The sequence below is a fragment of the Poeciliopsis prolifica genome, unplaced genomic scaffold (genome assembly GCF_027474105.1).
Source record: "Poeciliopsis prolifica strain line A6 unplaced genomic scaffold, Auburn_PproV2 SCAFFOLD191, whole genome shotgun sequence".
NCBI lineage: Eukaryota > Metazoa > Chordata > Actinopteri > Cyprinodontiformes > Poeciliidae > Poeciliopsis > Poeciliopsis prolifica.
The window spans coordinates 25414-169592 of record NW_026562566.1 but is presented as its reverse complement, the minus strand read 5'-3'; the positions used below and the strand labels follow the sequence as shown (position 1 = coordinate 169592).

At 43.3% G+C, this 144179-nt stretch overlaps 2 protein-coding genes and 1 pseudogene across 2 annotated transcripts; 1 reads left to right on the top strand and 2 right to left on the bottom strand.

Moving 5' to 3' along the window:
- Positions 1 to 26321: 26321 nt before the first annotated feature.
- LOC129356754 (uncharacterized) lies at positions 26322 to 103577 on the bottom strand (annotated as a pseudogene).
- A 2965-nt stretch (positions 103578 to 106542) lies between these two features.
- On the top strand, positions 106543 to 111357 carry LOC129356755 (B-cell receptor-associated protein 31-like). The gene is made up of 8 exons (XM_055026310.1): positions 106543 to 106650; positions 107315 to 107414; positions 107948 to 108048; positions 108116 to 108260; positions 109483 to 109618; positions 110091 to 110217; positions 110285 to 110385; positions 110864 to 111357. Exons 2-8 carry the CDS (start codon positions 107323 to 107325, stop codon positions 110888 to 110890), a joined length of 729 nt encoding a protein of 242 aa, XP_054882285.1. The 5' UTR covers positions 106543 to 106650; positions 107315 to 107322; the 3' UTR covers positions 110891 to 111357.
- A 7315-nt stretch (positions 111358 to 118672) lies between these two features.
- Positions 118673 to 142240, bottom strand: LOC129356752 (sodium- and chloride-dependent creatine transporter 1-like). The gene is given in 15 exon segments (XM_055026308.1): positions 118673 to 119892; positions 119895 to 119925; positions 121125 to 121295; positions 121364 to 121464; positions 122287 to 122389; positions 122482 to 122619; positions 123526 to 123638; positions 124648 to 124772; positions 124919 to 125022; positions 125461 to 125715; positions 126895 to 127050; positions 131765 to 131954; positions 132031 to 132301; positions 134810 to 134941; positions 141192 to 142240. Coding segments are annotated over 15 exon segments (2265 nt in total). The 5' UTR covers positions 141466 to 142240; the 3' UTR covers positions 118673 to 119791.
- Between the last annotated feature and the right edge of the window lie 1939 nt (positions 142241 to 144179).

Here is a 144179-nt window from a genome sequence, read left to right as displayed (position 1 = left end):
CAGCACAAACAGTAGCAAAAAAAAAAGAAAGCAACTGTACCAGCAGCTGCAAATGCCGCCTGACATCCACAGCAACTCACACACACACCACAGCGAAAACACACAAACACACAACGGGGTCAATTCACAGGAAGAAAAAGAAAATCAAAGATCTTAACAAATAGAGACAAAAGGAGGAAAACACAGAAAAGTATAAGAAAGCAAAAAGGACAGACCCTACGGTCGCTAGCGACAAAGAAGGGGCCCAACACACCTCAAGTTGACTTATACCATACAACCAGTTTGGGCACTATTTGCCCAAACTGGGGAGGAGACTTCTCCCAATTTAGCCTAAGTCGCTTCAAGCCTGGGCCAGGGCTTAAGGGATGCACCTTTCAATTTGGAGGATCCTTCTGAACCAGTCCACAACTGGAACGAGGTGATACAACCCAAACTAAATTCACTGGAAACCCATCCTGATACTTCAGGTCCGTTCGGAGCTGAAGTATCAGGCAGATTCACGCCTTTTCCTAACTTGTACCCTTCCACTGGCTTTTTTGAGGGCAGTAAGTCCTACAGGAAAAGCCACCCCAGCTACAGGCGCAAATCTCGTCAAACCTGCGGGAGGTTCGCCACGACCAACTGCGGTACACACAAGCTTATCTAAGGTTCTTCACATAAAACACCAAACACAACAACACAAACAAACCGCACATCAACCAAGATCAGTCCGCGGGAGCGCAAGGAAGCCGCGCTGCAGATAGCGCCTGCCGCTCTGGCACCCCGGACTGAAACCAAGCACACAAGCTCCCACTGCAACACACAGAGACCCAAAGATCCGGACGGAGCCCCCAAATTGTTAAAACTTAGAGGAATAACTTCACTTTGCTCGCTAATTTTCCTCTAGTTTCCCAGATTCAGGACTCTGCATGTGCAGTGGAAATAAAGAAACAACCATTCAACATCAAACTTCAGAGATATCTAGAGCTTTATCCAGAATTCAATGCATTCAGAATGTTAGATCAGCATCACACCCAGATCATCAAGAAGTCCAACACATGACAAAACATAGAATTACCTGCAATGAGTTGAAAAGGAAAGACAAAAATGCATTTTTGGGAATTGCTCACTTGGGCACAAAGCAATTCGATCTTCTGCTGTAAAACAGACCTTTTTATGAGGATGTGTATTCCCTTCATTAAATATATGCATTAGAAGGTGTGTCCTCCCCTTGTAGGGCTGTTTAATGTTAATTTTATTACCTTGCTTAAGACCTGCTGAAATCCAAAGGCAAATATATGGAGAGCACAAAGGTCATCATCAACCAGTCTTCCCATACCAATCTCCTCCTTTTTACATTCCAGACCAGAATTTATAACCTGCAACTAGACCTGGTGGTTTTCTGCCTCAGTGATTCAACAAGAAACTGATTTCAATTTTAAACAAACTGGCACAAAAATTTATTTCCAAATAATAACTATGAGATTGGATCTAAAAACTGCAGGATTGTCTACTTTTAGGAAAAACTTTTAGAATACCTGAAATATTTTAGAAGTAAAATAGTTTCCTACACAGCCAAACCAGAAATTTTAAGAGTGTTTCTCTCCTGTTGAAGTCAGGTTCATGCAAGAAACTTGTTTCCACACTGTACAATGGTATTCTATTGTCTAAACAAGGTGACACAACTACATAAGAAACAAGTGGATAAAAGAAGGACATTTATCTATCTCATTGGAAGTCTGGGAACATTAACAAATTACACTGGACGACCTCGAGCTCCAATACATGGAGGTTTTTTTTGTTGGAAAAACTCCGTTCGATATTTTGTAACTCCAGTTCAGAAAAAAACATCGAGGAAGCGGGTGACTCATGCTGGAGACTCCGTGGAACCAATGAAGCAAATCACCACCACATCTTCTGGGGTTGTCCGGTGATCAAAGCTTTTTGGGAACAAATATCTTCCCACCTAAAAATATCTTTACTGAAAAAATCCCTTATAAATGTGAATCCCTATACCTGGGAATCATTTCATTTGATAACTGGACTCCTGAAGATAAAAAACTGCTGTTAGTGCTTCTGGCAGCAAACAAAAAGACAATCACAAGAAAATGGTTAAAGCCTGAAGCTCCTACAGTTGAAGACTGGGTCAACATTGTACAGGACATTTACATTCTGGAGAAATTGTCCTTTTTGTTCAAGGTCGAAGGAATCATTTTCAGGATCTGGTCAAAATGGACTAACTATGTCAAATCTGTAATTCCTGTGGACTAAAGATGTCTATCACATGCATGTTAGGTGGTGCTGCATAGAATATCCTGGCTCAGGATGGCAAACTTGACTCCTGATTGTGTCTCTCCCCCAACCCAACATGAGTAAACCCAGACTGGACCCGCTCAACCCCCCACTCACTCTTCTGTTATGTATGTTATGTTATTATATTAAAAAAAAACCTGGATTGGCTTATGTTATTTTTTCGCATATCCCCATTGTGATGGAAGCTACATTGTATATGTAATTTTACCCTGCCTTTCCAAATAAAAATTTAAATATATATATAAAAAAAAAAAAAGTTTCCTAATCCTATTATATTTCAGTAATATAAAATGGTTAGAGACTAACTAATTCAGAACGTGCTGTTAATGCTTAAAGGAACTATGTTAATACATTTGATTATACTGGTAGAAGACTTTTTTTAAGTTTTAGTGTTTACTGAACTCTTAAACCAACACCAAAGAATTTACTGATCCTGATAAGAGATTGACTCTGTGATAAAGGGAGTTCAATAAAACCCTCACCGCCTCTCTGCAGACCCTCCTTAGAGATTTATGTGAGTTCAGAGAGTCAGCAGCTGTTTTCCTTTGGATCTTTATCTAAGTTTACCTAACTTAGAATCTACTGAAAATGTTCATGCTACATCTACTATTTCATATGCACAAAGGTTGACTGTCTCTGAAGTTATTCTAACCAAACTTATATGCTCAACAAAACTCGGTGCCCTTTCTTTTTGTTTCACATCATTACAAATGATCCATAAAGATCCGTCTCTCAGCACTTTGACATATTTCACCTTACCAACCAGTGAGTTAATTTCTTAAGTTATTTTAATTGAAGGTCACACCTTCTTTGACTGTTTTCAAGACTATTTATATTCTGTCATTATGATTTCTCCTTCAGCCTCAGACGGAGATCATTCTATTTGTTGTCTCTATTTTTTGCATTTGTTTTTAGGGTATACCATATTCCTTCATTTCCTCCACCATCATAATCCTCATCCATTTCAGCAAGATCACTTCCTGATATGTCATTTCCCTCTGACATCTTTTCGACCATTCACAGCCCAGCCCGTGCCTCACCTGCCACCTCCCTGCTACGGAAGCCACCATGGATTAAAACTCCAGTTCAGTGACAGAGCCACCTTTTGCTTCCTCGCTCTCTCTGCTTCTTCTTCTAGTGCCAGAGAACCTAGCAATCCGGTTGGCTGGAGCTGGTCGCATGGACTACACATCAATGTGACCCTTCAGAATAAGAGATTTTTTATCTCACACCTGACCATTTTAACTGCTGACAAAATAAATCTGTTTCATACAGTTTCAAACCAAACAAAATATCAGAACATGAAATAAAGCATTTGCAATGTCTGTAATTATTAACTTTTTAAAATATTTTTTATTTCTTATTTTAAACTATTTAAAATCCTATTTATTCTGCATCTATTTCCTATTTATGCATTTTATAGCTATTTATTATGAAAAGGCTCTTATTTAAGTGAAGGCTGTTTTAACCTGGGCTGCACAGTGGCGCTGTTGCCTTGCAGCAAAAAGGTCCTGGGTTCGATTCCCGGCCCGGGGTCTTTCTGCACGGAGTCTGCATGTTCTCCCTGTGCATGCTGGGTTCTCTCTGGGTTCTCTGACTTCCTCCCACCGTCCACAAACATGACAGTCAGTCTATTGGTCTCTCCAAATTCTCCCTAGGTGTGCGTGCGTGTGGTGTGTGTGTGTGTGAGTGTGTGTGTGTGCATGGTTGTTTGTCCTGTTTGTCTCTGTGTTGCCCTGTGACAGACTGGCGACCTGTCCAGGTGACCTGTCCAGGTGACCCCGCCTCTCACCCAGAACGCAGCTGGAGAGGCACCAGCACCTCCCGACCCCGTTAGGAAGAAGGGTGCTCAGAAAATGGATGGATGTTTTAACCTGGGTTACACATAGGACGAAATCCACACTTGTATTTAGGCCCGAGCAGCTAAGCGCTGCGAAGGCCTATTGTATCTGTACTGTTTCTTATTAGGCCCGAGCAGCTAAGCGCTGCGAAGGCCTATTGTTTCTGTACTGTTTCTTATTAGGCCCGAGCAGCTAAGCGCTGCGAAGGCCTATTGTTTCTGTACTGTTTTCTTATTATTATTAGGCCCGAGCAGCTAAGCGCTGCGAAGGCCTATTGTATCTGTACTGTTTCTTATTAGGCCCGAGCAGCTAAGCGCTGCGAAGGCCTATTGTTTCTGTACTGTTTCTTATTATTATTAGGCCCGAGCAGCTAAGCGCTGCGAAGGCCTATTGTATCTGTACTGTTTCTTATTAGGCCCGAGCAGCTAAGCGCTGCGAAGGCCTATGTTTTCCTATTGTTTATTATTATTATTATTCTTCCACCCAAATGAATTGGCTTTTTGGGGCTTTATCATATTCAAAAACTCACCAAACTTGGCGGAGGCCTTAAGCCTGTTTAAAATTTACGTATTTTAAAGTCGTAGCAAAAATTGCAACAGAAATGTCTCTACGGCGCCACCTAGAAATTGGAAAAACACCCTTTTTTACCCTCTGCTATTCACTTACTTTATCGTAGACACATGAAATTTGGTACACTTGTAGAACTCCCCAAGACGCTCAAAATTTACAATTAATGTCATAGTGCAAGTATCACAGGAAGTCAGCCATTTTTGATTGAAGTTCCCATTTTGACCCCATTTTTGCCGATTTTTGCCGTTTACAGCCTTTGTATTTGATCTATCTCCTCCTAGGGATTTTGATTGATCGACTTCAAACTCGGTCAGTCTGTTCATAAGGCATGTCCCATCTAAAGTTATCTAAACGGTGAGTTTTTGAGTATGCTGAAGGGGGTTAGCAGGGGTCAAAGTTCACCTACTCGCCATAAAAAAATAAACTGCTATATCTCTTACACTGAAACTCACAGAAGCATCAAAGTTTCTGTGATTGATCATCATCGGGTCTTCTACAATACCCTATGGTCGAATGATGACATCACTTAGGCCACGCCCCTGAGAACAGGAAGTGTAATGTTTTACTGTGAACTGTCGCTATCTGACCCCTTTGACCTCATCAACATGAAACTGTGCCCAGACACAGAGAACATGTTGGTGTATTGAGGATTCTAACCCCAACCAGCTTCGATGGAGCAGGTGGGCGTGGTGGCGTGGCGAAGTCACCTGTAACGCCATCGCCATACGTTTTGGCTCTCAATTCCACATTTTCGGGCCCAGCTGCTGCAAACTCATAAGGATGGACCCTCATCCACTCCCCAACAGGAATCCATCACAATATTTGGTGGGCGTAGCCTAATTTCTCTATAGCGCCCCTAGAAAACTTTAAATGATCAGCCCCAAGCCATGCTTTAACCTACAAATACGAAACTTTGTACACATGTGTACCTTGTCAGGACGTACAAAAAAGTCTCTTGGAGCCATGGTCTAAACCCCACAGGAAGTCAGCCATTTTGGATTCAAGTTCGGTTTTTGACCCCATTTTTGCAGTTTACAGCCTTCATATTTGATCTATCTCCTCCTAGGGATTTCGATTGATCGGCTTCAAACTCGGTCAGTCTGTTCATAAGGCATGTCTCATCTAAAGTTATCTAAACGGTGAGTTTTTGAGTATGCTGAAGGGGGTTAGCAGGGGTCAAAGTTCACCTACTCGCCATAAAAACATAAACTGCTATATCTCCTACACAGAAACTCACAGAGGCACCAAAGTTTCTGTGATTGATCATCATCGGGTCTCCTACATTACCCTATGGTCGAATGATGACATCACTTAGGCCACGCCCCCTGAGAACAGGAAGTGTAATGTTTTACTGTGAACGTTCGCTATCCGACCCCTTTGACGTCATCAACATGAAACTGTGCCAAGACACAGAAAACATGTTGGTGTATTGAGGATTCCAACCCCGACCAGCTTCGATGGAGCAGATGGGCGTGGCGGCGTGGCGAAGTGACCTGTAACGCCATCGCCATACGTTTGGCTCTCAATACCACATTTTCGGCCTCAGCTGCTGCAAACTCACAAGGATGAATATTTATCCACTCCCCGACTGGAATCCATCACAATATTTGTAGGGCGTGGCCTAATTTCTCTATAGCGCCCCCTAGAAAACAGCAGCCCATAGGTTATGTTGTTATTAATTATTTAAATATACATTATTATAACTTTTTATATATATATAAGTTTATTTTTGGGTTAAAGTACAAACATTCATTTATTTTTGCTAGAAATAATACAAACAAAGTCATTCAGCAAACTTATGACACAGTGAAGTAAGAACACACTGGGGTCAGTGTTGATGTAGTACCACTGGCACCTTGTGGAGAAATACTGGTACTGCTAGTGCAATACCAGTATTGCGACAGCAGGAGGCAGTGGTACTCCATCAATGAGAAAACAGATCTACGCTACGTAATAACAGTCAGCCGGCGACAGCTGGAGCTGCAAAGTTTTCCTGAACATTTTGTTTGCTTTTTGGAGCGACAGAACTGGACTACGCTCAACATTTTGCTTGGATTTTGGAGTTGCAAATACGAACCACGGTTTGGAACAAGAAGGCTCTGTTGGACCGGAGTTGGAGAAGTTTAATGGGCTCTTTGCACCTCAGCTTACACGTTCGGGAAACACGGCTGAAATGTTTTTCCAAGGTAACAATTAATAATGTACATCGATCCGAAACCCCAACAAGTAAGGCAAAGAAAGGTTTTAAGATGTTCGCCTCGTTATACATTCACAGATATGAAGGTGAGTTTTATTTTCTTTAAACTGCTAGCACAAGCCTGCTAGCTTTCTAGTAAAAATCTGCTATTTAATTATCTAAAGATGTCTCAGCCATTCTAACGGACACTGTTTGTGCCTTATTTTCAAGCATATTATGTGTTTATTGTTAACTGGAGAGGGGGTGGGGGGGCAGATTACAGTTCAGACTTTTTGCTTGAAGTATGACGAAGAAAAACGAGCACAGAGCTTACTCTGGTATCGGAGTTCTAGTTCAGCTGACTGTTCAGATTCAGAGTTATTACTTTTAGAAAAATATGGCCGTGTTGCTTAAGATTTCTGTGTTATTTCGTTTTATTACTTTTGCATGCTTGTTGTGAAGGGCTCATTAAGACGGTGTTTAGAGCGGTTTGTACGGCGTTAGCTTCAAGTGGTAGCTTTAACTTGTAGCAACGAATATTTACAAGCTGTCTTAATTGAGGATGGCTTGGAAATCCATGAAAACTTAAACAAAGTACATAGTATTGTTTTATTTGTGTCTTAAGTACGACTTTGTCTTTTATAGCAGTCATAGTTTCTGAAAGTGGAAAAAAGAGCCGCATTCGGGTATACAGTTGTGACGTCAGCGCGGCAGGTGCAAAGAGCCCATTGCTGTTCGTTTAAACAGTCGTAACTCGCGGTGCGGTGAGTAATTTATTCCTTCCTGCTGGTTCTGGAAGCCGTCATGTTTGGAACAGTTATTCTGAGGAGGATGCTAACCCAATGCCTGAGGCCTGCAACGTTTTTAATGCTAACGAAGCGCTTGACTAATTCAATAAACTGAATAGTGTGTGTGATACATCCAGTTTCATACATTCAGAGTTGTTGTTATTATGTATAGAAGATGTTTAAAATGTCGTTTGAAAGAGCTCTGAGAAAATGCTAAGTATCTTTTTACAGATCCATTGGGGTTGTAATATTTAGTTGCAGCACTTCCTGTGATTAATACTTAATTAATGGATGGGATTCAGCTTGTGCTATTGTTCTAAAGTGCTGAAAGTTAACTGTGCTCTGTTATTGTGCATTGCCCTTGGTTTATTACTGAACAGTGCGGTTTATTAAACTGATACATCTTAACCTTCACCATTTTCCTGACTAATTTCACGATAACGTTAAAGTTGCACTGCATTTACATCTCAGTTGTAGTTAACATCAAGCATGTGGGTGTGGCTTAGTGTAAAACTTTAACTATTTACCATGAAACATCAACATTAAATGACTTCCAAATGCAAGATCACAGCTGCATCATCACACTTCCTCTGTCTTTCTAGAGAACAGCCCTGAACACATTTCCATGGTCACTTGATGACCTCACTGTAGCCCCGCCCACTTTTAAGAGGCAGTCACATGTTTTTTCTGCTGTATGTTTTACTGTTATTCTATAATTTATATGGGTTTCATCATGTGAATACTGACTAAAAACGATAACATGATGAACTCTATGAATGTTGGCTGCTGACCGAACCGCATTGGGGTGTAGAAATGACGAAATGCATTACTTCGCCATGTGCATATGATCGGCTCTAAATGACACGTGGATCATCGGACTGGCGCCAAATTGAAAACGTATGACCTTTGTTGACCTCTAAAGAGCAAAACAGCATTGAAATGTATTTTGACTCCACTGCGCCCCTACATTAATCCGCCAGCTGTATTTCCTCGCTGAACCAATGAATCTATACCACATTTTTTTGCATCGTGAAGGATAGCCGCCGAACGCATAGATGCGTACCGCCTGGTGGACGGGCGCGGAAACTGCGCAACAACTTCTGTGTTAGCACGTGCGCAGCGTTGATGGAAACTGAGCAACAGCTTCCGCGGTGCGGGCGGAGGCGCTGAAAACTGCGTGAGAGCTTCTGTGGTGGCTGGCGTGAGGCGGCGGTTGCTCGTACCCCACGGTGGCAATAGGCCGGAGCGGCGCTTGGCTGCGAGGGCCGTTCGAGGCTGCTTGCAGCTTTAATTATTATTACGATTCTCCCTCCAAATGAATTGGCTTTTTGGGGGCTTTATCATATTCAAAAACTCACCAAACTTGGCGGAGGCCTTAAGCCTGTTTCAAATTTACGTATTTTAAAGTCGACGCAAAATTCCACAAGAAATGGCTCAATAGCGCCACCTAGAAATTTTCAAAGGACCCTTTGCTATTCACTTACTTCATCGTAGAGACATGAAATTTGGTACACTTGTAGAGCTCCCCAAGATGCTCAAAATTTACAATTAATGTCATAGTGCAAGTATCACAGGAAGTCAGCCATTTTGGATTGAAGGTCCAATTTTGAGGCCATTTTTGCCGTTTACAGCCTTGGTATTTGATCGAACTCCTCCTAGGGATTTCGATTGATCGGCTTGAAACTCGGTCAGTCTGTTCATAAGGCATGTCCCATCTAAAGTTATCAAAACTGTGAGTTTTTGAGTATGCTGAAGGGGGGTTAGTAGGGGTCAAAGTTCACCTACTCGCCATAAAAAAATAAACTGCTATATCTCCTACACAGAAACTCAGAGGCACCAAAGTTACTGTGATTGATCATCATCGGCTGCCCTACAATACCCTATGGTCGAATGATGACATCACTTAGGCCACGCCCCCTGAGAACAGGAAGTGTAATGTTTTACTGTGAACTGTTGCTATCTGACCCCTTTGACCTCATCAACATGAAACTGTGCCCAGACACAGAAAACATGTTGGTGTATTGAGGATTCCAACCCCGACCAGCTTCGATGGAGCAGGTGGGCGTGGCGGCGTGGCGAAGTGACCTGTAACGCCATCGCCATACGTTTGGCTCTCAATTCCACATTTTTGGGCCCAGCTGCTCCAATTTCACAAAGATGGACCCTCATCTACTCCCCGACAGGAATCCATCACAATATTTGGTGGGTGTGGCCTAATTTCTCTATAGCGCCCCCTAGAACACTTTAAATGATCAGCCCCAAGCCATGCTTTAACCTACAATTACGAAACTTTGTACACGTGTGTACCTTGTCAGGACTTACAAAAAAGTCTCTTGGAGCCATTGTCTAAACCCCACAGGAAGTCAGCCATTTTGGATTGAAGTTTGGATTTTGACCCATTTTTGCCGTTTACAGCCTTCCTATTTGATCGAACTCCTCCTAGGGATTTTGATTGATCGGCTTCAAACTCCGTCAGTCTATTCATAAGGCATGTCCCATCTAAAGTTATCAAAACGGTGAGTTTTTGAGTATGCTGAAGGGGGTTAGGAGGGGTCAAAGTTCACCTACTCCCCATAAAAAATAAACTGCTATATCTCCTACACAGAAACTCACAGAGGAACCAAAGTTTGAGTGATTGATCATCATCGGGTCTCCTAGAATACACTATGGTCGAATGATGACATCACTTAGGCCACGCCCCCTGAGAACAGGAAGTGTAATGTTTTACTGTGAACGTTCGCTATCTGACCCCTTTGACCTCATCAACATGAAACTGTGCCCAGACACAGAAGACATGTTGGTGTGTTGAGGATTCCAACCCCGACCAGCTTCGATGGAGCAGCTGGGCGTGGCGGCGTGGCGAAGTGACCTGTAACGCCATCGCCATACGTTTGGCTCTCAATTCCACATTTTTGGGCGCAGCTGCTCCAAACTCACAGGATGGATCTTCATCCACTCCCCGACAGGAATCCATCACAATATTTGTAGGTTGTGGCCTAATTTCTCTATAGCGCCCCCTAGAAAATTTTAAATGATCAGCCCCAAGCCATGCTTTAACTACAATTACGAAACTTTGTACACGTGTGTACCATGTCAGGACTTACAAAAAAGTCTCTGGAGCCATGGTCTAACCCCAGAGGAAGTCGGCCATTTTCGATTGAAGTTCAGATTTTGATCCCATTTTTGGCGTTTATAAACCATTTCAGTAATTCGCCACTTGGGTCAGTATTGCTCCACAAATGAAACAGCAGATAAACAGGATGAAGAACAATATCAGTATTTCGCCAGTAGGTGTCAGTGTTCCTCCACCAATGACAAACAGGTCCACGGGCGGATGGGCGCGAAAACTTTGTGAGAGCGTTGCCATGAAATTTCTAAAAGGATAGAAATGTCTCAGATAATTTTTGTTGAATTAAATCATGCAGTAAATGTAGCGTTTTCTTACTTCTTACAAACCATTTCAGTAATTCGCCACTCTGAGTAAGTATTACTCCAACAATGAAATAGAGTGCTTTAGAAACACAGCTGAAAATGATAAAAAATGACGAACTGTAGTACTTCGCCATGTGCATACGATCGGCTGTAAATGACACGTGGATCATCCGACTGACGCCAAATTGGATACGTATGACCTTTGTTGACCTCTAAAAAGAACAACAGCATTGAAATATTTTGACTCCACTGCGTCCTACATTAATCCGCCAGCTATATTTCCTCGCTAAACCAATGAATCTGCACCACATTTTTTGCATCGTCAAGGAGCGACTCCGAACGCATCAGTGCGTACCGCCTGGTGGACGGGCGCGGAAACTGCGCAACAACTTCTGTGTTAGCACGTGGCCAGCGTTGATGGAAACTGAGCAACAGCTTCTGCGGTGCGGGCGGAGGAGCTGAAAACTGCGTGAGAGCTTCTGTGGTGGCTGGCGTGAGGCGGCGGTTGCTCGTACCCCGCGGTGGACAATAGGCCGGAGCGGCGCTTGGCTGCGAGGGCCGTTCGAGGCTGCTTGCAGCTTTAATTATTATTATTCTCCCTCCAAATGAATTGGCTTTTTGGGGGCTTTATCATATTCAAAAACTCACCAAACTTGGCGGAGGCCTTAAACCTGCTTCAAATTTACGTATTTTAAAGTCGTCCCAAAAATGCTAAAGAAATGGCTCAATAGCGCCACCTACAAATTTTCAAAGGACCCTTTGCTATTCACTTACTGCATCGTACAAACATGAAATTTGGTACACTTGTAGAGCTTCCCAAGATGCTCAAAATTTACAATTAATGTCATAGTGCAAGTATCACAGGAAGTCAGCCATTTTGGATTGAAGGTCCAATTTTGAGGCCATTTTTGCCGCTTACAGCCTTGGTATTTGATCGAACTCCTCCTAGGGATTTTGATTGATCGGCTTCAAACTCGGTCAGTCTGTTCATAAGGCATGTCCCATCGAAAGTTATCAAAACGGTGAGTTTTTGAGTATGCTGAAGGGGGGTTAGCAGGGGTCAAAGTTCACCTACTCGCCATAAAAAAATAAACTGCTATATCTCCTACACAGAAACTCACAGAGGCACCAAAGTTTCTGTGATTGATCATCATCGGGTGTCCTACAATACACTATGGTCGAATGATGACATCACTTTGGCCACGCCCCTGAGAACAGGAAGTGTAATGTTTTACTGTTAACGGTCACTATCTGACCCCTTTGACCTCATCAACATGAAACTGTGCCCAGACACAGAAAACATGTTGGTGTATTGAGGATTCCAACCCCGACCAGCTTGATGGAGCAGGTGGGCGTGGCGGCGTGGCGAAGTGACCTGTAACGCCATCGCCATATGTTTGGCTCTCAATTCCACATTTTCAGGCCCAGCTGCTCCAAACTCACAAGGATGAATATTTATCCACTCCCCGACTGTAATCCATCACAATATTTGTGGGGCGTGGCCTAATTTCTCTATAGCCCCCTACAAAACTTTAATTGATCAGCCCCAAGCCATGCTTTAACCTACAATTACGAAAAGTTGTACACATGTGTACCTTGTCAGGACTTACAAAAAAGTCTCTTGGAGCCATGGTCTAAAACCCACAGGAAGTCGGCCATTTTAGATTGAAGTTCAGATTTTGACCCCATTTTGCCATTTACAGCCTTGGTATTTGATCGAACTCCTCCTAGGGATTTCGATTGATCGGCTTCAAACTCGGTCAGTCTGTTCATAAGGCATGTCCCATCGAAAGTTATCAAAACGGTGAGTTTTTGAGTATGCTCAAGGGGGGTTAGCAGGGGTCAAAGTTCACCTACTCGCCATAAAAAATAAACTGCTATATCTCCTACACAGAAACTCACAGAGGCACCAAAGTTTCTGTGATTGATCATCATCGGGTGTCCTACAATACCCTATGGTCGAATGATGACATCACTTCGCCACGCCCGATGACAACAGGAAGTGTAATGTTTTATTGTTAACGGTCGCTATCTGACCCCTTGACAAAATCAACATGAAACTGTGCCCAGACACAAAACATGTTGGTGTATTGAGGATTCCAACCCCGACCAGCTTTGATGGAGCAGGTGGGCGTGGCGGCGTGGCGAAGTGACCTGTAACGCCATCGCCATACGTTTGGCTCTCAATTCCACATTTTCAGACCCAGCTGCTCCAAACTCACAAGGATGGATCGCCATCAACTCCCCGACAGGAATCCATCACAATATTTGGTGGGCGTGGCCTAATTTCTCTATAGCGCCCCCTAGAAAACTTTAAATGATCAGCCCCAAGCCATGCTTTAACCTACAATTACGAAACGTTGTACACATGTGTACCTTGTCAGGACTTACAAAAAAGTCTCTTGGAGCCATGGTCTAAACCCCACAGGAAGTCGGCCATTTCAGATTGAAGTTCAGATTTTGACCCCATTTTTGCCATTTACAGCCTTGGTATTTGATCGAACTCCTCCTAGGGATTTGATTATCGGCTTCAAACTCGGTCAGTCTGTTCATAAGGCATGTCCCATCTAAAGTTATCAAAACGGTGAGTTTTTGAGTATGCTGAAGGGGGGTTAGCAGGGGTCAAAGTTCACCTACTCGCCATAAAAAAATAAACTGCTATATCTCCTACACAGAAACTCACAAAGCACCAAAGTTACTGTGATTGATCATCATCGGGTGTTCTACAATACCCTATGGTCGAATGATGACATAACTTAGCCACGCCCCCTGAGAACAGGAAGTGTAATGTTTTACTGTAATGGTCGCTATATGACCCCTTGGACCTCATGAACATGAAACTGTGCCCAGACACAGAAGACATGTTGGTGTTGAGGATTCTAATCCCGACAAGCTACGAAGGAGCAGGTTGGCGTGGCGGCGTGGAAGTGACCTCTAATGCCATTGCCATACGTTTCGCTCTCAATTCCACATTTTCGGCCACAGCTGCTGCAAACTCACAAGGATGAATACTTATCCACTCCCCGACTGGAATCCATCACAATATTTGTAGGGCGTGGCCTAATTTCTCTCTAGCGCCCCCTAGAAAACAGCAGCCCATAGGTTATGTTATGTTATTAATTATTTAAATATACATTATTATAAGTTTTTTATATATATATATAAGTTTATTTTGTGGGTTACAGTACAAACATTCATTGATTTTTGCCAGAAATAATACAAAGAAAGTCATTCAGCAAAATTATGACAGCGAAGTAAGAACACACTGGGGTCAGTGTTGATGGAGTACTACTGACACCTTGTGGCGATATACTGGTACTGCTAGTGCAATACCAGTATTGCCAGCAGGAGGCAGTGGTACTCCATAATGAGAAAACAGATTGACGGCCGTGAAAACTTTGCGAGCGCGTCTGCCGTGAGATATCCAAAAGGATAGCGGTTACATTTAACCTGAAATGTTATATGTAAGCCCTCAGATAATATTTATTGGCTGAAAACACGGAGTAAATGTAGCGTTTTGTTAATTACTGTGAAACAGCGGATTAACAGGATGAAGAACAATATCAGTATTTCGCTAATAGGGGTCAGTGTTACTTCACCAATAACAGATATTGAGGGAGAAGTTGAGTTTTTACAGAAATAACTTGATTCACAGATATTGCTATAATGAATAACTACAACAGTAATTCACCAATAGGGGTTAATATCACTGATTTACTTTTCTCAACCTTGATAGAATATAGCATTATATTGCAATTTCAATCCACTGTGCCCTCTAGATTACTTCCACACTTGTATCTCCCTCATATAAACAGGTGTTATATTTCTTGTCTTTTTAGGGTTAATTGCACCACAAATTTTTGTTTGGCGTGGAGTCATCACATCGCTGAAACTTTACAAACTCAGAAAATATTGAGATTGTTTTATTGCTTGTTTCTCACCATTTATATGATGACATTAAAATTGGTTAAAATAAGTTTTCATAACACATTTTTTTGAAAAAACAGCTGAAAATCCTTGCTAATCCTTCAATACTAAACAGGAAATGAGAATAAAGGATCTCCTCGAAGTAAAATATGAAAGTCCTTTAACTTTTGTTTCAGCTTATACAGGTGATAACTATTTGGAAGTCTCGCTTATGTAGTAAGTTATATATATATATTTGTTAATCTGTCACACACAACTTTAAAATATTACATTTATTTCTAAATAATTATTAATGCTGCTTTAAAGAACTGGAAGACATCTCTATCACATGAACTTCCTTAGGCTTAGCTTCATGGACTAAATACATAAAAGCCTTATGAGCAGCAAAGTCGTGCATAGACATACATTTCTTTGATAAAAAAATTTTTATAATTTGTAAGCAACTTTAATATGCTAGTTTGTGCAATGATTGAATCTCATTACATGACTTTAAGTACTATATCTAAATAAGTAAATAAATATGAAACCAAAAAATTGATAAAATGATTAATGTGTGAAAACTTTTGGAAATTTTCCTTTAACAAAGAGTGAGGGAAAACTGTTTAAAGAACGAAGGAAGCAGAGAAAGAATATTTTCTTAATCTGTATTTATTACAAGTCTCTACAGCAGTGCAAGTCTGCTCATTGATCGTCGTCTGGAGAAAGAGTCTGGAGAAGAACACGCTTAAAGTTCTAAATGAATTGAAGGGAGACGTACATTTCATTAACATAGTTTAATAATCTACTTTGTTACAGAACAGACCTAGCACACGTTACATCTTCTTTCACAAGAATCCATGACAGATATAAACAACCCATTCACTTCATTGTAATGTTGGACCCACAGAAACTAAACTACTGAACAAGCCTCTTATGATTGACTAAATATCATTAATAAAATAGAGACCATGCAGTGGTTAAAGTGAATAAAAATAAATATTTATTAACAAAAACAAGAATCGATTATTAATTTCAGTAACAGTTGTATAATTCTAATCCTTGGACGTGGTGCATCAGTGCAAGAACAGTCCGCAGGCGTCAAACAGCAGAGTGGATGCCGAAGGTAACTCAGAAGGTGGAGATGGCCAGGTTAAAATACGGATGGGCAGCACCTGCAAAGAAGAGGAAAACAAAGCCAGAGAAAAGCAACACCTGCAGCCCAGCCCTTAAGGTCCAGGGCCATAACAAGAACTTTTTCTGAATCATGCACCACACAAGAATCATAATACCGCTTCACTTAATAATTGAAGTAACCTTAAAATGTTTCCACTACTGTAGGCTTAACGTTTTTAACTTGTACCTTGAATTACCAGCACAGTTAAATGGCAGTCCAAGGACTTGAACCTCGTTCCACAAGTGGAGTTCCCACAACGACTGCCTTTGCTTTTTTTGTGCTGTTTTACAAGGTAAAGCAAAACCTGCATCAAGAACAGCTTCACAGATTTAACATGCATTTTTTTTGTTGTTATTAAAATTCAAATATATTTATTCATCCCAAAGGGAAACAAAATAATATCAATACAAATAAATAAGATTCCAGTTATTATTACTTTTGGGTGTGTACCAATTTAACTTTCCAACTTTCATCAAAGCTGTCTTAATGCAAGAAACGAAACCCCTAAATACATGATAAAATACATTTAAATAATTAAAAAGGTTTTGTTAACTTTTCACATAAAGCTGCATAAACAGCTAATAAGATACTTTTCATTAAATTGGAATACTACTTTTTACAATATAAAGGGATTTCATTCACATTTTATAAAAAATAGATTTTCATCTCTTAAAGCTTTACATTAATTTTCATAAAGAAAGCAAAACCTTGTTTTAATGTTCGTAATGTCAATGTGAGTGCAAATTGTCGATGCATGATTGTAACAACTTAAAACCACACATTTCACCCTTATGATTACAAGGTAAAACCACACATTATACCCTCATGATCACTAAAATATGTAGGCACAACTATTGCCTCCACTTTATATGTCTTGATTTGACATATACATGATCTATCAAAGTATCTTTTTCAGTGGTTGCTTCTCTAACCACTTGTGTATATCCTTTATCACAAACAAATTTTTGGATAGTTGATGACTTCAAAATATCATCATTCAAATCTCCAATCAGTGCTATTGTTTCACTTTGTTTCTCAAGCCAATCAAGTAACTTTTCTAAATTCTTTTTAAATAGTGAAAGAGGATATAGTGGTGGTCGGTAAATTACCCCAAGAACCATGTTAAGAATACTAAACCGATAAACTAAACACTCCAAATTCAGCTCTGGTTGCTGCAGTACATTAAATTCTACATTTTCTGCACAATAGATGCCAACACCACCATGGAGCTGGTCTTGCAATGCAATCAATTCGGGATGTCTGGTAGTATACGACAAATATCGTGGACGGTTAGTGAAACTGTAACCATCTAATTTTACTGTATCTGTATGGGTTGAAGAAATCCATGTTTCTGTAACAGCAATGCATGCAGGCTTCCAATGTTCAGTATAAGAGGCCAAATCTTTTACATGCCGATTTAAACTTTGCACATTCATTAGGAATACAGTAAAAACAGATGTGTTAAAGCGATCACATTGAATTGATCCACTTAAAAGAGGCCTCATACTCTGAAGTGCAACCAAAATGTCGTCCTTACAATATATCCTTTTTTCATCAAAGTCTTGAATCGTCAATCCTGAAAGAGTTCTTACACGACTTATAGCAACATAAGCCTGTCCCGGTGAAAATATTTTACGAAAAGAAACAACTGCTTCATCGACAGTTATTCCTTGAACTTTGTGTACTGTACATGCCCATGCCAATTTCAGAGGAAATTGTCGACGCAAGCCACCTTTAACAGTGGCTTTCTCCTCCTCAGGTCCAATGGGTGTGGACCCAGCCAAATCTGATGATGCATAGTGGCAGCTCTTCCTTTTCTGCACGCCTACACGATCATCATCAAATTTAACATAGACCACTTTAGGAAACTTGTCCTTTTCTGGTATTAATATTTCTGTAACAGTACCACAAACACCATTAACCAAACCATCAACAACATCCACATTTTTACACAACATAACACGTGCTCCTTTACCCAATAACAACACTTCTGATAAACAAGTATTTGAAGCTCTCGCATGATGTCCTTCCAACAACCTCAATTTTCCTGTTTTTTTATCGTTTACATAATCCTGTGCACCAATACTTACAAATTCAGGACAGGTTTCATATAAACGATGAATATTGTGCTCATTTACTTGTTTATTGGTAGCAAATATGTGCAAGGCTGAGCTAACCTGACCGGTTTCACAACGTTTTAAAATCTGTAATCATCAGATAATAGTGCTGTGCCTTTAGAGCGCGTTCTCATCCGGTTTAGCAGTTGAGAAACACAACATCTTTTTGTCTAACTATTTCAGTTAACTCTACTATTTTAAATAAATCTGACCATATATTTGTGGCAACACCATCACAATATAGTGCCTTCCCTTTAACGGGAGGAAGCTGATAGAAATCACCTACCAGAATTACACTAATATTTCCATATGATTTTACGTTTTGTTTTATCTGACGCAAACGACCATGAACATATGATAAGAGATTGTGATCAACCATTGATATTTCATCTATAATAAGAAGCTGGACATCACAATATTTGGCACGCAAGGAATTTAGCTTTTCTTCGCCCAGAGGAGTACGGTAAGCGAACATCCTTACCAATAGAAAATGTGGTGTGGATTGTGGTTGCTTCTAAATTATATGCAGCGATGCCGGTGGGAGCTGTCAGGAGTACGCATGTGTTGTCAGGATACTGACACACAGTGGACAAATAACGTTTTGATTCATATTCAATTGCCCTTATTAAATGACTTTTTCCTGTGCCAGCACCACCTGTAATAAAAATATGCAGCGGTTCAGGATTTTTTCCATTAACTTTAGCTAAACACCACTGCCTGATTTGATAAAAAACAGCGAGTTGTTTTTCATTCAAAGATCTAATCAATGAAAGGCCTTCATTTCTAGTAATTTTTTTCTTCTCAAATACTGAAGACTCTTTACACTGCAAACTTAAATCTGGGATTTGTTCTTGATCAGTGTTTTCTATTTGTCTTTCTTTTTGTAATTCCACACACTCCAATCGTTCCAATTCAACCTCAGGACAAAGTTCAGCCCATGCATCTTCAAGCATAACATCACCAGTAATATTGTCCACAGCCTCATAATGATCAGACTCCAACTCAAATTCACTCCTATTTAAATCCACAACAGCCTTTACTGAATGTGCTGTTCCATCAACAAACTAATCACACCGGTTCTATAAAAGTCACCAAAGGTTTCAAAATGTGCAGGTTTCAGTTCATTATCAAAGCGATAAGGCATAAATAGCTGCATTATGCTTTGATGAAACTTTTCTGGCTCTTTTGTTTCAGAGAAGCGCGCATATCTAACAACTGCTGGTTTTGTCCGAGTTCTTTTAACAACAAATCCAAAATCCTTATTCAATTTTACTGAATTTCTACACTTTTCATTTTTTGACAAAACACGATACTCTGAAGCAAACTTAGCCAGGCACATATCAGGAAACACACCATCATTTGGTCTATTTTTATAGCGGTCAACGATTCCAGTCATCCACATGTCTTCTGGGGTAAGATCCTCTAATGCAGCTTTTTGTTTTAAAACAGAAATGGTAAACTCATTTTCACGATATTATCACCCGTTGGAATAAAAACAACTTTCCGGGAACATTCCTTTAATGCATGTTTGTGAGTCTATAAACTGCTTCCTGAGCACAAACGTCACGATTATGCAAATAGACACTTCCAAGACTCTTTAATGCCTCTTTAGCACTGAGATTACCATCTTTTGCTGCTTCTCTCTGTGCATTTCCCAGAAGAAGACCAACTTCACGTTCACTTTTTGACATATAAGAAAAACAATATAAACACAACATGCATATGCATCAACACAATACTGGATATCAATATTTGCATTCCAAGCTTTTAACAGCGATCTACTATATTGATTAATCCAGACTTCGTTAATTTGCCTTTTCAACACCACATGTGTATTCCTACTAGATCGTTTATATGCCGTTTCAAATAAGCCTTGACTGATGCATAAGCCCTCAAACATTTCTTCCACAGTATTATATGGACATTTTCATCTGAAATGGCATTTTTTATCCTTGTTAAAATATTGCTTGCAGCATCACTGTCCATTTGCTCCGGAGCCGTCTTGTTCTTAAGACATTCACAATCAGCACTACCATCAATTTTATCCAAATTGCATTTACAAGTGTTGACTGGATCTTGATATTTTTCCCCACGACAAATAAAAGTGCGACAAGATACAGGCCGAGGGAAATTAAAACGGCAAACAGTTTTTTTCTTTTTACAAGTTTTTGAATGTCGTTTTGAATGCTGTTGTACAGATGTAACTACTTCAGACAACGCATCTTCTTCAGATGGAATTTCACATGTAACATACTCATCAATAAATGCAATAACCTCTTCATCTGTATTTTTGTCTAAAATTGGAGCACCAGCAATCCAAAAAAGGCAATGGCAATGAGGAGAGCCACGTTGCTGGAATTCAACACGATAATAGTAGTCTTCGATTTTTCCAATGGGATTAGCAGGAGACATGAGAACCTCTCTTACAAAAACATGCCATCTAAAATCAAACATTCTAGCAGCAGTAACAGGGTTTCGACGCAACAATTCACACTTGTCTGCCCATTGCAACTGTTCCAAAGTCTCCGTTCGGCCTTCCTGCTTTAAGATGCTATAAAGCAGATTAGTCCATCTCATATCTGCAGACGAAAACGAGGCAAACCATGTGGGTTTCCCCAACATTCTAACACAAGCTAGCAAGTCACGTTGAGCCGTCTGCCAGAAAGCTGGTGTGCCTCGAATGGTTTCAAGAAACGATACCCATCATCAAACTCCAACAACTTATTTATAGAATGTTCATCCTTCAGAACCTCAGTTACATTTTGATGTGTAGAACTTGTGCCTTTACGTAAAGCTATTGACACTTTAGAGACAACCTGCTCCAGTTCTGACATGTACTGAGCAAAGAATATATATTCCACATTACGTGCAAATCTACCATCAGCATGAAGAAGCCTGTTATTAAAATAACGACTCAAAGTTAAATGATATTGCCGCGTTTCATGGTATGTGTTAAAACCTGATGGGAACAATACAGGGAAACATTTTGCTTCATTGGTAGAATCAGAAAGCAGTTTTATAGGGTTATTATTTTCACTCGGTGCTACATTCAACACATTGTCAACATATAAATCCAATGCTTCTTGTCCTACATCTACGGGCATCAGACAAGTGTCCTGGAACATGCAGTGTTGCTGTCTGTCATGTAAAAGGTCATCATCATTTTCATCTATGGACATCATCTTCTTCTTTAACAATATTACTGTTTAAAACAGAATTATTATCTTCCTGAGAAAACTCATTGATCCAAGATTCATTGAACTCCACATTTTTATAATGCAAGTTACAGTGTTTCAAGTACCAAAGAGCTTCCTGGACATGCATTGAGTCAACATATTGATAATCATAATGACCTTTATATGTTAATTTACGCTTTAACTTAACAGGCAACAAAGATCCTTCCATATTACTACGTGGTAGCAAACTGCAGGTTTCAACGACATTTGCAGGCACACAAGTAACCGGACCATGCACGCCATTCTGCCCGCCTTTGGGTAAAGCCAACATCTTCATAAATGGTATATGTAAAGCTATTAAATGTTGCTCCAAACTATTCAAGCATGCCAACTGAGGTGGGATATCATCAACAGTCAAATTATTGCATGAACTTTCTGGTGGCATTTGACCTTTCCTAATTTTGTGATGACAACAGTAACATATATATAACTTATTTCGACAGGTTTGGAGATTGCACGGTGATATGCAGGCATTACTACATATATGCAAATAATCATCAGTTATACATTTATCCGCGATTAAAGACATTTCTTAGTTTTTCTGTAGGAATCTTTGTGACAATTCAAGACCTGATGTTTGAATAACAACCGAAAGCATACGCAAACACACAAAATTGGGCCCCTCTTTTACTTTGTCCAAAAATTTCGCAACAACAAAATCAAACTCCTTCGATTTTATTTTAATGTCCCGTCTTTTTATCTCTACATTTGATATTTTGTGGATCTTATGTTGTGGATTAAGGTATTTCGTTCTACTTAACTCTTTAACTTTTTCACGGTGACATATGTCTTCATTATATTTAGCAACGCTCATTTGCTTAACTTTTTCATGATGACATATGTTTCATTATATTTAGAAATGCTCATTTTCTTAATTTTTTCGCGATGAGATTTCGTCTTTATATTTAGTAATGCTCATTTGCCTATAATTTTTTCTGTAAGTATCATCTCCCCAATATTTCTTTTTTATCCATTTTTTTTTTTTCCTTGTAGAGCAAATTTTTCTTATACATATTTCTTTTAATAAATTTACATTTTTCTCTATATATCATTTTAGTTCTATATTTCATGACTGTTCTCCAATTCTTTTTTTGTCTTAAATACACCGAAAAACTGTAATTTGCTTTACCGCTTAAAACAGTTTGCTTTGCATTTTTCTGAACTTGTGTAGATCTTGTACACATGCATTGTGTCTTTAACGACACATTTTCTTCACAAAGTTTAAAGCAAGAGTCTTTATCACCTTGCTTTAAACAAATAACGACATCAAAGTGTTTATCACAGTTTTGCAAATATATTGCTTGACTGGTGAAATTACTACTTTTTGAATTATATCTGGTCCACAGTCTGCCATTAAATACATATATATTTAGGCCTAACATTTGAGCTGCAGATTTAAACTCAATTTCAGTAGCACAGTGGCCAACATACTTCATCTGTGACTGGTTAACATATTCTGCCACAGAAGCAAAATCTTTTGTCAAATATTTTGCGCATTCTTCTGTATTATTGGTCATGTGTGAAATAACAGCGAGTCTAATTTTACGGTGATTTTTCTCAGAACCACTAAGTGAATAGGCTACAGCTCTGAAAAAACTGTTACCGTCATTTATAATATTTTTAGTCTTGCACACATTTCCCAAAGGCCCATGCAATATTACATTTTTAAAATTATGTTCTTCAAAGTCTATTTTTAGATTTTTACACAGAGTTTTAGCAGTAATTATTGAAATTGGAGAAAATAGCAAAGTATTTTGATTGTCTTGTAAAATACCGACACACTCATCTTCAATGGAAGTGTCAGTGTTCACCGTCTTTATACGTGCAATTTTTGGTTTTGTTTTAGTTTGCCTAGTTTTAGATTCACCAGAAACATCTGTATTCATGCAATAACCATAACATGTCTGTGAATGAGGCTGCTTTACACAATTAACCGTCTCATAATGATTTCCGCTAATATTTTGCAAATAGACACCATGATTGGAAAAACTGCTCAAAGAACAATATTCAAGCCATTTATCATCGCAAAATGTGAAAATATTAACACCAAAATAATCAGCTGCAGCTTGAATTTCTACTTCAGTTGCCCAACTGCCAACATATTGCATCCTTGAAATGGCAATATATTGAGATACGGAGGAATACTCACTTCTTAAAATGCTGTCATACATATGAGAATTCCTTTGCAACTGGTTTACAACAGCAAGCCTAATTTTGCGATGATTTTTCTGGGTGCCACTAATGGCTTGACTAAGTGCTCTGAAAAAGCAGTTTCCATCTCCAACAATTTGTTCCGTCATACACGGCACACCCAACACCGGAACCACACAAGATACAGAATTTGCCCGTTGAAAGTCCACATTCAACTTTCCACACAGTGACTGTGCAATCTCGTCAGAGACAGGGTTGAAATACAAAACCTTACTTTGGACATCAGTAACAACAACATCATCATCAACATCATCCATGTCTGAAATGTCAAGTTGGGATGAATGTACTCCACAAGAATCGTCTTGCATATCAACACTTGTGTTTTTGTCATCAAAAAGACCACTGCTCTCTGGAACAGCAACTAAATGTTCAGAAACAAGTTTACTTGAGTCCATCTGAACAATATGAACTCCGCTGATTTCAAATAATTTGGGAGTGTCGTGGAGTTCACCAGAAAACTTCATAATGTACATAAAGACATCATGAAGAGTATTGAAGTAAAGGACAACACTCTTCCCATTTTCATGCACCATGCCCTTGGTGTTGCGTGCATGAGAGTCTACAACAGCATAACGTTCATTAGAACTAATAAGGGCACAAGTACTGCCACTTATTGTAATAAAGCAGGTTTCATATTTTACACACATCCTACTGAGTCCATCCCAAAGACTAGTGTGGACACCTGCATCAATAAACTCTCCTTCCAGTACATCGACATCCCCAGCAACATAGTCCCCATAAGCATACTCAAAACATTGTCCATCAACATGCATCTTTTTAGGTAAGTCTGGAACAGAGAGAAGCTCACTTCCACCACTGATTAAATTGTTATCACGCAAAAATGTATAGAGCTCATCACCTAAAATAACTACATCATCCAATATGTCAGCATTCCATGAGAAAACACTGACAAGTGTGTGCTTTGTTAAAGCAACAGCACTTATGGCTGCACACTGAAGTCCAGCATATTTAAAGCGATCATCCCCCTGATGAAACGATCCACTGAGCGATGCAACATGGCTACTTGCACTATGGCATGTATCTGTAGCCTGTGTGTGCAAAGTTACTGCTGCACATGTCTCCACATTAGTGTACATTTCTTTTACAGAAATACCAGAGACTGCATACTGAGCAACATTCAGTGATTCCCTGAGGTTAATAAGGTGAATCATTAAATCATTTAAACACGTGTTAAAACGACGACAGAGGTGCCGAATTCTGATGCCAACCCCTGTGAATTCCGTGTTCCACAGTCCACAACAACAAAGTAGTCTCCATGCTGGATTACCAGGGTATTTGCACCAGGAAGACCAAAAACACACATTCCATAACTCGACAAATATTTCTTTAATATTTCACAAAGTTCCTCCTCCTGCTGAAAATCAAATGTCCCCAACATCATGTTCCAATTCCAACTTTCCACTTACGACCAAAAATAGGCTGATCTTCAACCAACCTGCACAACTCTGGCTTTTGGCCTCGGTTTGGTCTTTCTCGCGCATATATTCCGCCAAATGCCGACCTTGTACAACGACTTCATCTACATCAGATGTTTTCCAAGTACAAATGGGAGAAATGTGGTGTTTTATTGCTGCTACAACACTACATGACATTGAGTTATGTGTAGACTGTTTACTACCCAAAAATGTCCCTGGAACAGAGACTGTGGAAGCTCGCTGAACACTGGCAAGGAACGAGGTTAACAGCCTGACCTTTGGGTGAGGTCTCCACGCGCTGCAAATGACCCATCTCCTCAGGCGTCTACAATGAAAATATGAAAAACATGATATTTCTACATCCTCAGGCTTCTCATTAAATGTAATATCATTAACAGAACTGCAACTTACAATTATCAAATATTTCAATAAAATTAGAAAATAAAATACACATTGTGCTAATGTCTGTTTTAAACAATATGTAAACCAAATAAATTATTTAAGACTTTAGTGAAATTCCAGCTAAAATATGCATTATTTGAGCTGTGATGGATTTTAGCACAGGCTAATTGTTGCCTGACAAGAAATTTTAAATTTCTCTCAGTCCAACTCTGCTGCAGCAAATCATACAATTCTCTACCAAAAGCTTCTTAAACATTACAAAACAAACAGAGAAATCATTATTTTTATTGTTTTAGCTTAAATGGAAAAAATATAGATTTTATACAATGCATCTTAAATTACTCTAAATCCTTTTATTTTACAGCAAATGGCCTTTTGACCCAAAATAGTGCAGATAATGACTATTTACTAAATTTGTGAATTACTTCAGAAATTGTTCATTGTGAGAAATCTATTCACTTAAGCCTTAATTATTATTTTTAATACATGTCCTTGCAAAATACAAACCAATTTCTTCCGCTTATACGGAGTCTGCTCACAGGCTTAGCAGTTAAGAAGGCAGGCCTCAAAGAATATCTACATTTAAAAGTTTCAATCTCTCCTTACTGCAAATTGATGCCGTTTTTATTTATACATAACAGACTTATTATATAACCCAATGGCAATAATTTGGAAGAGATCTGAATTATGTGATGAAAATTTTACAATGAAAAGAACAACACTCAGAGAAAATCTTTTATTCAGAGAAATAGCAGGACATTACTATACAACCTCCCGGCCAACAGGACCTCCAAAGGACAGGCAGCCCCCACAGCAGGACACTCGGACGCCACACGAGGACAGGCAGAACGCGCGTCAGACAAACACACCCTGGGTCGCTTGAGTACAACCTACAAATAAATGAAACAAAAAACATAACAAGAAGTTGATATTGCACAAAATCAATATATAACGTGATATGTTTTCAATAAAATACTTCACACTGTTGAACCATTCATTAACTACACATTTAACTTTAATGTGCAAAACACTTACAGTGTTTTCGCCGGCACAAATTCTGCATCTTTGTCAGGAGTACAGGAGATGCAGCTGAAACCTAGAGAAATAAAAACACAAACAAAAACAAATTAAATAAAGCCATGTGCACTAGAGATCATTAATTAACTTATGCTTTTACATACCTTCTGTCTCACACGCCTAAACTTTGAGACAGGTGGTTTTTTGGTATGTTCCACAGGCTTTGTCTGTAACATCAAACATTGTAGATATGTGTTATTTATAAAATTTAAAAAATGATACTTATAGTTGCAGTATTTTGCAAGTTACCTCGGTGCCTGTGCGAACATCTGAAAGGGCCGATGGAGAAACTGTTTCCATGGCAACCAAACAGCGGGTGAGAAACGGACAGGATTGGACGGGATGGCACACTGCGTTACAGCCACAGCCGTGTGGCCCTCTACAAGAGCAAAATTTTAATTATTACGAGAGCATGACATTGACATTATATAAAGGTGCAAGTCTGACGCACCTGGCAATGAACCACTCTTTTCTTGGGTGAATCGTCTGATTCTCCCGAGTAGTTCTCTGCAAAAGGTAGAGATATGTAATTTTTAGGATGAGTAGCTAAAGTTAAACATCTTTCTTCAACTGCAAGCAAAAACAAAAAAGTCATACCTTCCTGCCGGATGTCACAAGCATCCATTCAGTAGGGAGTGGAAGCAGGTCGAGAACGCTCCTCTCCCTTAACTACCACACGGGGCACAAACCTCGGTTGATACGGAGGAGTTCTCTGAGTCTGCACCAGTGGCTTTGGTGCTGAGGACCCATGAACTGATAGGAAAACACCCAAATCAGTTCCTTGAGGATTTGCATGCCGTGGTCGTCAGACAAGTGGATCTATGAGAATCATAGATAAGGTCAGCATGTCATATAAATGCAAAAATTGTTTCTTAGTGTGTTGAAATGAAGTACTCACACCATCGCGTCACCACAGATTGAGGGAGTTCAGAGAGAAGTAGTCAGCGAGAGGATAATACCGAATCCTGAAAACAACTAATAAAATGAAAATAAATTTTCAAACATTCACTAAAGATAAAAAGAGCTGCAATACATTTCCCAACCAAGAACATAATGAGAAATATTTAAAATACCTACCTAGCTTTGCCGCCTGCGGTGGAATTCTTGTTCAAACAAGGTCTGCTTCTCTCTGGGCTCAGTAAACGAGGAACAAAGCCGGTACAAAAAACCTATACAAATAACAAATTAGAGATTTTATATTACCTATGAACCTATTAAAAAAATGATGTTTATATCCACTGTTTGTTTATTACAGATCTCAGTGACCATTGCTCTGCATGTTTTATATGCAAGTCTGAAGGAAACACCTAAAACATGCAGAAGTTTCTGTGAAATACCATTGAGAAACCTCTGTATTTCATAAACCACAGTGATTACAGTACCTTCGCCAACGGCTACCAGACAGCCTTCAGGTATTTCTCAAATTCCTGCCCGGCTTTCTGGGTGACGGCTGCCGTAAGGTTATTTGATGGAGCCATGACGCAGACAGCATCAGGCTCCCGAGGCAGAACTGCATTCAACACCTCGAGACGCAAGTCAGCTGCGCAAGCACCAGGAGTGGACATGAACCCAAACTGGAAACAGCCGCTTGCCATCTGAAAACAATGTCGTCCGCAAACGTTCTCAAATGGGACGCGCCGATCAGAAGAACAAACTAAAATAGAAAAAATACAGCAAAATAAAAACTAGGCCTAAATTCTATTTGAAACTGTTGCTGATTTTACTTACTTTCTTATCGGGCAGTCCCTCTGGAATGACCAGCTTGTGACAGTGGTTGGTCACTTCACTACTGGCCACGGTCTCACAGCATGGCGCCAGCCGGTACCACGCCCTATTGAAATGTAAAAAAGAAAGAAAAATTATTTAAATATAGACTGTGAACTCTGGATTTCATTTGACATCCAATAAGAGATTGAATTTAAATAAATGTAATTAAACTGACGTGGAACAAAGTCGCTGGAAGACGTTGATGTCTCTAGACGCTCAGTCCGACCTGCCTCCATGCTTCTTCGCAGCAAGCGAACGCGGTGAGATTTTCCTCGGGGGCATCTAGATGAGAGAAAATCTGTGATTCAATATGAATCTATGCTTATTTTCAGGCCCAAATGAGAACTTCATGTTCAAAAAACGAACCGAAAAATGAGCAACCCGCAACTTAATATTACATTTACAATAAACTTTAAAAGAAATGAAGACTGTTAGTTATTTCGATAAATACCATGAAATCTATTATGAAAACTGAATAAGCGTTCTTTTTGAGATGTGTCTTGTTCTAAGTTAGAAAAACAACATTTAAAACAACTACATACTCTTCGCTTTCTTTTAATTCAGATATTTTGTAACAGCCGTAAGACACAGCAGCTAACAGCCTGAACTTCGTTCTCGCAGCCGCTAGCACGAGCTAACAGCCTGAACTTCGTTCTCGCAGCTACTAAAGTAGAGTAACGATTAACAATGAGAAAAAAGCTATTTAAAAAACTTCACTTCTGATTAAAATTTAAAACTAGAAATTTAAACGAACCCGTCTCTGTGTCTGCAGCGCACGCTGCCGACACAGGTGATCAGAATTTAGCTTAATTACATCACTAGTTAAAACGCAACCGACGTTTAGCACGTGTTAAAAGCTTATATTTACTATCAGCAGCAGATATTAGGTACATAGCCTGAAGCTAAATGATGCTATGCAATAGTTTATATTACGGTGGTAATATAGCGCCGTATTTTAAGAAAGTCACATCCATAACATGTTTATCATATATATGCAAAAACTTACTTCGACGGAAAGACTTGGAAGCACAGCTTGGAAAAGGCTTGGAATTCTCCTGGTTTCAAAGTTGATGTGAAATCTCTCACGAGCAATTCACTCCAACAGTCTGTAAAAGACTGATTCAAAACTCAGCGTACAAACGGTCGAGATCAACCAACCAATCAGATTTAAATAATTCAAATAAGCCAACCAACTACGACTACAAAGTGACGTCACTTTGTAGTTTACGTCTCCCGAAGAGACCTTTTTCACGCTTCCGTGTTTAAAGCGGATGTGGAGTTGGAAAACTTCCGGTGGCTATAGTGTTAGCTTTAAAATGCTAGGAAAATGGCTCAGTTTCGGCGCAATTGTGTTTGTTCAGTCCCTGTTGTTCATGTGGGGAAAGAGAACCAACGGAAGCAGTGGATCCAGGCGATGCGAAGACATGAAGGTCCCAACTTTTGCATAAAGAGGGTTAGCACTTTCGTATGTAGCCCCAACTTCACACAGGTCTTGTGCGAAATTCGGTGCCCCTGTGAAAATCTGTTCCCCCTGCGTCGGGAGCGCGCATTACAGCCAGAGAGGTGAAAGAGGCGATCTGATGATTTTCACGTCGTTCTGATCGATTTCTCGGTAAAAACAACTAATACAACCATGTCAATGTAACATTCCGTTTAATTGGCAGCTGTTGTTTAAAAAAATTGTAAAATAATAAATAAAGGAGGTCTTCTGACGCTGTTTTGTGTTATTTTAAACCAAGAGAATCGCTCTTTTCTCACGTAAGTCTGGCAGAAATAAAAGTCAGTCACCAAAACACAGTTTTCCCACACGTAGTGTGTATGTAAAGGTTTTTGAGAATTTGGAAACAGTTGTTCTATATTCCCAATGTTATGGAGTAAGGAGAGGAAAGAATGGATAATTCAGCAGCCTGAAATAATCTGTTCCCCCTCCATAAAATGGGAACAAATTCTTTTATCTGCAAATGCTTAACGTGTTTATTCCTCTCATCAATAATAATAACTCCTGTGATTTTGGTAGTATTTGCTCCTTGTTTGCCAGAGTTATGAGGGGGGAACCATATTTTCAGCTGGCTAAAATAATACGTTCCCCCTCCATAAAATGGGAACAACTTCACTTACCAGCAGATTTTTTCTCTGCTTATTCCTCTTATAATTAACAATAACTCCTGTGATTTTGGTAGAATTTGCTCCTTGTTTGCCAGAGTTACGAGGGGGGAACCATATTTCAGCTGGCTAAAATAATCTGTTTCCCCATCCATAAAATGGGAATAAATTAATTTACCAACAACTCTTGAACTGTGCTTATTCCTCTTATCATTAACATTAACAGCAATCATGCAAGTTTGAAAACATTTGCTCTTATTTGCCAGAGATATGAGGGGGAACATATATTTAACCACCTGAAATAATTAGTGTCCCCTCCAAAACATGGGTACCAATTAATTTACCAGAAAAAATGTTCTCTTCATTTCTCAAAGGTAAGTGGCCTTGGAATTTAAACTATCTTTCCATAGCTGTCTTATATTTAAAGTGTTGTAAGGATATATATCAAACACAGTTATCAAATGTAATTTATTAACCATTATACAATATACATAAATTAGCACATCACAGCAAAACTCAGGAACAAGAAAATTTCCTGAAATAAATGTTTTAAGATTCCATGTTTATGTATTAAGTTTGGGCTAAGTACAAATTTTTTTTAGAGAAACATACAAATAATAGTAATCATGATAACAATTCTCATAAACACTCAAATAATAACATTAATATTATCCTCACAACCTAAGACTTGATATACCAAACAAGTCTAATTAAAGACTTGTTGGTATATCAGGTTTGACCCCATGTTTTTTTGAGGGGAACGGATTATTTCAGGCAGCTAAAACAGCTAAAATATTAAGTTCCCCCTCATAATTTTGGCAACTAAAAAGCAAATGTCACCAAATCCACAGGAGTCATTGTTGTTGACGAGAGGAATAAGCAGAGAAAAAATCTTGCTGTTAAGTGAATGTTCCCATGTTATGGAGGTGGAACGGATCATTTAGCCACCTGAAATACATGGTTCCCCCCTCATAACTCTGGCAAACAAGGAGAAATGCTACCAAATCACAGGAGTCATTATTGTTAATGAGAGGAAAAGCAGAGAAAAAAATCTTGCTGGTAAGTGAAGTTGTTCCCATTTTATGGAGGGGGAACAGATTATTTTAGCCAGCTGAAATATATGGTTCCCCCCTCATAACTCTGGCAAACAAGGAGCAAATGCTACCAAAATCACAGGAGTCATTGTTGTTGATGACAGGAATAAGTAGAGAAAAAAATCTTGCTGGTAATCAAAAATCAATAATGTGCACAGTAACATAAATACTGTGCTAACAAGAGCTTTACTAATTCATAAACTGAATAGTGTGTTGATACATCCAGTTTCATACATTGAGCGTTGTTTGTTGTTATGTATATAAGATGTTTAAAGGCTTGTTTAAAAGAGCTCTGAGAAAATGCTAAGTATCTTATTACGATCCATTGGGGGTTGTATATTGTAGCACTTCTGTGATTAATATCTAATTAATCACAGAAATGCGTACTGCCTGCTGGACGGGCGCGGAAACTGCCCACATGGGCAGGTAGCACGCTGAACACGTGCTAACTTCTGGTGTTAGCACGTGCAGCGTTGATGTAAACTGAGCAACAGCTTCCGCGGTGCGGGCGGAGGCGCTGAAAACTGCGTGAGAGCTTCTGTGGTGGCTGGCGTGAGGCGACGGTTGCTCGTACCCGCGGTGGCAATAGGCCCGGAGCGGCGCTTGGCTGCGAGGGCCGTTCGAGCGGCTGCTTGCAGCTTTAATTATTATTATTATTACGATTCTCCCTCCAAATGAATTGGCTTTTTGGGGGCTTTATCATATTCAAAAACTCACCAAACTTGGCGGAGGCCTTAAGCCTGTTTCAAATTTACGTATTTTAAAGTCGTCGCAAAAATTCCACAAGAAATGGCTCAATAGCGCCACCTAGAAATTTTCAAAGGACCCTTTGCTATTCACTTACTTCATCGTAGAGACATGAAATTGGTACACTTGTAGAGCTCCCAAGATGCTCAAAATTTACAATTAATGTCATAGTGCAAGTATCACAGGAAGTCAGCCATTTTGGATTGAAGGTCAAATTTTCACCCCATTTGCCGTTTACAGCCTTCGTATTTGATCGAACTCCTCCTAGGGATTTCGATTGATCGGCTTCAAACTCGGTCAGTCTGTTCATAAGGCATGTCCCATCTAAAGTTATCAAAACTGTGAGTTTTGAGTATGCTGAAGGGGGGTTAGCAGGGGTCAAAGTTCACCTACTCGCCATAAAAAAATAAACTGCTATATCTCCTACACAGAATGCACAGAGGCACCAAAGTTACTGTGATTGATCATCATCGGATGCCCTACAATACCCTATGGTCGAATGATGACATCACTTAGGCACGCCCCCTGAGAACAGGAAGTGTAATGTTTTACTGTGGACAGTCGCTATTGACCCCTTTGACCTCATCAACATGAAACTGTGCCCAGACACAGAAGACATGTTGTGTATTGAGGATTCCAACCCCGACCAGCTTCGATTGAGCAGGTGGGCGTGGCGGCGTGGCGAAGTGACCTGTAACGCCATCGCCATACGTTTGGCTCTCAATTCCACATTTTTGGGCCCAGCTGCTCCAATTTCACAAAGATGGATCCTCATCCACTCCCCGACAGGAATCCATCACAATATTTGGTGGGCGTGGCCTAATTTCTCTATAGCGCCCCCCTAGAAAACTTTAAATGATCAGCCCCAAGCCATGCTTTAACCTACAATTACGAAACTTTGTACACGTGTGTACCTTGTCAGGACTTACAAAAAAAGTCTCTTGAGCCATGTCTAAACCCCACAGGAAGTCGGCCATTTTGGATTGAAGTTCGGATTTTTACCCATTTTTGCAGTTTGCAGCCTTAGTATTTGATCGAACTCCTCCCAGGGATTTCGATTGATCGGCTTCAAACTCAGTCAGTCTGTTCATAAGGCATGTCCCATCTAAAGTTATCAAAACGGTGAGTTTTTGAGTATGCTGAAGGGGAGTTGGCAGGGGTCAAAGTTCACCTACCCATAAAAAAAAAACTGCTATATCTCCTACACGAATCTCACAAAGGCACCAAAGTTTCAGTGATTGATCATCATCGGTGTCCTACAACATCCTATGTCGAGTGATGACATCACTTAGGCCACGCCCCTGAGAACAGGAAGTGTCATGTTTTACTGTGAACGGTCGCTATCTGAACCTTTTGACCTCATCAACATGAAACTGTGACCAGACACCGAAGAGATGTTGGTGTATTGAGGATTTCAACCCCGACCAGCTACGATGGAGCAGGTGGGCGTGGCGGCGTGGCGAAGTGACCTGTAACGCCATCGCCATACGTTGGCTCTCAATTCCACATTTTTGGGCCCAGCTGCTCCAAACTCACAAGGATGGATCCCATCAACTCCCCGACAGTAATCCATCACAATATTTGGTGGGCGTGGCCTAATTTCTCTATAGCGCCCCCTAGAAAACAGCAGCCCATAGGTTATGTTGTTATTAATTATTTAAATATACATTATTATAACTTTTTATATATATATAAGTTTATTTGTGGGTTAAAGTACAAACATTCATTCATTTTTGCTAGAAATAATACAAACAATGTCATTCAGCAAAACTTATGACACAGCGAAGTAAGAACACACTGGGGTCAGTGTTGATGGAGTACTACTGGCACCTTGTGGCGATATACTGTACTGCTAGTGCAATACCAGTATTGCCCCAGCAGGAGGCAGTGGTACTCCATCAATGAGAAAACAGATCGACGCTACGTAATAACAGTCAGCCGGCGACAGCTGGAGCTGCGAAGTTTTCCTGAACATTTTGCCTGCTTTTTGGAGCCACAGAACTGGACTACGCTCAACATTTTGCTTGGATTTTGGAGTTGCAAATCCGAACCACGCTTTTGAGCAAGAAGGCTCTGTTGGACCGGAGTTGGAGAAGTTTAAACTGAGCAACAGCTTCCGCGGTGCGGGCGGAGGCGCTGAAAAACTGCGTGAGAGGTTCTGTGGTGGCTGGCGTGAGGCGGCGGTTGCTCGTACCCCGCGGTGGTAATAGGCCGGAGCGGCGCTTGGCTGCGAGGGCCGTTCGAGGCTGCTTGCAGCTTTAATTATTATTATTATGATTCTCCCTCCAAATGAATTGGCTTTTTGGGGGCTTTATCATATTCAAAAACTCACCAAACTTGGCGGAGGCTTAGCCTGTTTAAAATTTAGGTATTTTTAAAGTCATCGCAAAAATTCCACAAGAAATGGCTCATAGCGCCACCTAGAAATTTTCAAAGGACCCTTTGCTATTCACTTACTTCATTGTAGAGACATGAAATTTGTACACTTGTAGAGCCCCAAGATGCTCAAAATTTACAATTAATGTCATAGTGCAAGTATCACAGGAAGTCGGCCATTTTGGATTGAAGGTCCAATTTTGAGCCCATTTTTGCCGTTTACAGCCTCCGTATTTGATCGAACTCCTAGGATTTCCATTGATCGGCTTCAAACTCGGTCAGTCTGTTCATAAGGCATGTCTCATCTAAAGTTATCAAAACTGTGAGTTTTGAGTATGCTGAAGGGGGGTTAGCAGGGTCAAAGTTCACCTACTCGCCATAAAAAAATAAAACTGCTATCTCCTACACAAACTCACAGAGGCACCAAAGTTACTGTGATTGATCATCATCGGGTGTCCTACAATACCCTATGGTCGAATGATGACATCAATTAGGCCACGCCCCATGATAACAGGAAGTGTAATGTTTTACTGTGGACGGTCGCTATCTGACCCTTTCACCTCATCAACATGAAACTGTGCCCAGACACAGAAGACATGTTGGTGTATTGAGGATTCCAACCCCGAACAGATTCGATGGAGCAGGTGGGCGTGGCGGCGTGGCGAAGTTACCTGTAACGCCATCGCCATACGTTTGGCTCTCAATTCCACGTTTTCGGGCCCAGCTGCTCCAAACTCACAAGGATGGACAGTCATCAACTCCCCGACAGGAATCCATCACAATATTTGTGGGGTGTGGCCTAATTTCTCTATAGCGCCCCCTAGAAAACTTTAAATTATCAGCCCCAAGCCATGCTTTAACCTACAATTACGAAACGTTGTACACATGTACCTTGTCAGGACTTACAAAAAAGTCTCTTGGAGCCATGGTCTAAACCCCACAGGAAGTCGGCCATTTTAGATTGAAGTTCAGATTTTGACCCCATTTTTGCCATTTACAGCCTTGGTATTTGATCGAACTCTTCCTAGGGATTTCGATTGATCGGCTTCAAACTCGGTCAGTCTGTTCGTAAGGCATGTCCCATCTAAAGTTATCAAAACGGTGAGTTTTTGAGAATGCTGAAGGGGGATTAGCAGGGGTCAAAGTTCACCTACACGCCATAAAAACATAAACTGCTATATTTCCTACACACAAACTCACAGAGGCACTAAAGTTACTGTGATTGATCATCATCGGCTGCCCTACAATACCCTATGGTCGAATGATGACATCACTTAGGCCACGCCCCCTGAGAACAGGAAGTGTAATGTTTTTACTGTCAATGGTCGCTATCTGACCCCTTTCACCTCATCAACATGAAACTGTGCTGAGACACAGGAGACATGTTGGTGTATTGAGGATTCCAACCCCGACAGCTTCGAAGGAGTAGCTGGGCGTGGCGCCGTGGCGAAGTGACCTGTAACGCCATCGCCATACGTTTGGCTCTCAATTCCACATTTTTGGGCACAGCTGCTCCAAACTCACAAGGATGGATCTTCATCCACTCCCCGACAGGAATCCATCACAATATTTGTAGGGTGTGGCCTAATTTCTCTATAGCGCCCCCTAGAAAATTTTAAATGATCAGCCCCAAGCCATGCTTTAACCTACAATTACGAAACTTTGTACACATGTGTACCATGTCAGGACTTACAAAAAAGTCTCTTGGAGCCATGGTCTAAACCCCAGAGGAAGTCGGCCATTTTAGATTGAAGTTCAGATTTTGATCCCATTTTTGGCGTTTATAAACCATTTCAGTAATTCGCCACTTGGGGTCAGTATTGCTCCACAAATGAAACAGCAGATAAACAGGAAGAACAATATCAGTATTTCGCCAGTAGGTGTCAGTGTTCCTCCACCAATGACAAACAGATCCACGGGCGGATGGGCGCGAAAACTTTGTGAGAGCGTTGCCATGAAATTTCTAAAAGGATAGAAATGTCTCAGATAATTTTTGTTGAATTAAATCATGCAGTAAATGTAGCGTTTTCTTACTTCTTCCAAACCATTTCAGTAATTCGCCACTCTGAGTAAGTATACTCCAACAATGAAATAGAGTGCTTTAGAAACACAGCTGAAAATGATGAAAAATGACGAACTGCAGTACTTCGCCATGTGCATACGATCGGCTGTAAATGACACGTGGATCATCCGACTGACGCCAAATTGGATACGTATGACCTTTGTTGACCTCTAAAAAGAACAACAGCATTGAAATAGATTTTGACTCCACTGCGCGTCCTACATTAATCCGCCAGCTATATTCCTCGCTAAACCAATGAATCTGCACCACATTTTTTGCATCGTCAAGGAGCGACTCCGAACGCATCAGTGCGTACCGCCTGGTGGACGGGCGCAGAAACTGCGCAACAACTTCTGTCTTAGCACGTGGCCAGCGTTTATGGAAACTGAGCAACAGTTTCTGCGGTGCGGGCGGAGGAGCTGAAAAACTGCGTGAGAGCTTCTGTGGTGGCTGGCGTGAGGCGGCGGTTGCTCGTACCCGCGGTGGACAATAGGCCGGAGCGGCGCTTGGCTGCGAGGGCCGTTCGAGGCTGCTTGCAGCTTTAATTAGGCCCGAGCAGCTAAGCGCTGCGAAGGCCTATTGTTTTCCTATTGTTTATTATTATTAGGCCCGAGCAGCTAAGCGCTGCGAAGGCCTATTGTTTTCCTATTGTTTATTAGGCCCGAGCAGCTAAGCGCTGCGAAGGCCTATTGTTTTCCTATTGTTATTAGGCCCGAGCAGCTAAGCGCTGCGAAGGCCTATTGTTTTCCTATTGTTTATTATTATTAGGCCCGAGCAGCTAAGCGCTGCGAAGGCCTATTGTTTTCCTATTGTTTATTATTATTATTATTATTCTTCCACCCAAATGAATTGGCTTTTTGGGGGCTTTATCATATTCAAAAACTCACCAAACTTGGCGGAGGCCTTAAGCCTGTTTAAAATTTACGTATTTAAAGTCGTCGCAAAAATTGCAACAGAAATGTCTCTACGGCGCCACCTAGAAATTGGAAAAACACCTTTTTTACCCTCTGCTATTCACTTACTTTATCGTAGAGACATGAAATTTGGTACACTTGTAGAGCTCCCCAAGACGCTCAAAATTTATAATTAATGTCATAGTGCAAGTATCACAGGAAGTCAACCATTTTTGATTGAAGTTCCCATTTTGACCCCATTTTTGCCGATTTTTGCCTTTTACAGCCTTTGTATTTGATCTATCTCCTCCTATGGATTTTGATTGATCGACGTCAAACTTGGTCAGTCTGTTCATAAGGCATGTCCCATCTAAAGTTATCTAAACGGTGAGTTTTTGAGTATGCTGAAGGGGGGTTAGCAGGGGTCAAAGTTCACCTACTCGCCATAAATAAATAAACTGCTATATCTCCTACACAGAAACTCACAGAAGCATCAAAGTTGCTGTGATTGATCATCATCGGCTGCCCTACAATACCCTATGGTCGAATGATGACATCACTTAGGCCACGCCCCCTGAGAACAGGAAGTGTAATGTTTTACTGTGAACTGTCGCTATCTGACCCCTTTGACCTCATCAACATGAAACTGTGCCCAGACACAGAAAACATGTTGGTGTATTGAGGATTCCAACCCCGACCAGCTACGATAGAGCAGGTGGGCATGGTGGCGTGGCGATGTGACCTGTAACGCCATCGCCATACGTTTGGCTCTCAATTCCACATTTTCGGGCCCAGCTGCTGCAAACTCATAAGGATGGACCCTCATCCACTCCCCAACAGGAATCCATCACAATATTTGGTGGGCGTAGCCTAATTTCTCTATAGCGCCCCCTAGAAAACTTTAAATGATCAGCCCCAAGCCATGCTTTAACCTACAAATACGAAACTTTGTACACATGTGTACCTTGTCAGGACGTACAAAAAAGTCTCTTGGAGCCATGGTCTAAACCCCACAGGAAGTCGGCCATTTTGAATTCAAGTTCGGTTTTGACCCCATTTTTGCCGTTTACAGCCTTCATATTTGATCTATCTCCTCCTAGGGATTTTGATTGATCGGCTTCAAACTCGGTCAGTCTGTTCATAAGGCATGTCTCATCTAAAGTTATCTAAACGGTGAGTTTTTGAGTATGCTGAAGGGGGGTTAGCAGGGGTCAAAGTTCACCTACTCGCCGTAAAAAAATAACTGTTATATCTCCTACACAGAAACTCACACAGGTACCAAAATTACTGTTGTTGATCATCATCGGGTCTACTACAATACCCTATGGTCGAATGATGACATCACTTAGGCCACGCCCCCTGAGAACAGGAAGTGTCATGTTTTACTGTCAATGGTCGCTATCTGACCCCTTTGACCTCATCAACATGAAACTGTGCCCAGACACAGAAGACATGTTGGTGTATTGAGGATTCCAACCCCGACCAGCTACGATAGAGCAGGTGGGCATGGCGGCGTGGCGAAGTTACCTGTAACGCCATCGCCATACGTTTGGCTCTCAATACCACATTTTCGGGCTCAGCTGCTGCAAACTCACAAGGATGAATATTTATCCACTCCACGACTGGAATCCATCACAATATTTGTAGGGCATGGCCTAATTTCTCTATAGCGCCCCCTAGAAAACAGCAGCCCATAGGTTATGTTGTTATTAATTATTTAAATAGACATTATTATAACTTTATATATATATATATATAAGTTTATTTTGTGGGTTAAAGTACAAACATTCATTCATTTTTGCTAGAAATAATACAAACAAAGTCATTCAGCAAAACTTATGACACAGCGAAGTAAGAACACACTGGGGTCAGTGTTGATGGAGTACCACTGGCACCTTGTGGAGAAATACTGGTACTGCTAGTGCAATACCAGTATTGCGACAGCAGGAGGCAGTGGTACTCCATCAATGAGAAAACAGATCGACGCTACGTAATAACAGTCAGCCGGCGACAGCTGGAGCTGCAAAGTTTTCCTGAACATTTTGCTTGCTTTTTGGAGCCACAGAACTGGACTACGCTCAACATTTTGCTTGGATTTTGGAGTTGCAAATACGAACCACGCTTTGGAGCAAGAAGGCTCTGTTGGACCGGAGTTGGAGAAGTTTAATGGGCTATTTGCACCTCAGCTTACACGTTCGGGAAACACGGCTGAAATGTTTTTCCAAGGTAACAATTATAATGTACATCGATCCGAAACCCCAACAAGTAAGGCAAAGAAAGGTTTTAAGATGTTCGCCTCGTTATACATTCACAGATATGAAGGTGAGTTTTATTTTCTTTAAACTGCTAGCACAAGCCTGCTAGCTTTCTAGGAAAAATCTGCTATTTAATTATCTAAAGATTTCTCAGCCATTCTAACGGACACTGTTTGTGCCTTATTTCAAGCATATTACGTGTGTTTATTGTTAACTACAATAAAGCAGCGGGGAGGGGGTGGGGGGCAGATTACAGTTCAGACTTTTTGCTTGAAGTATGACGAAGAAAAACGAGCCCAGAGCTTACTCTGGTATCGGAGTTCTAGTTCAGCTGACTGTTCAGATTCAGAGTTATTACTTTTAGAAAAATATGGCCGTGTTGCTTAAGGTTCTGTGTTATTTCGTTTTATTACTTTTGCATGCTTGTTGTGAATGGCTCATTAAGACGGTGCTTAGAGCGGTGTGTACGGCGTTAGCTTCAAGTGGTAGCTTTAACTTGTAGCAACGAATATTTACAAGCTGTCTTAATTGAGGATGGCTTGGAAATCCATGAAAACTTAAACAAAGTACATAGTATTGTTTTATTTGTGTCTTAAGTACGACTTTGTCTTTTATAGCAGTCATAGTTTCTGAAAGTGGAATAAAGAGCCGCATTCAGGTATACAGTTGTGACGTCAGCGCGGCAGGTGCAAAGAGCCCATTGCTGTTCGTTTAAACAGTCGTAACTCGCGGTGCGTGAGTAATTTATTCCTTCCTGTGGTTCTGGAAGCCGTCATGTTTGGAACAGTTATTCTGAGGAGGATGCTAACCCAATGCCTGAGGCCTGCAACGTTTTTAATGCTAACGAAGCGCTTGACTAATTCAATAAACTGAATAGTGTGTGTGATACATCCAGTTTCATACATTCAGAGTTGTTTGTTATTATGTATAGAAGATGTTTAAAATGTCGTTTGAAAGAGCTCTGAAAAAATGCTAAGTATCTTTTTACCGATCCATTGGGTTGTAATATTTAGTTGCAGCACTTCCTGTGATTAATACCTAATTAATGGGTGGGATTGAGCCTGCTATTGTTCTAAAGTGCTGAAAGTTAACTGTGCTCTGTTATTGTGCATTGCCCTTGGTTTATTACTGAACAGTACGGTTTATTAAACTGATACATCTTAACCTTCACCATTTTCCTGACTCATTTCACGATAACGTCAAAGTTGCACTGCATTTACATCTCAGTTGTAGTTAACATCAAGCATGTGGGTGTGGGTTAGTGTAAAACTTTCACTATTTACCATGAAACATCAACATTAAATGACTTCCAAATGCAAGATCACAGCTGCATCATCACACTTCCTCTGTCTTTCTAGAGAACAGCCCTGAACACATTTCCATGGTCACTTGATGACCTCACTGTAGCCCCGCCCACTTTTAAGAGGCAGTCACATGTTTTTTCTGCTGAATGTTTTACTGTTATTCTATAATTTATATGGGTTTCATCATGTGAATACTGACTAAAAACGATAACATGATGAACTCTATGAATGCTGCCTGCTGACCGAACAGCATTGGGGTGTAGAAATGACGAACTGCATTACTTCGCCACGTGCATATGATCGGCTCTAATTGACACGTGGATCATCGGACTGGCGCCAAATTGAAAACGTATGACCTTTGTTGACCTCTAAAGAGCAAAACAGCATTGAAATGTATTTTGACTCCACTGCGCCCCTACATTAATCCGCCAGCTATATTTCTTCGCTAAACCAATGAATCTATACCACATTTTGCATCTTGAAGGATAGCCGCCGAATGCATAGATGCGTACCGCCTGGTGGACGGGCGCGGAAACTGCGCAACAACTTCTGTCTTAGCACGTGCGCAGCGTTGATGGAAACTGAGCAACAGCTTCCGCGGTGCGGGCGGAGGCGCTGAAAACTGCGTGAGAGCTTCTGTGGTGGCTGGCGTGAGGCGGCGGTTGCTCGTACCCCGCGGTGGCAATAGGCCGGAGCGGCGCTTGGCTGCGAGGGCCGTTCGAGGCTGCTTGCAGCTTTAATTATTATTATTATTATTATTATTACGATTCTCCCTCCAAATGAATTGGCTTTGGGGGCTTTATCATATTCAAAAACTCACCAAACTTGGCGGAGGCCTTAAGCCTGTTTCAAATTTACGTATTTTAAAGTCGTCGCAAAAATTCCACAAGAAATGGCTCAATAGCGCCACCTAGAAATTTTCAAAGGACCCTTTGCTATTCACTTACTTCATCGTAGAGACATGAAATTTGGTACACTTGTAGAGCTCCCCAAGATGCTCAAAATTTACAATTAATGTCATAGTGCAAGTATCACAGGAAGTCAGCCATTTTGGATTGAAGGTCAAATTTTCACCCCATTTTTGCCGTTTACAGCCTTCGTATTTGATCGAACTCCTCCTAGGGATTTCGATTGATCGGCTTCAAACTCGGTCAGTCTGTTCATAAGGCATGTCCCATCTAAAGTTATCAAAACTGTGAGTTTTTGAGTATGCTGAAGGGGGTTAGCAGGGGTCAAAGTTCACCTACTCGCCATAAAAAAATAAACTGCTATATCTCCTACACAGAAATGCACAGAGGCACCAAAGTTACTGTGATTGATCATCATCGGCTGCCCTACAATACCCTATGGTCGAATGATGACATCACTTAGGCCACGCCCCCTGAGAACAGGAAGTGTAATGTTTTACTGTGGACAGTCGCTATCTGACCCCTTTGACCTCATCAACATGAAAACTGTGCCCAGACACAGAAGACATGTTGGTGTATTGAGGATTCCAACCCCGACAAGCTTCGATTGAGCAGGTGGGCGTGGCGGCGTGGCGAAGTGACCTGTAACGCCATCGCCATACGTTTGGCTCTCAATTCCACATTTTTGGGCCCAGCTGCCCCAATTTCACAAAGATGGATCCTCATCCACTCCCCGACAGGAATCCATCACAATATTTGGTGGGCGTGGCCTAATTTCTCTATAGCGCCCCCTAGAAAACTTTAAATGATCAGCCCCAAGCCATGCTTTAACCTACAATTACGAAACTTTGTACACGTGTGTACCTTGTCAGGACTTACAAAAAAGTCTCTTGGAGCCATGGTCTAAACCCCACAGGAAGTCGGCCATTTTGGATTGAAGTTCGGATTTTTACCCATTTTTGCAGTTTGCAGCCTCCGTATTTGATCGAACTCCTCCCAGGGATTTCGATTGATCGGCTTCAAACTCAGTCAGTCTGTTCATAAGGCATGTCCCATCTAAAGTTATCAAAACGGTGAGTTTTTGAGTATGCTGAAGGGGAGTTGGCAGGGGTCAAAGTTCACCTACTCCCCATAAAAAATAAACTGCTATATCTCCTACACAGAATCTCACAAAGGCACCAAAGTTTCAGTGATTGATCATCATCGGGTGTCCTACAACATCCTATGGTTGAGTGATGACATCACTTAGGCCACGCCCCCTGAGAACAGGAAGTGTCATGTTTTACTGTGAACGGTCGCTATCTGAACCTTTTGACCTCATCAACATGAAAACTGTGACCAGACACCGAAGAGATGTTGGTGTATTGAGGATTTCAACCCCGACCAGCTACGATGGAGCAGGTGGGCGTGGCGGCGTGGCGAAGTGACCTGTAACGCCATCGCCATACGTTTGGCTCTCAATTCCACATTTTTGGGCCCAGCTGCTCCAAACTCACAAGGATGGATTCCCATCAACTCCCCGACAGGAATCCATCACAATATTTGGTGGGCGTGGCCTAATTTCTCTATAGCGCCCCCTAGAAAACAGCAGCCCATAGGTTATGTTGTTATTAATTATTTAAATATACATTATTATAACTTTTTATATATATATAAGTTTATTTTTTGTGGGTTAAAGTACAAACATTCATTCATTTTTGCTAGAAATAATACAAACAATGTCATTCAGCAAAACTTATGACACAGCGAAGTAAGAACACACTGGGGTCAGTGTTGATGGAGTACTACTGGCACCTTGTGGCGATATACTGGTACTGCTAGTGCAATACCAGTATTGCCCCAGCAGGAGGCAGTGGTACTCCATCAATGAGAAAACAGATCGACGCTACGTAATAACAGTCAGCCGGCGACAGCTGGAGCTGCGAAGTTTTCCTGAACATTTTGCCTGCTTTTTGGAGCCACAGAACTGGACTACGCTCAACATTTTGCTTGGATTTTGGAGTTGCAAATCCGAACCACGCTTTTGAGCAAGAAGGCTCTGTTGGACCGGAGTTGGAGAAGTTTAAACTGAGCAACAGCTTCCGCGGTGCGGACGGAGGCGCTGAAAACTGCGTGAGAGGTTCTGTGGTGGCTGGCGTGAGGCGGCGGTTGCTCGTACCCCGCGGTGGTAATAGGCCGGAGCGGCGCTTGGCTGCGAGGGCCGTTCGAGGCTGCTTGCAGCTTTAATTATTATTATTATTCTTCCACCCAAATGAATTGGCTTTTTGGGGCTTTATCATATTCAAAAACTCACCAAACTTGGCGGAGGCCTTAAGCCTGTTTAAAATTTACGTATTTTAAAGTCGTAGCAAAAATTGCAACAGAAATGTCTCTACGGCGCCACCTAGAAATTGGAAAAAACACCCTTTTTTACCCTCTGCTATTCACTTACTTTATCGTAGACACATGAAATTTGGTACACTTGTAGAACTCCCCAAGACGCTCAAAATTTACAATTAATGTCATAGTGCAAGTATCACAGGAAGTCAGCCATTTTTGATTGAAGTTCCCATTTTGACCCCATTTTTTGCCGATTTTTGCCGTTTACAGCCTTTGTATTTGATCTATCTCCTCCTAGGGATTTTGATTGATCGACTTCAAACTCGGTCAGTCTGTTCATAAGGCATGTCCCATCTAAAGTTATCTAAACGGTGAGTTTTTGAGTATGCTGAAGGGGGGTTAGCAGGGGTCAAAGTTCACCTACTCGCCATAAAAAAATAAACTGCTATATCTCTTACACTGAAACTCACAGAAGCATCAAAGTTTCTGTGATTGATCATCATCGGGTCTTCTACAATACCCTATGGTCGAATGATGACATCACTTAGGCACGCCCCCTGAGAACAGGAAGTGTAATGTTTTACTGTGAACTGTCGCTATCTGACTCCTTTGACCTCATCAACATGAAACTGTGCCCAGACACAGAGAACATGTTGGTGTATTGAGGATTCCATCCCTGACCAGCTTCGATGGAGTAGGTGGGCGTGGTGGCGTGGCGAAGTCACCTGTAACGCCATCGCCATACGTTTGGCTCTCAATTCCACATTTTCGGGCCCAGCTGCTGCAAACTCATAAGGATGGACCCTCATCCACTCCCAACAGGAATCCATCACAATATTTGGTGGGCGTAGCCTAATTTCTTTATAGCGCCCCCTAGAAAACTTTAAATGATCAGCCCCAAGCCATGCTTTAACCTACAAATACGAAACTTTGTACACATGTGTACCTTGTCAGGACGTACAAAAAAGTCTCTTGGAGCCAAGGTCTAAACCCCACAGGAAGTCAGCCATTTGGATTCAAATTCGGTTTTTGACCCCATTTTTGCAGTTTACAGCCTTCATATTTGATCTATCTCCTCCTAGGGATTTCCATTGATCGGCTTCAAACTCGGTCAGTGTGTTCATAAGGCATGTCTCATCTAAAGTTATCTAAACGGTGAGTTTTGAGTATGCTGAAGGGGGTTTAGCAGGGGTCAAAGTTCACCCTACGCCATAAAAAAATAAACTGCTATATCTCCTACACAGAAACTCACAGAGGCACCAAAGTTTCTGTGATTGATCATCATCGGGTCTCCTACATTACCCTATGGTCGAATGATGACATCACTTAGGCCACGCCCCCTGAGAAACAGGAAGTGTAATGTTTTACTGTGAACGTTCGCTATCCGACCCCTTTGACCTCATCAACATGAAACTGTGCCCAGACACCGAAGATGTTGGTGTATTGAGGATTCCAACCCCGTCCAGCTACGATAGAGCAGGTGGGCATGGCGGCGTGGCGAAGTTACCTGTAACGCCATCGCCATACGTTTGGCTCTCAATACCACATTTTCGGGCTCAGCTGCTGCAAACTCACAAGGATGAATATTTATCCACTCCCGACTGGAATCCATCACAATATTTGTAGGGCGTGGCCTAATTTCTCTATAGCGCCCCCTAGAAAACAGCAGCCCATAGGTTATGTTGTTATTAATTATTTAAATATACATTATTATAACTTTTTATATATATATAAGTTTATTTTGTGGGTTAAAGTACAAATTCATTCATTTTGCTAGAAATAATACAAACAAAGTCATTCAGCAAAACGTATGACACAGCGAAGTAAGAACACACTGGGGTCAGTGTTGATGGAGTACCACTGGCACCTTGTGGAGAAATACTGGTACTGCTAGTGCAATACCAGTATTGCGACAGCAGGAGGCAGTGGTACTCCATCAATGAGAAAACAGATCGACGCTACGTAATAACAGTCAGCCGGCGACAGCTGGAGCTGCAAAGTTTTCCTGAACATTTTGTTTGCTTTTTGGAGCCACAGAACTGGACTACGCTCAACATTTTGCTTGGATTTTGGAGTTGCAAATACGAACCACGCTTTGGAGCAAGAAGGCTCTGTTGGACCGGAGTTGGAGAAGTTTAATGGGCTCTTTGCACCTCAGCTTACACGTTCGGGAAACACGGCTGAAATGTTTTTCCAAGGTAACAATTAATAATGTACATCGATCCGAAACCCCAACAAGTAAGGCAAAGAAAGGTTTTAAGATGTTTGCCTCGTTATACATTCACAGATATGAAGGTGAGTTTTATTTTCTTTACTGCTAGCACAAGCCTGCTAGCTTTCTAGTAAAAATCTGCTATTTAATTATCTAAAGATTTCTCAGCCATTCTAACGGACACTGTTTGTGCCTTATTTTCAAGCATATTACGTGTGTTTATTGTTAACGACAATAAAGCAGCGGGGAGGGGGAGCAGATTACAGTTCAGACTTTTTGCTTGAAGTATGACGAAGAAAAACGAGCACAGAGCTTACTCTGGTATCGGAGTTCTAGTTCAGCTGACTGTTCAGATTCAGAGTTATTACTTTTAGAAAAAATGGCCGTGTTGCTTAAGGTTTCTGTGTTATTTCGTTTTATTACTTTGCATGCTTGTTGTGAATGGCTCATTAAGACAGTGTTTAGAGCGATGTGTAAGGCCTTAGCTTCAAGTGGTAGCTTTAACTTGTAGCAACGAATATTACAAGCTGTCTTAATTGAGGATGGCTTGGAAATCCATGAAAACTTAAACAAAGTACATAGTATTGTTTTATTTGTGTCTTAAGTACGACTTTGTCTTTTATAGCAGTCATAGTTTCTGAAAGTGGAAAAAAGAGCCGCATTCGGGTATACAGTTGTGACGTCAGCGCGGCAGGTGCAAAGAGCCCATTGCTGTTCGTTTACTTTAAACAGTCGTAACTCGGGGTGCGGTGAGTAATTTATTCCTTCCTGCTGGTTCTGGAAGCCGTCATGTTTGGAACAGTTATTCTGAGGAGGATGCTAACCCAATGCCTGAGGCCTGCAACGTTTTTAATGCTAACGAAGCGTTTACTAATTCAATAAACTGAATAGTGTGTGTGATACATCCAGTTTCATACATTGAGAGTTGTTTGTTATTATGTATAGAAGATGTTTAAAATGTCGTTGAAAGAGCTCTGAAAAAATGCTAAGTATCTTTTTACCGATCCATTGGGTTGTAATATTTAGTTGCAGCACTTCCTGTGATTAATACCTAATTAATGGATGGGATTCAGCCTGTGCTATTGTTCTAAAGTGCTGAAAGTTAACTGTGCTCTGTTATTGTGCATTGCCCTTGGTTTATTACTGAACAGTGCGGTTTATTAAACTGATACATCTTAACCTTCACCATTTTCCTGACTCATTTCACGATAACGTTAAAGTTGCACTGCATTTACATCTCAGTTGTAGTTAACATCAAGCATGTGGGTGTGGCTTAGTGTAAAACTTTCACTATTTACCATGAAACATCAACATTAAATGACTTCCAAATGCAAGATCACAGCTGCATCATCACACTTCCTCTGTCTTTCTAGAGAACAGCCCTGAACACATTTCCATGGTCACATGATGACCTCACTGTAGCCCCGCCCACTTTTAAGAGGCAGTCACATGTTTTTTCTGCTGTATGTTTTACTGTTTCTATAATTTATATGGGTTTCATCATGTGAATACTGACTAAAAATGATAACATGATGACTCTATGAATGCTGGCTGCTGACCGAACCGCATTGGGGTGTAGAAATGACGAAATGTATTACTTCGCCACGTGCATATGATCGGCTCTAAATGACACATGGATCATCCGACTGGCGCCAAATTGGATACGTATGACCTTTGTTGACCTCTAAAGAGCAAAAGAGCATTGAAATGTATTTTGACTCCACTGCGCCCCTACATTAATCCGCCAGCTGTATTTCCTCGCTAAACCAATGAATCTATACACATTTTTTTGCATCTTGAAGGATAGCCGCCGAACGCATAGATGCGTACCGCCTGGAGGACGGGCGCGGAAACTGCGCAACAACTTCTGTCTTAGCACGTGCGCAGCGTTGATGGAAACTGAGCAACTGCTTCCGCGGTGCGGGCGGAGGCGCTGAAAACTGCGTGAGAGCTTCTGTGGTGGCTGGCGTGAGGCGGCGGTTGCTCGTACCCCGCGGTGGCAATAGGCCGGAGCGGCGCTTGGCTGCGAGGGCCGTTCGAGGCTGCTTGCAGCTTTAATTATTATTATTTTTCTTCCCACCTCTTTGGGGGCTTTTTGGGGGCCTTACCATATTGGAAAACTCACCAAACTTGGCGGAGACCTTAAGCCTGTTTAAAAATTTTGATTTTAAGGTCATCACAAAAATCCCACAAGAATGGCTCAATAGCGCCACCTAGAAATTTTCTAAGGACCCTTTGCTATTCACTTACTTTATCCTAGAGACATGAAATTTGGTACACTTGTAGAGCTCCCCAGGACACTCAAAATTTACAATTAATGTCATAGTGCAAGTATCACAGGAAGTCGGCCATTTTGGATTGAAGGTCCAATTTTGAGGCCATTTTTGCCGTTTACAGCCTCCGTATTTGATCGAACTCCTCCTAGGGATTTCGATTGATCGGCTTCAAACTCGGTCAGTCTGCTCATAAGGCATGTCCCATCTAAAGTTATCAAAACGGTGAGTTTTTGAGTATGCTGAAGGGGGGTTAGCAGGGGTCAAAGTTCACCTACTCGCCATAAAAACATAAACTGGCTATATCTCCTACACAAAAACAGAGGAACCAGAGTTACTGTGATTAATCATCATTGGCTGCCCTACAATACCCTATGGTCGAATGATGACATCACTTAGACCACGCCCCTGAGAACAGGAAGTGTCATGTTTTACTGAGAATGGTCGCTATCTGACCCCTTTGACCTCATCAACATGAAACTGTGCCCAGACACAGAAAACATGTTGGTGTATTGAGGATTCCAACCCCGACCAGCTTTGATGGAGCAGGTGGGCGTGGCGGCGTGGCGAAGTGACCTGTAACGCCATCGCCATACGTTTGGCTCTCAATTCCACATTTTCAGGCCCAGCTGCTCCAAACTCACAAGGATGGTCCCTCATCTACTCCCCGACAGGAATCCATCACAATATTTGGTGGGCGTGGCCTAATTTCTCTATAGCGCCCCCTAGAAAACTTTAAATGATCAGCCCCAAGCCATGCTTTAACCTACAATTACGAAACGTTGTACACATGTGTACCTTGTCAGGACTTACAAAAAAGTCTTTGGAGCCATGGTCGAAACCTCACAGGAAGACGGCCATTTTAGATTGAACTTCAGATTTTGACCCCATTTTTGCCGTTTACAGCCTTCCTATTTGATCAAACTCCTCCTAGGGATTTCGATTGATTGGCTTCAAACTCGGTCAGTCTGCTCATGAGGCATGTCCCATCTAAAGTTATCAAAACGGTGAGTTTTTGAGAATGCTGAAGGGGGGTTAGCAGGGGTCAAAGTTCACCTACTCGCAGTAAAAAAATAAACTGCTATATCTCCTACACAGAAACTCACAGAGGCACCAAAGTTACTGTGATTGATCATCATCGGGTGTCCTACAATACCCTATGGTCGAATGATGACATCACTTAGGCCACGCCCCTGAGAAAAGGAAGTGTCATGTTTTACTCTGAACGGTCGCTATCTGAACCCTTTGACCTCATCAACATGAAACTGTGCCCAGACACAGAAGACATGTTGGTGTGTTGAGGATTCCAACCCGACCAGCTTCGATGGAGCAGCTGGGCGTGGCGGCGTGGCGAAGTCACCTGTAACGCCATCGCCATACGTTTGGCTCTCAATTCCACATTTTTTGGCGCAGCTGCTCCAAACTCACAAGGATGGATCTTCATCCACTCCCCGACAGGAATCCATCACAATATTTGTAGGGTGTGGCCTAATTTCTCTATAGCGCCCCCTAGAAAATTTTAAATGATCAGCCCCAAGCCATGCTTTAACCTACAATTACGAAACTTTGTACACGTGTGTACCATGTCAGGACTTACAAAAAAGTCTCTTGGAGCCATGGTCTAAACCCCAGAGGAAGTCGGCCATTTTTGATTGAAGTTCAGATTTTGATCCCATTTTTTGCCTTTATAAACCATTTCAGTAATTCGCCACTTGGGGTCAGTATTGTTCCACAAATGAAACAGCAGATAAACAGGATGAAGAACAATATCAGTATTTCGCCAGTAGGTGTCAGTGTTCCTCCACCAATGACAAACAGATCCACGGGCGGATGGGCGCGAAAACTTTGTGAGAGCGTGCCATGAAATTTCTAAAAGTATAGAAATGTGTCAGATAATTTTTTTTGAATTAAATCATGCAGTAAATGTAGCGTTTTCTTACTTCTTCCAAACCATTTCAGTAATTCGCCACTCTGAGTAAGTATTACTCCAACAATGAAATAGAGTGCTTTAGAAACACAGCTGAAAATGATGAAAAATGACGAACTGTAGTACTTCGCCATGTGCATACGATCGGCTGTAAATGACACGTGGATCATCCGACTGACGCCAAATTGGATACGTATGACCTTTGTTGACCTCTAAAAAGAACAACAGCATTGAAATATATTTTGACTCCACTGCGCGTCCTACATTAATCCGCCAGCTATATTTCCTCGCTAAACCAATGAATCTGCACCACATTTTTTTGCATCGTCAAGGAGCGACTCCGAACGCATCAGTGCGTACCGCCTGGTGGACGGGCGCGGAAACTGCGCAACAACTTCTGTGTTAGCACGTGGCCAGCGTTGATGGAAACTGAGCAACAGCTTCTGCGGTGCGGGCGGAGGAGCTGAAAACTGCGTGAGAGCTTCTGTGGTGGCTGGCGTGAGGCGGCGGTTGCTCGTACCCCGCGGTGGACAATAGGCCGGAGCGGCGCTTGGCTGCGAGGGCCGTTCGAGGCTGCTTGCAGCTTTAATTATTATTCTGCCCCCTAAAGAGGGGCCTTTTTGGGGGCTTTATCATTTTCAAAAACTCACCAAACTTGGCGGACGCGTAAAGGGAGTTTCAAAATTTTGTATTTTAAGGTCATTGCAAAAATCCCATAAAAAATGGCTCAATAGCGCCACCTACAAATTTTCAAAGGACCCTTTGCTATTCACTACTTTATCATAGAGACATGAAATTTGGTACACTTGTAGAGCTCCCCAAGATGCACAAAATTTACAATTAATGTCATAGTGCAAGTATCACAGGAAGTCAGCCATTTTGGATTGAAGGTCCAATTTTGGGGCCATTTTTGCCGTTTTACAGCCTTCGTATTTGATCTATCTCTCCTAGGGATTTCGATTGATCGGCTTCAAACTCGGTCAGTCTGTTTCATAAGGCATGTCCCATCTAAAGTTATCAAAACGGTGAGTTTTTGAGTATGCTGAAGGGGGTTAGCAGGGGTCAAAGTTCACCTACTCGCCATAAAAAAATAAACTGCTATATCTCCTACACAGAAACTCACAGAGGCACCAAAGTTTCTGTGATTGATCATTATCGGGTCTCCTACAATACCCTATGGTCGAATGATGACATCACTTAGGCCACGCCCCATGAGAACAGGAAGTGTCATGTTTTACTGTGGATGGTCGCTATCTGACCCCTTTGACCTCATCAACATGAAACTGTGCCCAGACACAGAAGACATGTTGGTGTGTTGAGGATTCCAACCCCGACCAGCTTCGATGGAGCAGCTGGGCGTGGCGGCGTGGCGAAGTGACCTCTAACGCCATCGCCATACGTTTGGCTCTCAATTCCACATTTTCGGGCCCAGCTGCTCCAAACTCACAAGGATGGATCGCCATCAACTCCCCGACAGGAATCCATCACAATATTTGGGGGCGTGGCCTAATTTCTCTATAGCGCCCCATAGAAAATTTTAAATGATCAGCCCAAGCCATGCTTTAACCTACAATTACGAAACGTTGTACACATGTGTACCTTGTCAGGACTTACAAAAAAGTCTCTTGGAGCCATGGTCTAAACCCACAGGAAGTCGGCCATTTTAGATTGAAGTTCAGATTTTGACCCCATTTTTGCCGTTTACAGCCTCCGTATTTGATCGAACTCCTCCTAGGGATTTTGATTGATCGTCTTCAAACTCGGTCAGTCCGTTAATAAGGCATGTCCCATCTGAAGTTATCAAAACGGTGAGTTTTTGAGAATGCTGAAAGGGGGTTAGCAGGGGTCAAAGTTCACCTACACGCCATAAAAACATAAACTGCTGTATTTCCTACACAGAAACTCACAGAGGCACCAAAGTTACTGTGATTGATCATCATCGGGTGTCCTACAATACCCTATGGTCGAATGATGACATCACTTAGGCCACGCCCCCTGAGAAAAGGAAGTGTCATGTTTTACTCTGAACGGTCGCTATCTGACCCCTTTGACCTCATCAACATGAAACTGTGCCCAGACACAGAAGACATGTTGGTGTGTTGAGGATTCCAACCCCGACCAGCTTCGATGGAGCAGCTGGGCGTGGCGGCGTGGCGAAGTGACCTGTAACGCCATCGCCATACGTTTGGCTCTCAATTCCACATTTTTGGGCGCAGCTGCTCCAAACTCACAAGGATGGATCTTCATCCACTCCCCGACAGGAATCCATCACAATATTTGTAGGGTGTGGCCTAATTTCTCTATAGCGCCCCCTAGAAAATTTTAAATGATCAGCCCCAAGCCATGCTTTAGCCTACAATTACGAAACTTTGTACACGTGTGTACCATGTCAGGACTTACAAAAAGTCTCTTGGAGCCATGGTCTAAACCCACAGGAAGTCGGCCATTTTAGATTGAAGTTCAGATTTTGATCCTATTTTTGGTGTTTATAAACCATTTCAGTAATTCGCCACTTGGGGTCAGTATTGCTCCACAAATGAAACAGCAGATAAACAGGATGAAGAACAATATCAGTATTTCGCCAGTAGGTGTCAGTGTTCCTCCACCGATGATAAACAGATCCATGGGCGGATGGGCGCGAAAACTTTGTGAGAGCGTTGCCATGAAATTTCTAAAAGGATAGAAATGTCTCAGATAATTTTTGTTGAATTAAATCATGCAGTAAATGTAGCGTTTTCTTACTTCTTCCAAACCATTTCAGTAATTCGCCACTCTGAGTAAGTATTACTCCAACAATGAAATAGAGTGCTTTAGAAACACAGCTGAAAATGATGAAAAATGACGAACTGTAGTACTTCGCCATGTGCATATGATCGGCTGTAAATGACACGTGGATCATCCGACTGACGCCAAATTGGATACGTATGACCTTTGTTGACCTCTAAAGAGAACAACAGCATTGAAATATATTTTGACTCCACTGCGCGTCCTACATTAATCCGCCAGCTATATTTCCTCGCTAAACCAATGAATCTGCCACATTTTTTGCATCGTCAAGGAGCGCCTCCGAACGCATCAGTGCGTACGCCTGGTGGACGGGCGCGGAAACTGCGCAACAACTTCTGTGTTAGCACGTGGCCAGCGTTGATGGAAACTGAGCAACAGCTTCCGCGGTGCGGGCGGAGGAGCTGAAAACTGCGTGAGAGCTTCTGTGGTGGCTGACGTGAGGCGACGGTTGCTAGTACCCCGCGGTGGCAATAGGCCGGAGCGGCGCTTGGCTGCGAGGGCCGTTCGAGGGCTGCTTGCAGCTTTAATTATTATTATTCTTCCACCCAAATGAATTGGCTTTTTGGGGGCTTTATCATATTCAAAAACTCACCAAACTTGGCGGAGGCCTTAAGCCTGTTTAAAATTTACGTATTTTAAAAGTCGTCGCAAAAATTGCAACAGAAATGTCTCTACGGCCCACCTAGAAATTGGAAAAACACCCTTTTTTACCCTCTGCTATTCACTTACTTTATCGTAGAGACATGAAATTTGGTACACTTGTAGAGCTCCCCAAGACGCTCAAAATTTATAATTAATGTCATAGTGCAAGTATCACAGGAAGTCAACCATTTTTGATTGAAGTTCCCATTTGACCCCATTTTTGCCGATTTTTGCCTTTTACAGCCTTTGTATTTGATCTATCTCCTCCTATGGATTTTGATTGATCGACGTCAAACTTGGTCAGTCTGTTCATAAGGCATGTCCCATCTAAAGTTATCTAAACGGTGAGTTTTTGAGTATGCTGAAGGGGGTTAGCAGGGGTCAAAGTTCACCTACTCGCCATAAATAAATAAACTGCTATATCTCCTACACAGAAACTCACAGAAGCATCAAAGTTTCTGTGATTGATCATCATCGGGTGTCCTACAATACCCTATGGTCGAATGATGACATCACTTAGGCCACGCCCCCTGAGAACAGGAAGTGTAATGTTTTACTGTGAACTGTCGCTATCTGACCCCTTTGACCTCATCAACATGAAACTGTGCCCAGACACAGAAAACATGTTGGTGTATTGAGGATTCCAACCCCGACCAGCTACGATAGAGCAGGTGGGCATGGTGGCGTGGCGAAGTGACCTGTAACGCCATCGCCATACGTTTGGCTCTAAATTCCACGTTTTCAGGCCCAGCTGCTGCAAACTCACAAGGATGGATCTTCATCCACTCCCCGACAGGAATCCATCAGAATATTTGGTGGGCGTAGCCTAATTTCTCCATAGCGCCCCCTAGAAAACTTAAAATGATCAGCCCCAAGCCATGCTTTAACCTACAAATACGAAACTTTGTACACATATGTACCTTGTCAGGACATACAAAAAAGTCTCTTGGAGCCATGGTCTAAACCCCACAGGAAGTCGGCCATTTTGAATTCAAGTTCGGTTTTTGACCCCATTTTTGCCGTTTACAGCCTTCATATTTGATCTATCTCCTCCTAGGGATTTGATTGATCGACTTCAAACTCGGTCAGTCTGTTCATAAGACATGTCCCATCTAAAGTTATCTAAACGGTGAGTTTTTGAGTATGCTGAAGGGGGGTTAGCAGGGGTCAAAGTTCACCTACTCGCGGTAAAAAAATAAACTGTTATATCTCCTACACAGAAACTCACACAGGCACCAAAATTACTGTTGTTGATCATCATCGGGTCTACTACAATACCCTATGGTCGAATGATGACATCACTTAGGCCACGCCCCCTGAGAACAGGAAGTGTAATGTTTTACTGTGAATGGTCGCTATCTGACCCCTTTGACCTCATCAACATGAAACTGTGCCCAGACACAGAAAACATGTTGGTGTATTGAGGATTCCAACCCTGACCAGCTTTGATGGAGCAGGTGGGCGTGGCGGCGTGGCGAAGTGACCTGTAACGCCATCGCCATACGTTTGGCTCTAAATTCCACATTTTCAGGCCCAGCTGCTGCAAACTCACAAGGATGGATCTTCATCCACTCCCCGACAGGAATCCATCAGAATATTTGGTGGGCGTAGCCTAATTTCTCCATAGCGCCCCCTAGAAAACTTTAAATGATCAGCCCCAAGCCATGCTTTAACCTACAAATACGAAACTTTGTACACATATGTACCTTGTCAGGACATACAAAAAAGTCTCTTGGAGCCATGGTCTAAACCCCAGGAAGTCGGCCATTTTGGATTCAAGTTCGGTTTTTTACTCCATTTTTGCCGTTTACAGCCTTCATATTTGATCTATCTCCTCCTAGGGATTTCGATTGATCGGCTTCAAACTCGGTCAGTCTGTTCATAAGGCATGTCCATCTAAAGTTATCTAAACGGTGAGTTTTTGAGTATGCTGAAGGGGGGTTAGCAGGGGTCAAAGTTCACCTACTCGCCGTAAAAAAATAAACTGCTATATCTCCTACACAGAAACTCACACAGGTACCAAAATTACTGTTGTTGATCATCATCGGGTCTACTACAATACCCTATGGTCGAATGATGACATCACTTAGGCCACGCCCCCTGAGAACAGGAAGTGTCATGTTTTACTGTCAAAGGTCGCTATCTGACCCCTTTGACCTCATCAACATGAAACTGTGCCAAGACACAGAAAACATGTTGGTGTATTGAGGATTCCAACCCCGACCAGCTTCGATGGAGCAGGTGGGCATGGCGGCGTGGCGAAGTGAACTGTAACGCCATCGCCATACGTTTGGCTCTCAATTTTATTTTTAAAGTTTTATTTTTTTAAATAATTTTGTGGGTTAGAGTACAAACATTCATTAATTTTGGCTAGAAATAATACACAAACATCGTCATTCAGCAAAACGTTTATTCACTATACAAATGACAGCTCCGCTGAGTAAAATGGGGTCAGGTTGATGGAGTACCACTGCCCCCTGGTTGCGCAATAATGGTACTGCTGGCGCAATACCAGTATTGCGCCAGCAGGAGGCAGTGGTACTCCATCAATGAGAAAACAGATCTACGGCGAACAGCCGTCAAAACGTTTCGAGCGCGTTTGCCGTGAGATTTCCAAAAGGATAGCGGTTACATTTAACCTGAAATGTTATATGTAAGCCCTCAGATAATATTTGTTGGCTTAAAACACGGAGTAAATGTAGCGTTTTGTTAATAGCTGTTATTTAATACCGCAAGTAAATGCATCAATTCCAGCCGTCTGTGCCTTACTGGTCAGTTAAGTGTAACTGTCGTGGAGCTGCTACGTCACAGCAGTCGGCCGGCGACAGCTGGAGCTGCGAAGTTTTCCTGAACATTTTGCCTGCTTTTAGGAGCCACAGAACTGGACTACGCTCAACATTTTGCTTGTGTTTTGGAGTTGGAAATCCGAACCACGCTTTTGAGCAAGAAGGCTCTGTTGGACCGGAGTTGGAGCAGTTTTAATGCGCTCTTTGCACCTGAGCTTCCGCGTTCCGGAAATACGGCTCAAATGTTTTTCCAAGGTAACAATTAATAATGTACATCGATCCGAAGCCCACACAAGTAAGCCGGAGAAAAGTTTTAAGATGTTTGCCTCGTTATACATTCACAGATATGAAGGTGAGTTTTATTTTCTCTAAACTGCTAGCACAAGCCAGCTAGCTTGTGCTAGCAGGGATTATTCTCTGACATTTTTCTAGTAAAAATCTGCTATTTAATTATCTAAAGATTTCTCAGCCATTCTAACGGACACTGTTTGTGCCTTATTTTCAAGCATATTACGTGTGTTTATTGTTAACGACAATAAAGCAGCGGGGAGGGGGGGGCAGATTACAGTTCAGAGTTTTTGCTTGAAGTATGACGAAGAAAAACGAGCACAGAGCTTACTCTGGTATCGGAGTTCTAGTTCAGCTGACTGTTCAGATTCAGAGTTATTACTTTTAGAAAAATATGGCCGTGTTGCTTAAGATTTCTGTGTTATTTCGTTTTATTACTTTTGCATGCTTGTTGTGAATGGCTCATTAAGACGGTGTTTAGAACGGTGTGTACGGCGTTAGCTTCAAGTGGTAGCTTTAACCTGTAGCAACCAATATTTACAAGCTGTCTTAATTGAGGATCGCTTGGAAATCCATGAAAACCTAAACAAAGTACATAGTATTGTTTTATTTGAGTCTTAAGTACGACTTTGTCTTTTATAGCAGTCATAGTTTCTGAAAGTGGAAAAAAGAGCCGCATTCTGGTATACAGTTGTGACGTCAGCGCGGCAGGTGCAAAGAGCCCATTGCTGTTCGTTTAAACCAGTGCTTCTCAATTATTTTCCGTTACGCCCCCCCTAGCAAGAAGAAAACTATTCGCGCCCCCCACTCCCCACCGTGACTATCCATCTCTGCATAACATTTTTTTCATTAACATTAAAGAAAAAAAGAAAGACATATGGTCAAACTTACAAAGAATAACTTTATTAAATCGTGTTTTAAGTCTGCAACAGAAAAGATTTTAAGTGCATCAATGCCTGAAATTAAAAATAAATAAATCCATGTCTACTGCTGGAGGCAATATCAGCTCCTCTGCTATGGTGTGGGGCTTTTTGCACTGCGCAATTTGGTAAGCCACCTTATATGATGCTAGCAGCGCTCGATGGTTTACTGAAGTAGCCTTCACAAAGCGGGATGACTGTTGGCAATATTCAGCACGTTTTCGCTGAAAAAACTCTAGCGGCTTATCGGCGTGATTGGGATGTAACGTATTTAAGTGACGCGCTAATTTATTTGGCTTCATGCTGTCCGCTGCGAGCATTTTTAGACACAGCAAACACACCGGTCTTTCCTCTTCTCCAACTGTAGTCACAGTGAAGCCAAGCGCTAAATAAGATTCGTCGTATTTCCTCTTAGCTTTCGGTTGACTTTCTGTTGTCTCATTATCTTCGTCTCTCTCCGCTTTTCTTTTCATCCCTGTGAAAAACTTTTTCATGTTGGGGGTTGTTGAATAACGAAGGCCATAGACAGAACGCAGTCGGAGCTTTTTGTTGACTTAACACTGCTAACCAAGGCAAACCTGTTGTCTTGTAAGTCGTAAAATGTTGCACTGTCGCAAACGTGACAGAAGTAACAATGAGAGCGCCACTGCCGCCTACTGTGCGCAATTACACTTTCTACTAGTACGGCCAAAAAAAAGCCTGTTCCCCAGGATCACACGCCCCCCCAGGTATCGCACCGCGCCCCCCAAAGGGGGCCCGCCCCACTATTTGAGAAGCACTGGTTTAAACAGTCGTAACTCGCGGTGCGGTGAGTAATTTATTCCTTCCTGCTGGTTCTGGAAGCCGTCATGTTTGGAACAGTTATTCTGAGGAGTATGCTAACCCAATGCCTGAGGCCTGCAACGTTTTTAATGCTAACGAAGCGCTTTACTAATTCAATAAACTGAATAGTGTGTGTGATACATCCAGTTTCATACATTGAGAGTTGTTTGTTATTATGTATAGAAGATGTTTAAAATGTCGTTTGAAAGAGCTCTGAAAAAATGCTAAGTATCTTTTTACCGATCCATTGGGGTTGTAATATTTAGTTGCAGCACTTCCTGTGATTAATACCTAATTAATGGATGGGATTCAGCCTGTGCTATTGTTCTAATGTGCTGAAAGTTAACTGTGCTCTCTTAATGCGCATTGCCCTTGGTTTATTACTGAACAGTGCGGTTTATTAAACTGATACATCTTAACCTTCACCATTTTCCTGACTCATTTCACGATAACGTTAAAGTTGCACTGCATTTAGATCTCAGTTGTAGTTAACATCAAGCATGTGGGTGTGGCTTAGTGTAAAACTTTCACTATTTACCATGAAACATCAACATTAAATGACTTCCAAATGCAAGATCACAGCTGCATCATCACACTTCCTCTGTCTTTCTAGAGAACAGCCCTGAACACATTTCCATGGTCACTTGATGACCTCACTGTAGCCCCGCCCACTTTTAAGAGGCAGTCACATGTTTTTTCTGCTGTATGTTTTACTGTTATTCTATAATTTATATGGGTTTCATCATGTGAATACTGACTAAAAACGATAACATGATGAACTCTATGAATGCTGGCTGCTGACCGAACCGCATTGGGGTGTAGAAATGACGAAATGCATTACTTCGCCATGTGCATATGATCGGCTGTAAATGACACGTGGATCATCCGACTGACGACAAATTGGATACGTATGACCTTTGTTGACCTCTAAAGAGCAAAACAGCATTGAAATGTATTTTGGCTCCACTGCGCCCCTACATTAATCCGCCAGCTATATTTCCTCGCTAAACCAATGAATATACCACATTTTTTTGCATCGTGAAGGATAGCTGCCGAACGCATAGATGCGTACCGCCTGGTGGACGGGCGCGGAAACTGCGCAACAACTTCTGTCTTAGCACGTGCGCAGCGTTGATGGAAACTGAGCAACAGCTTCCGCGGTGCGGGCGGAGGCGCTGAAAACTGCGTGAGAGCTTCTGTGGTGGCTGGCGAGTCGGCGGTTGCTCGTACCCCGCGGTGGCAATAGGCCGGAGCGGCGCTTGGCTGCGAGGGCCGTTCGAGGCTGCTTGCAGCTTTAATTATTATTATTATTATTCTGCCCCCCTAAAGAGGGGCCTTTTTGGGGGCTTTATCATTTTCAAAAACTCACCAAACTTGGCGGACGCGTAAAGGGAGTTTCAAAATTTTGTATTTTAAGGTCATTGCAAAAATCCCATAAAAAATGGCTCAATAGCGCCACCTACAAATTTTCAAAGGACCCTTTGCTATTCACTTACTTTATCCTAGAGACATGAAATTTGGTACACTTGTAGAGCTCCCCAAGATGCTCAAAATTTACAATGAATGTCATAGTGCAAGTATCACAGGAAGTCAGCCATTTTGAATTGAAGGTCCAATTTTGGGGCCATTTTTGCCGTTTACAGCCTCCGTATTTGATCGAACTCCTCCTAGGGATTTCGATTGATCGGCTTCAAACTCGGTCAGTCTGTTCATAAGGCATGTCCCATCTAAAGTTATCAAAACGGTGAGTTTTTGAGTATGCTGAAGGGGGGTTAGCAGGGGTCAAAGTTCACCTACTCGCCATAAAAAAATAAACTGCTATATCTCCTACACAGAAACTCACAGAGGCACCAAAGTTTCTGTGATTGATCATTATCGGGTCTCCTACAATACCCTATGGTCGAATGATGACATCACTTAGGCCACGCCCCATGAGAACAGGAAGTGTCATGTTTTACTGTGGACGGTCGCTATCTGACCCCTTTGACCTCATCAACATGAAACTGTGCCCAGACACAGAAGACATGTTGGTGTGTTGAGGATTCCAACCACGACCAGATTCGATGGAGCAGGTGGGCGTGGCGGCGTGGCGAAGTGACCTCTAACTCCATCGCCATACGTTTGGCTCTCAATTCCACATTTTCGGGCGCAGCTGCTCCAAACTCACAAGGATGGATCGCCATCAACTCCCCGACAGGAATCCATCACAATATTTGGTGGGCGTGGCCTAATTTCTCTATAGCGCCCCCTAGAAAATTTTAAATGATCAGCCCCAAGCCATGCTTTAACCTACAATTACGAAACGTTGTACACATGTGTACCTTGTCAGGACTTACAAAAAAGTCTCTTGGAGCCATGGTCTAAACCCCACAGGAAGTCGGCCATTTTAGATTGAAGTTCAGATTTTCACCCCATTTTTGCCGTTTACAGCCTCCGTATTTGATCGAACTGCTCCTAGGGATTTTGATTGATCGTCTTCAAACTCGGTCAGTCCGTTAATAAGGCATGTCCCATCTGAAGTTATCAAAACGGTGAGTTTTTGAGAATGCTGAAAGGGGGTTAGCAGGGGTCAAAGTTCACCTACACGCCATAAAAACATAAACTGCTATATTTCCTACACAGAAACTCACAGAGGCACCAAAGTTACTGTGATTGATCATCATCGGGTGTCCTACAATACCCTATGGTCGAATGATGACATCACTTAGGCCACGCCCCCTGAGAAAAGGAAGTGTCATGTTTTACTCTGAATGGTCGCTATCTGACCCCTTTGACCTCATCAACATGAAACTGTGCCCAGACACAGAAGACATGTTGGTGTGTTGAGGATTCCAACCCCGACCAGCTTCGATGGAGCAGCTGGGCGTGGCGGCGTGGCGAAGTGACCTGTAACGCCATCGCCATACGTTTGGCTCTCAATTCCACATTTTTGGGCGCAGCTGCTCCAAACTCACAAGGATGGATCTTCATCCACTCCCCGACAGGAATCCATCACAATATTTGTAGGTGTGGCCTAATTTCTCTATAGCGCCCCCTAGAAAATTTTAAATGATCAGCCCCAAGCCATGCTTTAGCCTACAATTACGAAACTTTGTACACGTGTGTACCATGTCAGGACTTACAAAAAAGTCTCTTGGAGCCATGGTCTAAACCCCAGAGGAAGTCGGCCATTTTAGATTGAAGTTCAGATTTTGATCCTATTTTTGGTGTTTATAAACCATTTCAGTAATTCGCCACTTGGGGTCAGTATTGCTCCACAAATGAAACAGCAGATAAACAGGATGAAGAACAATATCAGTATTTCGCCAGTAGGTGTCAGTGTTCCTCCACCGATGATAAACAGATCCATGGGCGGATGGGCGCGAAAACTTTGTGAGAGCGTTGCCATGAAATTTCTAAAAGGATAGAAATGTCTCAGATAATTTTTGTTGAATTAAATCATGCAGTAAATGTAGCGTTTTCTTACTTCTTACAAACCATTTCAGTAATTCGCCACTCTGAGTAAGAATTACTCCAACAATGAAATAGAGTGCTTTAGAAACACAGCTGAAAATGATGAAAAATTACGAACTGTAGTACTTCGCCATGTGCATATGATCGGCTGTAAATTACACGTGGATCTTCCGACTGACGCCAAATTGGATACGTATGACCTTTGTTGACCTCTAAAGAGAACAACAGCATTGAAATATATTTTGGCTCCACTGCGCGTCCTACATTAATCCGCCAGCTATATTCCTTGCTAAACCAATGAATCTGCACCACATTTTTTGCATCGTCAAGGAGCGCCTCCAAACGCATCAGTGCGTACCGCCTGGTGGACGGGCGTGGAAACTGCGCAACAACTTCTGTGTTAGCACGTGGCCAGCGTTGATGGAAACTGAGCAACTGCTTCCGCGGTGCGGGCGGAGGAGCTGAAAACTGCGTGAGAGCTTCTGTGGTGGCTGACGTGAGGCGACGGTTGCTAGTACCCCGCGGTGGTAATAGGCCGGAGCGGCGCTTGGCTGCGAGGGCCGTTCGAGGCTGCTTGCAGCTTTAATTATTATTATTATTATTATTATTATTCTTCCACCCAAATGAATTGGCTTTTTGGGGGCTTTATCATATTCAAAAACTCACCAAACTTGGCAGAGGCCTTAAGCCTGTTTAAAATTTACGTATTTTAAAGTCGTCGCAAAAATTGCAACAGAAATGTCTCTACGGCGCCACCTAGAAATTGGAAAAACACCCTTTTTTACCCTCTGCTATTCACTTACTTTATCGTAGAGACATGAAATTTGGTACACTTGTAGAACTCCCCAAGACGCTCAAAATTTACAATTAATGTCATAGTGCAAGTATCACAGGAAGTCAGCCATTTTTGATTGAAGTTCCCATTTTGACCCCATTTTTGCCAATTTTTGCCGTTTACAGCCTTTGTATTTGATCTATCTCCTCCTAGGGATTTTGATTGATCGACTTCAAACTCGGTCAGTCTGTTCATAAGGCATGTCCCATCTAAAGTTATCTAAACGGTGAGTTTTTGAGTATGTTGAAGGGGGGTCAGCAGGGGTCAAAGTTCACCTACTCGCCGTAAAAAAATAAACTGCTATATCTCCTACACAGAAACTCACAGAAGCACCAAAGTTTCTGTGATTCATTATCATCGGGTCTTCTACAATACCCTATGGTCGAATGATGACCTCACTTAGGCCACGCCCCCTGAGAACAGGAAGTGTAATGTTTTACTGTGAACTGTCGCTATCTGACCCCTTTGACCTCATCAACATGAAACTGTGCCCAGACACAGAAAACATGTTGGTGTATTGAGGATTCCAACCCCGACCAGCTACGATGGAGCAGGTGGGGTGGCGGCGTGGCGAAGTGACCTCTAACGCCATCGCCATACGTTTGGCTCTCAATTCCACATTTTCGGGCCCAACTGCTCCAAATTCACAACGATGGATCCTCATCGACTCCCCGACAGGAATCCATCACAATATTTGGTGGGCGTGGCCTAATTTCTCTATAGCGCCCCCTACAAAACTTTAAATGATCAGCCCCAAGCCATGCTTTAACCTACAAATACGAAACTTTGTACACATCTGTACCTTGTCAGGACATACAAAAAAGTCTCTTGGAGCCATGGTCTAAACCCCACAGGAAGTCGGCCATTTTGGATTCAAGTTCGGTTTTTGACCCCATTTTTGCCGTTTACAGCCTTCATATTTGATCTATCTCCTCCTAGGGATTTCGATTGATCGGCTTCAAACTCGGTCAGTCTGTTCATAAGGCATGTCTCATCTAAAGTTATCTAAACGGTGAGTTTTTGAGTATGCTGAAGGGGGTTTAGCAGGGGTCAAAGTTCACCTACTCGCTGTAAAAACATAAACTGCTATATCTCCTACACAGAAACTCACAGAGGCACCAAAGTTTCTGTGATTCATTATCATCGGGTCTCCTACAATACCCTATGGTCGAATGATGACATCACTTAGGCCACGCCCCTGAGAATAGGAAGTGTCATGTTTTACTGTCAATGGTCGCTATCTGACCCCTTTGACCTCATCAACATGAAACTGTGCCCAGACACAGAAGACATGTTGGTGTATTGAGGATTCCAACCCCGACCAGCTACGATGGAGCAGGTGGGCGTGGTGGTGTGGCGAAGTGACCTGTAACGCCATTGCCATACGTTTGGCTCTCAATTCCACATTTTCGGGCCCAGCTGCTCCAAATTCACAAGGATGGATCCTCATCCACTCGCCGACAGAAATCCATCACAATATTTGTAGGGCGTGGCCTAATTTTTCTATAGCGCCCCCTAGAAAACAGCAGCCCATGAAATACAGGTTATGTTATGTTATTAATTATTTAAATATATAGTATTATAAGTTTTTATATATATATAAGTTTATTTTGTGGGTGAGAGTACAAATATTAATTAATTTTGGCTAGAAATAAAAGAAAACGTAATTCAGCAAAACTGTTTATAAACCATTTCAGTAATTCGCCACTTGGGGTCAGTCTTACTCCACGAATGAAACAGCGGATAAACAGGATGACGAACAATATCAGTATTCCGCCAGCAGGGGTCAGTCTTACTCCACGAATGAAACAGCAGACAAACAGGATGAAGAACAATACCAGTATTGCGTCAGCAGGGGTCAGTGTTACTCCACCAATGACAAACAGATCGACGGCGGATGGCCATGAAAACATTGCGAGCGCGTCTGCCGTGAGATTTCCAAAAGAAAGCTGTTACATTTAACCTGAAATGTTATATGTAAGCCCTCAGATAATTTTTGTTGGCTTAAAACACGGAGTAAATGTAGCGTTTTGTTAATAACTGTTATTTACTACCGCAAGTAAATGCATCAATTCCAGTCGTCTGTGCATTACTGGTCAGTTAAGTGTAACTGTCGTGGAGCTGCTACGTCATAGCAGTCGGCCGGCGACAGCTGGAGCTGCGAAGTTTTCCTGAACATTTTGCCTGCTTTTAGGAGCCACAGAACTGGACTACGCTCAACATTTTGCTTGTGTTTTGGAGTTGGAAATCCGAACCACGCTTTTGAGCAAGAAGGCTCTGTTGGACCGGAGTTGGAGCAGTTTTAATGCGCTCTTTGCACCTGAGCTTCCGCGTTCCGGAAATACGGCTCAAATGTTTTTCCAAGGTAACAATTAATAATGTACATCGATCCGAAGCCCACACAAGTAAGCCGGAGAAAAGTTTTAAGATGTTTGCCTCGTTATACATTCACAGATATGAAGGTGAGTTTTATTTTCTCTAAACTGCTAGCACAAGCCAGCTAGCTTGTGCTAGCAGGGATTATTCTCAGACATTTTTCTTGTAAAAATCTGCTATTTAATTATCTAAAGATTTCTCAGCCATTCTAACGGACACTGTTTGTGCCTTATTTTCAAGCATATTACGTGTTTATTGTTAACGACAATAAAGCAGCGGGGAGGGGGGGGGGGGGCAGATTACAGTTCAGAGTTTTTGCTTGAATTATGACGAACAAAAACGAGCCCAGAGCTTACTCTGGTATCGGAGTTCTAGTTCAGCTGACTGTTCAGATTGAGAGTTATTACTTTTAGAAAAATATTGCCGTGTTGCTTAAGATTTCTGTGTTATTTCATTTTATTACTTTTGCATGCTTGTTGTGAATGGCTCATTAAGACGGTGCTTAGAGCGGTGTGTACGGCGTTAGCTTCAAGTGGTAGCTTTAACTTGTAGCAACGAATATTTACAAGCTGTCTTAATTGAGGATCGCTTGGAAATTCATGAAAACTTAAACAAAGTACATAGTATTGTTTTATTTGTGTCTTAAGTACGACTTTGTGTTTTATAGCAGTCATAGTTTCTGAAAGTGGAAAAAGAGCCGCATTCGGGTATACAGTTGTGACGTCAGCGCGGCAGGTGCAAAGAGCCCATTGCTGTTCGTTTAAACAGTCGTTAGTCGCGGTGCGGTGAGTAATTTATTCCTTCCTGCTGGTTCTGGAAGCCGTCATGTTTGGAACAGTTATTCTGAGGAGGATGCTAACCCAATGCCTGAGGCCTGCAACGTTTTTAATGCTAACGAAGCGCTTTACTAATTCAATAAACTGAATAGTGTGTTTACATCCAGTTTCATACATTCAGACTTGTTTGTTATTATGTATAGAAGATGTTTAAAATGTCGTTTCAAAGAGCTCTGAGAAAATGCTAAGTATCTTTTTACCGATCCATTGGGGTTGTAATATTTAGTTGCAGCACTTCCTGTGATTAATACCTAATTAATGGATGGGATTCAGCCTGTGCTATTGTTCTAATGTGCTGAAAGTTAACTGTGCTCTGTTAATGTGCATTGCCATTGGTTTATTACTGAACAGTGCGGTTTATTAAACTGATACATCTTAACCTTCACCATTTTCCTGACTCATTTCACAATAACGTCAAAGTTGCACTGCATTTAGATCTCAGTTGTAGTTAACATCAAGCATGTGGGTGTGGCTTAGTGTAAAACTTTCACTATTTACCATGAAACATCAACATTAAATGACTTCCAAATGCAAGATGACAGCTGCATCACACTTCCTCTGTCTTTCTAGAGAACAGCACTGAAAACATTTCCATGGTCACTTGATGACCTCACTGTAGCCCCGCCCACTTTTAAGAGGCAGTCACATGTTTTTTCTGCTGTATATTTTACTGTTATTCTATCATTTATATGGGTTTCATCATGTGAATACTGACTAAAAATGATAACATGATGAACTCTATGAATGCTGGCTGCTGACCGAACCGCATTGGGGTGTAGAAATGACGAAATGCAGTTCTTCGCCATGTGCATATGATCGGCTCTAAATGACACGTGGATCATCCGACAGGCACCAAATTGAATACGTATGACCTTTGTTGACCTCTAAAGAGCAAAACAGCATTGAAATGTATTTGACTCCACTGTGCCCCCTACATTAATCCGCCAGCTATATTTCCTCGCTAAAACAATGAATCTGCACCACATTTTTGCATCGTCAAGGAGCGCGCCGAGCGCGTCGATGCGTACCGCCTGGTGGACGGGCGCGGAAACTGCGCAACAACAAGCGTTGATGGAAACTGAGCAACAGCTTCCGCGGTGCGGGCGGAGGTGCTGAAAACTGCGTGAGAGCTTCTGTGGTGGCTGGCGTGAGGCGGCGGTTGCTAGTACCCCGCGGAGGCCAATAGGCCGGAGCGGCGCTTGGCTGCGAGGGCCGCTCGAGGCTGCTTGCAGCTTTAATTATTATTATTATTCTTCCACCCAAATGAATTGGCTTTTTGGGGGCTTTATCATATTCAAAAACTCACCAAACTTGGCGGAGGCCTTAAGCCTGTTTAAAATTTACGTATTTTAAAGTCGTAGCAAAAATTGCAACAGAAATGTCTCTACGGCGCCACCTAGAAATTGGAAAACACCCTTTTTTACCCTCTGCTATTCACTTATTTTATCGTAGACACATGAAATTTGGTACACTTGTAGAGCTCCCCAAGACGCTCAAATTTACAATTAATGTCATAGTGCAAGTATCACAGGAAGTCAGCCATTTTGATTGAAGTTCCCATTTTGACCCCATTTTTGCCGATTTTTGCCGTTTACAGCCTTTGTATTTGATCTATCTCCTCCTAGGGATTTTTGATTGATCGACTTCAAACTCGGTCAGTCTGTTCATAAGGCATGTCCCATCTAAAGTTATCTAAACGGTGAGTTTTTGAGTATGTTGAAGGGGGTTAGCAGGGGTCAAAGTTCACCTACTCGCCATAAAAAATAAACTGCTATATCTCCTACACAGAAACTCACAGAAGCATCAAAGTTTCTGTGATTGATCATCATCGGGTCTTCTACAATACCCTATGGTCGAATGATGACATCACTTAGGCCACGCCCCCTGAGAACAGGAAGTGTAATGTTTTACTGTGAACTGTCGCTATCTGACCCCTTTGACCTCATCAACATGAAACTGTGCCCAGACACAGAGAACATGTTGGTGTATTGAGGATTCCAACCCCGACCAGCTTCGATGGAGCAGGTGGGCGTGGCGGCGTGGCGAAGTCACCTGTAACGCCATCGCCATACGTTTGGCTCTCAATTCCACATTTTCGGGCCCAGCTGCTGCAAACTCATAAGGATGGACCCTCATCCACTCCCCAACAGGAATCCATCACAATATTTGGTGGGCGTAGCCTAATTTCTCTATAGCGCCCCCTAGAAAACTTTAAATGATCAGCCCCAAGCCATGCTTTAACCTACAAATACGAAACTTTGTACACATGTGTACCTTGTCAGGACGTACAAAAAAGTCTCTTGGAGCCATTGTCTAAACCCCACAGGAAGTCAGCCATTTTGGATTCAAGTTCGGTTTTTGACCCCATTTTTGCCGTTTACAGCCTTCATATTTGATCTATCTCCTCCTAGGGATTTCGATTGATCGGCTTCAAACTCGGTCAGTCTGTTCATAAGGCATGTCTCATCTAAAGTTATCTAAACGGTGAGTTTTTGAGTATGCTGAAGGGGGTTAGCAGGGGTCAAAGTTCACCTACTCGCCATAAAAACATAAACTGCTATATCTCCTACACAGAAACTCACAGAGGCACCAAAGTTTCTGTGATTGATCATCATCGGGTCTCCTACATTACCCTATGGTCGAATGATGACATCACTTAGGCCACGCCCCCTGAGAACAGGAAGTGTAATGTTTTACTGTGAACGTTCGCTATCCGACCCCTTTGACCTCATCAACATGAAACTGTGCCCAGACACCGAAGACATGTTGGTGTATTGAGGATTCCAACCCCGACCAGCTACGATAGAGCAGGTGGGCATGGCGGCGTGGCGAAGTTACCTGTAACGCCATCGCCATACGTTTGGCTCTCAATACCACATTTTCGGGCTCAGCTGCTGCAAACTCACAAGGATGAATATTTATCCACTCCCCGACTGGAATCCATCACAATATTTGTAGGGCGTGGCCTAATTTCTCTATAGCGCCCCCTAGAAAACAGCAGCCCATAGGTTATGTTGTTATTAATTATTTAAATATACATTATTATAACTTTTTATATATATATAAGTTTATTTTGTGGGTAAAGTACAAACATTCATTCATTTTTGCTAGAATAATACAAACAAAGTCATTCAGCAAAACTTATGACACAGCGAAGTAAGAACACACTGGGGTCAGTGTTGATGGAGTACCACTGCACCTTGTGGAGAAATACTGGTACTGCTAGTGCAATACCAGTATTGCGACAGCAGGAGGCAGTGGTACTCCATCAATGAGAAAACAGATCGACGCTACGTATAACAGTCAGCCGGCGACAGCTGGAGCTGCAAAGTTTTCCTGAACATTTTGCTTGCTTTTTGGAGCCACAGAACTGGACTACGCTCAACATTTTGCTTGGATTTTGGAGTTGCAAATACGAACCATGCTTTGGAGCAAGAAGGCTCTGTTGGACCGGAGTTGGAGAAGTTTAATGGGCTTTTGCATCTCAGCTACACGTTCGGGAAACACGGCTGAAATGTTTTTCCAAGGTAACAATTAATAATGTACATCGATCCGAAACCCCAACAAGTAGGCAAAGAAAGGTTTTAAGATGTTCTCCTCGTTATACATTCACAGATATGAAGGTGAGTTTTATTTTTCTTTAAACTGCTAGCACAAGCCTGCTAGCTTTCTAGTAAAAATCTGCTATTTAATTATCTAAAGATTTCTCAGCCATTCTAACGGACACTGTTTGTGCCTTATTTTCAAGCATATTACGTGTGTTTATTGTTAACGACAATAAAGCAGCGGGGAGGGGGGGGGGGGGGGGGGCAGATTACAGTTCAGACTTTTGCTTGAAGTATGACGAAGAAAAACGAGCACAGAGCTTACTCTGGTATCGGAGTTCTAGTTCAGCTGACTGTTCAGATTCAGAGTTATTACTTTTAGAAAAATATGGCCGTGTTGCTTAAGATTTCTGTGTTATTTCGTTTTATTACTTTTGCATGCTTGTTGTGAATGGCTCATTAAGACGGTGTTTAGAGCGGTGTGTACGGCGTTAGCTTCAAGTGGTAGCTTTAACTTGTAGCAACGAATATTTACAAGCTGTCTTAATTGAGGATGGCTTGGAAATCCATGAAAACTTAAACAAAGTACATAGTATTGTTTTATTTGTGTCTTAAGTACGACTTTGTCTTTTATAGCAGTCATAGTTTCTGAAAGTGGAAAAAAAAGCCGCATTCGGGTATACAGTTGTGACGTCAGCGCGGCAGGTGCAAAGAGCCCATTGCTGTTCGTTAAACAGTCGTAACTCGCGGTGCGGTGAGTAATTTATTCCTTCCTGCTGGTTCTGGAAGCCGTCATGTTTGGAACAGTTATTCTGAGGAGGATGCTAACCCAATGCCTGAGGCCTGCAACGTTTTTAATGCTAACGAAGCGCTTTACTAATTCAATAAACTGAATAGTGTGTGTGATACATCCAGTTTCATACATTCAGACTTGTTTGTTATTATGTATAGAAGATGTTTAAAATGTCGTTTTGAAAGAGCTCTGAAAAAATGCTAAGTATCTTTTACAGATCCATTGGGGTTGTAATATTTAGTTGCAGCACTTCCTGTGATTAATACCTAATTAATGGATGGGATTCAGCCTGTGCTATTGTTCTAATGTGCTGAAAGTTAACTGTGCTCTCTTAATGTGCATTGCCCTTGGTTTATTACTGAACAGTGCGGTTTATTAAACTGATACATCTTAACCTTCACCATTTTCCTGACTCATTTCACGATAACGTTAAAGTTGCACTGCATTTACATCTCAGTTGTAGTTAACATCAAGCATGTGGGTGTGGCTTAGTGTAAAACTTTCACTATTTACCATGAAACACAACATTAAATGACTTCCAAATGCAAGATCACAGCTGCATCATCACAACTTCCTCTGTCTTTCTAGAGAACAGCCCTGAACACATTCATGGTCACTTGATGACCTCACTGTAGCCCCGCCACTTTTAAGAGGCAGTCACATGTTTTTTCTGCTGTATGTTTTACTGTTATTCTATAATTTATATGGGTTTCATCATGTGAATACTGACTAAAAATGATAACATAATGAACTCTATGAATGCTGGCTGCTGACCGAACCGCATTGGGGTGTAGAAATGACGAAATGCATTACTTCGCCACACGTGCATATGATCGGCTCTAAATGACACGTGGATCATCGGACTGGCGCCAAATTGAAAACGTATGACCTTTGTTGACCTCTAAAGAGCAAAACAGCATTGAAATGTATTTTGACTCCACTGCGCCCCTACATTGATCCGCCAGCTGTATTTCCTCGCTAAACCAATGAATCTATACCACATTTTTTTGCATCTTGAAGGATAGCCGCCGAACGCATAGATGCGTACCGCCTGGAGGACGGGCGCGGAAACTGCGCAACAACTTCTGTCTTAGCACGTGCGCAGCGTTGATGGAAACTGAGCAACTGCTTCCGCGGTGCGGGCGGAGGCGCTGAAAACTGCGTGAGAACTTCTGTGGTGGCTGGCGTGAGGCGGCGGTTGCTCGTACCCCGCGGTGGCAATAGGCCGGAGCGGCGCTTGGCTGCGAGGGCCGTTCGAGGCTGCTTGCAGCTTTAATTATTATTACGATTCTCCCTCCAAATGAATTGGCTTTTTGGGGGCTTTATCATATTCAAAACTCACCAAACTTGGCGGAGGCCTTAAGCCTGTTTCAAATTTACGTATTTTAAAGTCGTCGCAAAAATTCCACAAGAAATGGCTCAATAGCGCCACCTAGAAATTTTCAAAAGACCCTTTGCTATTCACTTACTTCATCGTAGAGACATGAAATTTGGTACACTTGTAGAGCTCCCCAAGATGCTCAAAATTTACAATTAATGTCATAGTGCAAGTATCACAGGAAGTCAGCCATTTTGGATTGAAGGTCAAATTTTCACCCATTTTTGCCGTTTACAGCCTTCGTATTTGATCGAACTCCTCCTAGGGATTTCGATTGATCGGCTTCAAACTCGGTCAGTCTGTTCATAAGGCATGTCCCATCTAAAGTTATCAAAACGGTGAGTTTTTGAGTATGCTGAAGGGGGGTTAGCAGGGGTCAAAGTTCACCTACTCGCCATAAAAAAATAAACTGATATATCTCCTACACAGAAACTCACAGAGGCACCAAAGTTACTGTGATTGATCATCATCGGCTGCCCTACAATACCCTATGGTCGAATGATGACATCACTTAGGCCACGCCCCCTGAGAACAGGAAGTGTCATGTTTTACTGTGGACGGTCGCTATCTGACCCCTTTGACCTCATCAACATGAAACTGTGCCCAGACACAGAAGACATGTTGGTGTGTTGAGGATTCCAACCACGACCAGATTCGATGGAGCAGGTGGGCGTGGCGGCGTGGCAAAGTGACCTCTAACGCCATCGCCATACGTTTGGCTCTCAATTACACATTTTAAGGCCCAGCTGCTCCAAACTCACAAGGATGGATCTTCATCCACTCCCCGACAGGAATCCATCACAATATTTGGTGGGCGTGGCCTAATTTCTCTATAGCGCCCCTAGAAAACTTTAAATGATCAGCCCCAAGCCATGCTTTAACCTACAATTACCAAACGTTGTACACATGTGTACCTTGTCAGGACTTACAAAAAAGTCTCTTGGAGCCATGGTCTAAACCCCACAGGAAGTCGGCCATTTTAGATTGAAGTTCAGATTTTGACCCCATTTTTGCGTTTACAGCCTCCGTATTTGATCGAACTCCTCCTAGGGATTTTGATTGATCGTCTTCAAACTCGGTCAGTCCGTTAATAAGGCATGTCCCATCTAAAGTTATCAAAACGGTGAGTTTTTGAGAATGCTAAAAGGGGTTAGCAGGGGTCAAAGTTCACCTACACGCCATAAAAACATAAACTGCTATATTTCCTACACAGAAACTCACAGAGGCACCAAAGTTACTGTGATTGATCATCATCGGTGTCCTACAATACCCTATGGTCGAATGATGACATCACTTAGGCCACGCCCCCTGAGAAAAGGAAGTGTCATGTTTACTCTGAACGGTCGCTATCTGACCCCTTTGACCTCATCAACATGAAACTGTGCCCAGACACAGAAGACATGTTGGTGTGTTGAGGATTCCAACCCCGACCAGCTTCGATGGAGCAGCTGGGCGTGGCGGCGTGACGAAGTGACTGTAACGCCATCGCCATACATTTGGCTCTCAATTCCACATTTTTGGGCGCAGCTGCTCCAAACTCACAAGGATGGATCTTCATCCACTCCCTGACAAGAATCCATCACAATATTTGTAGGGTGTGGCCTAATTTCTCTACAGCGCCCCCTAGAAAATTTTAAATGATCAGCCCCAAGCCATGCTTTAGTCTACAATTACGAAACTTTGTACACGTTTGTACCATGTCAGGACTTACAAAAAAGTCTCTTGGAGCCATGGTCTAAACCCCAGAGGAAGTCGGCCATTTTAGATTGAAGTTCAGATTTTGATCCTATTTTTGGTGTTTATAAACCATGTCAGTAATTCGCCACTTGGGGTCAGTATTGCTCCACAAATGAAACAGCAGATAAACAGGATGAACAACAATATCAGTATTTCGCCAGTAGGTGTCAGTGTTCCTCCACCAATGACAGATCCATGGGCGGATGGGCGCGAAAACTTTGTGAGAGCGTTGCCATGAAATTTCTAAAAGGATAGAAATGTCTCAGATATTTTGTTGAATTAAATCATGCAGTAAATGTAGCGTTTTCTGACTTCTTACAAACCATTTCAGTAATTCAGTAAGAATTACTCCAACAATGAAATAGAGTGCTTTAGAAACACAGCTGAAAATGATGAAAAATGACGAACTGTAGTACTTCGCCATGTGCATATGATCGGCTGTAAATTACACGTGGATCTTCCGACTGACGCCAAATTGGATACGTATGACCTTTGTTGACCTCTAAAGAGAACAACAGCATTGAAATATATTTTGGCTCCACTGCGCGTCCTACATTAATCCGCCAGCTATATTTCCTCGCTAAACCAATGAATCTGCACCACATTTTTTGCATCGTCAAGGAGCGCCTCCAAACGCATCAGTGCGTACCGCCTGGTGGACGGGCGTGGAAACTGCGCAACAACTTCTGTGTTAGCACGTGGCCAGCGTTGATGGAAACTGAGCAACAGCTTCCGCGGTGCGGGCGCAGGAGCTGATAACTGCGTGAGAGCTTCTGTGGTGGCTGACGTGAGGCGACGGTTGCTAGTACCCCGCGGTGGCAATAGGCCGGAGCGGCGCTTGGCTGCGAGGGCCGTTCGAGGCTGCTTGCAGCTTTAATTATTATTATGATTCTCCCTCCAAATGAATTGGCTTTTTGGGGGCTTTATCATATTCAAAAACTCACCAAACTTGGCGGAGGCCTCAAACCTGTTTAAAATTTACGTATTTTAAAGTCATCGCAAAAATTCCACAAGAAATGGCTCAATAGCGCCACCTAGAAATTTTCAAAGGACCCTTTGCTATTCACTTACTTCATTGTAGACATGAAATTTGGTACACTTGTAGAGCTTCCCAAGATCTCAAAATTTACAATTAATGTCATAGTGCAAGTATCACAGGAAGTCGGCCATTTGAATTGAAGGTCCAATGTTGAGGCCATTTTTGCCGTTTACAGCCTTGGTATTTGATCGAACTCCTCCTAGGGATTTTGATTGATCGGCTTCAAACTCGGTCAGTCTGTTCATAAGGCATGTCCCATCTAAAGTTATCAAAACGGTGAGTTTTTGAGTATGCTGAAGGGGGGTTAGCAGGGGTCAAGTTCACCTACTCGCCATAAAAAAATAACTGCTATATCTCCTACACAGAAACTCACAGAGGCACCAAAGTTTCTGTGATTGTTCATCATCGGGTGTCCTACAATACCCTATGGTCGAATGATGACATCACTTAGGCCACGCCCATGAGAACAGGAAGTGTAATGTTTTACTGTGGACCTTCGCTATCTGACCCCTTTGACCTCATCAACATGAAACTGTGCCCAGACACAGAAGACATGTTGGTGTATTGAGGATTCCAACCCCGACCAGATTCGATGGAGCAGGTGGGCGTGGGCGGCGTGGCGAAGTGACCTCTAACGCCATCGCCATACGTTTGGCTCTCAATTCCACATTTTCGGGCCCAGCTGCTGCAAACTCACAAGGATGGATCCTCATCCACTCCCCGACAGGAATCCATCACAATATTTGTGGGGCGTGGCCTAATTTCTCTATAGCGCCCCCTAGAAAATTTTAAATGATCAGCCCCAAGCCATGCTTTAACCTACAAATACGAAACTTTGGACACATGTGTATCATGTCAGGACTTACAAAAAGTCTCTTGGAGCCATGGTCTAAACCCCACAGGAAGTCGGCCATTTTAGATTGAAGTTCAGATTTTGACCCCATTTTTGCCGTTTACAGCCTCCGTATTTGATCGAACTCCTCCTAGGGATTTCGATTGATCGGCTTCAAACTCGGTCAGTCTGTTTCATAAGGCATGTCTCATCTAAAGTTATCAAACGGTGAGTTTTTTGAGAATGCTGAAGGGGGTTAGGAGGGGTCAAAGTTCACCTACTCGCCGTAAAAAAATAAACTGCTATATCTCCTACACAGAAACTCACAGAGGCACCAAAGTTTCTGTGATTGATCATCATCGGGTCTCCTACAATACCCTATGGTCGAATGATGGCATCACTTAGGCCACGCCCCCTGAGAAAAGGAAGTGTCATGTTTTACTTTGAATGGTCGCTATCTGACCCCTTTGACCTCATCAATATGAAACTGTGCCCAGACACAGAAGACATGTTGGTGTGTTGAGGATTCCAACCCCGACCAGCTTCGATGGAGCAGCTGGGCGTGGCGGCGTGGCGAAGTGACCTGTAACGCCATCGCCATACGTTTGGCTCTCAATTCCACATTTTTGGGCGCAGCTGCTCCAAACTCACAGGATGGATCTTCATCCACTCCCCGACAGGAATCCATCACAATATTTGTAGGGTGTGGCCTAATTTCTCTATAGCGCCCCCTAGAAAATTTTTAAATGATCAGCCCCAAGCCATGCTTTAACCTACAATTACGAAACTTTGTACACATGTGTACCATGTCAGGACTTACAAAAAAGTCTCTTGGAGCCATGGTCTAAACCCCAGAGGAAGTCGGCCATTTTAGATTGAAGTTCAGATTTTGATCCCATTTTGCCGTTTATAAACCATTTCAGTAATTCGCCACTTGGGGTCAGTATTGCTCCACAAATGAAACAGCAGATAAACAGGATGAAGAACAATATCAGTATTTCGCCAGTAGGTGTCAGTGTTCCTCCACCAATGACAAACAGATCCACGGGCGGATGGGCGCGAAACTTTGTGAGAGCGTTGCCATGAAATTTCTAAAAGGATAGAAATGTCTCAGATAATTTTTGTTGAATTAAATCATGTAGTAAATGTAGCATTTTCTTACTTCTTACAAACCATTTCAGTAATTCGCCAATCTGAGTAAGAATTACTCCAACAATGAAATAGAGTGCTTTAGAAACACAGCTGAAAATGATGAAAAATGACGAACTGTAGTACTTCGCCATGTGCATATGATCGGCTGTAAATTACACGTGGATCTTCCGACTGACGCCAAATTGGATACGTATGACCTTTGTTGACCTCTAAAGAGCAAAACAGCATTGAAACGTAGTTTGACTCCACTGCGCCCCCTACATTAATCCGCCAGCTATATTTCCTCGCTAACCAATGAATCTGCACCACATTTTTTTGGCATCGTCAAGGAGCGCAGCCGAACGCATCGATGCGTACCACCTGGTGGACGGGCGCAGAAACTGCGCAACAACTTCTGTGTTAGCACGTGGGCAGCGTTGATGGAAACTGAGCAACAGCTTCCGCGGTGCGGGCGGAGGCGCAGAAAACTGCGTGAGAGCTTCTGTGGTGGCTGGCGTGAGGCGATGGTTGCTAATACCCCGCGGTGGCATAGGCCGGAGCGGCGCTTGGCTGCGAGGGCCGTTCGAGGCTGCTTGCAGCTTTAATTATTATTATTATTATTCTTCCACCCAAATGAATTGGCTTTTTGAGGGCTTTATCATATTCAAAAACTCACCAAACTTGGCGGACGCGTAAAGGGAGTTTCAAAATTTTGTATTTTAAGGTCATTGCAAAAATCCCATAAGAAATGGCTCAATAGCGCCACCTAGAAATTTTCAAAGGACCCTTTGCTATTCACTTACTTCATTGTAGAGACATGAAATTTGGTACACTTGTAGAGCTCCCCAAGATGCTCAAAATTTACAATTAATGTCATAGTGCAAGTATCACAGGAAGTCGGCCATTTTGGATTGAAGGTCCAATTTTGAGGCCATTTTTGCCGTTTACAGCCTCCGTATTTGATCGAACTCCTCCTAGGGATTTCCATTGATCGGCTTCAAACTCAGTCAGTCTGTTCATAAGGCATGTCCATCTAAAGTTATCAAAACGGTGAGTTTTTGAGAATGCTGAAGGGGGGTTGACAGGGGTCAAAGTTCACCTACTCGCCATAAAAAATAATCTGCTATATCTCCTACACAGAAACTCACAGAGGCACCAAAGTTTCTATGATTGATCATCATCGGGTGTCCTACAATACCCTATGGTCGAATGATGACATCACTTTGGCCACTTCCCCTGAGAACAGGAAGTGTAATGTTTTACTGTGAACTTTCACTATCTGACCCCTTTGACCTCATCAACATGAAACTGTGCCCAGACACAGAAGACATGTTGGTGTATTGAGGATTCTAATCCCTACCAGCTACGATGGAGCAGGTGGGCGTGGCGGCGTGGCGAAGTGACCTGTAACGCCATCGCCATACGTTTTGCTCTCAATTCCACAGTTTCGGTCCCAGCTGCTCCAAACTCACAAGGATGGATCTTCATCCACTCCCCGACAGGAATCCATCACAATATTTGGTGGGCGTGGCCTAATTTCTCTATAGCGCCCCCTAGAAAATTTAAATGATCAGCCCCAAGCCATGCTTTAACCTACAATTACGAACTTTGTACACATTTGTATCATGTCAGGACTTCAAAGAAAGTCTCTTGGAGCCATGGTCTAAACCCCAGGAAGTCGGCCATTTTGGATTGAAGTTCAAATTTTGACCCCATTTTTGCCGTTTACAGCCTTCCTATTTGATCGAACTCCTCCTAGAGATTTCGATTGATCGGCTTCAAACTCGGTCAGTCTGCTCATGAGGCATGTCCCATCTAAAGTTATCAAAACGGTGAGTTTTTGAGAATGCTGAAGGGGGGTTAGCAGGGGTCAAAGTTCACCTACTCGCCGTAAAAAAATAAACTGCTATATCTCCTACACAGAAACTCACAGAGGCACCAAAGTTTCTGTGATTGATCATCATCGGGTGTCCTACAATACCCTATGGTCGAATGATGACATCACTTAGGCCACGCCCCCTGAGAAAAGGAAGTGTAATGTTTTACTGTGAACGTTCGCTATCTGACCCCTTTGACCTCATCAACATGAAACTGTGCCCAGACACAGAAGACATGTTGGTGTGTTGAGGATTCCAACCCCGACCAGCTACGATGGAGCAGGTAGGCGTGGCGGCGTGGCGAAGTGACCTGTAACGCCATCGCCATACGTTTGGCTCTCAATTCCACATTTTTGGGCACAGCTGCTCCAAACTCACAAGGATGGATCTTCATCCACTCCCCCCGACAGGAATCCATCACAATATTTGTAGGGTGTGGCCTAATTTATCTATAGCGCCCCCTAGAAAATTTAAATGATCAGCCCCAAGCCATGCTTTAACCTACAATTACGAAACTTTGTACACGTGTGTACCATGTCAGGACTTACAAAAAAGTCTCTTGGAGCCATGGTCTAAACCCAGAGGAAGTCGGCCATTTTAGATTGAAGTTCAGATTTTGATCCCATTTTTTGGCGTTTATAAACCATTTCAGTAATTCGCTTGGGGTCAGTATTGCTCCACAAATGAAACAGCAGATAAACAAGATGAAGAACAATATCAGTGTTTCGCCAGTAGGTGTCAGTGTTCCTCCACCAATGACAAACAGATCCACGGGCGGATGGGCGTGAAAACTTTGTGAGAGCGTTGCCATGACATTTCTAAAAGGAGAAATGTCTCAGATAATTTTTTGTTGAATTAAATCATGCAGTAAATGTAGCGTTTTCTTACTTCTTCCAAACCATTTCAGTAATTCGCCACTCTGAGTAAGTATTACTCCAACAATGAAATAGTGCTTTAGAAACACAGCTGAAAATGATGAAAATGACGAACTGTAGTACTTCGCCATGTGCATACGATCGGCTGTAAATTACACGTGGATCATCCGACTGACGCCAAATTGGATACGTATGACCTTTGTTGACCTCTAAAGAGAACAACAGCATTGAAATATATTTTGACTCCACTGCGCGTCCTACATTAATCCGCCAGCTATATTTCCTCGCTAAACCAATGAATCTGCACCACATTTTTGAATCGTCAAGGAGCACCTCCGAACGCATCAGTGCGTACCGCCTGTTGGACGGGCGCGGAAACTGCGCAACAACTTCTGTGTTAGCACGTGGTCAGCGTTGATGGAAACTGAGCAACAGCTTCCGCGGTGCGGGCGGAGGAGCTGAAAACTGCGTGAGAGCTTCTGTGGTGGCTGACGTGAGGTGACGGTTGCTAGTACCCGCGGTGGCAATAGGCCGGAGCGGCGCTTGGCTGCGAGGGCCGTTCGAGGCTGCTTGCAGCTTTAATTATTATTATTCTCCCTCCAAATGAATTGGCTTTTTGGGGGCTTTATCATATTCAAAACTCACCAAACTTGGCGGAGGCCTTAAGCCTGTTTCAAATTTACGTATTTCAAAGTCGTCGCAAAAATTCCACAAGAAATGGCTCAATAGCGCCACCTAGAAATTTTCAAGGACCCTTTGCTATTCACTTACTTCATCGTAGAGACATGAAATTTGGTACACTTGTAGAGCTCCCCAAGATGCTCAAAATTTACAATTAATGTCATAGTGCAAGTATCACAGGAAGTCGGCCATTTTGGATTGAAGGTCCAATTTTGAGCCCATTTTTGCCGTTTACAGCCTCCGTATTTGATCGAACTCCTCCTAGGGATTTCCATTGACCGGCTTCAAACTCGGTCAGTCTGTTCATAAGGCATGTCCCATCTAAAGTTATCAAAACGGTGAGTTTTTGAGTATGCTGAAGGGGGTTAGCAGGGGTCAAAGTTCACCTACTCGCCGTAAAAAAATAAACTGCTATATCTCCTACACAGAAACTCACAGAGGCACCAAAGTTTCTGTGATTGATCATCATCGGGTGTCCTACAACACCCTATGGCCGAATGATGACATCACTTAGGCCACGCCCCTGAGAACAGGAAGTGTAATGTTTTACTGTGAACTGTCGCTATCTGACCCCTTTGACCTCATCAACATGAAACTGTGCCCAGACACAGAAAACATGTTGGTGTATTAAGGATTCCAACCCCGACCAGCTTCGATGGAGCAGTGGGCGTGGTGGCGTGGCGAAGTGACCTGTAATGCCATCGCCATACGTTTGGCTCTCAATTCCACATTTTTGGGCCCAGCTGCTCCAATTTCACAAGGATGGATCCTCATCCACTCCCCGACAGGAATCCATCACAATATTTGGTGGGTGTGGCCTAATTTCTCTATAGCGCCCCCTAGAACACTTTAAATGATCAGCCCCAAGCCATGCTTTAACCTACAATTACGAAACTTTGTACACGTGTGTACCTTGTCAGGACTTACAAAAAAGTCTCTTGGAGCCATGGTCTAAACCCCACAGGAAGTCAGCCATTTTGGATTAAAGTTTGGATTTTGACCCATTTTTGCCGTTTACAGCCTTCGTATTTGATCGAACTCCTCCTAGGGATTTCGATTGATCGGCTTCAAACTCCGTCAGTCTGTTCATAAGGCATGTCCCATCTAAAGTTATCAAAACGGTGAGTTTTTGAGTAAGCTGAAGGGGCTTAGCAGGGGTCAAAGTTCACCTACTCCATAAAAATAAACTGCTATATCTCCTACACAGAAACTCACAGAGGCACCAAAGTTACTGTGATTGATCATCATCGGCTCTCCTACAATACCCTATGGTCGAATGATGACATCACTTAGGCCACGCCCCATGAGAACAGGAAGTGTAATGTTTTACTGTTAACGGTCGCTATCTCAAGCCTTTGACCTCATCAACATGAAACTGTGCCCAGACACAGAAGACATGTTGGTGTGTTGAGGATTCTAATCCCGACCAGCTACGATGGAGTAGGTGGGCGTGGCGGCGTGGCGAAGTGACCTCTAACGCCATCGCCATACGTTTGGCTCTCAATTCCACATTTTTGGGCGCAGCTGCTCCAAACTCACAAGGATGGATCCTCATCCACTCTCCGACAGGAATCCATCACAATATTTGGTGGGCGTCGCCTAATTTCTCTATAGCGCCCCCTAGAAAACTTTAAATGATGAGCCCCAAGCCATGCTTTAACGTACAATTACGAAACGTTGTACACATGTGTGCCATGTCGGACATACAAAAAAGTCTCTTGGAGCCATGGTCTAAACCCCACAGGAAGTCGGCCATTTTAGATTGAAGTTCAGATTTTGACCCCATTTTTGCCATTTACAGCCTTCGTATTTGATCGAACTCCTCCTAGGGATTTCGATTGATCGGCGTCAAACTCGGTCAGTCCGTTCATAAGGCATGTCCCATCTAAAGTTATCAAAACGGTGAGTTTTTGAGAATGCTGAGGGGGGTTAGCAGGGGTCAAAGTTCACCTACTCGCCATAAAAACATAAACTACTATATTTCCTACACAGAAACTCACAGAGGCACCAAAGTTTCTGTGATTGATCATCATCGGGTGTCCTACAATACCCTATGGTCGAATGATGACATCACTTAGGCCACGCCCCCTGAGAAAAGGAAGTGTCATGTTTTACTTTGAACGGTCGCTATCTGACCCCTTTGACCTCATCAACATGAAACTGTGCCCAGACACAGAAGACATGTTGGTGTGTTGAGGATTCCAACCCCGACCAGCTTCGATGGAGCAGCTGGGTGTGGCGGCGTGGCGAAGTCACCTGTAACGCCATCGCCATACGTTTGGCTCTCAATTCCACATTTTTGGGCGCAGCTGCTCCAAACTCACAAGGATGGATCTTCATCCACTCCCCGACAGGAATCCATCACAATATTTATAGGGTGTGGCCTAATTTCTCTATAGCGCCCCTAGAAAATTTTAAATGATCAGCCCCAAGCCATGCTTTAACCTAGAATTACGAAACTTTGTACACGTGTGTACCATGTCAGGACTTACAAAAAAAGTCTCTTGGAGCCATGGTCTAAACCCCAGAGGAAGTCGGCCATTCTTGATTGAAGTTCAGATTTTCATCCCATTTTTGCCGTTTATAAACCATTTCAGTAATTCGCCACTTGGGGTCAGTATTACTCCACAAATGAAACAGCAGATAAACAGGATGAAGAACAATATCAGTATTTCGCCAGTAGGTGTCAGTGTTCCTCCACCAATGACAAACAGATCCACGGGCGGATGGGCGTGAAAACTTTGTGAGAGCCTTGCCATGAAATTTCTAAAAGGATAGAAATGTCTCAGATAATTTTTGTTGAATTAAATCATGCAGTAAATGTAGCGTTTTCTTACTTCTTACAAACCATTTCAGTAATTCGCCACTCTGAGTAAGTATTACTCCAACAATGAAATAGAGTGCTTTAGAAACACAGCTGAAGATGATGAAAAATGATGAACTGTAGTACTTCGCCATGTGCATATGATCGGCTGTAAATGCACGTGGATCATCCGACTGACGCCAAATTGGATACGTATGACCTTTGTTGACCTCTAAAGAGAACAACAGCATTGAAATTATTTTGACTCCACTGCGCGTCCTACATTAATCCGCCAGCTATATTTCCTCGCTAAACCAATGAATCTGCACCACATTTTTTGCATCGTCAAGGAGCGCCTCCGAACGCATCAGTGCGTACCGCCTGGTGGACGGGCGCGGAAACTGCGCAACAACTTCTGTGTTAGCACGTGGCCAGCATTGATGGAACTGAGCAACAGCTTCCGCGGTGCGGGCGGAGGAGCTGAAAACTGTGTGAGAGCTTCTGTGGTGGCTGACGTGAGGCGACGGTTGCTAGTAGACCCGCGGTGGCAATAGGCCGGAGCGGCGCTTGGCTGCGAGGGCCGTTCGAGGCTGCTTGCAGCTTTAATTATTATTATTATTACGATTCTCCCTCCAAATGAATTGGCTTTTTGGGGGCTTTATCATATTCAAAAACTCACCAAACTTGGCGGAGGCCTTAAGCCTGTTTCAAATTTACGTATTTTAAAGTCGTCGCAAAAATTCCACAAGAAATGGCTCAATAGCGCCACCTAGAAATTTTCAAAGGACCCTTTGCTATTCACTTACTTCATCGTAGAGACATGAAATTTGGTACACTTGTAGAGCTCCCCAAGATGCTCAAAATTTACAATTAATGTCATAGTGCAAGTATCACAGGAAGTCAGCCATTTTGGATTGAAGGTCAAATTTTCACCCCATTTTTGCCGTTTACAGCCTTCGTATTTCATCGAACTCCTCCTAGGGATTTCGATTGATCGGCTTCAAACTCGGTCAGTCTGTTCATAAGGCATGTCCCATCTAAAGTTATCAAAACTGTGAGTTTTTGAGTATGTGAAGGGGGTTTGCAGGGGTCAAAGTTCACCTACTCGCCATAAAAAAATAAAACTGCTATATCTCCTACACAGAAATGCACAGAGGCACCAAAGTACTGTGATTGATCATCATCGGCTGCCCTACAATACCCTATGGTCGAATGATGACATCACTTAGGCCACGACCCCTGAGAACAGGAAGTGTAATGTTTTACTGTGGACGGTCGCTATCTGACCCCTTTGACCTCATCAACATGAAACTGTGCCCAGACACAGAAAACATGTTGGTGTATTGAGGATTCCAACCCCGACCAGCTTCGATGGAGCAGGTGGGCGTGGCGGCGTGGCGAAGTGACCTGTAACGCCATCGCCATACGTTTGGCTCTCAATTCCACATTTTTGGGCCCAGCTGCTCCAATTTCACAAAGATGGACCCTCATCTACTCCCCGACAGGAATCCATCACAATATTTTGTGGGTGTGGCCTAATTTCTCTATAGCGCCCCCTAGAACACTTTAAATGATCAGCCCCAAGCCATGCTTTAACCTACAATTACGAAACTTTGTACACGTGTGTACCTTGTCAGGACTTACAAAAAAGTCTCTTGGAGCCATTGTCTAAACCCCACAGGAAGTCAGCCATTTTGGATTGAAGTTTGGATTTTGACCCATTTTTGCCGTTTACAGCCTTCCTATTTTGATCGAACTCCTCCTAGGGATTTTGATTGATCGGCTTCAAACTCCGTCAGTCTGTTCATAAGGCATGTCCATCTAAAGTTATCAAAACGGTGAGTTTTGAGAATGCTGAAGGGGGGTTAGCAGGGGTCAAAGTTCACCTACTCCCATAAAAAAATAAACTGCTATATCTCCTACACAGAAACTCACAGAGGAACCAAAGTTTGAGTGATTGATCATCATCGGGTCTCCTAGAATACCCTATGGTCGAATGATGACATCACTTAGGCCACGCCCCTGAGAACAGGAAGTGTAATGTTTTACTGTGAACGTTCGCTATCTGACCCCTTTGACCTCATCAACATGAAACTGTGCCCAGACACAGAAGACATGTTGGTGTATTGAGGATTCCAACCCGACCAGCTACGATAGAGCAGGTGGTCATGGCGGCGTGGCGAAGTTACCTGTAACGCCATCGCCATACGTTTGGCTCTCAATACCACATTTTCGGGCTCAGCTGCTGCAAACTCACAAGGATGAATATTTATCCACTCCCCGACTAGAATCCATCACAATATTTGTAGGGCGTGGCCTAATTTCTCTATACGCCCCCTAGAAAAACAGCAGCCCATAGGTTATGTTGTTATAATTATTTAAATATACATTATTATAACTTTTTATATATATATAAGTTTATTTTGTGGGTTAAAGTACAAACATTCATTAATTTTTGCTAGAAATAATACAAACAAAGTCATTCAGCAAAACTTATGACACAGCGAAGTAAGAACACACTGGGGTCAGTGTTGATGGAGTACGACTGGCACCTTGTGGCGATATACTGGTACTGCTAGTGCAATACCAGTATTGCCCCAGCAGGAGGCAGTGGTACTCCATCAATGAGAAAACAGATCGACGCTACGTAATAAACAGTCAGCCGGCGACAGCTGGAGCTGCGAAGTTTCCTGAACATTTTGCCTGCTTTTTTGGAGCCACAGAACTGGACTACGCTCAACATTTTGCTTGGATTTTGGAGTTGCAAATCCGAACCACGCTTTTGAGCAAGAAGGCTCTGTTGGACCGGAGTTGGAGAAGTTTAAACTGAGCAACAGCTTCCGCGGTGCGGGCGGAGGCGCTGAAAACTGCGTGAGAGCTTCTGTGGTGGCTGGCGTGAGGCGGCGGTTGCTCGTACCCGCGGTGGCAATAGGCCGGAGCGGCGCTTGGCTGCGAGGGCCGTTCGAGGCTGCTTGCAGCTTTAATTAGGCCCGAGCAGCTAAGCGCTGCGAAGGCCTATTGTTTTCCTATTGTTATTAGGCCGAGCAGCTAAGCGCTGCGAAGGCCTATTGTTTTCCTATTGTTTATTATTATTATTATTCTTCCACCCAAATGAATTGGCTTTTTGGGGGCTTTATCATATTCAAAAACTCACCAAACTTGGCAGAGGCCTTAAGCCTGTTTAAAATTTAAGTATTTTAAAGTCGTCGCAAAAATTGCAACAGAAATGTCTCTACGGCGCCACCTAGAAATTGGAAAAACACCCTTTTTTACCCTCTGCTATTCACTTACTTTATCGTAGAGACATGAAATTTGGTACACTTGTAGAACTCCCCAAGACGCTCAAAATTTACAATTAATGTCATAGTGCAAGTATCACAGGAAGTCAACCATTTTTGATTGAAGTTCCCATTTTGACCCCATTTTTGCCAATTTTTGCCGTTTACAGCCTTTGTATTTGATCTATCTCCTCCTAGGATTTTGATTGATCGACTTCAAACTTGGTCAGTCTGTTCATAAGGCATGTCCCATCTAAAGTTATCTAAACGGTGAGTTTTTGAGTATGTTGAAGGGGGGTCAGCAGGGGTCAAAGTTCACCTACTCGCCGTAAAAAATAAACTGCTATATCTCCTACACAGAAACTCACAGAAGCACCAAAGTTTCTGTGATTCATTATCATCGGGTCTTCTACAATACCCTATGGTCGAATGATGACCTCACTTAGGCCACGCCCCCTGAGAACAGGAAGTGTAATGTTTTACTGTGAACTGTCGCTATCTGACCCCTTTGACCTCATCAACATGAAACTGTGCCCAGACACAGAAAACATGTTGGTGTATTGAGGATTCCACCCCGACCAGCTACGATGGAGCAGATGGGCGTGGCGGCGTGGCGAAGTGACCTCTAACGCCATCGCCATACGTTTGGCTCTCAATTCCACATTTTCGGTCCCAGCTGCTCCAAATTCACAACGATGGATCCTCATCGACTCCCCGACAGGAATCCATCACAATATTTGGTGGGCGTGGCCTAATTTCTCTATAGCGCCCCCTAGAAAACTTTAAATGATCAGCCCCAAGCCATGCTTTAACCTACAAATACGAAACTTTGTATACATCTGTACCTTGTCAGGACGTACAAAAAAGTCTCTTGGAGCCATGGTCTAAACCCCACAGGAAGTCGGCCATTTTGGATTCAAGTTCGGTTTTTGACCCCATTTTGCCGTTTACAGCCTTCATATTTGATCTATCTCCTCCTAGGGATTTCGATTGATCGGCTTCAAACTCGGTCAGTCTGTTCATAAGGCATGTCTCATCTAAAGTTATCTAAACGGTGAGTTTTTGAGTATGCTGAAGGGGGGTTAGCAGGGGTCAAAGTTCACCTACTCGCTGTAAAAACATAAACTGCTATATCTCCTACACAGAAACTCACAGAGGCACCAAAGTTTCTGTGATTCATTATCATCGGGTCTCCTACAATACCCTATGGTCGAATGATGACATCACTTAGGCCACGCCCCCTGAGAATAGGAAGTGTCATGTTTTACTGTCAACGGTCGCTATCTGACCCCTTTGACCTCATCAACATGAAACTGTGCCCAGACACAGAAGACATGTTGGTGTATTGAGGATTCCAACCCCGACCAGCTACGATGGAGCAGGTGGGCGTGGTGGTGTGGCGAAGTGACCTGTAACGCCATTGCCATACGTTTGGCTCTCAATTCCACATTTTTGGGCCCAGCTGCTCCAAATTCACAAGGATGGATCCTCATCCACTCGCCGACAGAAATCCATCACAATATTTGTAGGGCGTGGCCTAATTTTTCTATAGCGCCCCCTAGAAAACAGCAGCCCATGAAATACAGGTTATGTTATGTTATTAATTATTTAAAATATATAGTATTATAAGTTTTTATATATATATAAGTTTATTTTGTGGGTGAGAGTACAAATATTAATTAATTTTGGCTAGAAATAAAAGAAAACGTAATTCAGCAAAACTGTTTATAAACCATTTCAGTAATTCGCCACTTGGGGTCAGTCTTACTCCACGAATGAAACAGCGGATAAACAGGATGACGAACAATATCAGTATTCCGCCAGCAGGGGTCAGTCTTACTCCACGAATGAAACAGCAGACAAACAGGATGAAGAACAATACCAGTATTGCGTCAGCAGGGGTCAGTGTTACTCCACCAATGACAAACAGATCGACGGCGGATGGCCATGAAAACATTGCGAGCGCGTTTGCCGTGAGATTTCCAAAAGAAAGCTGTTACATTTAACCTGAAATGTTATATGTAAGCCCTCAGATAATTTTTGTTGGCTTAAAACACGGAGTAAATGTAGCGTTTTGTTAATAACTGTTATTTACTACCGCAAGTAAATGCATCAATTCCAGTCGTCTGTGCCTTACTGGTCAGTTAAGTGTAACTGTCGTGGAGCTGCTACGTCATAGCAGTCGGCCGGCGACAGCTGGAGCTGCGAAGTTTTCCTGAACATTTTGCCTGCTTTTAGGAGCCACAGAACTGGACTACGCTCAACATTTTGCTTGTGTTTGGAGTTGGAAATCCGAACCACGCTTTTGAGCAGAAGGCTCTGTTTGACCGGAGTTGGAGCAGTTTTAATGCGCTCTTTGCACCTGAGCTTCCGCGTTCCGGAAATACGGCTCAAATGTTTTTCCAAGGTAACAATTAATAATGTACATCGATCCGAAGCCCAACAAGTAAGCCGGAGAAAAGTTTTAAGATGTTTGCCTCGTTATACATTCACAGATATGAAGGTGAGTTTTATTTTCTCTAAACTGCTAGCACAAGCCAGCTAGCTTGTGCTAGCAGGGATTATTCTCTGACATTTTTATTGTAAAAATCTGCTATTTAATTATCTAAAGATTTCTCAGCCATTCTAACGGACACTGTTTGTGCCTTATTTTCAAGCATATTACGTGTGTTTATTGTTAACGACAATAAAGCAGCGGGGAGGGGGGGGGGGGGCAGATTACAGTTCAGAGTTTTTGCTTGAATTATGAAGAACAAAAACGAGCACAGAGCTTACTCTGGTATCGGAGTTCTAGTTCAGCTGACTGTTCAGATTGAGAGTTATTACTTTTAGAAAAATATGGCCGTGTTGCTTAAGATTTCTGTGTTATTTCATTTTATTACTTTTGGATGCTTGTTGTGAATGGCTCATTAAGACGGTGCTTAGAGCGGTGTGTACGGCGTTAGCTCCAAGTGGTAGCTTTAACTTGTAGCAACGAATATTTACAAGCTGTCTTAATTGAGGATGGCTTGGAAATTCATGAAAACTTAAACAAGTACATAGTATTGTTTTATTTGTGTCTTAAGTACGACTTTGTGTTTTATAGCAGTCATAGTTTCTGAAAGTGGAAAAAAGAGCCGCATTCGGGTATACAGTTGTGACGTCAGCGCGACAGGTGCAAAGAGCCCATTGCTGTTCGTTTAAACAGTCGTAACTCGCGGTGCGGTGAGTAATTTATTCCTTCCTGCTGGTTCTGGAAGCCGTCATGTTTGGAACAGTTATTCTGAGCAGGATGCTAACCCAATGCCTGAGGCCTGCAACGTTTTTAATGCTAACGAAGCGCTTTACTAATTCAATAAACTGAATAGTGTGTTTGATACATCCAGTTTCATACATTCAGACTTGTTTGTTATTATGTATAGAAGATGTTTAAAATGTCGTTTCAAAGAGCTCTGAGAAAATGCTAAGTATCTTTTTACCGATCCAATGGGGTTGTAATATTTAGTTGCAGCACTTCCTGTGATTAATACCTAATTAATGGATGGAATTCAGCCTGTGCTATTGTTCTAATGTGCTGAAAGTTAACTGTGCTCTGTTAATGTGCATTGCCCTTGGTTTATTACTGAACAGTGCGGTTTATTAAACTGATACATCTTAACCTTCACCATTTTCCTGACTCATTTCACGATAACGTTAAAGTTGCACTGCATTTAGATCTCAGTTGTAGTTAACATCAAGCATGTGGGTGTGGCTTAGTGTAAAACTTTCACTATTTACCATGAAACATCAACATTAAATGACTTTCAAATGCAAGATCACAGCTGCATCACACTTCCTCTGTCTTTCTAGAGAACAGCCCTGAAAACATTTCCATGGTCACTTGATGACCTCACTGTAGCCCCGCCCACTTTTAAGAGGCAGTCACATGTTTTTTCTGCTGTATATTTTACTGTTATTCTATCATTTATATGGGTTTCATCATGTGAATACTGACTAAAAATGATAACATGATGAACTCTATTAATGCTGGCTGCTGACCGAACCGCATTGGGGTGTAGAAATGACGAAATGTATTACTTCGCCATGTGCATACGATCGGCTCTAAATGACACGTGGATCATCCGACAGGCACCAAATTGAATACGTATGACCTTTGTTGACCTCTAAAGAGCAAAACAGCATTGAAATGTATTTTGACTCCACTTCGCCCCCTACATTAATCCGCCAGCTATATTTCCTCGCTAAAACAATGAATCTGCACCACATTTTTTGCATCGTCAAGGAGCGCCGCCGAACGCGTCGATGCGTACGCCTGGTGGACGGGCGCGGAAACTGCGCAACAACAAGCGGTGATGGAAACTGAGCAACAGCTTCCGCGGTGCGGGCGGAGGTGCTGAAAACTGCGTGAGAGCTTCTGTGGTGGCTGGCGTGAGGCGGCGGTTGCTAGTACCCCGCGGAGGCCAATAGGCCGGAGCGGCGCTTGGCTGCGAGGGCCGCTCGAGGCTGCTTGCAGCTTTAATTATTATTATTATTCTTCCACCCAAATGAATTGGCTTTTTGGGGGCTTTATCATATTCAAAAACTCACCAAACTTGGCGGAGGCCTTAAGCCTGTTTAAAATTTACGTATTTTAAAGTCGTAGCAAAAATTGCAACAGAAATGTCTCTACGGCGCCACCTAGAAATTGGAAAAAACACCTTTTTTACCCTCTGCTATTCATTATTTTATCGTAGACACATGAAATTTGGTACACTTGTAGAGCTCCCAAGACGCTCAAAATTTACAATTAATGTCATAGTGCAAGTATCACAGGAAGTCAGCCATTTTGATTGAAGTTCCCATTTTGACCCCATTTTTGCCGATTTTTGCCGTTTACAGCCTTTGTATTTGATCTATCTCCTCCTAGGGATTTTGATTGATCGACTTCAAACTCGGTCAGTCTGTTCATAAGGCATGTCCCATCTAAAGTTATCTAAACGGTGAGTTTTTGAGTATGCTGAAGGGGGGTTAGCAGGGGTCAAAGTTCACCTACTCGCCATAAAAAAATAAACTGCTATATCTCTTACACAGAACTCACAGAAGCATCAAAGTTTTCTGTGATTGATCATCATCGGGTCTTCTACAATACCCTATGGTCGAATGATGACATCACTTAGGCCACGCCCCCTGAGAACAGGAAGTGTAATGTTTTACTGTGAACTGTCGCTATCTGACCCCTTTGGCCTCATCAACATGAAACTGTGCCCAGACACAGAGAACATGTTGGTGTATTGAGGATTCCAACCCCGACCAGCTTCGATGGAGCAGGTGGGTGTGGTGGCGTGGCGAAGTCAACCTGTAACGCCATCGCCATACGTTTGGCTCTCAATTCCACATTTTCGGGCCCAGCTGCTGCAAACTCATAAGGATGGACCTCATCCACCCCCAACAGGAATCCATCAATATTTTGGTGGCGTAGCCTAATTTCTCTATAGCGCCCCCTAGAAAACTTTAAATGATCAGCCCCAAGCCATGCTTTAACCTACAAATACGAAACTTTGTACACATGTGTACCTTGTCAGGACGTACAAAAAAGTCTCTTGGCCATTGTCTAAACCCCACAGGAAGTCAGCCATTTTGGATTCAAGTTCGGTTTTTTGACCCCATTTTTGCCGTTTACAGCCTTCATATTTGATCTATCTCCTCCTAGGGATTTCGATTGATCGGCTTCAAACTCGGTCAGTCTGTTCATAAGGCATGTCTCATCTAAAGTTATCTAAACGGTGAGTTTTTGAGTATGCTGAAGGGTGTTAGCAGGGGTCAAAGTTCACCTACTCGCCATAAAACATAAACTTCTATATCTCCTACACAGAAACTCACAGAGGCACCAAAGTTTCTGTGATTGATCATCATCGGGTCTCCTACATTACCCTATGGTCGAATGATGACATCACTTAGGCCACGCCCCCTGAGAACAGGAAGTGTAATGTTTTACTGTGAACGTTCGCTATCCGACCCCTTTGACCTCATCAACATGAAACTGTGCCAAGACACAGAACACATGTTGGTGTATTGAGGATTCCAACCCCGACCAGCTACGATAGAGCAGGTGGGCATGGCGGCGTGGCGAAGTTACCTGTAACGCCATCGCCATACGTTTGGCTCTCAATACCACATTTTCGGGCTCAGCTGCTGCAAACTCACAAGGATGAATATTTATCCACTCCCCGACTGGAATCCATCACAATATTTGTAGGGCGTGGCCTAATTTCTCTATAGCGCCCCCTAGAAAACAGCAGCCCATAGGTTTATGTTGTTATTAATTATTTAAATATACATTATTATAACTTTTATATATATATAAGTTTATTTTGTGGGTTAAAGTACAAACATTCATTCATTTTGCTAGAAATAATACAAACAAAGTCATTCAGCAAACTTATGACACAGCGAAGTAAGAACACACTGGGGTCAGTGTTGAGGAGTACCACTGGCACCTTGTGGAGAAATACTGGTACTGCTAGTGCAATACCAGTATTGCGACAGCAGGAGGCAGTGGTACTCCATCAATGAGAAAACAGATCGACGCTACGTAATAACAGTCAGCCGGCGACAGCTGAGCTGCAAAGTTTTCCTGAACATTTTGCTTGCTTTTTGGAGCCACAGAACTGGACTACGCTCAACATTTTGCTTGGATTTTGGAGTTGCAAATACGAACCACGCTTTGGAGCAAGAAGGCTCTGTTGGACCGGAGTTGGAGAAGTTTAATGGCTCTTTGCATCTCAGCTTACACGTTCGGGAAACACGGCTGAAATGTTTTTCCAAGGTAACAATTAATAATGTACATCGATCCGAAACCCCAACAAGTAAGGCAAAGAAAGGTTTAAGATGTTCTCCTCGTTATACATTCACAGATATGAAGGTGAGTTTTTATTTTCTTTAAACTGCTAGCACAAGCCTGCTACTTTCTAGTAAAATCTGCTATTTAATTATCTAAAGATTTCTCAGCCATTCTAACGGACACTGTTTGTGCCTTATTTTCAAGCATATTACGTGTGTTTATTGTTAACGCATAAAGCAGCGGGGAGGGGGAGGGGGGAGCAGATTACAGTTCAGACTTTTTGCTTGAAGTATGACGAAGAAAAACGAGCACAGAGCTTACTCTGGTATCGGAGTTCTAGTTCAGCTGACTGTTCAGATTCAGAGTTATTACTTTTAGAAATATGGCCGTGTTGCTTAAGATTTCTGTGTTATTTCTTTTATTACTTTTTGCATGCTTGTTGTGAATGGCTCATTAAGACGGTGTTTAGAGCGGTGTGTACGGCGTTAGCTTCAAGTGGTAGCTTTAACTTTGTAGCAACGAATATTTACAAGCTGTCTTAATTGAGGATGGCTTGGAAATCCATGAAAACTTAAACAAAGTACATAGTATTGTTTTATTTGTGTCTTAAGTACGACTTTGTCTTTTATAGCAGTAATAGTTACTGAAAGCGGAAAAAAAGAGCCGCATTCGGGTATACAGTTGTGACGTCAGCGCGGCAGGTGCAAAGAGCCCATTGCTGTTCGTTTAAACAGTCGTAACTCGCGGTGTGGTGAGTAATTTATTCCTTCCTGCTGGTTCTGGAAGCCGTCATGTTTGGAACAGTTTTTCTGAGGAGGATGCTAACCCAATGCCTGAGGCCTGCAACGTTTTTAATGGTAACGAAGCGCTTTACTAATTCAATAAACTGAATAGTGTGTGATACATCCAGTTTCATACATTGAGAGTTGTTTGTTATTATGTATAGAAGATGTTTAAAATGTCGTTTGAAGAGCTCTGAAAAAATGCTAAGTATCTTTTTACAGATCCATTGGGTTGTAATATTTAGTTGCAGCACTTCCTGTGATTAATACCTAATTAATGGATGGGATTCAGCCTGTGCTATTGTTCTAATGTGCTGAAAGTTAACTGTGCTCTCTTAATGTGCATTGCCCTTGGTTTATTACTGAACAGTGCGGTTTATTAAACTGATACATCTTACCTTCACCATTTTTCCTGACTCATTTCACGATAACGTTAAAGTTGCACTGCATTTAGATCTCAGTTGTAGTTAACATCAAGCATGTGGGTGTGGCTTAGTGTAAAACTTTCACTATTTACCATGAAAGATCAACATTAAATGACTTCCAAATGCAAGATCACAGCTGCATCATCACACTTCCTCTGTCTTTCTAGAGAACAGCCCTGAACACATTTCATGGTCACTTGATGACCTCACTGTAGCCCCGCCCACTTTTAAGAGGCAGTCACATGTTTTTTCTGCTGTATGTTTTACTGTTATTCTATAATTTATATGGGTTTCATCATGTGAATACTGACTAAAAACGATAACATAATGAACTCTATGAATGCTGGCTGCTGACCGAACCGCATTGGGTGTAGAAATGACGAAATGCATTACTTCGCCACGTGCATATGAACGGCTCTAAATGACACGTGGATCATCGGACTGGCGCTAAATTGAAAAACGTATGACCTTTGTTGACCTCTAAGAGCAAAACAGCATTGAAATGTATTTTGACTCCACTGCGCCCCTACATTAATCCGCCAGCTGTATTTCCTCGCTAAACCAATGAATCTATACCACATTTTTTTGCATCTTGAAGGATAGCCGCCGAACGCATAGATGCGTACCGCCTGGTGGACGGGCGCGGAAACTGCGCAACAACTTCGTCTTAGCACGTGCGCAGCGTTGATGGAAACTGAGCAACTGCTTCCGCGGTGCGGGCGGAGGCGCTGAAAACTGCGTGAGAACTTCTGTGGTGGCTGGCGTGAGGCGGCGGTTTGCTCGTACCCCGCGGTGGCAATAGGCCGGAGCGGCGCTTGGCTGCGAGGGCCGTTCGAGGCTGCTTGCAGCTTTATTATTATTATTATTTTTCTTCCCACCTCTTGGGGGGCTTTTGGGGGCCTTATCATATTGGAAAACTCACCAAACTTGGCGAGGCCTTAAGCCTGTTTAAAATTTTGATTTTTAAGGTCATCACAAAATCCCACAAGAAATGGCTCAATAGCGCCACCTAGAAATTTTCAAAGGACCCTTTGCTATTCACTTACTTTATCCTAGAGACATGAAATTTGGTACACTTGTAGAGCTCCCCAGGACGCTCAAAATTTACAATTAATGTCGTAGTGCAAGTATCACAGGAAGTCGGCCATTTTGGATTGAAGGTCCAATTTTGAGGCCATTTTTTGCCGTTTACAGCCTTCGTATTTGATCGAACTCCTCCTAGGGATTTCGATTGATCGGCTTGAAACTCGGTCAGTCTGTTCATAAGGCATGTCCCATCTAAAGTTATCAAACTGTGAGTTTTTGAGTATGCTGAAGGGGTTTAGCAGGGGTCAAAGTTCACCTACTCGCCATAAAAAACATAAACTGCTATATCTCCTACACAGAAACTCACAGAGGCACCAAAGTTTCTGTGATTGATCTCATTGGCTGCCCTACAATACCCTATGGTCGAATGATGACATCACTTAGACCACGCCCCCTAAGAACAGGAAGTGTCATGTTTTACTGAGAATGGTCGCTATCTACCCCTTTTGACCTCATCAACATGAAACTGTGCCAAGACACAGAGAACATGTTGGTGTGTTGAGGATTCCAACCCCGACCAGCTTTGATGGAGCAGGTGGGCGTGGCGGCGTGGCGAAGTGACCTGTAACGCCATCGCCATACGTTTGGCTCTCAATTCCACATTTTCAGGCCCAGCTGCTCCAACTCACAAGGATGGACCCTCATCTACTCCCCGACAGGAATCCATCACAATATTTGTGGGCGTGGCCTAATTTCTCTATAGCGCCCCCTAGAAAACTTTAAATGTTCAGCCCCAAGCCATGCTTAACCTACAATTACGAAACTTTGTACACATTTGTATCATGTCAGGACTTAAAAGAAAGTCTCTTGGAGCCATGGTCTAAACCCCACAGAGTCGGCCATTGTGGATTGAAGTTCAGATTTTGACCCCATTTTGCCGTTTACAGCCTTCCTATTTCATCGAACTCCTCCTAGGGATTTCGATTGATCGGCTTCAAACTCGGTCAGTCTGTTCATAAGGCATGTCCCATCTAAAGTTATCAAAACGGTGAGTTTTTGAGTATGCTGAAGGGGGGTTAGCAGGGGTCAAAGTTCACCTACTGGCCGTAAAAAAATAAACTGCTATATCTCCTACACAGAAACTCACAGAGGCACCAAAGTTTCTATGATTGATCATCATCGGGTGTCCTACAATACCCTATGGTCGAATGATGACATCACTTTGGCCACGCCCCCTGAGAACAGGAAGTATAATGTTTTACTCTGAACTTTCACTATCTGACCCCTTTGACCTCATCAACATGAAACTGTGCCCAGACACAGAAGACATGTTGGTGTATTGAGGATTCCAACCCCGACCAGCTACGATGGAGCAGGTGGGCGTGGCGGCGTGGCGAAGTGACCTGTAACGCCATTGCCATACGTTTGGCTCTCATTCCACATTTTTGGCGCAGCTGCTCCAAACTCACAAGGATGGATCTTCATCCACTCCCCGACAGCAATCCATCACAATATTTGTAGGGTGTGGCCTAATTTCTCTATAGCGCCCCCTAGAAAATTTTAAATGATCAGCCCCAAGCCATGCTTTAACCTACAATTACGAAACTTGTACACGTGTGTACCATGTCAGGACTTACAAAAAAGTCTCTTGGAGCCATGGTCTAAACCCCAGAGGAAGTCGGCCATTTTAGATTGAGTTCAGATTTTGATCCATTTTGGCGTTTATAAACCATTTCAGTAATTCGCCACTTGGGGTCAGTATTGCTCCACAAATGAAAACAGCAGATAAACAGGATGAAGAACAATATCAGTATTTCGCCAGTAGGTGTCAGTGTTCCTCCACCAATGACAAACAGATCCACGGGCGGATGGGCGTGAAAACTTGTGAGAGCGTTGCCATGAAATTTCTAAAAGGATAGAAATGTCTCAGATAATTTTTGTTGAATTAAATCATGCAGTAAATGTAGCGTTTTCTTACTTCTTACAAACCATTTCAGTAATTCGCCACTCTGAGTACGTATTACTCCAACAATGAAATAGAGTGCTTTAGAAACGCAGCTGAAAATGATGAAAAATGACGAACTGTAGTACTTCGCCATGTGCATATGATCGGCTGTAAATGACACGTGGATCATCCGACTGACGCCAAATTGGATACGTATGACCTTTGTTGACCTCTAAAGAGAACAACAGCATTGAAATATATTTTGACTCCAGTGCGCGTCCTACATTAATCCGCCAGCTATATTTCCTCGCTAAACCAATGAATCTGCACCACATTTTTTGCATCGTCAAGGAGCGCCTCCGAACGCATCAGTGCGTACCGCCTGGTGGACGGCGCGGAAACTGCGCAACAACTTCTGTGTTAGCACGTGGCCAGCGTTGATGGAAACTGAGCAACAGCTTCCGCGGTGCGGGCGGAGGAGCTGAAAACTGCGTGAGAGCTTCTGTGGTGGCTGACGTGAGGCGACGGTTGCTAGTACCCCGCGGTGGCAATAGGCCGGAGCGGCGCTTGGCTGCGAGGGCCGTTCGAGGCTGCTTGCAGCTTTAATTTTTTTTTCTTTTTTTCAATGTTTATTGATCCTTCAACAGTAAAATTTACAATAAAGACAACATTAACAATAACAGTACTTTAAGTATATAGCATTGGTTATTATACATAATAGGACTTGGTTTTAAACATTTTCTCCCCTGATCCCCTCCCAATCTTCCCCCCCCCTCTCAGCCAACAGAAAAAAAAAAAACGCACCAGACATTAAATAAATAAAAATAAACTTAAATATAAATAAAGGGTTCTCACACACACAGTGTCTTTATTTTGAACCAGTAATATTTGGGCCTTTCCTCTCTGGTTTTAAGAACGGTTCCCACATATTCTGATATACTTCAAATTGGTCATTTATTTTGTGGATGAGTCTTTCGTAAGAGGCAGTCTCTACGAGTGCCGCATACCATTCTGTACAGGTAGGGGTATTTTGACCTTTCCAATGTCTTAATATAATTCGCCTTGCCGTGGTGAGGGCTATTTTTAGCCATTGCAATTTTCTCCTTTCAATTTGGGCTTTGTAGTCTAGGAAATTAAGAAGTCCCAACGTCGGTGTCAGTATTAACTTTGACTTTAGGGTGCTGTTAATTTTATCCATAACCTCCTGCCAGTAAGTAGTTAGGTTCGGGCACATGAGGAACATGTGTAGTAAAGTTCCCCGACTTTGTTTACATCGCCAGCAAATATCTGAGTTACTTATCTTAGCTCTACATAATTTAACAGGTGTCCAATATAAGCGATTCAGAATTTTGAATTGTATCAGTTTGGAGCGCGCATCTCTCATGGGCTTCATGATCTGTTTGACTATTATACCCCACTGCTCCTCTGTGAACTTTTTGTTTAATTCTGATTCCCATACCTTTTTAAGTCGTGTATTGGAATCGCAGACGTTCTCAAGCAGGTAGTTGTAAATATGACTTATTCGTTTTGGGGAATCTTTCAATTTATTAAGAGTATTGTATATTAGTGATTCCGTGGGTATGATTTCCTCATTTCTTTAATTTGGTGGCAGTCCCTTATTTGTAAGAACTTCCAAAAATCTTGGTGGTGTAGATCGAATAATTCTCGAAATTGTTGAAAATGACAGTAAGTCGCCGTTTGGAAGAAGCAGTTTATTGTCAATCCCTTTGTGTGCCATCTCCTCCAAAAGATCATTTTGCCCTCTATTTTTATTTTGGGTTTTTCCACACTGAAGCTGTTCCTTGAATGAAGGGACAAATATTTGCTTTTTTGTGTAGATGATGCCATACATTTTTAGTGTGATTCATAATTGGATTGGATCTAACGCCGTCATTTGGATGTTGAGATAGATAATCAAGAGCTTTGAATGGAGTATTATTTCCTCTTCCAATTTTACCCAAATTGGACTATTGTGAGTTTTTAACATAAGTGATGTTATTTGTGAGCTTATAAAAGCTAATCGTAATCGGGTAATCGTAATCCTCCGTATTTTATCTTAGTCTGGAGTTTTAGGGTCGACATTTTAGGCTTTTTCCCTTCCCAGATAAAGTCGTTCATGATTTTGTCCAGAGTCTTAAATATGGAATGTGGTATTTTAAGGGTAATGAATTAAAAAGGTAATTCAATTTTGGTGTAATAATCATTTTAATTGCCTGGACTCTACCCCACAGTGATATTTGTAGTTGTCCCACCCCTTTAGAAGCAAGCTTATCTTATTTATCATAGGTTCAAAATTATCTAGAATAATGTCTTCCAGGCCCGGATTCATCATTATGCCCAAGTATTTAAGTTTTTTGGTACCCACTGAAATTTCCATTTTTGTATGTGACTTTTATGACAAAATTTTGACAGGGGCATTACTTCGCATTTAGACCAGTTAATCTTGTATCCGGATAACTCAGAAAATTTGTTGATCAAATCTAGTAAAGGAGGTAGCGATTCCTCCGGGTTTGACAGTAGTAGCAGCACATCATCTGCAAACATTAGCGTTTTGTTGTCTAGTCCGCCCATTGTTATACCTTTTATTGTTTCATTTTGTCTGATGGCTTGAGCCAAGGGCTCTAGAGCTATAATAAAGAGCAGAGGTGACAATGGGTCACCCTGTTTGGTCCCGTGTTCGATCAGAAATTGGGATGATCTCGATCCATTGGTTGTTACCATCGCTTTTGGATCTGAGTATATCATTCTTATTATTTCTAGAAAAGATTCTCCAAACCCAAATTTTGCAAGCACATAATACAGGTAGTTCCAACTAACCCTGTCGAATGCCTTTTCCGCATCCAATGACAGGGCTGCTACCGGAACATTTGATTGTTGGGCTTTCCAGATCAGATGTAATAATCGTCTTAGACCATCCGATGAGGTTCTGCCCTTGACGAAGCCCGTTTGGTCTGGGTGTGTATTGATGTTATGACTTTGTTAATTCGCAGTGATAATATTTTTGTGAATAGTTTTGCATCACAGCATAGTAGGCTTATCGGCCTGAGCTTGAACATTCTAGAGGATCTTTTCCTTTTTTCGGGATAACAGTGATTAATGATTCTGTCATTGATGTGGGAAATCGACGTGAGTCGATAGCTGAGTTAAAAGTTTTCAATAATTCTGGACTCAGTTCAGACACAAATGTTTATATAAAACTCATTAGGAATACCATCCAGGCCTGGAGTTTTTCCATTGAATGAGACTTTAATCGTTTTAACGAGCTCTTCCGCGGTTATTGGTCTTTCTAATTGTGCAGCACTCTCTTCGGACAGTTTCTGAAGATTCAGACTTCCAAAAAACTCTTGTGCTGAACTTGCATCAAATTTCCCTTCTTGAGCATACAGATGTTTATAGAAATCTTGAAGGCATTATTAATTTCTTTCTGACTAGTCATCATGTTCCCAGCCTTGTTCTTTATTGCACTAATTTGACGCGTTGCTTGTTTGGCCCGTAATTGGGTGGCTAACAATTTATCCGCTTATCACCTGATTCATACCATTTCGTGTAAGCCTATAAAGAGAATATTCTACTTTTTTTGAAAATATTGTATTTAGCTCGTATTTAGCTCTAACAAGTTTGTCAAAAGTTGATGGGTTAAGGTTTTCCGAATAGTCCCTTTCCAGTACCTTTATCTCACTTTCGTATAGGTTTATATTTTGGGAATCTCGTTTTTTGATCCGGGCTGAGTGTTGTATCAATATTCCCCGAATATACGCTTTGAAGCCATCCCAGATTGTGTTTTGGTCTGCGGTGTTATTGTTAATTTTAAAGTATTCAGTAATTAGTTCTTTTTTTTTGCATACATCATCGTCGTTTAGTAAGCTGGTATTCATCCTCCATCCCTTAGCTCTTTCATAATGAGATCCCAATTGTAGGACTAGTCTATGGGGGCATGGTCGGTTAGTGCTATTGAACCAATGTTGCTATTTCCAACGCTTTCAATGAGAATGTGTGAGATCAAAAAATAGTCTATCCTACTATAAACCGAGTGCCTATTTGAGAAGAATGTATAGTCCTCGAGTTGAGGGGTTTAAGAGTCTCCAAACATCTGATAAACCAGCATATCTGCATAGATCTTTGATCGCATCCTGGGTTTTACTACTTTTAGGAATTGATTTCCCAGATCTATCCAAAACAGTATCTAAGACTTGGTTAAAATCTCCTGCTAGAACAATTGGAAGTCCCCAAAATCCATAAAAGTGTTCTTAAGTGTAAGAAAAAGTCTGGGTCCTCCATATTGGGAGCGTAAATGTTAGCAATAATGGTTTTCTGTCCTCCGATGTTGACTAGCAAAACAATTACTCGACCTTCTTTGTCTTTATATTCTTTCTCTACTTGAATTGACAGATTTTTAGAAATAAGATGGATACTCCCGTTTTTTCTGTTTGTAAGTGTTGTGGTAAGCTTGTCCCACCCATCTGTCTTTAATTCTATTAACGTCTTTCTCTAACATATGTGTTTCTTGTAGCATCACCACATCTACTTTTTTCTGTTTTAGATACTTGAATACTTTACATCGTTTAGTGTATGAACCCAGGCCATTAACATTCCAGGAGAATATCTTAACTACAGGCCCCATATTTTATGTCCTTTTATCAATATTAGTAACAAGGCCATCAATATATCATGTGGTGTAACCATTGTGTTTATATCTATGGCAAAAGAAAAAACAAAAGAAGAGTGGCTGAGATGGAGGGCCCCATAACGAGAAATTAAAATTAGACACTCAAAAAAAACGTGTCCTTTATAAACTAAACACGCCTTATTCCTTATGACGAGCATGGAGGTCTTCAGAGCAAGCTGCCCCAACCAATAATATACAGTAGTAATGAAAATCAAAAACTTCCGCCAGAACTTTGTTAGGTCAAATGGCTCAGATAAATGTGGAAAGGGAAAAACCACAAAAAGAACTGGGCTAATTAAACTGTTCACATTAATAAACTTTGTGGAGCATGACGGCACAGCAATCTGCTTCAGCCACCCCACGTTCATGAGTAGCTTTCTAAATCACCATATATGCTATTTAAATTGCTTAGATAACAAACCATTTTCAACTTCAGTAAAGTCTCATTGAGATAACAATAATCTGATAATTTTTAGCATATATATGTAAGATGTGATGTTACCACTGATCATCGGGGTCTGTTCGTTTATTCGCTTCCTGCTGGGGTTGGTATCCGTCTATCATCTTCTTTGCTGCCGCTGCGTCTTCAAAACAAGGCGTTCTTTACCGAGGGAGATCCAAAACACCGCGGGGTATTGCGTGGTGTATTTCAGTCCTTTGGCTCTGCACATACGTCTGACCTCAAAGAATTTGTTTCTTTTTCTTGTACTTCCCTTGTGAAGTCTGGAAAAAACTCAATCTTATTTCCCCTCCATTGAAAGGTTCCGATCTCTCGAGCTCTGATTCGTATCTTCTCCCTGTCTGCGAAGCTAAGGAATCTCACCAGGATGTGGCGGGGACCGGCTAAGTTGTTTACGACCATCTTCTTTTAGCGTAGCCGTTGTTCTGTGAGCCCTTTCAACAGTGATTTGACTGGTGTCCTGGTCTTGTGGGAGTAATGAGCGTCGTATATCCATAACACACTCCAGCACGTTATTCCCTTTCTCCGACTGCTCTGGAACCCCCTTTATTCTCAGATTGTTTCTTCTGTTGTAATTTTCTTGGTATTGAATTCGACCTTCTAGCTGTGTAATTTTGGACGTCAGCTCAGCCGTGTTCGCAGTTAGCACCGTATTCTCGTCTTCTAGCTGTGACACTCTGTTTTCGGCTTCCCCGATTCTGCTGTTGAGACCGGCCACATCTGATTTCAGTGAGTCCAGACAGTCTTTAATGACAATCACGTCTGCCCCGACCTGCTGTATTTTATCTTGGAGATCTCGGTTCATGATGCCAATCTCATTTATAATCGAAGAATCTGTCTCTGCACTAGCGGGCGTCTCCATGTTGGGTTCAGTGTTAGCTTCGTTAGCTCGTGAGTTCGACCTCATCATTTGGTCAATTTTCGGCCCTGGAGTGCTCTTTAGCCTTGAGTTTTTTCCTTTATTCATCTGTGCCGCTTAATTTCTTCCGTACTCACACGTGTCGAGCCTTCTGACGGAAAACAGAAGCGTTAAATTGGTTGGTATCAGCCTGAGCTCTTCAGCATGTGTCTTCTCCTCGCAGCATCGTCACCGGAAGTCCCACACTTGTATTTTTGATGCAAACGCAAATATATCTTGATTTACAAGCTGTTTCTGGCCTGTGAGTTGCGATGCATTTATGTGTGAATTTTGAGATTCTCAATCCACAAATGTCTTTTTTAATAAATGGTCAATCTGATTGGATGGTAAGCAACCAATCAGATTGCTTCCTTGTTTCATAAATTCGGTTTTGCACCCTTTACATTCCAGATATCTGAAATTGTTGTATGACTAGACGTTTTAGCGATTTAAGATATCTAATTATATTTTGATGAGACAAAATACCAATTTGAGAAATCTTTAATTACATTGTGACTATTTGAAAGGACGTCAGATTTACCATTTGAATTTATTTGCAAATTCAAGATATTTGCAAATAAATTATGACCAGTCATAAAGTAAATTCCAGATATCTCGATTTTAGTTTTGATTAGTCATAATTCTAACTAAAGATATCTCAAATGACAACATAATTCAAGATATCTTAAATTTATTTTAGAAATGTAGTTTTGACTCGTGAAAACTAAATTATAACTATCTTAAAAGCAAATAATGACTTAAATAAAACTAAATTAAAGATATCTTGAATTGTAATTTTGACTAGTCAAAATTCCTTTTAAGATATCCATGAATAAATTACAGATATCTTGAGTTACACAGCTTTTCTGTTTAAGATATCTCAAATTAATATTCTGACTAGTCAGAATAACATTAGTGATATGTTGAATATCTCAAAATTCACACACAAATGCAGCACACTCACAGGCCAGAAACAGCTTGTAGATTAAAATATATTGTTTTTGCACCAAAGATACAAGTGTGGATCTTGTTCTGTGCATTTGTGAATTATGAGACAGTTTTAGCTCCATGAGGCGTCGACATGTTCATGTCTATGGTTTTAAAGAGATGCGCTGCAATCAACCCGAATCTCCACTGAGGACCAAAACCTGCTGAAGACACAGAGTGAGAGGGAAGATGAACTCGTCTCAGGCTGAATAATGTTATTGAGAAATGAATAAAGGCAATGTGTCCTTTGTGGTGTAATTTGCTGCTGCAGCAGGGGAACCGCTGACCCATTAGAACCTAAAGAACCACAGCAGCGTCTCTTCATCCTCAATCATTTCCAGAGGCTGAAATGGTGCAGAATATTTTGCTATGATTAAGTTCTTATTGTGCTTTTAATGGACTATGTTGGTTTGATTGTTTGCCTATTTAAAGTATAATAATATCAGCCAAAAATAATAGAAAGGATTATTTAAACAACAAATAATACATTAGACTAACAGTAAATACATAAATATTTCCTACTTTAAAATGTTTGTTAGGGTTTGCTGTATGTTTTATTTTGAAAGGTTGATATATTTTATGAATTCAGTGTCCATTTAATGTGTTACTAATGTCAGACACAGACATGAAACCAGGGGCGGATCTAGATGTGGGCCAACAGGGGAACCAACAAAGTTATATTAAATAAATGTCTTGTGTTAAAACTCAGTGGTGGATTTTTTGAACCTTTTTACTTTAGCAGTTAAATCTGCTGTACAGCATCACACTTTCCATCTGTCAGGGATCCTGGAACTCTGGAGACACAAGCGGCTCTTTGACTCATTTATTATGTCAAATGATGAAATATTGCTCTATTTTTTGTTTGTTTTTGGTTTGTTTGTTTCATTCTTTTTCCAATGTTGCCTTGGAGAAATATGGCCTATTCTGGCCCCTGTGGTCTAGAGACAGCCTCAAAATCTAACTCCTTATTGGTAGAAGTATTTTGATAATACTCTGTACAATACCAGAATGTTCACATAACTTTTATACTTTTATCTGTATGAGGACACATTTTGAATATTAAATCAGGTGTTATGATCAGTGACTCAGTACTTGAGTAGTTTACCAAATACTTTTTACACCTGCTGAAATAAACTCTGACCGACCTCTATGCATGAACGATTGCGCTATGGTTCACTTTTTAAAAACAAAAAGCACTGCCATAAAATCATGTCTATCACCCATTGAGAGTAGGGCGACGCCCCCTTATTCTGATTTTGGAAAGGTGGGAAACTCGTTAAAGTGGTCAGAAATGATTTAGAATGTGATGATTTTGTGACACCCGATGAAGCGGTGAGATGTTTATTGGCTGAATACATTTATCGGGTCAGTCCTCTTGTTTGTCAGAGAACAGCAAAATCAGAAGATTCAGATTTTATTGAATGATGACAGGTGACCTCACCTGCTAAGTCACCGTCAGCTGAGGAGAACATGGAAGCACAAATCAACTTGAAACAGTTTGAAAAGCCTTGGATGGTTTTACTGGTGCTGCTGGACTTTCTAGAACCAGTCCGACCAGCATGATGAGGGGTTTTGATTTGTGATTAAAGTGTCCGAGTGAGACATCGCTGTTGTTAAGCTCATCTCTGGTTGAGCGGCGGTGCTTCCTGTAGTCAGTGTCTCCCTCTGCTGGTGGTTGAAGGAAGCAGCAAACAGGAAGCTGCTGGTAACACGTGATCTTGATGGGCCGTTTGACAACCAGCGGTACTGACCCAGTTCGCTAAACTGGGTCAGAACCAAACCACAGCTTCAATTAGAAAAGAGAATAATTGAATCTACGTGCATTTATATTTTAAATTAAATATGTTAATTTAAAACAAGCAAATTAAACGATTTTTTTTTATATTATGACCCGCCCAGTTTCTCGGTTTGTCCAATGAGCGCCCGGGGTGAGCTGGCATAAAAGTTCCAGGAAGTACTCGGCATAGCAGGCTAAGCTAACGGCTAACTGAGCAGCGGTCCGTTCGTCTCCCTTCTGATTCCGGTTCTGGTCCCGAGTCTGTGCTGTAAGGTGAGTCGGGGGCTGCAGGCGATATTACCCAGAGTTCCACGGGCCGTGCCAGTATTGTCAAGGTTTCCGGATCCAGTAAATAGACGGAGTCAGTTGATAAAAATCACTCGACAGTTTAATTTTAGTTTTCAGGAAATAGACGAAGCCAGATCCAGTTTCAAGCTTTTTCAGGGAACCAGTCCGGGTTCTGGAGCGGTTCTGGAGCCTCAGGCTGCCACACCTCCCGGGAAAGGATCCACTGGACCCGGAGAACCGAACCAGATTATGGGTTCTGTTCTCCGCAACCACAAAAAATATTCACAGCAGGCGCCTCCTTGATTTGTTCTCTAAAAGTATTTGCACCCTGAACGGACTCAGAGGATATCTAGTGTCACAGAGGATGACCTTTGACCCCCGCCCCCTTTCCTTTGTCCTGCTGAGTTGATTGAATTCAGAATCAGATTTTGCAGGTCAGACTTTGACTAGGCCACTCTACCTGGCTGTGGCCTTTGACCTAGAGGATTTGGACTGACTGACCTGGACCAGACTAACCATTGGTTCTGATCGGGTTCTGGTCTGACTCCACATGGAAGCTCAGAGAGGATTGAGTCAGGAATGGTTCTGAACCAACCGGATCGATGCGGTTCTGTTGTGGTTCTGATGGGTCTGTCCCTCTCCGGTCCAGGAGTCCAAATGAGTCTCCAGTGGACGGCCGTGGCCACCTTCCTCTACGCCGAGGTCTTCCTCGTCCTGCTGCTCTGCATTCCCTTCGTCTCCCCCAAGAGGTCAGTCACCGAGACCTGCTGGAGCTGCTGCAGCTGCTGCTTCTCCTGCTGCAGCTGCTGCTTCTCCTGCTGCAGCTGCTGCTTCTCCTGCTGCAGCTGCTGCTTCTCCTGCTGCAGCTGCTGCTTCTCCTGCTGCAGCTGCAGCTGCTGCTTCTCCTGCTGCAGCTGCAGCTGCTGCTTCTCCTGCTGCAGCTGCAGCAGCAACTGCAGCAGCTGCTGCTGGAGCAGGGTTCTGCCCTGCAGGACCCACTTTGGGCAGAACCCTGCTCTAGAAGCCTGCACAGAGAAAATGGATCTAATAAAATAAGTCTGGTTCTGGAGGACGACGAGTCCAGACTCTTTTGGGTTTGTTTTGTGCTTCCTGTGCTCTGGACTCAGTTCAGTTGTTCTGAGTTCGTTTCTCCTGGTCTGAAACTGAAACCCTCACAATCTCAGAGCTGGGTATCTTTACTCAGAGTTAGTTGACCTTGCTTTCTGAACCGGGAACTGGACTCATCCTGGTTCTGACCCAGTTCTCCTCCTGGTGCATTCAGGTGGAGTCGGATCTTCAAGTCGCGGCTTGTGCAAACCGTGGCGCTCTATGGGAACACCTGGTTCATGGTGGCCATCGCCATCCTCGTCTTCCTCCTCATCGGTACGTCGGCTCGAACCCGGCTGGCCTCTGGTCTGTTGCCATGGTAACGTGGTGTGTGTGTGTCCAGACGCGTTCCGCGAGGCGAGGAAGTACAGCCTGACGGACAAGGTGGACGTGACCAACAACCCGACGGCCATCGAACACATCCACATGAAACTGTTCAGAGCCCAGAGGAACGAGTACATCGCCGGCTTCGCCCTGCTGCTCTGCCTGTGAGACACACACACACACACACACACACACACACACACACACACACACACACACACACACACACACACACACAGAGACCATCAGCCTGGGCCCCCTGGTGCTTGTAGTTTGTGTGTCCTGCAAGCAGGGGGCGGCAGCGGCCCGCCTGCTGTTGCAGCAGCTGCAGCATGTGATCCTACAGCTGCTGCAACCGGAGTCTGGGTGGAAGTTCTGCTGCACCAAGAGTCAGGAGGAGACGCGTGGCTGGAACAGGCGCAGCTGCTAGGAGTATTTCAGGGCTGTGACATCATCGGCGGCCATATTTGGAGCAGAGGAAGCCCTTTTTCTGCCGCTCCGCTTCAGGTCGGAGCGACCCGATCGGGTTCCCGGCTTGGAGGAAGGGAAAGATCTTCCAAGATGAGGTTGCAATCTTGCAGCCTCATAGCGATCCATCCGCCGCTGAAAGTAGTCCCAGTGCTCCCAGTGTCCTCAGTGCTGGTCCCAGACTGGAGGGAGTCACTGCAGCCAACTTTCAGTTTCAGTGTTTCATTGGAAGTTTTGATGCTGAAAGATCTTCAGATGAACATCATGAATCTTCACCAGACTGGGAGAACTGGAGCAGCGGGTCCTTCACAATCAGACCAGAACCATGTGGGGAGTCGGGTCAGAACCAGCGCTCTGTTTGGAGATCCAGCTGAGCTTCTGGAAATGGTTGCGGTGGGGGCGGGGTCGGCGGTGGGGGCGGGGCTGGCGCTGCAGCATCTTGCGTTGCGCAGTGGAAACCTGCCACAAATAGCTGCAGCTGCCTGAAAGCTCCTGAATGCATCAGCAGTCGGATATTTACAAGCTGCATGTGTTCCTGGGTCACATGACAACATGGCCGCTTCCTGCTGACTCCATGCAGCTGTTGCACTGCACAGACCAAAAATATGCATACTGCCAATGCGCCGCCTCCTCCAGTCGGAGCCAATCCTCCAGATGAGTCAAGTTATTAGAAACATTGGCGTCCTCACCTGTTACTCACTCTGACATCATCGCCTGCAGCACACTGTGTGTGTGTGTGTGTGTGTGTGTGTGTGTGTGTGTGTGTGTGTGTGTGTGTGTGTGTGTGTGTGTGTGTGTGTGTGTGTGTGAGAGAGACACTCAGAGCCTGGAAATGTCAGCGATGACTGGATGTGTTTCAACCCCCTGATCCCAGGAGAGTTCATGCTGTGACTGACTGATGGTGTGTTTGTGCTGCAGGCTGCTGCGGCGCCTCGCCACGCTGCTGTCACAGCAGGCCACCCTCATGGCGTCCAACGAGGCGTTCAGGAAGCAGGCGGAGGGCGCCAGCGCCGCAGCGCAGAACTTCATGGAGGAGAACGAAGCGCTGCAGGAGGTGACGGCCGCCTCTTCCTCCTCTCTGGTTCTACGGGTCGTCCGAGCCGGATCGGCGCCGACGGGCGTCGTGTTGCTGCTAACGCGACGCCTGTCTGGTTCTGAATTGCTGCTGCTGCCGGGTCTCCATCAACGCTGATATCTGAATGTTGAAGGCGGTGTTGAAAATGGTCCATCTCCTCACAGAAATGTTTGAGCTTCTCCAGCTGGAGGGCAAAGGTCACAGCTGGAAGTCCTAAAATGTATTCAGCTACTCAGTCCAGTTAGTGCAGTCCGGTTTATTTGGTACCAGACGACATCGTAACGAGGCAATCAAAGTGCGCAGGTCTGAGTGGGCGGAGTCGGGCCATTACAAGCTGAGATCAGCAGCTGATGCTAGTTTAGAGGAACTTCCTGGATAACTCAGAGCGAGTGAACATGTAACATTCGGGTCTGTCAGGACGCTGATGTTTGTGTTCCTGCGGTTTCCTCAGAAACTGCGTGAGGCTGGAATCGAGCTTCCAGAAGCCAGAAAGAAAGGAGCGGGAATCCAGGAGGAGAACAAGGCTCTGAAGGAGGAGCTGAAAACCCTAAAGGAGCAGCTGCAAGACACCAAGAAAGGTCAGGAGGTCGCATGAGAGCTTAAGAAACTTTAAAGTTTAATCTGACATCTGATGTTCTGATGCAGCTCTGCAGAAATCAGACAGCGACGTGACTGCGATGAAGAAACAGGCTGAGAACCTGACAGTGGAGTACGACCGGCTGCTACAGGAGCACAGCAAGCTGCAGGCGAGTTCCTCCAGTCAGGGCGTCACCAAGGGCCGGCCAGGACCGGTCGGACCACCTTAAACCGGTCGGACCACCTTAAACCGGTCGGACCGCCTTAAACCGGTCGGACCGCCTTAAACCGGTCGGCCCGCCTTAAACCGGTCGGCCCGCCTTAAACCGGTCGGACCGCCTTAAACCGGTCGGACCGCCTTAAACCGGTCGGACCGCCTTAAACCGGTCGGACCGCCTTAAACCGGTCGGCCCGCCTTAAACCGGTCGGACCGCCTTAAACCGGTCGGACCGCCTTAAACCGGTCGGACCGCCTTAAACCGGTCGGACCGCCTTAAACCGGTCGGACCGCCTTAAACCGGTCGGACCGCCTTAAACCGGTCAGACCGCCTTAAACCGGTCAGACCGCCTTAAACCGGTCAGACCGCCTTAAGTCAAAGAGAATCTGGCCCCCCATGTGACGTGTCTTTGCCCTGCTCTCTGACTGCAGGCGAGCAGCGACAAGAAGTCCGACTGACGATCCGGTTCCCGCCTGTCGTCTTCATCGGCGCTTTGGACGTTTGCAGCTTCGACCTCATCATCCTGCTCTGATGTCGGTGGCCATGCTGCGCTGTCATTGGCTGATTCCTCTATCTGTTTACGTCTACCTGAGAGCTTTCTGTTTTTCATTTTTTGTTTATAACCAACGTGAAGCTGCTGACCTCTGACCTCTGAGGACAAACGTGACTCCAGATTATGTTTCCTGCAGGAAAAGATTAATTCCAAAATAAAAGCATCAGCCATTCTGCTTTAAAATGAGAAAACATCCTTCAGTCTAAAGCGGTTCCTTGGTTCTGTTGTGACGGTTTGGACCCATTTCTGTCTCCAAACAGAACCAGGCTTGGTTCTGAATCAGTTTGGGTCGAGAAACATGACAGTTTTTCTGATTTATTGATCAGATTTTTGTTTTAATGGTAGAATATAATAAACTTGTGTTCTTCTTCAGAGTCTTTCTGGTTCTGGTTCTGGTGTCTGAGATGCCACAGAATCTCTTTGGTTCTGATTCTTCTGAGTTCTGATCTAAGTTTTTCCAACAGTTTGTGAAGCTGAAGCGTTTTGAACAATGCTGCTCTCTGATTGGCCGGATGGCTTTAATAAACAGTTTATTGTTTATTAATAAACAATAAACTGTTTATTAATAAACAATAAACTGTTTATTAATAAACAATGAACAGTTTATTAATAAATAAACTGTTTATTAATAAACAATAAACTGTTTATTAATAAACAATGAACAGTTTATTAATAAACAATAAACTGTTTATTAATAAACAGTTTATTGTTTATTAATAAACAATGAACAGTTTATTAATAAACAATAAACTGTTTATTAATAAACAAACTGTTTATTAATAAACAGTTTCTTGTTTATAAACAATAAACTGTTTATTAATAAACAATAAACTGTTTATTAATAAACAATAAACTGTTTATTAATAAACAATAAACTGTTTATTAATAAACAATAAACTGTTTATTAATAAACAGTTTTGCTGCTGAGTTTAAATTTTGCCTAAACAGATGAATCATCATGGAAACGACTCTGCAGATGAGAAACTGGGTTCAGGTTTCTTCCTCGTCTTCAATTTGCGTTTCAGACGTGCGATCGGTCACTAGAGGGTCAAAGGTCAGAAATGAGTCGGCTAAATGTGATCGAGTTATTTCATTTTATCTCTACATTAAACATGAACACAAACAAAGGGATGAGAACATTTACATTAATCACATTTACATAAATATGTATTTTTACGTTTCACAGGAGTGAAATATATTCATAATTGTCAGCTTGAGCCGATGTTGGATCAGATTAAATGACTAAATATTACCCACGTTACTGAACAGACTGGCCATTAATGTTTTATTGTATTTTTTGTTTGAACTGCCAGGCAGCAGCTCTGATAATAATGTATATAAAAACTAAATAATTCTAGTATGTGTACGACACACAATATTTATCCATATTTTACAAGCAAAAGACAAATTTTAATTCAGAGGTGTTTTGATGAGGCCAACATTTAAATGCAAGAGCTCGATATTCTTGTACATCATATTTTATCAAGTCCAAGTTCTTCAGGTGTGGAAATGCCGAGTTCGCTTAATGTGGGCTTGAGCTCCTGGATCAGGTGGGGTAGATGTCTTTATGAGGCCCGACTTTGTCCTTCACCGCCTCCAGGATGCGGATGTAGGGTTCGGTTAGGGTTGGGTTGGGGTGAAGTCGTAGCCGACTTCATTCATCAACTGTTCAAGACGACTGGATGTTAGAAAGCGGTCGGCGTTGTTACTCCAGGCCTTTAACACCAAAGAATTTTTTTATTGTCACGTTCGTCGTCTCAGGTGTTAAAAATTGTCAGACAAGTTTAGAATCTGTGAACTGGGCAGGAAGTGGGAACATGAAGATGCGTTCCCACTTGATCCACATGCTTGACTAGAGGAGAGCAGCAGAGGCTGCAGGGTGTCTGATACCTGGTAGCTGAAATTGTATTTTTAGTGTTGAAGGATGCCCCGTAACCCACAACATCTGCAGAACATGGATTTACCAAAACAAGGTCTGAGATGAATCCTGTGGAGCTCTGGCTTCGAATTTAACAGCAATCTCACTTTTCTCTACAACTCCTGCAAAATAAGAAAGGAAAAAGCAGCAGGAATATTGTAATATTTCACTAAGCCGTAGAAAGGTTTTTCCGAGAAAATGTGATTAATATTTGGGAATCAAACGAAAAGAACTTCAATTTCAATTCTCCTGCAGAGCAGCTGATAGATCATGTTCACTGATTCCATTTCTCCTGTTGCAGTGAAAATCCAGTGGAAGGAAGAAATCTCAGTGGAGAAAGTCCATCCTTCTTCACAAATGGTCTGATCTGTGAAGATCTGTAAAAGTCAAAGGTCATCTTATTTCTATAGCACATTTTCAACAACAAGGCAATAAAACGAGCTCTGGACTTTATGCTCTAAATTTGGAAAAGTAATGAGTTCTCCACATTTAACAAGGAATAAAAACTGAATCCTCTGGAAGGATTTCTTTTTCTAGATTCTAAGTTTGTTCTAATTCTTTTTCTTGGGTGCAATAATAGGAGTTTCTCTGCATAATAATCTAAAAATTGATATAATAGTGGTCTAAATAGTGAATACTTTACAGTTTCAAAAACAAATGACAACATTCAGATAAAACAGACGTGAGTGAAGGCGGTGACATCTGTTGTGGAAAAACTGGACTCCCAGCCGTGTGCAGGTGAAATCACTGTCAGGTTTCTCATTGACTCGTTCACAACTCAGAGCTCAGAGGACGATCAATAATGAAGCAGGTCTGATAAAAGCTGACAGGCAGAGACAACATGTGAGTTTGTACCAAGGATCTGAAGGCGAGAAGGCCTGGTTCTGATGCAGCTGCAGAAAATGACTCCAACCTTCTACATGGAACCCAAATGGTTCTTTTGGTGAGTTCACCGGCATTTCATATCACATGATCAGCAGATGTTAACTATTTCCCACCACAATTCCCTCCTTTTGATTAATAGTAAATATCAAATTGACTATTGATCACATGTCAAATCAGTGGGCCCACTGATTATACAAAAGGAAATTTCTATCATTTTTATGGTGAGAAGTGAAAAATGATCCAATACATTTTAAGACGTTCCATATTCATTCAGTCATTGAAGCATTATGCAGCAAAGCTAACATCCAGAAACTTAAGGTTGCTTTTAATGACTGTGATTCAGCAGAGCAATGAAACGTTTTGTAAAATGTCACAACATGTCAGACCTTCATCAATCTCATATGTCAGTTTATGTGTTGATCATGCAGCTGATAAACAGCCTGACTGATGGTTCCACATCCCGCTGAAACCAGCGGCTCTGCAGAAACATTGCTATGCAAGTCATTTACTTTATTTACGTTCTTCATCTCTTTGTTGAATATCGTCATCAATTATTCTATACGATGAAATAAAAACATATGCAAGATAGGAAAAACCTACCGGCATCATCCATTCATCCCTTCATCCCTTCATCCTTTCATCCATTCATTCCTTTATTGTTGTCACTTCTGTTAGGTAGGAAAAGTTATCCTGCAGCCTCTCCAGTCCAGAACTCAACTGGTTCCAGTCCAGAACTCAACTGGTTCCAGTCCAGAACTCAACTGGTTCCAGTCCAGAACTCAACTGGCTCCAGTCCAGAACTCAACTGGCTCCAGTCCGGCCTGAAGAACTGGTCGGTTGTTCCTCAGGGCTCCAACCGAGGACCCTCTGATTCCATGTCTCTGCTCCCACTGGATCAGGTTATAACAGGAAATAAGATCCATTACCATGATGACACAGATAACGCACATCTCTGTTAAGATGTCTCCAGGTGACCTTTGACCCCATCCATCACTGAATAGACACCAGAGGAATGGGTGGATGAGACGAAACTTTCTGAACAGAAACTGAAGTTACTAAAGAGGAACGATGTAGAGTTATAGCTCTAGAGCTGTAAATCTGGAGACATAGATCCATACTTATAGATCTGGAATCAGTTTCAGTTGTTTCAGCTGTAAACTAGAAATCAGGCTGACCTCCGACCTCTGATCTGACCCTCCAGAGCCACATAAAGCGGGTTCCACAGTGGTCCTTTGATCAGGTGCAGAACATTTCCAGAACCAGAGAAACAAAAGAGAAAATCATCCAACTATGATTCCTGCAGCAGGTCTGATGACAAACCAACGTCCAGCAGGTTCTACACGGCCTAGATCTACACGGCCTAGATCTACACGGCCTAGATCTACACTACATCATCTAGATCTACACCACCTAGATCTACACTACATCATCTAGATCTACACGGCCTAGATCTACATGGCCTAGATCTACACTACATCATCTAGATCTACACCACCTAGATCTACACGGCCTAGATCTACACTACATCATCTAGATCTACACCACACGGTTCTACAGTAGTTTAAACTTCATAGTTTTTCAGTCCTGCTGGCAGTTTGTAAATCCCTGAACGGATTAGAGATCTGCCGGATCCTCATGAAAGGAACTCAGTTTGTGGTCAAATGATCACACAGCATCATAAATGTTCAATATTCTGCTATATTTACTCACAAATCCTGATACGTGTCTCTTATTGAAGACCCAGATGAGGAGAACTGATGTTAAACATTTAATATTATGATTTCTACAGATTTTCTATCCGGTAAGCCCCGCCTCCTGGCTCTGATTGGCTCTGATTGGTTCCTTTTGGTGCCCTCCAGCAGGCGCAGCAGCAGCTTCATAGATTATTGGTCTGATGTCATCTCGTCTCAAGTGAACTAATTCAGATAAACTCCACAGCCTGAAGACGTTTTCCCAGCCCAACAACCACAGAGACGCTGCAGCGTTTTGTCTTCACGTTGAATTTATTGCTTCAGTTTTGACACTTGGTACAACAGGGTTAGGGTTAGGGTTAATGTTTTCTACCTTAATGTTTGGCTGGTGACTCGTTAACAGAGAGCCCAGGTTTCACTACATTCACTGCTAAAAGTTGAACTACAGGTCAGCAGACGGATCGTCACGGGGAAGCTACATTTGGACTGGAAACACAGGCAGGAGTCAAACAATCAGCTCCTGATTGCCGATCTTTGCTTCTGATGAATATTGGTTTGGTGGAACATGAAGGCCGAACAATGACGACTGTTAGATGTTTCCTGAAGTTTCTTCTGTTCACAGCAGAAGCGTGTTGGACCGCAGACTTCTGGTTCTGTGTCCCATCAGAAAAATCAAAGAATTTCTTTAAGTCGGGTTTTCAAGTCCAATCCGTGATAGCAATTCCTGATTTTTTAAGTTAGAGCTTTTTGAAGTTTTAGAAGAATGTTTTCATGCTTTAAAGCAGCTAAAAAACATTTTCTGTCACAATGTGCTGCAGTGACAACTCTGGCCACTTGGTGGCAGCAAAGCAGCAATAAAACACCAACTAACACAAACAGGAACCAAAATAATTCATCGTCCAGCTTCTTCTTCTTTTCTTTGTCAGACTGTAAAATGAATCATTTTCATCGTCTAACTTTAATGCAGCAAAGTTCAAGTTTTATTACTTTGTGTTTCGAGCCCAAACATGATTGTTTAGCATCAGGAGGAGAGCGCCCCCTGCTGTGTGAGGCCAGCTCTGATTATTCTGCTGTACTGCGTTAAAGAAATCAAACATCCTCTTTTTCTATGATGTTTTAAACCTTCACTGATATTTCTTCTGTCATATTTTTAAATATTTCTCACAGAATATTAGAATCAAAATTTTATCAGCTCAGAGATCAGCAGGGAAGGTTCTGGAAACCCGACGCTCTCCTCAACAACTTGGCAAACTGAAGTTTACTGACAGAATCTGAGATGAAACCCGGACCGGACCGGACCGGACCAGAGCGACCGGAGCCATTAGGCTCTCTGCTATTTAAAACCAATTTGGACCAAATTCTTTTTTGTCTCATTCGGGTCAGAATCTTTGACACCAGATAATAAATCTGTTTTGACAGAACCAAATATGACATTTAGAGGAGTCCGGTTTAAGATGTGGAGTGTAAATGTGAACGCACTAGCTCTGGGTCCAGGTCCGGGTCCGGGTCCGGGTCCGGCTCCGGGTCCGGCTCCGGCTCCAGGTCCGGCTCCGGCTCCAGGTCCGGCTCCGGCTCCGGGTCCAGGTCCGGCTCCAGGTCCGGCTCCGGGTCCGGCTCCGGCTCCGGGTCCGGCTCCAGGTCCGGCTCCGGGTCCGGCTCCGGGTCCGGCTCCGGGTCCGGCTCCAGATCCGGCTCCAGGTCCGGCTCCAGGTCCGGCTCCGGGTCCGGCTCCAGGTCCGGCTCCAGGTCCGGCTCCGGGTCCGGCTCCGGGTCCGGCTCCGGGTCCGGGTCCAGGTCCGGCTCCGGGTCCGGGTCCGGCTCCAGGTCCGGCTCCAGGTCCGGCTCCGGGTCCGGCTCCGGGTCCGGCTCCGGGTCTGGGTCCGGCTCCAGATCCGGCTCCAGGTCCGGCTCCAGGTCCGGCTCCGGGTCCGGCTCCGGGTCCGGCTCCAGGTCCGGCTCCAGGTCCGGCTCCGGGTCCGGCTCCAGGTTCAGATTCGGTCAGCAGGTTTTTGGCAGATGAAAAACAACATGGCTGCAGATTTAAGATGCTTTTCCAGGCTCCAATCCAGATGGAAGAAATTCAACATATTCAGCTTTAAACATTCAACGTTTTACATGAAGTGATCAGTTTAAGCTCAGCTGCAGATCAGTCCAAATAATGGAAAGAAGGATCTTCTCATCTGGTGCACATTGAGCCAAGATCTCAGATATTTAGATTTTTTTTTATTTAATTAATAACTTGAGCATTGTTTATTTCTCTTCAGTGTTACAAGTAGCTGATGCATCTTTGCCTACATTATTATTTTTTCTGTTAACTTCTCCAGGTTTAATCTGGATGATGTACATCTGTTTTCCCTGCAGGTTGACGCAACATTAAATTGTAAGTTCTAAGCTCAATTTTCTACGTTTCTATGCAGATGATTTGCTCTTTGATATGAGAGCAAACAAAGTTCAAACTCAGATTTTGATCCTAAATTATTCATCAGGTTTTTGTTTGTTCCATCTGGAAACCGTGGCTGGCCACAAAAAGCACCTTTTATTATTTTCTGCACAATTTAACTTGGAAGAACATTTTGACCTGAAAAAGACAAACAACGAAATTGATTTGGTCAAATTGATCTCAGATTTAAATAATCATGAAATCCTGATGAAGGGAAAAAGTTTGTATGTTTGGGAGCCAAACGTCTCCTTGTTTAGTTGATCAGCTTTTATAATTGTTTGATAAATTAACATTTTAATTCACTAAAGTTTTGAACCTAAATCAGCCTGTCGCTGAAATCTGCTCGGTTTGATCCTGAATGTTTAGGACCCGTTTCCTGCTGCCATTCGGGTTCAGGTCAACAGGTCAGCAGGTCAACAGGTCAACAGGTCACCAGGATGAAGATTCATTTCAGGGTCCAGCTGAGATCGGAGCCGACGCCACGCAGATGAAACAACGTGAGCCGTAGGAAAAACAGATCGCCTGAAGCCAAGACACTTTAGCACTTTGAACGTGAAAATAAAGTTTCCCTTTCACAAATCACTGCATCGCAGCAAACCCGCCACAATAAAAGCACCGGCCTTTGCCGATTGTTCACGTCAGCCGCCGCAGCACCAAATGGGTTTCCTGTTTCCTGTTTGGGATTGATGACCCGCTCAAGAGTCAGAACCAGCAGCAGGTTCTGATTCTTCTGACTCCCACGGGCCACCAACATCAGCTAAAAACAACTCAGGTGTTTTATTTTGAAGGTCTGAAAGAGAAGTGAGGTAGGACTGAAGCAGTGGATTTGCCAACTGAACATGAACAATCATCATCATCATCATCATCATCATCATCATCATCATCATCATCATCATCATCCCAGTGAATACTGCATCAAATATAGCTCAAAGATTCAATATAGAAATTTCTTCACCAAAATAAAAGCCTCCAAAAATACATTTCTGTTTATTTTACAGAAACAAAACCTGATTTTTTTTTCATGATTTCACAACAATGTGCAAACGGATCTGGTTTTCCCACATTTTGATGCTAACTGGTTGCTGGGAGACAGAGTCTTAGACACGCCCACCAACAGCGAACAGGAGGTCACAGGTCAACATAAGGCAATGCTCAGCAACGCTGTCAGTCCGTCGGCTCTCTTCAGGTTTCTGGACAACATTTGGATCAAAACCACTCTCCTCTCGACCCGGTTACCAGTTCTGATGGGTTTGTGGACAGAACCAGTCAAGCATTTTAATCCTTTGCTAAGGAAAGAGGAAGCGGGACGAAACCCAACAAAGATGGGCAGAACCAACTGGACCGCAGCGTTGACGAGGCAGAGCAACCGGGTCACTGGCAGTAGCCCGGTTCGGACATCAGAACCTTTTGGCACTCAGATGAGAACAGACAAAATCTGATCCCGGAACCTGAAGGGAACGCGAAGGGAACCAGTCGGTGCTTCTGTCTAGAACTCTGTCTGTCTTGACAAACAGCAATGATACAAACTCTGTCGGCTGAAGGTTCTGAAGGTTCTGGAGGTTCTGCCTGACAGCGAGTCCATCGTGGCTGTTTGTCCGGTTCAGGTTTGTGCTGACCGTCTATCCAACCCAAGACCAAACCGGCCCTCACGGGAAGACAAGTTGTTTGGGATCGTCATGATCCGCCTTTCATCCTAAATCAGGAGAACCGGAACCCAACAGAACCAGAAGTCCCAGGGGAACCTGGGAAAAGCTTTGGTTGCTGTGGGGACCAATCAGAGTCCAGCTCATTCATGATGCCTGGCGCAGAAAGTGGTGGGAGGTGAGGGTGGAGGTCGGCCATCTTGTCTTGGGAGGGACGGACGGGTCCGGTCTACATGACGCTCTCAAAGATGATGACCTTGTTGTCATCAGAACCGGGCGTCAGCGAACTCAGGGGCCTGATGTCGGGGGCCATGTACTCCAGGTGGTGGGGCCCCACACGGGACTGGTCAGGTGGGCCCAACGCTGCAACACAGGGAAGTCATGATCACCAACATGGCTGCACCTCTGGCTTCTTAGCCAATCAGCATTCACCTGGGACAATGAACCCAACCCGTCCGTTCCAGAACGGCAGACTTCCTACTGACTGGGGGTCGAGCTCCAGCTCTGCACTTAGTGAGAAGGTCAATGGGACCGGAACCAGAATCTACGTCAGCTGGAACCGGACAGAGGAACCCGCCCCGCCCCGCCCACCCCCCGCTGTGATGTCGTATTGTTCAGGTTGTTGTCGGCTGGAACAAGATCTGTCCAGATGGATTTGTGGTCGGGCCGTTCAGGTCTAGAAAGACTTCTCATCAGAACCAGCAGTTCATGCTTTGACTTTATGGACCCTGAAAACGTTACATAAAAAACCTGTGAGCCACCATTTTCAGTGACCACAGGGGGCGAAGGAGCGCAGGTAGGTCTTAAGACCAGAGAGAAGAAGATTTCCTCAAGCTGCATAAATGCTGATTCAGCTGGGATTGTAAACTTCACGGCTCCTTTATTAGCGAATGGAGACCAAGTGCAGCCGTTTAATAAATCGATAAACGATCAAGAAATGATTCTATTCTGATTTTAACATGGTTCTTAATGTTTCTGCCACCTCTTCATTATATTCATATCACACTTAAAATAATATTTAACCATTAAATAGCTACAATCACGCTGGTCACAGATGATGACAGTCAGAATAATCTGTGACCTCACTGCTCAGGCCAGTTTAAAGGTTTAAAGGTCCCGAAGTCCTGCAGTTTTTACATGTACAAAACGCTGGAATGAAATGGCTTAATTACCTCCTCCTTGTTCTCCAGAGCCTTAATGACGACCTGATTATTCTATTGCGGTGGTGCAGCAGAGCCACATCTAGAAGTTGCAGGACTGGAGTTTGAGATCCCTGAACTACTTTCCACAGTATTTACAATAATATTTGACCCTCAAAGAGCTAAAATCACACTGGTCACAGATTTATTCAGACAGTTTACGTAAATACTCTTCCTCTTGCTGACCTTCAAGACGTACTTGCACACTATCGCCCCCTGTTGTCACTGAAAATTATGGGTTACAGGTTTTGCTGCAACAAATGGACATTTGTGTTTTCAAGTACATTTAATAAACCACTAAGTTTGAGATTCTGTGTTGGAACAGTTGTTGTGTTGCCTTGGCTTTTCTCCATCCTGACTGACCTCTCTGAAGGTTCCTTTGGCTCTGAAGAACTTGTAGAGGAGGCTGACGGGGATGCAGAGCATGGAGGACAGAGCCAGGCACCAGCCGATCACCTCGCCCCACCACGGGTACACGTACACCGTGTTGTACGTCAGCGGCTTGTAGTTCACCAGGTGGAACAGGAAGATGCCCTGATGTGGCAGAGGAGTCGTGTTACTGGGGCCGTAGTTGGGGACGGACAGGAAGCTGTGGGTCTCACCATGCAGACGCACGGCGTGATGAACGACCAGCACCACTTCATCCAGGGGAACGGCCGGTAGCCGATCATACGGGCCACGTCGTCCATGAACCGGTCCGCACCTGCAGAGACACCATCAGCTGGGACACACCCCTGATTCAGCCTGGGCTAGCTACAGGCGCCCCCTAGCCACCATCACAGAGTATTACACCTGGCTGAGCTGTATTTCTGCAGCCACCATGTCACTGAGTGGACGGGTCAGAACCTCCTCAGCACCAACGCTTTTGGGTCCTTACTGAGCTCAGTGGTTCTGTCATCAACTCCAAAACATAAAACGATTGTAATCAGCCAGGACCGACCCTGAGGGACGCCAAGACTGTCGAACATCCTATAAGCCAGAGCCACCTGAGCCCCGCCTGACCTCTGACCCCATCAACTGCTTCAGGTCACATGCAGCCGTTTCAAGTAAAAATGAGAATAACACTTTCAGTAGCAGTCTGATTTATCAAACGTTAATTTACAGAAAAAATAAGAATTATTAGATGATTTTTTTGATAGAAAGAGAAAAAAAAAACCAAATCTCCCAAATTTAAACGGAAGGTTCTGAACTTTGACCTTTATTTGGAGTTAAAATCTGATCTCATGTCCTATTTAAGGATCACTCAGCTGCACCCTGCAATGTAACACCACAGTGTGTGTGTGTGTGTGTGTGTGTGTGTGTGTGTGTGTGTGTGTGTGTGTGCGCGTGTGTGTGTGTGTGTGTGTGTGTGTGTGTGTGTGTGTGTGTGTGTGTGTGTGTGTGCGCGTGTGTGTGTGTGTGTGTGTGTGTGTGTGTGTGTGTGTGTGTGTGTGTGTGTGTGTGTGTGTGTGAGAGTGTGTGTGTGTGTGTGTGTGTGTGTGTGTGAGAGTGTGTGTGTGTGTGTGTGTGTGTGTGTGTTACATACCGTAGACCCAGGCCACTACAATACACTCCCAGAAGGATTGCCACAGCAGCGTCATGCCGCTGGCTGAGTAATAATCAAACAGCTGGAAGACGTACATCCCTCCCTGCAGAAACATCTCCAAATATTAACACCCTCCTTCCTCAGCCTTCGAACTGCTGCAGCTAAAACTGAGCAGGTGAAAGTTTCTCTGCTGACCTGCGTCACCATGGAGAGGTCAATGATGAAGCACAGTAGACAGCATATCGCCACGGCGATCTCACGTTTGTAACGGTGGTAATATTTCCCAGGAAACAGGTCCAGAATCCCAGTGACGAATCCCTCCACCCCGACAAACTGCAGGAACAGGAAACAACATCAGAGCTGGAAGGTCTGAGCCTCCCTGAAGGCATCACAGGCATCGTCTTCATCTTCATCACGAGGATCCAAACGCGCCACAACAGAACGTCTGACTCCTGGACGCCACGGATTCCTTCTTTCATTCAACAGGAAAAAGTTTCTGTAACCATTTTGAAATATTTTTTCTGCAGTTTTAAAGAAATAATTTATCATCTTGAAAAATCTTTAAACTGACATCTTTTCTTATCAGGTTTTTACACGTTTTGGATGATTTTTGTGAGTTTAGTACAAAGCAAATCTTATCTTAAATAAATAAAATGTAAAAAAACTTAAATCTGAAAATACATCTAGAAAAGAAAAGGCTAGCTGATTAAAAACAGTTAGCCTCTTTTCACAATTAGTAATTATCCCAAATTAAATTATTATAATTATGGTCACCATATTGTCAGTTTATTGTTTCGTTTTCTGTGGTTATGAAGCGGGGCATTCAGTCCAGTCCGGTCCGGTCCAGTCCAGTCCGGTCCGGTCCAATCTGATTCAGTCCAGTCCGGTCCGGTCCAGTCCAATCTGGTCCGGTCCAGTCCAGTTTGGTCCAGTCCGGTCCGGTCCAATCCAGTCCGGTCCAATCTGATTCAGTCCAGTCCGGTCCGGTCCAGTCCGGTCTGGTCCAGTCCAGTCCGGTTCAGTCCAGTCCAGTCCAGTCCAGTCCAGTCCGGTTCAGTCCAGTCCAGTCCAGTCCAGTCCAGTCCAGTTCGGTCCGGTCCAGAGGTCGTTTTATCTTCACTTCCTGCCAGATTGATGGAATAAAACTGGATTCAAACTAAATTTACGTCATGGTGAAATGACTAACCACTGCAGAATGAATCAAACTTCACAGACAAGTTTGTAGATGTTCTTGGTCACCTGACTGTCGAGTCCAAGGAGCAGCAACATGAAGAAGAAGAGCGCCGCCCAGAGCGGTGCCACCGGCATCAGACTGACCGCCTTTGGATACGCGATGAAGGCGAGACCCGGACCTGAAACAGCGACAGGACGCAGAATAAATGCACAATATTTGAAACCTTTATAGCTATTAAAAGTATGCTGAACCCAGTAAAGCTTGTGATTTGTGACATCTAATATGGTTCTTTACTGAATATTGAAATCAACACAAAATTTCAATTTCAATTTTTTGCTTTCAATATAGAATAATCTAGCCCATGTTTGAATTTTTAAGTTAGAGCTAATTAAAGATGCTAAACATCACAATGTTTGGTGGAATTTGATCAATCTGAGGGCAGCACAGTGGCGCAGTGGGTAGCACTGTTGCCTTGCAGCAAAAAGGTCCTGGGTTCAATTCCCGGCCCGGGGTCTTTCTGCACGGAGTCTGCATGTTCTCCCTGTGCATGCTGGGTTCTCTCTGGGTTCTCTGACTTCCTCCCACCGTCCACAAACATGACAGTCAGGTTAATTGGTCTCTCCAAATTCTCCCTAGGTGTGTGTGCGTGCACGGTTGTTTGTCCTGTTTGTCTCTATGTTGCCCTGCGACAGACAGGTGACCCGTCCAGGTGACCCGTCCAGGTGACCCCGCCTCTCGCCTGGAACACAGCTGGAGAGGCAGCAGCTCCTCCCGACTCCGTTAGGGAGAAGGGTGATCAGAAAATGGATGGATGATCAATCTGAAGCTAACTTCAGCTTCATCTGGTGCTGAAGTTAGCTCTCGCTGGATTACTGTCAGAAAACGTCAAACTATCTAACGTCTTCCAGCCACGTGACCCATTTTACCAGATACAGTTTCTGTTCAAGAAGAAAAAACAAGCTAGCCGAGACGCGCTAGCCGTTAGCCTTCACAATGGAATTACCAGCTTATTCAAAGCTAACGCTAGCTGGTAGTTTTCATTTCACTGGTTGCTCAGAAAGGCCCATCGCTAGTTCAGGATGGATACCCTCCTGCTATCAGGAAGTAGCTGGTTGCCCTGCAGAGACAGAACCGGACAGAACCAGAACCTGGTACCGAGGCCGAGCGGCGCTCTGGGCGGGTTTTACCTGATTCAGCCACCTGGGAGACGTCGACTCCCTGCTCAGCTGCCATGAAGCCCAGGATGGAAAAAACCACAAAGCCAGAAAAGAAGCTGGTGCCGCTGTTGATGAGCGCCAGGACGAAGGCGTCCCTGAGGAGCAGAAGAAGAAGAAGAAGATCAGAACCTCTGGAGCACCTCGGTTCCATCAACACCAGCTGAACCGAACCCGGTACTCCATGAAGGTTCTGAGGTTCTGTCTGGTTCTGAGGTTCTGTCTGGTTCTGCGGTTCTGGTACTTGTAGCAGTCGTTGTTGAAGCGGTTGTAGCTTCCCAGTGCGGTCAGCGCTCCCAGTCCAATGGCGTAGGAGAAGAAGATCTGCGTGCCGGCGTCTATCCACACCTGTGGGGTCAAAGGTCATAGGTGAGAGATCTTTTAGTTCATAATCCAATACACAACAATAGTTGTGTCAAGGCACAAAAAAGAGTCCAACTGCTCCTTCGTCCCAAAGTATTGAAACGTTTCCGAGGAAACCCAGCAGAGCATCGAGTCATTCGCTCCCTGGACCAGCAGGGGCGCTTGTGTTGTGTCATTAACTTTACAGCAATCCCTCAACTGAGCATGCATGAGGCGAGCGTGGAGAGGAAGAACTCCCCTTTAACAGGAAGAAACCTCCAGCAGGAAATTTCAGAACAGCACAAGAGTCTTTCATTTCCATAAAAATCTGCTTTTCCTAAATCCCAAACTTTTCTCTAATGATTGAAGAAGAAAATATGAGTTTAGATGCATTGTTCCTGACAGGCAGTGCTCAGGGCAAAGTCACCCACAGGCTGGACCGACCTGAGCCTCCTGCAGTTTGGACCAGTCCGGTTTGATGTAGTACATGATGCCGTTGTACGCTCCCGGCAGCGTGACGCCTCGCACCAGCAGGATGATGAGAACCACGTACGGAAAGGTCGCCGTGAAGTAAACAATCTGAAACAGAACCGGCAGAATCGGAGTGAGGGTTGGAACCTGCAGAACATGAACCCAGAACTCACCAGCAACCGTTAAAGACATTAAAACTGTCTGTTTGGATCGGTTCTGCTGCTCAACCGATCACGTAACCGGCCTGCGACCTTCCAGAGATATTCCACCGGACGTTACAAACGTTACCAGAAAAACCTATCAACACGTTTTTGCTAAATTCGTTCAAACAACAACATTTTACAGTGTAATTTTTAGGAGGGTTCAACTTTAGCATTCAGAACAACCATCCATCCATCCATCCATCCAACCATCCATCCATCCATCCATCCATCCAACCATCCATCCATCCATCCATCCATCCATCCATCCATCCATCCATCATCCATCCATCCATCCATCCATCCAACCATCCATTCATCCATCCAACATCCATCCATCCATCCATCCATCTATCCATCCATCCAACATCCATCCATCCATCCATCCATCCATCCAACATCCATCCATCCATCCAACATCCATCCATCCATCCAACATCCATCCATCCATCCATCCATCCATCCATCCAACATCCATCCATCCATCCATCCATCCATCCATCCATCCAACATCCATCCATCCATCCATCCATCCAACATCCATCCATCCATCCATCCATCCATCCATCCATCCATCCATCCATCCATCCAACATCCATCCATCCATCCATCCATCCATCCAACATCCATCCATCCATCCATCCATCATCCATCCATCATCCATCATCCATCCAACATCCATCCATCTATCATCCATCCAACATCCATCCATCCATCCATCCATCCATCCATCCATCCAACATCCATCCATCCATCCATCCATCCATCCATCCATCCATCCATCCATCCATCCAACATCCATCCATCCATCCATCCATCCATCCATCCATCCATCCATCCATCCATCCATCCATCCATCCATCCATCAGAAATCTGGTCCTTCACAGATTTTCCAGTCACAGAAACAGAATCATCTTTGTCTCTCTTGACACATCGGAAGGACTGAGTGTTGAACTGACTCATCGCTTGTTGCTCAATCAGAGTCGTTCTTCCAGAACATATTGTTTTCCTGAAGTATGAAGAAATGTTGATGAGTCTGAACTGACGCAGAGGCGTTGCGTTGACGTAGCTTTATGCTGTTCAAGTTTAGAATTGTGTAAGTTGGTTTTAATGTGCGTATTACACTGGGAATCATGTCAAATATCTTTGGACTTGTTGAAGTTTCCTCATGCCCAAACATGTGCTGAATGCTGGTTCAAATGCGCACCAGGCCTTCCTCGAGCAAAAGTCTCAGGTGAAGATCAATCTGCTGCCCGGTGCCACACTGACCCAGTCTGAGGGGCATTTTGTTGCTCGTTGGATCAGAGAGCTCAATCTTGGCATAAAGCTTGATGCCGTCCATGGAGAGTCGAAGCTGGTTCCTCTTCAACATCAGCACCCTTCACCAGTCTGCCAGTTGCTCTAACTGGCAGACGGTCTGACTGGTCTGAATGGGACGGTTCAGACCCATTCAGACCCATTCAGACCAGTAGCCTCCTCTTTCTTACTGGTTTTACCATCAAGACCATCGAGCTGCTCCAACCCACCAGGCACTGAGTCCTGCTGTGATAAACCCCCTTGTGTCACTAATCTCATTTTTCCTTTCACTTGGTTGATTTATTTATTTTTTGGTTAATATGTTTACATTTTGAGGACAATTTGTGAATGCTGAATATTTGAGACACTAGAGGAGTGGGAACTGGGCCTGGAGGATTCTCTCTCTCTCTCTGCTGGGCTCTTCTTTCAGCCTCCTGCTGATGAACAACAGCAGCAGCTGTTTGTGTTGGGACTGAGAGTCGTGTGAGCGGATCTGACAAAACATCATCAGACGAAGACAGACATAACTAAACCAATAACCCTCCATCGGGCATCATGGTGTGCTGCTAAAGACACTCATCTTTTACTGATTGAAATAATATTGAATAAACTCCTTGAGACACGGTTCAGCAAAACATCTTCCTTATCAAAGTAGCAGAAACGTCCAAGAACGTTCTTGGAGAAAAGTTTGATGTCAGACGAGTTGAACGTTGAGATGTTTGGACGTAACAACCGTTTATTAGGAAGGGTGACTTCAAGAACAAGAGACTACTTCACAAACATGGAGGAGGCAGTATCATGATGTGGGATTTGGATGAAAACCAATCAACTACTCATCCAGAATGAAGCCGGGAGGTTCCTGATGCTCTGACTCACTAATCCTGCACTAATGTCCAGATCACAGTTTTGGAGAGCCAAGTGGTGAAGATGGAGCTCTGCCTGCTTTCTAACACTTCCTGCTTCTGGACCAGAACCTTCTGAAGGTTCTTCAGGTGCTGGTTCTGAATCCGGCAGCACTTGTCTCCTTCAACATCGGGATGTTTCTGCGTTTGGTATTTTCCCAGCATCTAATGGCTGCAGGCGCAGCATCGCAGCTCAACATGCAGCCGGCCTCTCAGTCACGTCTCACTGCAGACAAGCTGCCCTCCTCTCAGCCGGCCAATCGTGTCCCGACACATCACAGCCTCAACGCCCCCCCCAAGGTCGTCATAGCAACTCTCAACCGGTCATGTGACTGCAGCCTGGTGACACGTCCAGGGTGAATCAGAGGTGTCAGCTGAGGATTTAAAGGGGCGGTGCGGCATTTTTCCCTCTGACTCCGACTCACATGTTTCTGTTTCACATGTTGGACAAAATCCAGCAGGAGAGAAAAACTGAAAACTTTCTGAATATTCATCAAAATCAAAAATTTAGGTGATAATCGGAGCACATTCAATATTTAAATGTTTTATATTTATCACATCATAAACACCTGCAGGAAACCCCACCTGACCACACACTGGTCCCAATGGTCCATAACACACTGGTCCCAATGATCCATAACACACTGGTCCCAATGGTCCATAACACACTGGTCCTAATGGTCCATAACATACTGGTCCCAATGGTCTATAACACACTGGTCCCAATGGTCCATAACACACTGGTCCCAATGGTCCATAACACACTGGTCCCAATGGTCCATAACACACTGGTCCCAATGGTCCATAACACACTGGTCCTAATGGTCCATAACACACTGGTCCCAATGGTCCATAACACACTGGTCCCAATGGTCCATAACACACTGGTCCCAATGGTCCATAACACACTGGTCCTAATGGTCCATAACACACTTGTCCTAATGGTCCATAACACACTGGTCCCAATGGTCCATAACACACTGGACCCAATGGTCCATAACACACTGGACCCAATGGTCCATAACACACTGGACCCAATGGTCCATAACACACTGGTCCCAATGGTCCATAACACACTGGTCCCAATGGTCCATAACACACTGGCCCAATGGTCCATAACACACTTGTCCTAATGGTCCATAACACACTGGTCCCAATGGTCCATAACACACTGGACCCAATGGTCCATAACACACTGGACCCAATGGTCCATAACACACTGGACCCAATGGTCCATAACACACTGGTCCCAATGGTCCATAACACACTGGTCCCAATGGTCCATAACACACTGGCCCAATGGTCCATAACACACTGGTCCCAATGGTCCATAACACACTGGTCCCAATGGTCCATAACACACTGGTCCCAATGGTCCATAACACACTGGTCCCAATGGTCTATAACACACTGGTCCCAATGGTCCATAACACACTGGTCCTAATGGTCCATAACACACTGGTCTCAATGGTCCATAACACACTGGTCCTAATGGTCCATAACATACTGGTCCCAATGGTCCATAACACACTGGCCCAATGGTCCATAACACACTGCAATGGTCTATAACACACTGGTCCCAATGGTCCATAACACACTGGTCCTAATGGTCCATAACACAATGGTCTCAATGGTCCATAACACACTGGTCCTAATGGTCCATAACATACTGGTCCCAATGGTCTATAACACACTGGTCCCAATGGTCCATAACACACTGGCCCAATGGTCCATAACACACTGGTCCCAATGGTCCATAACACACTGGTCCTAATGGTCCATAACACACTGGTCCTAATGGTCCATAACACACTGGTCCTAATGGTCCATAACACACTGGTCCTAATGGTCCATAACACACTGGTCCCAATGGTCCATAACACACTGGACCCAATGGTCCATAACACACTGGTCCCAATGGTCCATAACACACTGGTCCTAATGGTCCATAACACACTGGTCCAAAGGTCCATAACACTGGTCCCAATGGTCCATAACACACTGGTCCTAACGGTCCATAACACACTGGTCCCAATGGTCTATAACACACTGGTCCCAATGGTCTATAACATACTGGTCCCAATGGTCCATAACACACTGGTCCCAATTGTCCATAACACACTGGTCCTAATGGTCCATAACACACTGGTCCCAATGGTCTATAACACACTGGTCCCAATGTTCTATAACACACTGGCCCCAATTGTCCATAACACACTGGTCCTAATAGACCATAACACACTGGTCCCAATGGTCCATAACACACTGGTCCCAATGGTCCATAACACACTGGTCCCAATGGTCCATAACACACTGGCCCAATGGTCCATAACACACTGGTCCCAATGGTCTATAACACACTGGTCCCAATTGTCCATAACACACTGGTCCTAAAGGTCCATAACACACTGGTCCCAATGGTCCATAACACACTGGACCCAATGTCCATAACACACTGGTCATAATGGTCCATAACACACTGGTCCTAATGGTCCATAACACACTGGGCCATAACACACTGGTCCTAATGGTCCATACACACTTGTCCTAATGGTCCATAACACACTGGTCCCAATGGTCCATAACACACTGGTCCCAATGGTCCATAACACTGGTCCCAATGGTCCATAACACACTGGACCCAATGGTCCATAACACACTGGTCCCAATGGTCCATAACACACTGGTCCCAATGGTCCATAACACACTGGTCCTAATGGTCCATAACACACTGGTCCCAATGGTCCATAACACACTGGTCCCAATGGTCCATAACACACTGGTCCTAATGGTCCATACACACTGGTCCCAATGGTCCATAACACACTGGTCCCAATGGTCCATAACACTGGACCCAATGGTCCATAACACACTGGTCCCAATGGTCCATAACACACTGGTCCCATGGTCCATAACACACTGGTCCTAATGGTCCATAACACACTGGGTCCCAATGGTCCATAACACACTGGTCCCAATGGTCCATAACACACTGGCCCAATGGTTCAAACACACTGGTCCCAATGTTCTATAACATACTGGTCCCAATGGTCCATAACACACTGGTCCCAATGGTCTATACACTGGCCCAATGGTCCATAACACACTGGTCCCAATGGTCTATAACACACTGGTCCCAATGGTCTATAACATACTGGTCCCAATGGTCCATAACACACTGGTCCCAATTGTCCATAACACTGGTCCTAATGGTCCATAACACACTGGTCCCAATTGTCCATAACACACTGGTCCTAATGGTCTATAACCACTGGTCCTAATGGTCCATAACACACTGGTCCAACTGGTCCATAACACACTGGTCCCAATGGTCCATAACACACTGGTCCATAACACTGGTCCAATGGTCCATAACACACTGGTCCCAATGGTCCATAACACACTGGTCCTAATGGTCCATAACACACTGGTCCCAATGGTCTATAACACACTGGTCCCAATGGTCCATAACACACTGGTCCCAATGGTCTAACATACTGGTCCCAATGGTCACCATACTGGTCCCAAAGGTCCATAACACACTGGTCCCAATGGTCCATAACACACTGGTCCCAATGGTCCATAACACACTGGTCCCAATGGTCTATAACACACTGGTCCCAATGGTCCATAACATACTGGTCCCAATGGTCCATAACACACTGGTCCCAATGGTCCATAACACACTGGTCCCAAAGGTCCATAACACACTGGTCCCAAATGTCCATAACACACTGGTCCCAATGGTCCATAACACACTGGTCCCAAAGGTCCATAACACACTGGTCCTAATGGTCTATAACACACTGGTCCCAAATGTCCATAACACACTGGTCCCAATGGTCCATAACACACTGGTCCCAATGGTCCATAACACACTGGTCCCAACACTAGTTCCAGTCCGGTCCCAGTCTGGTCCCAGTCTTGGGAGCGGTACCTTCCGGTGGACTTGACTCCTTTCCAGACGCAGAAGTAAACCAGAACCCAGACGGCCATCAGACACAGCATCAGCTCCCAGTTGATCCGACCCGGTTGGTCCAGTCCAGACGAGATGTTCAGCACTTTGTTCCTGCGCAGGCACAGACCGGGTCAGAAAGACCACCGTGACCCGACCTGACCCGACCCGACCCGGAACCGATACTCACTCCCAGAACTCGATGATGGGCGAGCGGGCGTCGGCCAGGTCGGCGCAGGTCAGGTTGGCTCCGCCCACGGTGGCGTTGGCCAGGCTGGCGTTGCTGCAGTGCAGGTGGTGGAAGGTCTCCAGGCAGTTGGGCGTGTTCCATTCGTTGTCACAGGTGGACCAGGGGAGGGCGGAGCTAAAGGACTTGATCAGGTAGTAGAAGCCCCAGGCCAGAACCATGATGTAGTAAGTGTTGCAGAAAAACACGATGACCATGGAGGCGTAACCCAGACCTGCACAGAACAGGAAATGATCCAAACCTGACCATAACTTTTAAACATAATCCTCTTTAAATGTCACTCCTGCACTGACATTTGTTTTTGTTGAGTTTTTATTTGAGCCAAAAGAAGGAAAAAATACATACAGACATATGGATGCATATGTACATATATATATATATGAACATACATACTTACATATACACACACTTTGGACACATAATGATCAATACACAGGGCAATACTGACGAGGCGTTGTATAGAAAAAGTTCCAAAATTACTATCCAGCAGTTTCAGCTTCCCCACACTAAAAGACAAACAACCCCAAAAATCCCGAAAACCCAAACCTGACAGATGTAAACAAGTGAATATATAATGAATCTGTTGTGACCACCATATTTATAACCACAGCAAATTCAGCGACAGGCAAAACCTTCAAGTTGGAAAAATAGGAAAGAAAACTTTGCCATTTTTGACAGAATGTCTGTCGACACCGACTTGCTTTCTGACCCTAAATCATGAATGTGTGGAATCTGTAAATCACTTCCAGGTGATAAACATATATATATATATATATATATATATATATTATTATTTCCAGGTGATTTACTGGAATCTGGAAACTTTTCCAGAATTTTCTCCTTATGATTGAACAAATAATGGAGGCTAAAGTCTGCAGCTGGTTCTGCTGGAAATATTATCAATGTTTTATTGGAGACCAGTTAATGTTTGACCTCATCAAAGGAAACTAACTTCACATATTAACTTTGCACGTTGTAAATACCTTGTTGTCATGGTTACAGTAATAAACAGGCAGCGGTTTTTTATGCAACAAACTTCTGAGTTATGAACATTTATGTCACTTCCTCGAAGCTTCTGTGGATTTCCAACTTTCTTCAGTTGATTATGAAGAAATAAATTCTCCTCTTCCAGATTTACTTCTTTTATTTTGTTTTTTTTTCTTCTGGACAAAAGAAGGAAAAATTACAAATTATTTCCATTGAAAATTTGTCAGTTCTATTAAGAAAACTCAAACCCAACATTTGAATCTACAAAAAACTATTTCATTGTTTTCAATTTATTTTTAGACTTTAAAAATGTTTAAAGTGTTCAACATTTTGTCATTATTTATTTTAATTATTATTTATTAGGAAACAAAGACATAAGTTCTCCTAACTTAGACTTAAATTGAAATTTAACTTGGATATTTTCAAGAAAAAAAAGTTAAAATGTTTATTTTAAATATATATGTTTTTAGTTTGAATTACAAATATATTCTTTTACGTAGTATGAACATGTTTTCTATTGTAGGTCATTTTAAATTTATGTAACAAAAGTCATTGTTCCCATCCAGCGGCCATCTTTGGGGGCTGCAGCAGTTATTGGGCGACAGGCGGAGGACACCAGGACATGTCCCCTCGTCCAGCGCATGGACAGACATGGACACCTGCAGCTCAGCACAGCCAGGAGTTTTCCTCTGCTCTGTCACTGCGTTCTCGCTGCGTTGCACGCTGGTCAGATGCAGTCAACTGTTATCTGCGCCGTTCCTGTGAAAATGTGTGACGCGGCGCCATGAAAGAGGATTCATGGTTCTGAAGTTTGAAGGTCTGAGTGAAGAAACGGATCCGTGACCTATGAACCTTCAAACTGCCGACCAAGCGGATTCTTTCAGGTTATCAAACCAGCATTCTCAGATTTTTTGCCTGAACTTAATCTGAGACACATTGTGACAATGTTATTGATATTCATATTGTGTTTTGCAACTGTTTACATCTATAATTATGTTAACATTCTTGTAAAAATAATGTTTGTTTTCCAAGAGTTTTATTCCAGTTAAAGGTTGAAAAAGGACAAAAATGTTTTTGTTTTTATGTTTTTATTCTATTAAGTTTTTGTTAAGCCCAGAAGAATTATTCTTTCATTTTAGAAGAATTAGTTCTATGTTCGGTTTATGCCCAGTCAAGCTGAACAGTTTATATTTATTCATCTGTGGACTCTTCTAACATCGGCAGGTAAATATTACATGGATGAAATCATGAGTATACATAAATGAACAATCAGTATGAAACCATATTTGGAATTTAACTTTCTCCCTCAAAGTTGATCAACTTTTCCAGAATTATTTCAGCAAAAGAGAAATCAGGCTGCGTATCAAAACGAGTTCATTATTCTCATAAAGACCAAATTCACTGAGTTCAATTTAACCACCTAAATGTTGCTTCAAACAGTTGATTAACAAGCTGTTCTGTAGATTCAACTATTTTTCAATAATTTTCTTTCTGACAGAAAGAATCTGAACCAGAGAACCAGATGGTCCATCGCATCAAGCAGCCAGAAGTCCAAGAGAAGTTTAACACGTTGAGCAGCAAATCAGCCAAGGTTCCGCTAACCCGCTAACCAGACCCCGGGTTCCGCTAACCCGCTAACCAGACCCCGGGTTCCGCTAACCCGCTAACCAGACCCCGGGTTCCGCTAACCCGCTAACCAGACCCCGGGTTCCGCTAACCCGCTAACCGGACCCACCTTTGAACAGTGGAGCGATGTTCCACACGTTGATGCTCCCGGCCTTCATGAACTGACCCAGGGCGATCTCCAGGAAGAAAATTGGGATTCCTCCCACGAAAACGATCAGCAGGTACGGGATCAGGAAGACGCCTGAGGAAACACGATGCATTCAGGGACAGTCAGAAACAGCAGCCACACTGAGGAGCTGCCAACTCAAAATGAATGAGTCAATGCTGAGTGAACTGGTTTGAGTCTTCTGGAGAATGTTGTGGTCCGTTTGAGGCTGCAGGGTTCTGTTCCGGACCATCTGCTCTGGCACTCATTTTCAGCCCGGTTCTGGTTCTGACCAAGTTGTGCAGAACCTTTAAAGGTACAACAACCCAGGTCCAACAGCAGCAGGAGATCCAGGAGGCGGCAGAGAGGCTTCCATTCACTTCAACTGAACAGATTCAGTTCAAATCATTCTCGGTCCCGTCACCGCGGGGGGTCCCGGGGCTCGGTCCCGTCACCGCGGGGGGTCCCGGGGCTCGGTCCCGTCACCGCGGGGGGTCCTCGAGCCACCAGACATTTTTCTTATATATATCTTCACTGTTTGTTTCTAAAAGCCATAAGAAAAGCTGTACTACTAATTTTGTTTTACTGTACAATGACAATAAATCAAATCTGATGGAAGTCATCACTTCTGGTTATTGCTGGTCAACCCGGTTCCGGTCCAATAACCGGATCCATTAAGGGTGAAGCTTCACCTCACTTAACCGCCACGTGTTGGAGTCGCATCTAAAACCAGAAACAGACCCGCGGCTGCAGTTAGAGAGCTAATCTGCCTAATCTGGATCAGTCAGTGGGCTAAATACTGACAGGCTGAGCAGGGGGGCAACTAGGGGAAACACTGGGGCAATAGCAAGGGCCCCTGACCAACAGGGGGCGCTCCACTATTTATTTATTTAGTTTTTGTTCATAGGAATGAAAACATTGGGCCCTGCCAATTCCAAAAGAATCATTTTGTGTTTTGGAAGATTGGTTTCAGCAGTAAAAATGAAATGTTCCCCTTCCCAGACCAAAAACACATATTTGCCCTGAAGCCCCTGGATCTGCAGGAATCGGTTCCTTCCTGCTTGGAGCTGCAGGTGTTCAGCAGCAGTCAGTGGAAACAAGAACCACTGAGGCTGTTACTGCGCTGCTAAGAAAAATGATAAAGTAGGTGTTAAAACATCAAAAAGAGAAAAAGCTAAACGTATCAATTTATAAGCCAGTTTTTCTCCGAGAGGCTAAGCTAGCATTTAGCATAGCTAGCTTAGCCTCCTTTACACTAACATTTAATGAATTAAGGGAAAACATCACCAACATATTGACATATTTCACTGGACCTTTTCCCACTTAACAGGCGAGTCGGTCAGCAGCAGCTCTAGTCCCTCCTGACCCGTCCTTCCTCTGCTGAGGGGAGTTAAAGCTGCAGCATGGAAGTTGTTTCTCCTCCTTCAGCACATTCAGCAGTTAGTGAATGAGCTTGATTGACAGCGCTAAGACCCTCCTCCTGGTTCTCATTGGAACGTTATAGTAATTCAGATGGAGGAGATTGATTGTTTTCACAGATTATCTTCTCGTAACAAACTGTCACAGCATGGTGCCAGCTTTAACAAATATGGAGAAAACATTTTTTATTAAAGTGACTTATTGCAGCTTGAATAAAATGCAACTATACAGCATTTTTTGAGAAGTCTGTGTTGCTTCATGTGTATTTTGCATGTTGCCTATGACTGTTGCTGGTGGGGAGACGTTTCAGTATCGAAAACTGATAGAAAACATTGAAGCAACCTGGTTGCACACTGATGCAGACGGTTGGATGTGAAATTCATGAGCAGGAAATATTGTCTAGTATCAGTATTGGACCAAAGGAAGCAAGGCTTTAAAATTGTGACTCAAGAAGTACAAGAGCAGCTGCGAGGGGGGCCAATTTCATCTTTTGTCATGGGGTCCAACATTCCTGACCTTCATCAGCACCACCATCCTCATTATCAGAGGTTCTGGTTCCTCCTCAGCAACATGGACGTCCAAAAGTTTCAGACATGTTTTCCCCATGAACAGCTGAAGACTCAGGCTGTTTCCCTCCTGACGGTCGACCCGGTTCTACTGGAACCAGAACATCTGCTCCACCTCCAGCTGCTGTGGTTCTTAGTCAAACCAGCCGGTTCCCCTCCTGGCCTGTGGGCATTCAGGCATTAATTATTTAATTATTAATTATTTTTTTCTGTCAAAAAAAAAATAAAATGTTGAACTAAAGAGAACAACAAACCGAACCATGACCTTCAAAAACAATCTACGAAGCACTTGAATGTGAGTCTGAAGAATCGCATGGGAGACGGCGGCCTGCGGCGGGACGGGGAGGACCCAACCCAACCCAACCCAACCCAACCCAACCCAACCCAACCCGACCCAACCGACCCAACCGACCCAACCGAACTTCTGGTTCCGTTAGGTCAAACCGAGCCGGGTCAGGAGCGACGCAAACCCCGCAGCTCCATCCGGGCATATTTATAATTAATGACTGAATGCTGTGAGCATTCAGTCCTGCTTCTGGCAGCATTGTCACTCAACTTTTAAAATTCATTTTCTCAATCGACAAAGACCTTCATACCAGAGTGCAGATTCATTACCATATAGAGTCAAAATAATTGTTTCTGGAAAATATTTTCCAACCTGAGTTTGTGTTTTTGTTTTGGTTATGAACAGAACAGATAACGCGACTGGTTCTGGTTCTGATGAGTGTAAATGCTGCCCGCTGTATAATTGGGTAGAAACTGTAGACACGAGTAGAGATGTGAGGATGGTGGCGGTAATGGACAGTCAGACGGTAGTGAGGTGTGCGGTGGAACTTCTTCCTGATGACTCCCTTCAACAGTTGATGAAAAAAGGATGGAAAACTGGTAATGCATCAAATTTGATGTCTGAAGTTACATTTACCTCTTCAGTTAACTCTTCCCATAATTCACTGGAACAAATTCCCCTGAAACCTTTAGTCAGTCAACAAACAGCCCTGGTGCCTGTTGATGCATATTCAACACAAAGCAAGCATGCTTTGTGTTGAATATGCGTAGGTTTATTCAACACATTAAAACTTACGTAGGTTATTTACATACTAAATACCTACGTATATTGGATATGGTCAGGCTGTGGTTAGCTCTCCTCGCTCTGTTTTGCCGGCTGACTCAGGATCAGTCAGGATGTCTCCTTACATCAGAGGCTATAAATAAAATCCCACACATGCATGAGTCACATGTACAACTGTACCGTACCCTGATCGCAGTGGTCCATTCACAGATATCTGAGGACTAAACTGTAACCTTCCCCTTTCAGAGACTCGGCTGATGGAAGTTTCTACTCTGCAAATCGTCTGAACCGTCTGGTTCATCCCAAAGGTTCTTGTTCTGGACCGGCTTGTTAGAACCGAGCAGCAGGTTTCTGTTGCTTCACCTCCACAGAGTCAGGAGTTGTTCTTACCCGTTCTCTCCGGTCAGCATGGAACTATTGATCTGGTAACTTCAAACCCGCTCGGTGAGCGTACCGGACCTCCACGTGGAGACCCACCAGAACCAAACGATTTCTGCTGTTTCTCGATCATAATCAGAACTAGATTGAGCATCAGTCTGTGGTCTAACTGGGTTTGATGACTTCAGTCCATTTCAGAGTTTTCCAGGCGTCTGATCATTTGGAACGCCAGTATTCCAGATTTCCATTAGAAAAGAACCAAAGGCTGCAGGGAATCAAACTTCCTGAGGTTTTAGGACTCCCGGCGAACAGACGGCGAGATTCAGGCGCACTGAGCCGATAGATGACATGTCATAGTCGCGTGTCAGATTTCCTACATCTCACATGACAGATTCCTTCATATCCCATAATTCCACTGGGCTCAGTCCTCCTTCCCTGAGGACTGAGCTATGTCCTCCCAAATATTTTCATATAGTCTGACTGATGCATCAAATACATTTCTATAATTTCTAATCTCTTCCGTCAGATATCATTCAAAATTTGACTGCATTTCATCCACAAGATGGCGCCGAGTCGACCTCTCGGCCTAAACGGTTCCCTGTGGATGTTGTTTCTGGTCCAGAGGTTTCCAGAGCGATGCCGAGTTCAAGGTGGTAAAAACAACCTGTAACGGTCTCGCTATGGTGTCCTGAACCTTTGTGCAGAAGTACCGGGTCGCCATGGTCAGACTTTTGGTCGGGACAAGCAGCGGTTGGTTTTCTGAGCGAGTCAGCATGTGGAGCAGAGATTACCAGGAGTGGCCTGTAATCTTTTAATCCTGTTGACAGGCTTCACCTCTCCTCCACCCTCATCCCTCCTTCACCGTCTCCACTGGAGACGTCCACAGGTCCTGTCCACTGGAGACAGTTCAGAGGTCATCTTTGGCCGCAGCAGCCTCCACACATCCAGGACATGTGGACATGTAGGACATGTGGACCTCCAGGACATGTGGACCTCCAGGACATGTGGACCTCCAGGACATGTGGACCTCCAGGACATGTGGACCTCCAGGACATGTGGACATCCTCTATGTTGGTTTGATCTCCAGGTCTTCAGCTGACTGGTCCTCACAAAGGCAGCAGCTTTGCTACCAACACACCGATCCTCACACACGTCACTGTGTGTGTCCTTCACAGGGTGACTGTAGCGCACACACACACACACACACACACACACACACACACACACACACACACACACACACACACACACACACACACACACACACAGCAGGATAATAAATCAAAGTAGCTCAGATTTATTAGAGGACAAAAAGAACAAACTGAGGAGACAGAAGGAAAGAAAAAGGACAAACTACGACCGCATCGTTAAAACTGAACTGATGGAGGAAGAGGAGGAAGACGATGCAACTGGCAAACAGCTTCAGCTTCGGCCAATCAGGCGATAGTCATGTGACCTTTACAGGAAGTCTGACAGCACTGTGAGAACTGGACCTTTTCACAGGAGGAGACGTGATGAAGACCTCTTCTCCTCCTCTTCCTCACCAGGGTGGAAATAACTCTCCAAGGAGTCAATCAGCAGGAAGCCTGTAGCTCCTGACAACGTGGCCTGAACCGGTTCTGAGCCGGTTCTGAACCGGTTCTGAACCGGTTCTGTCCACGTTATGTAAAAAGATGGATGCTGCAGCCTAAGGTCTGAAAACCAGGCCGGCGCTTTCAAGCCGCCATCTGCCTGAGCAGCAGCAGGGGGCGACGGCGCTCCACAGACCCATCAGCAGTTCTGTATCTCTATAGATAATCTCTAGATAGAAACATTGATCTATCTATGCTCCAGATCTATGTTTAGAGACATAGATCTATGCAGACTGACATCAGTCGGTCTCATGACTTCCAGGCTTTGCCTTCATCACCATCATCATCGTCATCAACAAATTTGTTTCATCGTCATATTTCATTTTCTCCAAATGAATATTTTCTATTTCCCTTGGTTAGATTGATTGATTAATTGATTGATTGATTGTCTAGTGATTCTTTCAGATGCTTTGTGAGCTGCCTGATGACTGCTGCCCCCTGGTGGCCACTGATGTACCAGATCCAGACAGTCAGGTGACCTTCAATCAATCAATCAATCAATCAATCAATCAATCAATCAATCAATCAATCAATCAATCAATCAATCAGACTGTTCAAAGTTTCAGGTTTTAAAATATTTGCTTTCATTTACTTTGGTAGAAAGTATTGATTTATTGATTAATCTGATGATGATTTAATTATTAATGTATGAAGGAGACAGGAAGGACCAAAGCGAGGTCACATGACCTGCTGGGAACCAAATTCATCAGAGGGTCATAGAGACAATCAGGGCTATTATTACACACACACACACACACACACACACACACACACACACACACACACACACCTACACACACACACACCTACACACACACACACACACACCCACACACACACACACCTACACACACACACACCTACACACACACACACACCTACACACACACACACCCACACACACACACACCTACACACACACACACCTACACACACACACACACCTACACACACACAACACACACACACACCATGCTTGTGTGTAAATACAGCCTGAACCTGCTGCTGTCACTCAGATCGATCCCAGCGCCACTGAAGATGATCAGAACATTGAAGCCCCGCCCATTTACAAGCCCCGCCCATTTACATTTGGAGACAAAACCTGATTCTGTTTTCATGCTGCAGGTTCTGTTGGACCAGCAGCCCAGCAGAACCAGAACCAACGTGTAGCCGGGCCAGCAGCCGGACGGCCGACCCGGTTCTGGTTTGTCTTTGAAACGTGTGTGACCTACAGAAGGGGCGGGGCCTGAAGCTTTAGCCCCGCCCCACGTGCTGAGCCTCACCTCCTCCGTTCTTGTAGCACAGGTAGGGGAACCGCCACACGTTCCCGAGTCCGACAGCGAATCCCACGCAGGACATGATGAAGTCCATCTGCCGGGTCCAAGTCTCTCGCTCCTGGTACCCCGGACCCGTCCCGATGGCCCCGCCCCCTCTTTTATCCTGAGCGGTACCACTTCCTGGGGCCAGGGACCCGTTGGACAGGAGGAGCGGGTTCCTCTTGGTCTCCTCCACCAGAACCACAGAGCAGGACGAGGCGGGCCGGGTCGGTTTCTCCATCTCAGACAGAACCGGGTCAGAACAGTCCAGGTTCGAAGGTCCAGTCTCTGTCAGTGCTCAAGCACTTAGATTCTCTCACAGAGTATCAGTCAGAACCACTCAGACCCGATCAGAACCAGCAGTAAAACCCAATCGGAACCAATCAGAACCCAGTCAGAACCACTCAAACCCGACCAGAACCAATCAGAACCCAATCAGAACCACTCAGAACCAGCAGTAAAACCCAATCAGAACCACTCAGACGCGATCAGAACCAGTCTTGCTTTAGAACCGACACCGGGTCAGAACCAGTAACACCCCAGCAGCCCCAGTCCAGGTCCAGGTCAGAGTCTCACCGACCAGTCAGAACCAGAGCGGGTCCGGTTCGGTCCGGACCCTCTGCTCTCTTTTAATTCAGTTTATTTAGTTACATTTAAAAATGGTCAGAAAATCGAAATGTGTTAAAAAATAATTTTGAATTTTTTTTTCTGTCAAAAAAAAAAAAAAGAAAATGTTGAACTGAAGAGAAAAACGAACCAAACCGCAGCCGAACCGCGACCTTCAAAAACAATCCACGAAGCACTTGAATGTGAGTCTGAAGAATCGCATGGGAGACGGCGGCCTGCGGCGGGACGGGGAGGACCCAACCGAACCGAACCGAACTTCTGGTTCCGTTAGGTCAAACCGAGCCGGGTCAGGAGCGTCGCGAACCCCGCAGCTCCATCCGGGCAGAGGCAGCACTGAACGCGGTCCCGGTCCAAGGTTCGGCGGCGCGGTCGGTCTGCGGGACTGCGCGGCGGCGGCGGCTTTAAAGCGGAGGAGGCTGAATGCCGTGACGTCACGCCAAGAACACGCCCGCCTCTGACGTCACTGGGATCCCTGGACTCAGGTCAGCTTGAATGGAACCGAGAGGTTCTACTGGATCAGAACCAGAACTCCTGTTGAACCGGTTCTGAGATTCTCCGTGTAGAAGGTCTGAGAGAAGGTCCACCAGAACCAGAACCAGAACCAGAACCAGAACCAGATTACATATTCTGGGTCTCAGTGTTTAGAATAAATGACTCAAATTAATTTAATGTTTTATTTTCAATTAAGATTCAAAATAAACATGAAAACAGATTCACGATTATCACCTCATTAATTACTGTCATATTTTACATTCATTATTTTTGTTTTACTAATAATGATCAGCAAAACATCATTATAATAATCGTTTATTAATAATGATCATTTCCAACTCTTATATTACGGATTTAGTCTTTAAATGATCTCTTCCTTTATTTTTATAAATCCTCTGACTATTATTTGATTTTTTTTCTACTCCAAATGGCATCATGGGAACCAAACTGGGAACCAGTCTGGGAACCAAACTGGGAACCAGACTGGGAACCAAACTGGGAACCAAACTGGGAACCAGACCCCAGCAGGTTCTGATCCAGTTGCATCTGTTTAGGAAACATGAAAGCTCCCTCCTGACTAGAAAGCGTCAGGTTGTTGTTTTCCCAAAACATGGAGTCCAAGTTTGTGTTTAGAGGAAAAACAGAAGGTGGTTTGAGTTTCCTGTCTGGAAAATAAGACCAACAGTTTGGACAAGAAGAGAGGAGCAAAATAATCTGCCAGAGGAAAGATGAAGAGAAGGTTTGCCATTAGCATGAGGACACGTTAGCATGATGAAGCATTAGCATGAGGACACGTTAGCATGATGAAGCATTAGCATGAGAACACGTTAGCATGATGAAGCATTAGCATGAGGACACGTTAGCATGATGAAGCATTAGCATGAGGACACGTTAGCATGATGAAGCATTAGCATGAGAACACGTTAGCATGATGAAGCATTAGCATGAGGACACGTTAGAATGATGAAGCATTAGCATGAGGACAAGTTAGCATGATGAAGCATTAGCATGAGAACACCTTAGCATGATGAAGCATTAGCATGAGGACACGTTAGCATGATGAAATATTAGCATGAGGACACGTTAGCATGATGAAGCATTAGAATGAGGACACCTTAGCATGATGAAGCATTAGCATGAGGGCACGTTAGCATGATGAAGCATTAGCATGAGGACAAGTTAGCATGATGAACCATTAGCATGAGAACACCTTAGCATGATGAAGCATTAGCATGAGGACACGTTAGAATGATGAAGCATTAGCAAGAGGACAAGTTAGCATGATGAAGCATTAGCATGAGAACACCTTAGCATGATGAAGCATTAATGAGGACACATTAGCATGATGAAATATTAGCATGAGGACACGTTAGCATGATGAAGCATTAGCATGAGCACACGTTAGCATGATGAAGCATTAGCATGAGGACACGTTAGCATGATGAAGCATTAGCATGAGGACACATTAGCATGATGAAGCAATAGCATGAGGACACGTTAGCATGATGAAGCATTAGCATGAGGACGCGTTAGCATGATGAAGCATTAGCATGAGAACACATTAGCATGATGAAGCATTAGCATGAGGAAACGTTAGAATGATGAAGCATTAGCATGAGGACACGTTAGCATGATGAAGCATTAGCATGAGGACACGTTAGCATGATGAAGCAATAGCATGAGGACACGTTAGCATGATGAAGCATTAGCATGAGGACACGTTAGCATGATGAAGCATTAGCATGAGGACACGTTAGCATGATGAAGCATTAGCATGAGAACACGTTAGCATGATGAAGCATTAGCATGAGGACACGTTAGAATGATGAAGCATTA

Coding starts and splice junctions, on each gene's coding strand:
- LOC129356755 (XM_055026310.1), top strand. CDS start 107,323: ATGAGTCTCCAGTGGACGGCCGTGGCCACCTTCCTCTACGCCGAGGTC. Junction 108,049..108,115: donor CCTCGTCTTCCTCCTCATCG/GTACGTCGGCTC, acceptor GTGTGTGTCCAG/ACGCGTTCCGCGAGGCGAGG. Junction 110,386..110,863: donor AGGAGCACAGCAAGCTGCAG/GCGAGTTCCTCC, acceptor CTCTGACTGCAG/GCGAGCAGCGACAAGAAGTC.